Source organism: Python bivittatus, unplaced genomic scaffold (assembly GCF_059951505.1).
Source record: "Python bivittatus isolate LINGU-HERP-01145 unplaced genomic scaffold, Pbiv_v1 ctg000340_np1212, whole genome shotgun sequence".
Classification (NCBI taxonomy): domain Eukaryota; kingdom Metazoa; phylum Chordata; class Lepidosauria; order Squamata; family Pythonidae; genus Python; species Python bivittatus.
In genome coordinates, this window is record NW_028277056.1 from 2,874,561 (window position 1) to 2,980,203 (window position 105,643).

At 46.3% G+C, this 105,643-nt stretch overlaps 4 protein-coding genes across 5 annotated transcripts; 2 read left to right on the top strand and 2 right to left on the bottom strand.

The window, feature by feature from the left end:
- Nucleotides 1-4,267: 4,267 nt before the first annotated feature.
- On the bottom strand, nt 4,268-29,628 carry CHRDL2 (chordin like 2). Its single transcript, XM_025174939.2, has 11 exons — nt 29,553-29,628; nt 24,119-24,231; nt 22,137-22,230; nt 19,897-20,042; nt 19,685-19,778; nt 15,316-15,365; nt 11,918-12,140; nt 10,035-10,223; nt 8,412-8,591; nt 6,256-6,348; nt 4,268-5,029 (listed from the first exon to the last, which is right to left on the bottom strand). The coding sequence occupies exons 1-11, from the start codon at nt 29,626-29,628 to the stop codon at nt 4,950-4,952; spliced, it is 1,338 nt and encodes a 445-aa protein (XP_025030707.1). The 3' UTR covers nt 4,268-4,949.
- A 7,693-nt stretch (nt 29,629-37,321) lies between these two features.
- RNF169 (ring finger protein 169) lies at nt 37,322-58,160 on the top strand. The gene is made up of 6 exons (XM_088140421.1): nt 37,322-37,581; nt 44,796-44,872; nt 47,725-47,868; nt 49,501-49,613; nt 50,823-50,919; nt 51,925-58,160. The coding sequence occupies exons 1-6, from the start codon at nt 37,347-37,349 to the stop codon at nt 53,101-53,103; spliced, it is 1,845 nt and encodes a 614-aa protein (XP_087996547.1). The 5' UTR covers nt 37,322-37,346; the 3' UTR covers nt 53,104-58,160.
- A 1,275-nt stretch (nt 58,161-59,435) lies between these two features.
- XRRA1 (X-ray radiation resistance associated 1) lies at nt 59,436-95,544 on the bottom strand. Of its 2 annotated transcripts, XM_007440115.3 has the most exons (19): nt 95,303-95,540; nt 94,475-94,629; nt 89,016-89,127; nt 87,910-88,061; nt 85,585-85,656; nt 83,447-83,519; nt 80,427-80,524; nt 79,865-79,998; nt 77,765-77,863; nt 76,781-77,010; nt 75,857-75,897; nt 74,712-74,822; nt 72,502-72,595; nt 70,985-71,103; nt 67,770-69,224; nt 65,353-65,482; nt 64,477-64,592; nt 62,532-62,637; nt 59,436-61,377 (listed from the first exon to the last, which is right to left on the bottom strand). In XM_007440115.3, the coding sequence occupies exons 3-19, from the start codon at nt 89,110-89,112 to the stop codon at nt 61,109-61,111; spliced, it is 3,396 nt and encodes a 1,131-aa protein (XP_007440177.1). In that variant the 5' UTR covers nt 89,113-89,127; nt 94,475-94,629; nt 95,303-95,540; the 3' UTR covers nt 59,436-61,108. The 2 variants fall into 2 exon arrangements, 1 of the variants encoding a protein (XP_007440177.1); XR_015796059.1 differs by lacking the exons at nt 59,436-61,377; nt 62,532-62,637 and having other exon boundaries at nt 65,353-65,478; nt 95,303-95,544.
- On the top strand, nt 95,389-105,163 carry SPCS2 (signal peptidase complex subunit 2). The gene is given in 6 exon segments (XM_088140423.1): nt 95,389-95,464; nt 95,467-95,718; nt 100,146-100,252; nt 101,078-101,237; nt 103,831-103,966; nt 104,897-105,163. Coding segments are annotated over 6 exon segments (882 nt in total). The 5' UTR covers nt 95,389-95,424; the 3' UTR covers nt 105,084-105,163.
- Nucleotides 105,164-105,643: the final 480 nt, after the last annotated feature.

The following is a 105,643-nucleotide window of genomic DNA, read 5'->3' on the forward strand; positions in this document are numbered from 1 at the left end:
CTGCTGGATAATGCCAAGGCAGACGCTTGATGTCTGGAATCAGTCTGCTGTTAAGAAGCAAATGTGCAAGGGACAGGAGTTTTAATCTGATTTAGCGCTCAGTGTTCTACATTTCTCCCTGCAAGGATTTGTCTTTGGTATGTGGACCAACATGCCCTTCTCAGTCACCCATGCCCTAGTTACTCCCACTTGGACTATTGTAACGCGTTCTACGTGGGGCTGCCCTTGAAGAGTATTCAGAAGCTTCAGTTGGTTCAAAATGCAGCGGCCTGCATAGTTCTGTGCAAGTCCAGATTTGTGCACGTCGCCTCTTGCAGAAGCTGCTTCGGTTGCCGATCTTCTGGGTCCAATTCAAGGTGCTGGTTATCACCTTTAAAGCCCTACATGGCTTGGGGCCTGGTTATTTGCAAGACCACCTTTTCCCAGTTTCATCTACCTGGCCCACCAGAGCAGGGAGCTGGGTATGTTGCGGGTCCCATCATTGTGGGAAGTACATCTGTTGGGACCACGAAGAAGGGCCTTTTCTGTGGTGGCCCCCTCCCTGTGGAATGTAATTCCCTCTGAATTAAGACTGGCCCCCACCTTGATGATGTTCCGGAAGGCCCTAAAGACATGGTTTTGCCAGCGGGCCTGGGGACCCCAAGCTGAAAGGGAGCCGATCAAGCGGTTGTGTTGATGGTGTTTTTGGCCATCGTAGGGGGTGGGTGTTCACGGGTTCCCGTACTGGGGATTTTACTTTGTAAGCCACCCGGAGTCACTGTGTGTGAGTTGGGCAGCTATATAAATTTTCTAAATAAATAAATATGGGAATGCACTCAGAAAACGTAATTTCCACCCTACCCCTTCTGTCCCCCATCTCCTGATCTAGTAGTCCCAGGAAGGTAACACCTCGTGCTGTTTTCTGAGCTGTGTGTGGCCAGAAGGGGGAAGTGGGTCACCCTTTTGGTTCTCATGTGCTGGAAGGGAGTCATTCGGAGGTGGGATTCTCCATCTTTGCCAACTGAGTCATGATTTTCCATTACCCAAAGCATTTTGCCACCAACACCAAGAACGTTCTCCCCTCCAGGCTAGTTCTAACTACTGGAGCAGTTTGGGAAAAAACCACCTGATAAAATAAAAATTAAATTAAAAAGATCCAGGGTGCCACACCTTCACAATTGCATCATTTGGAAGCTGCTGGATAAAACCAGTAATGATACTGGGGGATGCCAATTACATTAAAGAAATAATTTGATTTTTCCCTCCAGCCCAGTACAATATAATAAGGCTGGGTGTTGTGTTTCCATGGCGAGTACAATTGCAGCATTTGCACAACCTGCTGAACCTGGTTACTGGGTTGACCCATTTTCTAGATTTGCACCCTATGTTGAACTGTAAACAAACCACAGGGATTGGCTTTGCACAGCCAGAAAAGTTAACTTTTACCCAGCTTGGTTTTGTTTTTTGTTTTTATTTTTGCAAAGGTGTAGAGTTCAGGTTTACGACTGACGTAATGAGGTGGATTGTGTGAGTGTAGCTAAACTGAAGCTCTGAAGGGTTGGGGGAAATTGAGTTAACTAGCCTAGTTCCCCAGTAGCTTTCCCTTTTCAGCCATTGCCGGCTCTTCCATCCAAAACCCACTGCAAAGATTGATTCTAAGAAATTCCTGTCGCGGCCTTCATGGGACAGCCAACATACCAGCTACTCTAATCCTTTGCGCACCTCTGAATCCCTTTATTCAGCATAAAAACCGCCAACATCAGCATTGTTGGAAGGACATTAACATGATTAACCATGAAAAGTACGCAAATGCAAAGCCCAGGAACAAAGGTGTGAGCATTTGCATGATGCACAAATATTATTTGTGTTGGGATCATCTGAGGGCACCTTTCCCAAATGGGCATTCTCCAAACATGAATTACAAAAGAATTAGAGTTGGTTCCCAGAATTCCCAGCTGCTGTGGCCAAAGAATTTCTTACCTCAAAGCAGTGTTTCTCAGCCTTGACAACTCAAAGATGGGTGGACTCCAACTCCCAGAATCCCCCAGCCAGCCATGCTGGCTGGGGGATTCTGGGATTTGAAGTCCACCCATCTTCGAGTTGCAAGGTTGAGAAGCACTGGGCTAAATGCTCCTGGTGGTTCCTTCCGACTCCATAGTTCTATGATTCTCTTGTCCGTCTTAAGATACCAGATTTCATTAGTTGGACGTATCTGGACCCAATCTATGGCAACATATAATAGAATGATAGAATGTAAAGACTGGAAGAGGTCTGGGAGATCATCTAGTTGACCCACACACAGTGCAGGAATCCACTGCTACGATGGAAGGAGAACAGATATTATACCAAATACTCCTCAGCTATCTATCCTGGGCTTGCAAAGGTATTATACACTCAAGAACCCTTCCTATTCTGTTGGCTGTGCTGAACATAATTTTGGAAGAATTTCCAAGTCTGATCTGTTAGCCCCTGGGCATGGGGCAGATAGCAATCATCACTGCTCTCTTTTCCCCATGTTTTTGCATACCTAGTTCAAGCCATGCTATAAAATGCTCCCTTTTCATTTCCTGACGGCCGGGTCCTTGGCACTGAAGTGTCTTTTTGATGTTCTTCACACGGCAGAACTTTGTGTTCCTTGGTCAGAAAGGATGGTGCAAACCAACCACTTTTTCCAGAAGGTGGAACACTTTTGGGGAAAAGACTTCAAGTGTGTCTGAGAATAATCCACACATCTTAGTGGCCAAGGTTGAGAGTCACTGGTTTAGGGTAAACCCAGAAAATGGGTTAATCCAGGAACCAAGTTCAGTGTTAATTCAGTGTTCAGTCTACGTGTGTGTATTATTTGGTAGGATCACACACAAACGATGCAAGTCTGGGTTGTATGACAGCAGACATGACTGAAGCCCTCACAGAATCAGGAAGAGAACAGCTCTGGCAAGTTCTCTTCACAAAGCAACATGGATGAAGATGATGCCCTGATGGTCACCCACAGCATCACTGGTGCAATGTACCTCTTTCCTATACAGCAACTGCTTCCACTATAGGAGGTTCATCATGACTTCAGCTGCCCTCGAAGGCTGAGGCTACAGAGGCGCACGGTTCTTGACAAACTGGCTATTGTAGTCTCTGTGGCCTGGAACAGGAACCCCGTCCATCATCCAAAGCAGGCACCAAAAAGAAGAGGGTACCAGTGCGTCCAAAGAGACTGGGATGGCTGGGCTGAGCTGAGCTCTGATGGAGACCAGAGGCTTTCTCAGTCCCATCATCTACTGAAGCCTCTCTTTTTCCATGGTTCAGTCATTTCAATCTTGTAAGTCTGAAAATGCAGGGAAATGACTGTTTAACCAAAAGCAGTGTTCAAGAGGATCTTCTTGAAGCTTGATTTGTTAGTCAACCTGGAACAGATTTGGTTGATGGACCTCGGTTGACCTTCTCAACTTGGAGGCCTCCCGGTTGAATGCCCAACTGCAGATCCTCTCATCACCAGTCAACGTGGCAATAGGCCAGATTGGCTGGGGATGATAGGGGTTATAGCCCAATATCTAAGTTAGAGAAAGATGATTCTAGCCAAAGACAATGTTCCATTCATTCAAAGTGCCAATGAAAGCCAGAGAGACACAACATCCAGTTTCCAAAATATAGTTTATCAAAGCAGCCAACATCCAAATTCAAGTCAGGAAATGGTGTTGAATTTTCAAAATCAGCAATCCAATTCTGCCATTTGGGGGGCAATGTGAGAGGACACTTTAATCCCACTGGAAAAATAGATCAGATTCCTCTTTTCCATGGGATATCTAGATCTGAATTGCTCAGTGACTTAACTGTTCACATTTGCTGATGTACTTGGCTGAACTAGGAAAAAATCCAGGGCCTTGCAACAAGAACATTATTAGGACTTCAAGAACCTGTATCAACAGAGGGATCTAAGCCTGTTCTTCCCAATGTGATATTTCTAGGGAGAAGTGAGATCTAGCTCAGCCATCTTACTCACTCAGCTGCTGAAGAGTCTCTTGGCCACCTTTTGATACACACTAATGAAATAATGCATATTTGTGAAGGTGTCTTTGGATGAAGCAATAAGATCATTGGTGGAACAGTCCTTGCTAACTGGAGTTCATTATAACTTAGAGATACCAAGGGCTGAACTCAGGACCTTCTGCCTGCTTCCTACCCATATAAACATATCTAGAACATATCCAGATTAACTTCAGAACCCTTGCAACTTCCCCAAACTCCCAAGAGCCACAGATTATAAGTTCTTCCAAAGAATTAACAAGGAGAATTGGACAGCCACCTCTCATGACTGGTTGAACTGCCTTTCCTACACATTGCACATTGCAGAAGATTGGGCTAGGTGATCCTTGGGGTCCCATGACCGTTCTATAACTCTGTGAACGCATTCATTGTAAAAGGCTCAAAAGATTCAGGAAATGCTCCTCAACAAGGCTGTTCTAGCTCAAACTTCCTTGGATTAGTCATCTTTTAGGGATTCTTGTCCATAATAAAGGACATCATTAGTTGGCTTTGCCAATTGGGAACAGCCTAGACTAGAGCTTGATCGTAGGCCAGTGCAGAAATGCCTTTGGAACGTTTGCAAACCTCCTGCTGTTGTGATCCCGTCCTGGGACATGACTGTTTTCATGGTCCAGAATACCCGGACAAGAGCACAATCATGATCTATTGTGAGCCTTCTGGCTGTGTTCCTCAAGAAGCCCCCATCCTGTTTCTCTCTGGCTTTCTCCCTCGTGACAAAGACAAATGTGGGAGCAAGTGGGTCCCTCCTGCAGCATTGGGACATCATGGTTGCCTCCATGGCAGTAGCAGAGCTGTGAAGCCGGTGGCTGTCATGTTGTCACGCTCTAATGGGTAGAGTTTCCAAAAATCTGGCTGTGGATTGCTTTCCTGTAGCTTGGTGTGGCTGTTTATTCAATAGTGCAACTTTTCCCATAGATATCTTCTCCTTCCTGTCTTCACAAATTCTTGGTCTCCTTGTTGGGGCTTTCGGTCATCTTCACTTCGGCACCTTGGAGCAGAAGCATGTTCCAATAAGCTCAGAGAAGATGGTGGATGAAAAAGGGGTCATTATTCATTATTACTACTACTCATGAAACCTTGAAGCATTCACCAAATAAGGAGATTGAATTATTTATATGCTATTATCTCTTCCCCCCTCCTCAAACAGCTAGGAGCCTGGGTCACTTGAAGAAGTAATTTATAGAAGGATGAGCTTTGTTTATCAGTGAGAACCTGCTTCTTCAGACTTTCTCTTGTTGAAAAATATGAAAATAAAAGCTTTTCCTCCACCCACACCCCCATAACAGATGGTGCTGCAAAGTTAAAACAGACTTGGGCAGAGAAAAGGCGGTTGGCTGAGTCCAGACCACTTTAAAAGTAAAACTGAGCTTGACTTCAACTGAACTCCTGTAGTTTTTCTGGCAACCATATGGAAGTGGGTTGCCACTGCCTTTTTTCAAGATGTTTCTTCAAATCCCCAACCCAAAGCCCTGAGATTTCCTTTTGGTCTCCCATCCAAGTACAGCCCAAGACCAGCCCTGCTTAGCTCCCAAAATAGACAAAATCGGGCTGCTGCTGCTCCTCACATCTCCATTAAGTTGTAGTGACTCTGGGTGACCTCATGGATGCTCTGTGTTTAGCTCTGGGAATTCCTGGTGTTCTCCCATCCAGATGATAACCAAGTCTGTCCCTGCTTAGCTTTTTTCAAGATCTACCACCAGACGAGGTTACAAGAGAGGGGACACTTTGCAATTCACCATGTTGAGGGAATCCAGCATCTGTCTTAGCACGTTGTATGAACCTGGTCGTTGCGTCAAGCCCTAACAGAGTTCATTGGGTAGGGACATATTTGAATTGCTGCTCCCCCAAGTTGTCCAATGGAGCCTCAGTCTGTCCCTCAGTCCTACCTCCTCATCCCACATCCTGTGCTGCTGTTTCATGTAGAAGCCAAGGATGAACATTCAACACCCATTAAAACGCGGTGGGGCTTCCATCCTGGGGTCACAGCTGCTGTCTTGCCTTTTTCACCCCTCCCCTGTGATCCAAATAAAGTGTTTTGTGCTGGTTGTTCCTGAATATTAAGCTATTTAAAGTGTTCCACTTGATTACACCACCTTTGCAATGCCAACTCAAATTCCTGCTGCAAACAGGTACCGAAAATGAACCCTGTAACAATTAGTAAGGTTCCCTCTTGCTATGGACCCAGGCAAACTTGGGAATCAGGGATCTAATTCTGCTGCTTTCTAAAAGGGCTATTTCTACCTTCATTTGCTCTGGAAACCAGCCAGAAATTTTTCACTTCTTGCCTCAGATCTTGTTTCTTGACCTTCTTGATCTGAATCAGTTGAAATACTCCTAAAAAACAGATACTGGTTACCATGGATACTTTAGAGAACCTCCAGGGATTAAAACAAGACAGTACTCACATGTTAAGCCCCTGCTGTTCCTTCATACTATTCAAAATTTTAATTATGCTTATCATTTTTGATGGAATGTTAGCACAGCAGAGACTCAGTAATTTTAGGGATGTTGTCGATAGTCTTGCAGACGTGGTTGCAGGGTGAGTTGAAGGACTTGGCGAAGGGGAGGAAGAAATGGGCGATCGAGACATTATAGTTGTATTCAAACAACAACCCATCCAGTTAAAGATCCAGTGGCCACATTCATACATGATGCTTAACTTGGTTAGATGTTTTTGCAGCTATGCTTCCATATCTGGTTGCAAAAAAACAACAACCTCAGACAACCACTAGATGGCAGGAATGAGACCCAAAGATTGTTCTATCCGGCCACCTAGTGGTCATGCAGAGTGTTGCAGCCCATTCAGTAGGCTTCAGGCATGCAAATCCATGTTGATTTAGGATTCAGAAGATGGTGTGGACCCAGAAAATGGAGTAACTGAGTAGCTTAAGCATTCATGTGAACACATCCAATGACTTTATAGGCTGTCACTCTGATTTTTCTAGCCAGGACTCCCCTGAATTCCGTTATTATTATTATTACTACTACTACTACTACTACTACTACTACTACTACTACAATTCCCATAGCTTAGGGAGGGCTGATCCCTGTTTCCAGATTTCTCCTGCAACACAAGCAACAAACCAAGATAATTTGCTGCTTTTGTTCTTGTATCCAATCCTTATTACTGGGTGTAAGAAAAACCCTCAATAAATGACACTGTTTTTAATAAGACAGACAAGACCTGTTTTGCCTGCATCACTGAATTTTTCTCTTCCACTGTTCCCAAACTTGGAAATTAAGGGCCACACTCCCGCAGGCTTAATCCATTATGTGCCACTAGCAGTGGGCGGAGCCAAAGGAAGCAGTGGGTGGGGCCAGAACCTAAAGTAGGGGGGGACATCAAGTCTGCTGTACTGAAAAACTATTTGAATAAATAGTGAATAGTGAAGCTCTGCCCTGCTGACTCACAGAGACATCCATGTAGATTTTTTGACAGCAGTATGGAAGTGGATTGCCACTGCCTTGGCCTTGGGTGTTTTCCAGCTTCCCAGTCTAGCCTACAGTTCTGATCTTTCCTTGTGGTCTCCAATCCAAATATTAACCAGATCTGACCCTGCTTAGCTTTTCAAGACCAGCAAAGTGAACCAGGGGCTGCTACCTAGTGGGGATGGATGAAAAGACCGTACAAATCTGAATATAAATTAGATTTATAGGCTGCCCAGAGGGGTGGAGTCAGGTGGCCTACAAATCTAATAAAATAGTGTCATTATTAAAATTGTTTTAAAATTGTTTTAGAATTGTTAAGAGGGGTTTTGACATGCAAATGCCATCCAGTTATTTATTTATTCTTGTTTGGGCTTGTTGTTGTCGGAACCCACATTCTGGACATTGTCTTGTCATTTGAATTTCTGACCATTTACTTTCGATTGCCACACATATGTTTTATTGCAAAATACTGACCGTAACCCACTGAGAATAGACTGATTAAAACAGGCCAAAATTGAATAAACAAACAGAAATTTTTACAGTGCTGCCAAGTGAGTGAGTGAGATTATCTTGTTACTGAGAGAGGCCAGAATTCGCTTTTTGCAACAGGATTTGAAATTGGGTGTTTAGGGGATTAATAACAGATTAATTTTTGCAGGGTGAAATTACTGGGTGAGTGGGTGAGTGAGTGGGTTTGAAACTTGGCTTGAAATAAATTCTGGAAGCGTTGTTCTGATGACTATTATTATCTTCATCACCATCAACACCACTATCATAAGAACAGGAGAAGATCTGGATCAGGCCCTTGGTCCACCTAGGCCAGCCTCCTGAGTCATCCAGGGGCAAACCATGATGCATTTGGGGAACTTATAAGCCCAGATTGGAGGACAGCAACCAGGTGCCCAGGATCTGAGAAACCTGGTCTTGCAAATCAGTCGATCCCTTGCATTTTCACAAGAGGGACTCACCTCCTGTGAACTTCCAGGTATAGATTTCCACATCTGGCAAGGACCCCCTCTCGATCACCATCTTCCTTAAATTCTCCTTGGCATTCTCAAAGCCAGACAAAGTTGGCAGCGGAGCAAAGACATAGACAGACGCCCTGTATTGGGTAGTGTCGAGTCCCCTGGTGGGCATCACTTTGTCCTCTAAAAAATATAACTCATGGGGTGTAACCATATATTAGGGCAGTTAATTAATCTAATGGAATGTTAACAAGTCTAAATTAATCTGAATGTATGTTTTTGGCTTGGTCTCCACCCATTTTTTGAAGATGCCCCCCCCCTCCCCCAGTTGTTGGAGACATTGTAGGAGAAGAGCGAGGTTAATTTATAGTAACTCAAAATTTTAAAAACCTAGTAGCGCCTTTTCAGATTACCAAATGTTATTAGAAGGCATAAGCTTTCATGTACAAAAGCTTCTGCCTTTTAATAACATTTGTTAGTTTTAATAAAAATTGGGGGATAGTCTTCAGCCTGAAGCTTATGGCTTTGGCTGTCAAAATGTCCCAGATCTGATGCACAGCATTTGCTTGTAATCTAGGTTCAGGGACTGTCACCATGAAGTAGTACAATATTTCCAGATGGTGCCTGTTGATGCTTTCCTTGTACCCACAAAACCCCCTGCTCCCCCTGACTTTAGGGCAGAAGACCCACAAAACGGTGTCCCCCAAACTCAGTGGCAAAAAGGTTGCTATTTAGCAATGCATATTTTTAACACCAGAAGGTTAAACTGAAGTTCACAACAGCCATGCTAAACAGATGTGAAACTAAGTGAATCAGTTTCCATCTTTACCCAATCCAAAATCCAGAAAAACCCTGTGATGCCAAAGCATCACAGAAAAGATTCCTGCAAACTGCAAATTTCAGTTCCCAGGTCAAAAGGTATTGCCTCCTCCTACTTAAAAGCCTTTTTAAGGTGATTTTGAGAAAACAGCAATAGAGCACCAGGATGCTCCAGCCTCTGTTATCCCACCTAGCTCCAGAAGCATTCTCAGAAACTAAAAGTAGGCCCAGCAGCTCAAGAAAAAGAAAAGAAAAAAAAGGCGATGATAAACTTAAGTGGTACAGAGTATCAGCTCCATACCACTCCAGTTTATCATCGGCTTTTTTAGAGAGGGTGATCTGGGGCAACCTCAGCAGTTTACCTTCTGAAAAACAAGTGTTTTGTGACTGGCCATGCCTACGATGAAAGCCATTTTGTCAGAGTACTCACAACATCGAAACGGTGCTCAACAACCTCAAAAGGTTGCCTATCAGTGAACCCCTAGGAGGTCCCTAGAGGGAACCAGAGGCAATCATTTTAGTTGGGGGTGGGGGTAGCATTTTTGAAACACAGGTAAGTGTGCTAAACCCAGCAGAAGCTCTGGGTGCCCCTAGTTGAGAAATACAAGTGAAAATTTGAGCTGGCAGAATCCACAATTTCCTGCTGATTTTGAGCAATATCATCTGAGGTGATATTAGGGGCTGCAAAAATGGGGCTGGGGGCCGAAAGCCCACTCATGTTATAGAGGGCTGGGTCCATCCTTACTTCCTCCTGTGCACCTCAGCAAAGACTGAAAGAAGGAAAGGCAACCACGGTTTTCTTTTTACCTGGGCACGCTTTGCAGCATTTTCCTTCTACAGCTTCAGGTTCTCCACAAGTATATTGTTTAGGACACGTAACCCTTTGGCAGTCCTGAACACCATCTCTGCAGGTACAGAGAATGCAAGGCAGAGCAAAATGGATATGGGGGTGCCAAACTTCCCCGTGTGAATAGGTCTTCCCTTTGTACACACAGGCTGGGGAGAGAAAGAGGGGGGGAGGGAGAGGAGAGGAGAGGAGAGGAGAGGAAAGGAAAGGAAAGGAAAGGAAAGGAAAGGAAAGGAAAGGAAAGGAAAGGAAAGGAAAGGAAAGGAAAGGAAAGGAAAGGAAAGGAAACAGGAAGGAAGGAAGGAAGGAAGGAAGGAAGGAAGGAAGGAAGGAAGGAAGGAAGGAAGGAAGGAAAGGCAGGCAAGGAAGGAAGGAAGGAAGGAAGGAAGGAAGGAAGGAAGGAAGGAAGGAAGGAAGGAAGGAAGGAAGGAAGGAAGGAAAGCAGGGAAGGAAGGAAGGAAGGAAGGAAAGCAAGCAGGGAAGGAAGGACGGAAGGAAGGAAGGGAGGGAGGGAGGGAGGGAGGGAGGGAGGGAAGGAAGGAAGGAAGGAAGGAAGGAAGGAAGGAAGGAAGGAAGGAAGGAAGGAAGGAAGGAAGGAAGGAAGGAAGGAAGGAAGGAAGGAAGGAAGGAAGGAAGGAAGGAAGGAAGGAAGGAAGGAAAGGCAGGCAGGCAAGGAAGGAAGGAAGGAAGGAAGGAAGGAAGGAAGGAAGGAAGGAAGGAAGGAAGGAAGGAAGGAAGGAAGGAAGGAAGGAGAAAGAAAAAAAGGCAGGAAGGCAGGAAGGCAGGAAGACAGGAAGGAAAAGAGAAGGAAGGAAGGAAGGAAGGAAGGAAGGAAGGAAGGAAGGAAGGAAGGAAGGAAGGAAGGAAGGAAGGGAAGCAGGGCAGGGAGGGAGGGAGGGAGGGAAGGAAGGAAGGAAGGAAGGAAGGAAGGAAGGAAGGAAGGAAGGAAGGAAGGAAGGAAGGAAGGAAGGAAGGAAATACTGGTTTAAAAACATGACAGTAAAATATGGTTTGAGATGAACAAAAATGCAACCAGTTAAGCAAGGGCATCTGTTAAGGGACGGGGTGTCAAAAATGCAAGATGGCAACTGTGACCACATGACTGAAGAGACAGAAGATTTTATTGTGCAGCCACAGCTGCCATCTTAATTTTTTGGACCCTCCCTGCAGAAACCAAATGGGGAATAACTTTTGCAGCCTGCTCTAAACAAGGATATAGCCAGACCAAAACTCGTCTTCCCAAATGACTCCATGTCATCTCAGTTTATAGGTAATCAGAAAATCCAGCCCTTTGAGTTCTTCTGTGCATCACTGCATTTTGCAAGTCCAGAAAACACAGTAAGTTCAGAAAACATGCTAAACGTGTTTTCGGAATGCAGTCATTTGGTAGAAACCCTCTGCAAGAGCCTTTGATCAGACCATCCAGGATCTTTTTCCTCCTTGGAACCCACTGACAATGGTTCTGATCGGGTTGTGAAGCACCAAAAAGGCGCTCTGCAAATATTATAGCAGGCCAAAGATGCTGGTAGTTTAAGTTGCACTAACTACTGTGTTTGGCTTTACTTTCAAAATCAAGTCACCCTTTCCAGGTCCTTCCCACTCGATTCTTTAATCAACCCAACTCACTGGAAACTGTGATCTAGTTTTGCCCTTTTCCAAAATCTGGGGAACTACTTGCTCTTGTGCCAAATAGCAAAATTTTTCAGAGACTGAGCTCCCCTTTACAAGTTATGAACCCCTAATATCACCCCTGAATAATTTATTCCCCGCCCCCAACCTGGAAAGTGGGCTTCTTCTTTCTTCCCCAGAAAAAATGCTGCAGGTCCATCAAACCTAGAATTACCTTTCCTGTTCTTCTCTTTGAGAATGATTTTGACGGTTGTGCCGTATCTCCCTTTCGGCTTGATCGTTTTGGGAATCAACTCCAGTGAAGCACTTCTGGGGGGCTCCCCCATCACCAGGGATCCTTTGCCCTCTGACGCCTCTGTAGACTGGTATAGCCAATGCTCCTGGAGGACCAGGAAGCAGCCAAGACAGGATCCAGATTTCAACATCACGTGGAAGTGCTATAATCAACTCTGAATGGCTGAATGTTTTGTGGACTCTAAAAGTTTAACAAATTCACCCCCAGACATTGATTGACTGCATCGCTTAGCGATGGGAATTCCAGTCCCAATTGCCGTCGTAACTCGAGGACTACCTGTACAGAACTTTGCTGCCAACCACTGATTGACTGAAACCATCAAACTACACCTATTACTGCCTTCCTGGCCAATGGAGAAGGGATGTCATGTAGCCTTGAAGGCTCATGGGATACCAGGTACGTCCTGAAGAAAGTGGGTGGGACTCCAGCAATTGCTCACTTTTTTCTCCAGGAGCATGACTGTGTGTTGCCCAAAGCCCTGGGTTAGTGGCTGAGTGGATCATGCATATTGTGTGAACTGGGCTGTTCCACTTCACCTCGGATCACACAATTTTGCATTTATGGATGTGGGGCCATGCGCACACCATCATAATAAATAATAAACACATAGATACGCACACCCAATCCTAATCGTGTTTATAGTATTCAACATTCACTTGATTTGATTTGCAAAATTTACACAGAATACAGAGAGTTTGGACAGCAGAGACCCTGGGAGCAAATGTTCATTCATTTAAAGCATGCTTACAGGGCATTCTGTGATTACAGGGAGTTCTTATTTAGTGACTGCCTTGTTTAGTGACCATTCACAGTTATGACAGTGATAAAAAAGTAATTTTATGGCCAATCCTTGAATTTATGATCTTCACAGGTCTATAAAGCAAAGAAAAGCTGAAGTTAGGTTGTAAGCACAGTCACGGCTTCACTTAGTGACTCTTTGTTTAACTACCGAGTTGCCAGTCCCACTTGTGGTCACTAAACAAGGACTACCTGTAAGCCGAAACCTTTTAAGTAGCTTAAGCTCAAGTTCAGGAGCAAGAGGAAGATTTGCATTCTGCATCTGCAATATAACCTACAGCCTCATTCACACTACCCAAGCAAGCCAGTTGATTACAAACCGGGCACCTCTCTTTCTAAAGCACACTCAGTATGGGAAGCATGAGCCCGCATTTTTTTGTGACCTAGCAGGTTGGAAGTTAGTGTCAAGTCCACAAAGTCCAAAACCCAATTCAGAAGAATTCTCGTGACACCAGGCCTGGTTCAGATAAATGCTCCTTTATTGGTTGGTACATGCAGCTTGAAGCAAAGCATTGCTAAAACTAAAAGCCTGTGTAAGTTACCCAACTTATTCCCCCCCACCTTTCTATTTTGGCAGCAAGTTTCTTTCTCACAGGGTGGTGGCCTTGTACATTCCCCCCCTTGATAACACAGTCCTTTCTGGCCTTTAGGCTACCACTGGTTTTGTCTACATTCGGGTCTTGCTGTGCATTCCCATATCAATGTAGTGCCTCTCCATCCCAAAGCAAGACCCCAAGCACACCTATTACCTACCATTCCCCCCCTTGTCGCAATTGGCAGAATCAAATCAAGCAAACACCCATTGACTGCAAACACCCATTGACACCTAAACACCCATTGACTGCAAACACCCATTGACTGCAAATGTCAGGATCTACGCAAGCCAGAACCTTCATTTGTTTTTTTATTCCTTTTACTTTTATTGCTAAGTATATATCAATGGGTGAATAGTGGTATGGTGGGAATGTTATTTTAAACCGCTTGCTTGACCTGCCATAAACAGGGGGGAGAGGAGGCCAGATATCTTTATCTTGAAACAAGCATCCAAGGCCAAGAGGTGTGAGAACCGGGGCAAGGCGCGAAGAGTTTCAAGCGGGAAAGAAAAGCTAGAAGGGGGGGAATTTGGGCTTAAAAGGACAAGGGTTTGCTTTGTAGAATTAGACTCAACAAACTATGGTGCTGTACGCTTCTCCTGAATAAAGAAATCTCTGATGGAACTTTTGGACTCCAGAGGATTTACTGAACTTTGGGATTGAGTGTGCAGACTCTGACAGCAAACACCCATTGACTGCTATGGCTCTACAACCGCTTTTTTCTAACACTGACATTTGATTGATGTAGGTTCTGACAGTCAGTTGGTTAGTTTATGTTCTGATGATTGTGCAAACTCAAGAACTGGATTAATCCAGGAAACTCGATGAGCATGTTGGGTGAAACAACCACAGTGGGACTCTGAAGCTCTGAAGGTGACCCTGTTTAAATTCAGCGGGAGATCTCTAAGGATGTATAAGTTTGCAGCCTTACTCGATGATTCCTGGATAGGACTGCTATGGCAAGTGTTGAGAACCTCTGACACCAGAGTATGGTTCTGTGGTGGAAAAAGGTACCCTCCCATACACTTGTGAGCTACATTCACTACCAAACCTATGAGATGCCCTCCCCATCCATGTGAACTGCTTAAAGTGCCCTTGTAAGAAAACATTCACAGCAAGCTGAATTGGCCCTGAGTGCGACCGGTAGCCCGGTAAACCAAATTGTTGATAGTCCGAGACAGCCTAGTAGGAAGGGATAAATACAGGTAGTACTCCTTAATGGCCACAATAGGGACTGGAAAATATGTTGTTAAGTGGGGCGGTTATTAAGCGATTCGTGCCTGATTTCACAACCTTTTTTGCAGCAGTCATTAAGCGAATCATCGTAGCCATTAAGGAAATCACATGGTCGTTAAGTGAATCACATGGTTCCCCATTGATTTTGCTTGCTGGAAGCCGGCTGAGAAGGTCTTAAATGGCAATCACGTGACTCCGGGAAGCTGTAACTGTCATAAGTGCAAGCTGGTTGCCAAGTGCCCAGATCACGATCATGTGACCGCAGGGGTACTGTGACAGTTGTAAGTGCGAGGACTGGTTGTAACTTTGAACGGTCACTAAATGAATGGTTGTTAAGTGAGGACTACCAACAATAAGGTCACCTAGATGGACTTATCAAAAACATCCCAATGTCCTACTGGGTCTGCCTCTTTCTTTGTCTTGTAATGTAGTAGCCCAAGGATATATAAGCTGTGGTTCTGCTTTTGCTCAGGGCTGCCCCACAAGCTATGCTGGGAGCCCAGTGTGCCCTGTATTGTTTGCATGCCTAATAAAATGATGTGGTATCTTCAAAGTGATTTGGTTGCTTTAGGTGAGCCAGGGTTTGGCCAGTTTCAAGATCATCCATGAATAACAGAGACTGAAAAACAGGCATTTTCATGGATTAAATATATCGTTACAACAGCCTTTAAAGAGGAAAACATCACTTACACCGCCTCTCATTAAAGGGGGCACTTCTGTCAACTTCTCACGGGGACTTTCTGCAAAAGAAAAAAAAGAGGAAATAAGATTTAGGTGGGAATCTAGCACACCCACATAGCTATTGTTCTGTCTAGGATACTGTTTCTTAACCTTGGCAACTTCAAGGATATGTGGACTTCAACTCCCAGAATTCCCCAGCCAGCCATGCTGGCTGGGGAATTCTGGGAGTTGAAGTCCACACATCTTAAGCTTGCCAAGTTCAAAAAACACTGGTCTAGGATATTTTGCTAGGCACTACACCATATTTCTCAATCAAATTGTTTTTCTGAAGTTATTGGCTGGGCTTCCACAACACTCTAGACTAGGCTTAATCATAATATAGTTTGTTTTTTGCCTGCACCAAGTGATGTGATGTGCCAGGATGAAATAAGGCAGGGTAAAAGAAGGTCCCAGCTGGTATGGCTCGCACTGCAGCACGCACCCACCTGTGGCACCCACCCACCCTGCCTGAAGCTCTCACCCGCCAGCCTGAGGGACATTTCCATGGCGTCTCCCACACATGGCCAGGACAGTAAGCCCAGCGGAGGGGAGGCAGGCGAAGACGACAAAGGTCAGCTGCGGGTGGAGGAGACGATGGTCGTAAATGCGGGCAGGCCCAAATTCGTGACCATCAGGGCACTGCTATGGCCAGAACTTTAAGGACTGGTCATAAGTCCATTTTTTCACCACCGTTGTAACTTCAAACGGTCGCTGAACGAAAGGAAGTTAAACAAGGACTACCTGTATACACAAGTATATACAGTATTTGTTTTTCTTAATTGTTTTTTATAAAAATCTTTTTTCTTCCTTTGGTTTTCTATGCTTTTTAAATCTTCCCCCCTTCTTTTTTTTCTTCCTCCTTAGACAGTTTAGCATAGGGTTTTTTTTCCTCCCACATATATTAAAACCTGTATACTGTACACATATACAAGTCTGTACAGTGGAAGAAAACCTCTATGCTACATTACTATATCATGTATTCCATTAAGTTTCTTTTCAAAGAATATATTGCTTTAAACAAATGTAATACTGTTATATAGTTCTGGAGCGCCCTGGTTTCTATATACAGTGGTACCTCGGGTTACGAACGCGTCTGTTAACGAACTTTTCAGGTTACGACCAGCTCCGGCCGCAAAAATTTACCTCGGTTTGCGAACTCCGCCTCGGGGTACGAGCAGGATACCCAGCCATTTTCCCTCCCGTGACACGGTCCACGGCCATTTTTCCACCCCTGACACGTGGTCCGCAGCCATTTTCCGCCCCTGACACGTGGTCCGCGGCCATTTTCCCGCCCCTGACACGTGGTCTGCGGCCATTTTTCCGCCCCTGACACGTGGTCCGCGGCCATTTTCCGCCCCTGACACGTGGTCCGCAGCCATTTTCCGCCCCTGACACATGGTCCGCGGCCATTTTCCCGCCCCTGACACGTGGTCTGCGGCCATTTTTCCGCCCCTGACACGTGGTCTGCGGCCATTTTCCGCCCCTGACACGTGGTCCGCGGCCATTTTCCCGCCCCTGACACGTGGTCTGCGGCCATTTTTCCGCCCCTGACACGTGGTCCGCGGCCATTTTCCGCCCCTGACACGTGGTCCGCAGCCATTTTCCGCCCCTGACACGTGGTCCGCGGCCATTTTCCCGCCCCTGACACGTGGTCTGCGGCCATTTTTCCGCCCCTGACACGTGGTCCGCGGCCATTTTCCGCCCCTGACACGTGGTCCGCGGCCATTTTCCCACCCCTGACACGTGGTCCGCGGCCATTTTCCCGCCCCTGACACGTGGTCCGTGGCCATTTTCCCGCCCCTGACACCTGTTCCGTGGCCATTTTCCGCCCCTGACACGTGGCCCGCGGCCATTTTCCGCCCCTGACACGTGGTCCGTGGCCATTTTCCCGCCCCTGACACCTGGTCCGTGGCCATTTTTCTGCCCCTGACACGTGGCCCGCGGCCATTTTCCGCCCCGACACGTGGTCCGCGGCCATTTTCCCGCCCCTGACACCTGTTCCGTGGCCATTTTCCGCCCCTGACACGTCGCCCGCGGCCATTTTCCGCCCCGACACGTCGCCCGCGGCCATTTTCCGCCCCGACACGTGGTCCGTGGCCATTTTCCCGCCCCTGACACCTGTTCCGTGGCCATTTTCCGCCCCTGACACGTGGCCCGCGGCCATTTTCCGCCCCTGACACGTGGTCCGTGGCCATTTTCCCGCCCCTGACACCTGGTCCGTGGCCATTTTTCTGCCCCTGACACGTGGCCCGCGGCCATTTTCCGCCCCTGACACGTGGTCCGCGGCCATTTTCCCGCCCTGACACGTGGTCCGTGGCCATTTTCCCGCCCCTGACACGTGGTCCGTGGCCATTTTCCCGCCCCTGACACCTGTTCCGTGGCCATTTTCCGCCCCTGACACGTGGCCCGCGGCCATTTTCCGCCCCTGACACGTGGCCCGCGGCCATTTTCCGCCCCGACACGTGGTCCGCGGCCATTTTCCCGCCCCTGACACCTGTTCCGTGGCCATTTTCCGCCCCTGACACGTCGCCCGCGGCCATTTTCCGCCCCGACACGTCGCCCGCGGCCATTTTCCGCCCCGACACGTCGCCCGCGGCCATTTTCCGCCCCGACACGTCGCCCGCGGCCATTTTCCGCCCCGACACGTGGTCCGCGGCCATTTTTCCGCCCCTGACACGTGGCCCGCGGCCATTTTCCGCCCCGACACGTGGTCCGCGGCCATTTTCCCGCCCCTGACACCTGTTCCGTGGCCATTTTCCGCCCCTGACACGTCGCCCGCGGCCATTTTCCGCCCCGACACGTGGTCCGCGGCCATTTTTCCGCCCCTGACACGTGGTCCGCGGCCATTTTCCGCCCCTGACACGTGGTCCGCGGCCATTTTCCCGCCCCTGACACGTGGTCCGTGGCCATTTTCCCGCCCCTGACACCTGGTCCGTGGCCATTTTTCTGCCCCTGACACGTGGCCCGCGGCCATTTTCCGCCCCGACACGTGGTCCGCGGCCATTTTCCGCCCCTGACACGTGGTCGTAGGGAGGGGGACTCTCCCTCCAAGCAATAGCCGCCTCCCTGTCCTCCACGCCAGAACGGATTAACGGTAATTACATTGAACCTTATGGGGAAATTTCCTTCGGGTTGCGACCAATTTGGGGTGCGACCAGAGTCACGGAACGAATTAAGTTCGTAACCCGAGGTTCCACTGTAATACTACCGACAAATAACCAATGCCTTTCAATAAATGTTCGTTGTAATGTTTTTTAAAAGTTTAAAAACGAATTCAGTGACCAAAGCAGTTTTTCCAGTATGCATAAAATTAATTAATTAATTAAATGGCCAAAAACAAACCAACCCCAAAGCAATTTTTCTAGCTCTTTGCAAAACTCTGGGGTCGGTGTTGTGCATGCTGAAGGAACCCTTCCCTTCTTTTTTTCCCACTTCTTTCAGCCCCTCCCAAGAAAATTCAAGCCAGGCTTTGAGTTCATTCTTTAAATTAAGGCAGTTTTCTAGGATTGTTAATCATTTGATAAATTTCAGTCATGTAACAGGAATGATTAAAAATTAGCTCTAACATTTGAAAAGGTACTTTTCAGAAAGGGAAAAAATGAGCAGAATCAAAAATATGGCTAATTCTCCAGTTTTAATGGAGGCCTTTACTGTACCCCAACTGTTCAAACTATTTAAAATTCATCTTCAAACTGATTTTAAGGAAGGTTTCAGATCCGGTTCTGAGGAACGGAAGTTTGGAACAGAAGTTTAAATAAAGGGGAGAAAGGAATGGATCCTTTTTTAAAGGTTGACCAATATATGGAACAGGGGCCATGTGCCCTCACCCACCTTTCTGACCTGCCAGACCTTGTGTCATTGAAATTTGAAGACAGTATCACTGAAATTTGGTGCCAAATTATAGATTTTCTGCAACTCAACACAATGCAATGCGATGTGATGCAACCCTTTGCTTGTTTTGCAATGGGGAAGAAATAAAAACCCTTCCTTCCTTCCTTCCTTCCTTCCTTCCTTCCTTCCTTCCTTCCTTCCTTCCTTCCTTCCTTCCTTCCTTCCTTCCTTCCTTCCTTCCTTCCTTCCTCTATCTACCTACCTACCTACCTACCTACCTACCTACCTGTTTTATATAGCCGCCATCTCACACAAAGTGACTCTGGGCGATGTACCTTTTTGTATCTATTTTCCCATAAATGCATATCACATTCCCAAACACCCCCCCCACACACACACAAAAGAAGGACACAAATTTCACATCACGTCCCTGTCCACATCCTCAGGGATTGGAAAAAACCAGCTTCCAGAGGGAAGAACAGTTGCCCCCAGGCGCTTTATTTATTACCTCTGCAGACTTGGCAACAAGACCCTGGCATCATCTCGGGAGTGGCGCACGGCAGCTCCAGACAGGTTATCAAGCCGCAGTAAATCTGCCCGTCCTACAGAACGCGAGAGCCGAGAGTGGGGTTAGGAGCAGAAGCTGCTTCAGCAGCCCTGGGCGGGGCGGGCGGCCGGTGGAGGACCCTTTCCTACAGGATCGTGGCCGCGGAGACGTACCCAACAGCTACACTGGATGCACTGGTCTGGCTGCCGGGAAGGAAAGGGTTCGTCCGTGGTGAAAAGGCTGCCGTCCTCATACAGCGCCCCGTTGTACTCGCAAGCAGAACCAAGAGGCGTCTGAATTTCGGGGGGCGCATGCAGCTCTGCAGGCGAGAAAGAGGGATCCAACAGAAAAGGAACAGCTTCTCTCTTCCACAGATAGTCCTCATTTAACGACCGTTTATTTAGCAACTGTTCAAAGTTACGATGGCGCTAAGGAAATTGTCTTATGACCGGTGCCTGAAGTTACAACCATTGCAGTGCCCCGTGGTCATGTGATCGTGATCCAGGGGCTTGGCAACCGGCTCACACTTATGACGGTTGCAGCGTCTTGGGATCATGTGATTGCCATTTGTGACCTTCCCAGCCGGCTTCCAGCAAGCAAAATCAATGAGGAAACTGTGATTCACGTAACAACTGTGGTGATTCACTTAACGAACACCACAAAAAAGGTAATAAAATCGGGTCTTGTCACATGATGATTTGCTTAACGACTGCATTGCTTAGCAGCCTAAATTCCAGTCCCAATTGTGGTCATTAAGTGAGGACTACCCGTACTGTCTTGTCTTCTAGACCTGGACAAGATTGAGCTCCAACCATCTCCATAGGAGCAGAACTGCCAGAGGTCAGCCCCAAATGAACTGGAGTGACTTTATCCAACGGATGCTTGGCACAGTCCGTATGGCGGCCCTGCAAGGGTTCCCCTGACCCCTCCTCACCCAGAAGGGAGCAAGTCCTCCAAAGCAAGGTCACTGGGTGGCTATCTGAGGATGCAATAAGGAGAAATACGCGGCACTGTGTTGTGCTGGTTCCCCTCCTTCCTCCGGGGTCGGTTCCAGTCGGTGCTGAGAGGAGGCTACGGCCCCTACTGTGTGGGGTGCCACAGGCTTGGTTCTCTCGCCCCTCTTCTTTAACATCTACATGAGGCCGCTGGGTGAGGTGATCCGACCGTTCGGGGTGGGGTATCTTCAGTATGCTGATGATGCCCAGCTTTGTATCTCCTCCCTGGGCTGTCTGTGCTGCCGTGGATCTCCTGCCTCAGTGCCTGGAGGCTGCAGGGGCCCGGGTGGGGCACAATGGGCTCCGGCTCAACCCAAGCAAGACTGAGTGGCTTTGGGTGTCTGGGCCTCCCAGTACCAAGGTTCTTCCATCGCTGGTTCTGGATGGGGCGGTTCTGACCCAGACAGACCCGGTGCGCAATCTGGGGGTCCGCTTGGACTCACGGCTCCTGCTGGAAGAGCAGGTGGCAGCCGTGCTAAGAGGGCCTTTGCACACCTTCGGGTTGTGCGTCAGTTGCGCCATTCCTGGACCGGGAGGCTCTACTCGCTGTCACTCATGCCCTCGTGACCTCCCGTTTGGACTACTGCAACGCGCTGTACATGGGGCTGCCCTTGAAGAGCGTTCGGAAGCTTCAGCTGGTGCAGAACGCAGCTGCCCGGGTCGTAAATAGTGTCGGCTACTCGGCACATGTAACCCCACTGCTTCGGGAGCTGTGTTGGTTGCCAATGTGTTTCTGGGTGCAATTCAAGGTGCTGGTTGTCACCTTTAACGCCCTTCATGGCTTGGGACCGAGTCACCTGAGGGACCGTCTTCTCCCAGTTGTTTCTACCTGTCCAATCCGCTCTGGCAGGATGGGCACGCTCCAGGTCCCGTCAGCCAAGGAATGTCGGCTGGCAGGGACCAGGAGACGTGCCTTTTCCGCTGTGGCACCCACAGAACATCCTCCCTCCTGAGATAAGGATGGCTCCGACCCTCTTGGCTTTTGGAAGGCCTTGAAGACCTGGCTTTGTGCCCGGGGCTGGGGCCCTGAGTCTGCAAAGGGCCCCGTTTCATGGTTGTGCGGACACCAACGGTTTCTTAAGATCTCTTGGCTGCCTTTATATTATATTTAATTTTTGCACTGTTTTTAATGTTGATGGTTTTTACTGTTGTTAGCCGCCCAGTCACTGGTCTGAGATGGGCAGCTATATCAACTGAATAAATAAATAAATAAGAAATAAATAAATAAATAAATAAATAAATAAATAAAATAGGTACGATGGACCTAAAAAATGGGTGGAGCTTTTTTGACTACGCCCTGCAGACGGCCCTGCCCCTGGGGATCTTCTCCAAGGCCGCTGCCATCCCAGTGCAGAGGTTTCAAACGCAGGAGGGGTGATAAGTTGGCATCAAAACGGGCACTGGAAGGACACCCTTACCTAGGCACGTCGGGCAGCACTGCTGAGGTTCGTTGATGAGATCTGGACAGTGAAGAACTGGGCACGCGATCTGATGGCAGTTTACCCTCGTATCCTGGACAGCAAAAGGAACAAATGTTGGTCAGTAATTGCAAATTCTGTTTTTCTTGCTCCATCCCACCCTCTGTCCTCCATGCACCCTCCAGACATCTACAGAGATATATCCCCATCATGACATTCCTCTTCAGAGTTCGCAACGTTATGTAAAATGCAGAAAAGAAGTAAGAAATAGAACGGCAAAGAAATTAGAGGCATGAGAGAAGGAAAGAAAAGGAAATCTAGCTAAATCTAGCGAATACCAGTTGCACTCAATTCTATTTCTCCAGATCTTTCTACTCAGCTTGCTTCCACCTGTCCATCTCCTGCTTTACCCACTGATTTTGTTCTTTAAAATTCTCACCGATCTCTTCCTCAGGATCTCATCAACGTCGTCCAACCACAACTTTCTCTGTCTTCCCCTGCCTCTGGACCCATTCACTCTTCCTTCAGATATTTGTTCTGCAATTGGATCCTCATTCCTCCTCTCTGTATCGCCAAACTATCTGAACATATTCCTCGATTTCTCACTTTTGTGTGCAATCAACATTTCTCCAGTGCCCATTCATTCTTGGCCCTCACCCTGTTCTTACATTCCCCCCATATTCAACTTACTTTGACGTTTCTCCTGCGGTGCCCAAATCTCACTTCCATATAACAAAATAGGCAGAAGCACACTCTTACCCACAGCCATATTTTGTTTCTTTCATCAGACATTTATTGCTTGCAACAGACCATGTACAACCCATTACCTTTCTACCATCATTTGTGCCTCTTTAAATTTCTCCACTCACTTTTTTTCATCTTTAGGAAACATTCTACCAAGCTACACAGATTCATTCGTTTACTCTAGCTTTCCACCATACATAGGTAACTTACAATAGTTCACTCCGTTTCCTAGCCAGATACAACTGCCTTGGTCTTCAACACATTAATTTTCAGATTCATGCTCTTCGTTGCATCACACAATCCATCTAACATTCGCTGCCAATTGTTTGGATTCTCAGTCAGCAATATGGCATCTTCTTCAGCAACAGCGTGCATGCGTTTGTGTCCCGAGCAGCACATCTCAAATATCACTACAAGCATTATCTTGCCTTCTGAACTTTAAACTTTCCAACTCTTTTTCAGGATCTCATCAACTCCCCTCCACAATGTTCTCGGCCTTCCCCTCCCTCTGGACCCACCGGCGCTTATTCGTTCTGCCATCTGAGCCTCACTCCTCCTTTCCCCATGATCAAACCCTTCACTTTTGGAGTCAGTCCACATATATATATATATATATATATATATATATATATATATATGCAACTCGCATTCCCACGTAACAAAGCAGGCAGCAACAGGCTCTTATTCGCAGCCATTTTCACTGCTTCTCTTACACACTACTTTTCTACCACGTCTTAGCATTCCTCCATCCTTTCTCCCATCTTTAGTAGACAAAGTACACGCATTCATCTACCTGCTCTAGCTTTTCCACAAGCATTCCTTGCACATTTATCTATAAATGCATGAAACCACCACGAAAACATCCCACACATGCTTTATTTCCATCATATACTGTTCTTACTTCACATACAACCAACCTGCAACCTTTCCATATTCATTCAAAATATTCCATAATTTGTCTATTTGCTTTATCACATGCTTTCTCTAAAGCAGTGTTTTTCAACGTTGGCAATTTTAAGATGTGTGGACTTCAGCTCCCAGAATTCCCCAGCCAGCGCGCATGCGCTGGCTGGGGAATTCTGGGAGCTGAAGTCCACACATCTTAAAATTGCCAACGTTGAAAAACACTGCTCTAAAGCAACAAACGTACAATAAACGTTCTTACAGCCATTCATTGTCTCTTACCTAGGAAGAGATGAACAGCTTTCAAGAAAGAGTTAAGAATGTTATGCAAATACCTCCAAGCAGGTGCATTTAAGGCAGTACATGACCCCCTGGGGCTCCAGGTTAGGATGCCAACTTTCCCCTGCTTTGTACTTCTTGCCATGAAATGTGCAGGAAACTTCAGGACCTGATAATCAAGCACGAGAGAGAGGCAGGGAGGGAGAGATGCTTTGCTGTTTTATATATTAAAAAATTAAGTAGCAAAAAAAAAAATCCAATGCAATAGGATAATTCAAATTACCATAGAAATAGATCACTGTCATGCATTAAAAGTAGAGAAGGCATCAGAGCCTTCTCCAGGGAGCTGGGTCTTCACATGACGTCCCAGAAGTAGGATAAGTTGAGCCTGTCATTCATGCCTTGAGCGAGAACTCAGAATTGATTTGTTCTAGGATCCATGCATATATATTTCTCAGCTAACCATGGTATTCTCAAGAGTCTTCTCCAACCCCAAAGCTCAAAAGCGTCAATACTCCTCCTATTCTGCTTCTTCAAAGTCCAACTTTTGCTTCCATAGAATGTCACAGGGAACACCACGGCTTGCACAATTCTGATCTAGGTATAGACACATCACGGCATTTGAACATCTTCTCCAAGGCCTTCATGGCTGCTCTACCAAGTGCTAATCTGTGGAGTATTTCTTGACTTCTTGCTCCTTTGCTGTTGATGGTTAATCCTAAAATTTGCTCCTTTGCTGTTGATGGTTGATCCTCCACCACTTCGATATCTTCACCGTCAATTCTAAGTCGCTTATTCAAGCCTGACTTAACGGTGAAGCTAAATGACATGGACTATCATTGATGTTGGTTTGGAAGTATCCAGTGATGCAAAGTTCTAAAGATGATCAGATTGAGGTTGAGGGAGAAATTCCTTTTGGCTTGTTTCTGAATACCAACAACCTAATTCCAACTTCCTGATCAAACCTGTCAATTGATCTGGAATGATTCAGGTTTTGCCCTTCTCCAAATGTGATAAATTTTTCTCACTCTGGGGTCCTCAGTGCTTGTGATGATGGGAGTTGTAGTTCAACTCCTTTGGAAGGGAGCAGGTAGAGAGGTGTGTCTGCAAATCAATATACTGCACACATTTTTGGAAGGTTTAAGGCCATTAGCACCTGAATACGGTGTATTTTTATGCAGCATTGAAATTGTAATAATTATAACAGCAGCTTGGTTGTCTCTGAGATCTACCCAACCCCCCCACCCCTCAAATCTAATATTTTGATTTAATCTAGAACCTTTGTCTCTGTTATAATTTCAGAATGGAGAAAACCTAGTTTTAAAACTGGGCTAAGTCTTTGCTGATCACTCTGGGTAAAGTACAACAATGTTTGTAAGAAGGTAATTGTTGAGTCTTATCTTGTCTAGGCTTAAAAACTAACCAGGGTTAGTTCTTGTTTGTCTTTGGATGGGAGACCACCAGGAAACACCTAGACTAAAAAGATGGAGAGCCCATTTGGTGTAATGGTGAAGGTGCTGGACTAGAAACCAGGAGATGGTGAGTTCTAGTCCTGCCTTAGGCATGAAAGCTGGCTGAGTGACGAGAGTCCCTCTCTCTCAGTCCAACCTACCTCACGAGGTTGTTGTTGGGGGGAAAATAGGAGGCAGGAATATTAAGTATTCCATTCTGACTGGACAAAGTAAAGGTGGAATATAAATTGAGAAGAAGGAGAAGGAGAAGAAAAGAATTATTGAAGCAGGCAATAGGCAACCATTCGGTATTGTTGCTGAGAAAACTACACAGACAGTTCATGAAGTCATCAGGACTCAGGTCCTCTTAAAAAAAATAAAATAAAATATCAGAAGGAAATTTAATATTTGCAGTCCTGAACCTGTATTCTGCCGTACAGCTGTAAGAGAGACCCCTGCTGGCTACAAGAGGAACTGCCACCTTGGCTACCTTTTCTGATGCACGCAAGATGCTTTTCCAAAATTAATTTACGGGCGCTTAGCTTGCACTTAGGAGCCCTATTTCCTCTTGCCAGCTCGATGGATTTTGGATGCACCAGACAAACCTTTGCAATGTTCTGGCAGTGAAGTCAATACAGGAGACAGAAAATTAGGAAGCCTGGGGGAATCGAGTTGAAACATCTGCACTTCAGAAACAATTCAGAAGTATTTGCATTGTTCACTAACTCACATGATCTCAGAAATCTGATTTCTATCTTCCACCGCCAGTCTGTTTTAAATTCCCAACTTTATTATAGATGTTCTAAATGGTTAAGACATAACACCCTCTCTGAGCTTCTCATAAATAAACTTCGAAAAGTAGATAACTAGGGTGGAATTTCAGCTTTCAAGTAGACAGGGAGGACTGTAAAACACATCATAAATTAAGTATTCTGCAAAATTGTTAACATATTCATGCCCCCACTCTTAAATCTGTATCTCAGCCTTCCAGACAAACTATGTTGCAGCCTTTAAAAACCCAACGAAACATTCACGGGCAGAGTTTTGACTCAAAAAGTCCATGTTTTCACACAAATAAGACTTTTCCAGATGATAAAAGAATGCTATCCTTCATCTTTAAACAACTCGCTTGCTTAGTACCAAATTGGGTATGTGTTTCATCCTTAAGCCGTTTCTAGGCTATTTAATTCATTGAAAAAATAAATAAAATTCAGCCCAGGTTCAGAGAAAGAAGGAAAGAAGGGTGTTTTTTCCAACTACGGAAGAAAATTGGCAGCATCGAGTTCACTTTGGCTCATCTGAAAAACAGGGTTTGGTGGGTTTGTACTTGAAGGGGACACCACCAGGACAGCCCAGGGGGATAGCTTAGACTGGAAGGTCAAAAAAAATTGGAAGAAGGCAAGGCCAAACCGTGTCCATTCTGTCATAAAAAAACCAGCATAGACATGTCAGGGGTTGAGTTCACTCAGAGGAGACTTTTGCCTTTTCAAAACAAGATCCAAGGGTGAACTTGACTCCAGGAAAGGAATCTTTTAAAACTTCTCATCCCTGCGCAAAACCTTCAGTGCTGGCTTTAGCGTAAGCCACAGAGAAGTAGTAATTCTTCCGCTTGGGGGGGATGTCAGTTGCAACAAAGGGGGCTCCCCAAATCATCTTTCCTGCAGCCTCTCCTTTTTTTTTAAAAAAAAAAAGTATATTTATTAAGCATTTTTTCATAGAGTAAAAGACAAATCAAAAGAAAAGAAAAGAGATTCGTTTTGGTTAGTTTTTATTGTTGTTGTTTTTAATTGATAAAGTTATTACAAAGAAGAGAGAGAGAGGAAGAGAGAAAGAAAAAAGTGCAAGAAATTAAAAAGAAAAAAGAAAAAAAAACTAAAGTTAAGAAATATATGAATGATTCCGACCTTCTTTTCAACAGATAATTACAATCTTATTGTCCCTCCTCCCCCCCCAGATATTACTGTATACAAGTCCCTTCAGCCCCTTCTTTAATCTACAACTTTCTTAATCTTCACATCCATAAAACTTCATTTCATTTCTTCTTTCGGCAAAAAGTCCATTCCTGCAGCCTCTCCTAAAGCAGAAGAGGAGACAGCAGCCATAACAGCAGCCATGGGGCTGGGGGTGGGTGGGGGGCCAGAGAATAAGGAACGGTTTATTTGGCAAACTGGCCTGGGGCAAATGCGACGCCAGCCATAGCTGAAAATGCCACTGGCTGCAGTGAGAGGATGGAAACGTGATCCTAAGAGAGCAGCTGGCGAGAAGGGCAATGTGTGGGGAGGGCCGACTCCCCCGAGACTCCAGACAGGCCCAAGACAAGGGAAGGGCGCCAGGTTGGGGAACATGCCAAGAGGACTTAGGAGATGCTCATCCTGCCTTTCTGCAAGCTGCAAGGTGGTTTAGCTTCTCACAGAAAACGATTTCAGTGTGTACCCGTTCAAATGTACCCCCTGTTTGTAAACTGACATGCAGATTTTCAACCTTCTTCCACTGGACCTTTCAGCTGTCTCTGCCACGGCGCTCACTGCCACAATACAAAACTCAGAGAAAACCTCTCCGAAGCAGCCGTTCCAGCAGAGCAGGAGCGAATGCCTCGTTGTCTTGGCGAGCGAATGGAGGAACAACCCTGTCCCAAAGGCAATCCTGTTGCAATGAGTTCCGAAGGCAGCTGGACCGTGTTTTGGACTTTTTCCCCCTTCTGGTCATGAAAAGGATGGGAAAAGCATGGGAAATGGGGCTGAGCTGCCAGGCAGTGCCTCCCTGCTGAAAAGGGAAAAGTCACTGCCCTGAGACCCTCTACGGCAGTGTTGTCCAAACTTGACCACTTTAAGATGAGTGGACTTCAACTCCCAGAATTCCCCAGCCAGCGCTGGCTGGGGAATTCTGGGAGTTGAAGTCCACTCATCTTAAAGTGGCCAAGTTTGGACAACACTGCTCTACGGTGTGTGAGCTATACCACTTCAGAACAGTTTTCTCGAGCAAGTGAACCAATCCACATGCTACAAGAGAAGGCTGTGGCAATCCCAGAATGCTCATTTGATGTGTCAGATTTCAACCCATGGAGCCCTTGGTGCTCTCTGAGAGCACCAAGGACTCCACAGTTCAACCCTGAGCTCCACAGATTCTCTTCTGTGGCCACCCCCTTATTTCCCAACCCATCATCCTGTCGTGCTGAACAGGACTATGGAACCCGCGGTCCGAGCCTACTGGAGGACGTTGGCTTGGGAAAGGCTGCCTGGAAAGTTGTGCCCAACAAACCTCCATTGGCCAAATCAGGGAGCAGATTTTGGCTGAGGTCTCAGAGAAATGCCCAGACAAAGAGAACCGTTGGTGGGACTTCCCGCCACAGAAGAAAGCATGGCAGCGTGGCCTCTCCTGGGTTGGTAGCATCCACCCAGAGGCTGGGAAGACCCATTTGGGGATGTGGCGGGATCCAGAGTTCGCTTTCAAAGCAAAACGTATTTTCCTTTGAAAGAAAAAGGCAAATGGTTGGGCTGGGGATTAATTTCCTTCCAAAAACTGATTTTCATTCTAACTGGGTCTCCAAAGCTGCTTCAGATCAGATCTCCAGAGGTCAGGGAAAAGACTCAGCTGATTTAAGCTCCTACATGAGTGCTGTCTACCCTCCCCTAAAGGGGCATCTGTGAGCGGGGGAGGGGGGGGTCAAAAAAGCCAAGGTGCAGACTGTGATCATGTGATGCCTTGTTCATATGTTACATGTGAGATACATGTAAAATGCAGTAGGGTCATGGTCTCATGATCACAGCCACCATCGAAACCCCACCCCCCACCCCCGCTGTCTCATTCTGCTGTGACAGTCCTAAACTAACATAAAGATGGCAACGTCTTTGGTCAGTGGGATCCCCTGGTGGTCTCCCTTCCAAATCCTAACCAGGTCACACCCAGCCCAACTCCACCAGGGGCAGCTGCCCCTTCCCCACTGAGGGTGCGAATTCCCCCATCTTCCCTCCGCCCCACGGACTCTCCGTCCTTCCCCGCTCCTTCGCCGCCACCAGTCTGCCCGCTCAGCCTCACTTACCGGCACCGATCTGCAAAGCTAAGAGGAGAAGCGGGCATCCCGCGCGCAGGAGGACACGTCGGATTTCCGCCGCCATGCTTCCCCTGCCGAGACGGGAATGGGAAAAGGGGGGAAAGTACCCGAAGTCTTTTTCCTCGGAGCCTCTCCGAAGCCCCAGACCCGAGGGAGCAGCCGGCGGGCGCGCCAGGGCGCCTGGAAATGCCAGCCGCTCGTTCCGCGCGCAGCCCCTGCAAGAGGCGAAGAGATGCGTCCTCCGCGAAATGCAAAACGCCGGGTGGCGAGCTGCTTGCAATCAGCCCCGGAAAGCCTCTCCCTGCCCCCCCCCTTTTGAAGTTTTCTTAAGCAAAAGAGCAGGAGGGGCCGAAAGTCGTGAAATCTTAACCCTGCCATTCCTGGAAGAGTTGCCTCGTCGGAGCGCCGGCCTGGGTCTCCGTCCCGAGCTTGCTCCAGGGTGGGGTTTGGGGAAGGGGCCTGGCGGATCAGCCCGAACCTTAACGAAGTCCAGCAGAGATTTTTTTTTCTCCAAGCTTCCAGACAGCCAAGTCTTGGCTAACTACCAAGCGACTACAGAGCTCCAGATTCAGCAGGATACCCTGCGGGAAATCCAGAAGCTGGGTCTGCTCAAATGAGCTTTTCTTTAAATTGATTATGCGTCATCGAGTCGGTGTCGACTCCTAGCGACCACACAGATCGATTTTCTCAAGGACAATCTGTCTGTATTCTGGTCCTTCGGGTCTTCCAACGGTGCCCCCATCACCACTGTAACTGAGTCCATCCACCTCGTCCTCCCCTTCTCTTTCCTTCCATCTTTCCCAGCATTACAGACTTCTCCAGAGAGCTGGGTCTTTGCACTGATTGATTAGTTGATTGATTACGTGCTGTCATGTTGGTGTCAACTCTTAGCAGTCACATAGATAGTTTTTCTCCAGGAAGATCTATCCTCAACCTGGTCCTTCATGTCCTCCAAAGGTGTCCCCATCACCACTGTGATTGAGTCCCCCCACTTTGCTTCTGGTCATCCTCTTCTTCTCTTTCCTTCCACCTTTCCCAGCATTATGGACTTCTCAAGAGAGCCCAGCTGTGGCAAAATGTCTCCAAAATATGGTAATTTTTGGCCAAATGAGGTTTTAGGCAATTTATATGCTGATATCTCATTTTCTCCAGCTCAGATTTCAAATCTCCTCTGAGAAGACCAATTATATCACTCATATCATCCTCTGATGTGCCTCTGCCATCATTCTCGGCGGGATCCACTAACTCTTTACAATGGACAAATAGTCCAACCCAGCCAGTTAGATTGTGGGAATGCTGTAGACATAATATGACTTCAGCAAAGTACAATATTTGACAAAGCACTCTGTGATATGCTGATCAGCAAGCTACTACTTCAGTTGAGGCTGGACACCATGACCATTAAGTGGCTATTTAGCTGGCTCAAAAATTGTAATTAAAGGGTGCTCATTAGTTATTCTTCACCAAACTGGAGATAAGTATTGAATGGGATACAACAAGATTCAGTCATGGGAGCCCCTACTTTTCTGTGTTTTTCATAATCACTTGGATGAAGAGTTGGAAGGAATCCTTGTCAGTTCTGCAGATGACATAAAACTGGGTTGGAGAACTAATATCCTAGAATGCAGAAGTAAAATTCAGAATGACCTTGAGAAGCTAAAGAATTGGCTGAATGTAAGGGAATGAAATTTAAAAGACCAAGTGCAGAGCTCTTCTCTTAGGAAATAAAAATGGGATGGGGGGAGGGGAATATTTATTTATTTATTTATTTATTTATTTATTAAATTTGTATGCCACCCATCTCCCCCAGTGGGTGACTCTGGGCAGCTCATACTTGACTCAGTAATAGTACTTGTAAAAAAAGTAATGGCTTTGTAGTTGATGGCAAACTAAATATGAGCCAACTATGTGAGGTAGCTACAAAAAAGGCAAATGCGGTTTTAGGCTGCATCAACAGGTGTATGATTCCCAAATTGCAGGATGTAATCATTCCTTTGTTTTCAGCCCTGGCCAGACCCTATCTTGGTAGCTATGTCTGGTTCTGGGCACCTTAAGAAGGCTTTAGAGAAATTGAAAGAGGTTCAGAGAAGGACACCACGGTTGATTAGGGAACTGTAAGTTAAGTCCTATGAAGAGAAGATGAGGAAGGGAGATGGTTATCTTCTTCAGATGAGCATACAGAAAGAGATCCAGGCCTGATCACCATTGTTCCAATGTGCATGACACACCATAACCAATTTAAGTTACAGAAAGGCAGATTCTGATTAAATGTGTAAAATAACCAAAGAGAGTTCCTAATGAAAAGTAGCTGAACAGTAGAAACAGTGACCCACCAAGCTGGTTTCCCTGGATTTGTTCAAGCAGAGGCTGGACAGCCCTCTGGCTGGAATGCTTACATATGCCTTCCTGCTTCTGAAGAGGGGTGGACTTTAGGACCTCAACGGCCCCTTCCAACTGCCCTTAGAAAACCGCATATCCTGAATCACCCACGGGATCATCCTTGATGATGATCAAGAGGTACATCAGAAGAACCTGCAGAAGATCGGAAAAGGATTCTGTGCCCCAGAGTTGCCTTCCCTGAGCTAGCATTCATCCAGCGAGGTGGACTATAACTCCCATTCTTCCCAGCAAGTATCGTTTATAGGCAGCAAATCAGCAGAGAAATTTGACTGCCAGGCCCCAAAGTGATTCTTGGCCCACCTCCTCTGTACTGCTGGAGCAAAAGAAACTCAAGAGTTGCAACTCCCAAATCTGGGGTGCAAAGCGCTACGTGGCCAGCAGAGGGCAGGCAAGACTGATCGGAAAGCCCCAACTCTTGGCCGCCATCTAGTGGTCATCTTGGAATTTGCTCCCCTGATTTGGTAGCCCTACCATGAGTGGGCTGGCAGGTTTGGAAAGTGGGAGTTCTCCTTGAGAAATTCCTGGGCTCGCAATGATGAGATTTTACCATTCGGTTTGCAGCTTGGTTATGGAATTGACCTATTTTTGGGTTCTGGGGTTGCATTGGCTAAGTAGATGCAATCCTACCCCCAGGATAAAACCCCACAATTGCACAACTCCTACCACATACTAAAGCTTACTAAAGGGGTTGAACCCCACTGAATAAGATTGATTGATCCAATCTGTGTAGCCGCCCATCTCACAAGAAGTGACTCTGGGTGGCGTATACCAATCAAATAAAAACAACAATTATATAAATGCAATCGTGATAAAATATATTTATTTATTTAGCAAATGCGTAGGTAGAGCTACGAGTGCCTGACGTGTCTTAATAGAAGACAAAGCTGGTCGCGGACTGCCTCCTGGGGGTCTCTGTAAGTCAAAAGACCACACTGAATAACACTGCGTAAAAATGGAGAAGTTTCTCCCGAGAGGGTTGGTGGAAGGCACGGAAAACCTTGCGTGGGGGGAATGACGAAATGTAATATCTGTATCTCGCTTCCTGGAGAGCATAAGGGAAGCTGGACTTTCACACTATTTTGATAGATGAAAGATAAACACTTCCTTGAGTTGAACTCCACCCCTGTTGACTATGTGGCCACCTCCTTGTAGTTTTCTTGGCAAAAACAGGAAGTGGCTTGCCAGGGCCTTGTTTGGTCCACTTTCCAGTTGAGGCCCACAACCCTGGGATCTTCTGGTGGTCTCCCATCCAGGCACTAACCAGAATCAAGCTTTCTTAGCTCTGTGGAATCAGCTCAGTACTGCCACCTACTGAGACATGTGTCCAAACCCAGCTGAAGTTTTGGTCTCTGATGCAGGATTCTCTTAAGCCTCACAGGCTTTGTGCGCGTCCAGTCCCAAACTAGCCAAGCCCATCGGAGTGCAGCACGTTCTGTGGCCCCGTGTGGCTGGTTAGGCAAACTAGAATACAGAGTCAAGCGTGCTTCAGTTAACCATGGGAAAGCTTGAGGTGTGAACTCAGCCAGAATCAATTTCATAAAAGTCTGTGCTCTGCACAAAAGTTACACTGGGGGATCCCCAGAAATATAGTCCGCAGGAAGCAGAAATTTTAATCCAACACGGTCTTTTCCAGGCTTCCTCCGGATATTCTTCCCCAAATGTGAAGATGAGCCAGAATTATAAAAGAATTCTGCTGGTCGGTCAGTGGCAAGCAATAAACAAGCAGAGTTGTGCGGCTTCTCTTAAAAGTAATAACAAACCAAGATGGTAACGGTAATTTGTTTAGCACCATATGCAAAACAGGGATTCTGGTTTCTTTCTCTCCTAAGTAGCCAGATTCAGAAGGCAAACACTGTCACCAATAGGAGCTAGCCAGAATTCCTGGTTTGCACATCGCGCTAAACAAACCAGGGGCAGCCACTCTGATTTGTTTAGCTGTGACAGGTATCCAAGGAAAATAAGTGGGAGCTTTTAAATAATATGAACAGCAGAATGATTGCTCTCATTAAATCAGAAGTGTTCAAGGCTGCAGTAGCCCAGCACAATCTGGGTGTGAATTAACCCATTCCCAAAACTTTGAACCATGCCCAACCGGTTAAGCCTGGCATCACTTGCCCGCTACTGTCCACTCTCCCCCACCACGAGTGCCCCCGTCCTCACCATGTTGTACAAGCGTATTGTCTAGGTTTTCCCCTGATTAAGCATGTGGTGTGAAAACCGTGTGCGTTTGCTTTACAAACCTATAAACTGTTTTCCCCCAGGAGGTATCCACCTGTGGGCATCACAAAAGCTCTGGGCCCTGGAATTAAAAAGGCTCTCATACATCCAGGAATTGGTCATCATCGTCTGACGCCATACCTCTGATTCATTAAAGCAGCCACGTGGTCACGACGCGTTGCCCATCTTCACTTGGGGTGACCTCAGAATATGACCAAAAAGAGCAAGATGATGGCCACACTCGTGCCATGGAAGCCCCACCACTTCTTAATGTGCATCATATGGTCAATCCCACCCCACGGATGCCCCTGGTCCAAAGGCACTTTGGAGGATGTGAGAGGGCCGGAGTGGGAGACACAGGAAAAGGACCTTGGAGAGGGCCTGGGGACTGGGACAGGACGTGTCACGTTAGTATGGTTTCCCACCAACTTAAGGATGGGTCTCCCCAACAAGTTCATGGTGGTGGTGGTGGGGTGTTCTTGGGAGGGACAAGCAAAGAATGTGGGGAGGGTATGCCCAGAGTTTCTGTTCCCAGCAGGGTCCCCCAAGGCGTGATGGTCCTCCCAGTTGGCCATCCGCTCAGGCAAGCAGGCACCTCTATTAACAGGACAACCGCGGTAGAGGGAGACGCAGAGGGAGATGATCGACAATTCACCCATCCGTACTGCGCGGGAGAAGGCAATGCCAAACCCCGCCTGTATTTTCACCAAGAAAAGCACATGGACAGAAAACATAAGAACCTGTCTACATGGTTGCCAGGAGCTGAAAACGACTGGAGGGTACATAATCACAGTCAAGGATGGGTGGAGAACGCTCAGCTCAGACGCGGAAAAGGGTCCTACGATGCCAGGTGGGTCACTCTTAGAAAGGCGGACTCCGCTTCATTCAGGCATTCGAACCACTTTCCCAACGTGGCGCTGTCCACATTTTAATAGGATCGCACCGTCCCAGCTATGAATTGGGGGACTTTCTTGAAGATACCAGGCTGGAGAAAGCTCCTTTAGGACGAAGAAAAATCCTCCCCACCTCTCTTTTTTTCTTTTTCTCTTCTACCTCAATTCAGGTGCAAGCCTGCTGACAGGGAGCCCAAAATATGGACTTTATGGACCCGGAAGCAATCTTCCAAAGCAGATTTTATCACCCAGATCACTCCACGTCCGTGGAAATGTTGAAGCCCCAGGGCCTTCTGCTGGAACGCTATCCAAGCAGACTATCCAAAAGGAAATTTCCAGTCCCTCCTTTGCTGCCTTTCTGCAAATTAGAACGGGAACTGAATTGCCTGAAAACGTCTCGAAATCTATTCTTTTCAACAACTGTTGAAGAGGTGATCAGTTTGGCGCGGGAACCATCACCACCACCACCACCATCATCGTCATTGCTATTGACACACGCTCTGCCAGACAATTCTGATCGGATCTGGTGCTTTTTGCTAGTAGAATCTTCCTACGATTCTAGGATAAAGATATCGTTGTCTGTTGGAGTCCATTGGAGTTGGGCAGCTAACACATTTAAATTATTATTATTATTATTATTATTATTATTATTAATAATAATAATAATAGTAGTAGTAGTAGCAGCAGCAGCAGCAGCAGCAGCAGCAGCAGCAGTAGTAGTAATTGCAATATAGGTGCTGTTCCAAGCAATGCCACTGTTTTGTAACCCGGGAGTTGAGATGTGGTCTCAGTGCATTTCCAGGTCTTGGACGGCGCCAAGCACACCAAACCATCTTGGTGCCAGTCCGACTTCCTTTCCCCACATTCACGCCATCTCTTTTGGAAGGCCTTCATATTTCCCTGTTTTCCTCACTGACCCTCCCAACTCCAGTGTCAGTTATCCATTGCGGGAAGTTGTGTTGTCTGAACACAATGCTAGGAGCAACTGGGTGAGCCCTGATATTCGTTTTTCACGCCTATCAGGGTGATGTCAACATGTATGGAGGGCACCAGGTTGGGGAGCCTGTACAATGTAGGGGACACGGGTAACAAGAGGAATAAAAGGAGGCCCTTTTTGCTAGTTAGCGGCTGTGTGTGCCCCCAACGCTTCAGCAGGCCAGGTAACCATCTCACGGATGCATGCACACAAGACGATAACTCTGCTTGTTAGCCTGTAGCTCAATCTATTGTACAAACTCAAAAGATGGGCTCATTCAATAAATAGGCTGCGACATCAGGGGTGCGCAGCTCCAAATGGGCACCAGGGGGCAGCAACGAGATATGGAACCCTCTCTTTGCTGCCCCCCCCCCGGTGGTCCCGGATTCGCGCAGCCCAAATCCGGTTTCTCCAACAATCCAGATCAAGCATGCGGTGTGAATGCAGCTAAACGCTTAGGCTGCAAGGCCGCGGGATGGCTTTGAATCCGGGCGAGAGACGCTCATCCTAAGCAAGGCCTAACAAAGGCTTTTAGGAGAACACCGTATGAGAGTGGCTGGCTTCACACAACATGCTAGCCCATAACGTGATCGATTGCGTGCCATCAAGTTGTTTTCAACTCCTCGCACCCTCGCAGATAGCCATATATACCCACCCATACCGTGGCTTGCTTATTAACCCAAGGCTAGGGACTAGTGTGTTGTGCGAACCCAGCTCAACGTATACTAGGCACACAGATATAAAAAGGGCTAGCACCGCACCCTTCGCCTGATTGTGGAACGAACCCATTCCGGGGCTCCCACAATGACGAACCTGAAGCAGGGTGCCACGCGCTTTGCACAACACGCCAACATACGAAACACAAGCCAAGTTAAGTCTCCCCGAGCTTCACACGTTAGCCTGTCCGAGGGCAGCCCCCGGGTCTAGGAGAGGGCTACCAGGTCTGGGCTGCAAAAAATCTGGACGATCCTGCTTTTCTAGCCCAGATCCGGCAGCCCTAGGTGTGTGGCGGGAACCCAGAAATGCTATGCGCGCGCGTGTGTGCGTGTGTGTGTGTGAGAGAGAGAGAGAGACACGGCTGCAATGGCATACACACGTGCGGCAGACACGCGCGCCTCCGCTTCCAGGCAAGGCAGCTGGCGGGGGCGGGGAGTGCTGCTCGCGCGCGCGGCTCGGTACCATGAATATGCATGAAGGGGCGCGGCCTCCCGCCACGGCGCGCGCCGCCGGGGGCGCTCATGAATATGGAGGAGGGGGCGTGGCCGCTTCGCCCCGCTCTCCTCCCGCCGGGAGAAGATGGCGGCGGCGGCGGTCAGGCCGGGCGGGCGGGCCGCGGGGTCGGCGGGGCCGCCGCTACGACGAGGCCGGGGCCGGCGGCGACACGAGGCCGGGCCCGCGGAAGACGAGCCGGGCCCGGCGGCCCCGGCGCGGCGCTCGGGCCCGCGGGAGGGCCCCGGCCGGCCGCTGTGCCGCAGCCGCCCGTCGCCCGCCGGAGAGCCGGGCCCGCCGCCGCCCCCCAGGGCCCAGCGAGGTGCGTGGCCGGCGCGGCTCGCGCGCGAGGCGTCGCGTAACGTGTGAACGGGCGGAGACGCGCGTCGACGTGGCGGCGGGGGCGGGAAGCGCGCCCATTGGCTGCCTGGAAGGGGGAGTGGCCGCCCGGCCCGTGGGAATGCGGGCTGCGCGCCCCGGCCGGCCGGAGGCGGGCCGCTTGCGACCCCGCTCCCCATCATCCGGGGCCGGCTGGGCTCCGCATTCCACCCCGGAAGCGCCAGAATGCCCTTAGAAAAAGGGGCGCCCGAGCGAGGGAAGGAGCCGAAGTTGCGTGTCCGTCGCCCCCGAAGTGGTCGTGGGGATGCGACAGAGGCCGCTCCGTTGGGCCCGCGGGGACTTGTCCCTGGCAGACCCGGGTTAACGCAGGCCTGACACGCTGCTGGGTGCAGCCGGCGGTTGTGTGAACGCCGCCCTGGTCTGCCCCCAACGGGGCATCTCTCCTCCCCCAGCGGCCCTCACGTGGGAAGAGGCTGGGTGGGCCTGCGAATCTTGCCTGGGTGGGCGCCTTCGTCGCGGGCGGGGATCCGCGGCTGGGTTTGCGCCCAGAGACGGGCCCTCGCGGTTGGGGGTGCGAGGGGTCCCCGATGCGGGTAGGCTGCCCCGTCCATAAGACCCGGAGACCTGGAGTGCCCCGGCTGGCTTTGCCGCTGCCCTCACGGGCAGATGGCCCCTTTTCGCCTTTGCACGTTGTCCGAAGCTCTACCAGGAGGGAGCCTTGGGTGAACCCGGCTACTTGTGGCTTGTCGAGCTCAAAGAGGGTCGCAGGAGGACGGGGACCCCCCCCCCTCGCCTATCCAGATGCGGTTCCGGGGGAAGGCCTGGGTTGCGAGGCTTGGCGGGGAGAGCCTGGGCAGCAGCTGTGCCACCCCACAGATGCCGCCCAGTCCAGTAGAGACCCAGCAGATGCTGCAGACAAGGCTGGGGTTAACCTTGTTGAGTCATTTGTGGTCGGCCCAGTTAAGTTAGTTTATTTTTATTTTTTATGGCTGTATGGTCATTGTCTCTTTACTGTTGGGCCATGGGTGTTTTCAGAGCGTTTCTGATCACAACAGCATGGAAACAGGTTCCATTAATTACTTAATTGATTGATTGATGAGCTGATTCAGTTCTCAGGGTAAGGATGGGGTGTGAATGCAAACAGTGTGGATAGCGATTCCTTTCTGCAGAAGAAACTACCCCGAAGGTGGACTTCTGTTCGTGCCGTTCCCTCTACCAGACGGGAGCGCATGGCCACGATGTCTCGGTGGAGCAGTGGCAAATGATCCAATGTGCTCTGATGTGCTGGACAACACTCCTTGTGATGCCTAACTATGATCGGGGCTAGCAGGAACTTAAAGCAGGCATTCTCCAGAGTATCGAGTGGATGCCGGTCTGTTTTGTCCTGTGTTCAAATGTGTGCCCCTGATTATAGGCTGCCTAAAGCATAGGACTGGCTCCTGTGGCTATGCGCTTGTTTGTTGCTTCAGGTAATAAATGCTGAGCTGGGCTGGTGAAATTTTAATGGAAGTTGCAGTGAGTTTGGGACCAAACCAAAGGGTTAGGGCAGTTTTTTTCAAACTTGGCAACTTTAAGATGTGTGGACTTCAGCTCCCAGAATTCCACAGCAGCAAACACTGGGCTAGAGTCCACATGAGACCTTGGGTGTGAAGAAGTGTGGTGTGTTTTGGTTGCTCTAAACAGTGTTGAGATCATTGTGGAGGGTGGACTGGGGGTCGGACCCTTGCAGTTTTGTCATTGCCCGGGCCCGCTTCCCCAGATCCAAAAAGAAACAGGAAGCAATTATGGGGCTGGTGATAAATGTTCTAATGGGCTTGGGTGTGCCAGAGGAGGGAGGAAGAGCCGTCTGGATCACTAGCGAGAATAACATGCATGAGAACAAGGTGACACCTTTCATGGAATGAAGAGAACGGGAGGAACCACATTTTTCCAACTTTACTAGCAGTCTGTTTTCCTCCCACCTTTGTTGAAAGGACTTCCACGGTTCTTCCACCTTGAAGCACCAATATGGCCCTCAGAGGCTTGTGCATACCAGCGCATGCATTCGGAGGTGAACAACATGTTGACCTGCCTAGTGTTGAGTTCCCTGCCTGATTGCACATGTATTTGTGAATGTGCTTGGGAGCATTGACGCTGAAAGTCACATTATACCTTGTTCATATCTTTGAAGATACCAACCTCTTGCATACCACACATACAGGTAGTCCTCAACTTATGACCATTTGAAGTTACGACGGTGCTGAAAAAAGTTACTTACGACCAGTCCTTGCAGTTTCGACCATGCCTGTGATCACCAGATCAAAATTCAAGCACTTGGCAACTGGCATGTATTTAGAATGTTTGCAGCATCCCGGGGTCACATGATCGCCATTTGTGACCTTCTCCACCGGCTTCTGAGAAGCAAAGTCAATGGAGGAAGCTGGATGCACTTAACGGCCGTGGCAAAAAAGGTTGTAAAATCAGGCGCGATTCATTTAACAACTGCATTGCTTAGCAGTGGAAGTTCGGGTCCCAATTATGGTCGTAAGTCGAGGACTACCTGTACGGTGTTGGATTTTTCTACTAGGGCTGGCTACCCATTTCTTAGCGTTTATAGATTTGTTGACTATCGTGGCTAACTAGATGTGCGTTGGAAGACTTTGAACTGGGAATTTGATTCGTCATCTCTCAGTTATTCCCCTTCCTAGCCTCTCCAGAGCTCTCATCACAAATGCAGGGTTGGTTAAGCAGAGAGAAGAAGGGTTAAAAACTCCACCATCATCTGTTGCGTCTCCTCTCCCAGTTTTCTAGGGCCAGTATTTAAAGGGGCAGATGTGTTGGAGGCATAAGTCTGCTTCCAGACCTCTGGAACGTTTCAAGACTGCCTGCCTCCCTCCCTCCCTCCCAACGATGAGAATAGTCATAGGAGGCATCTGGGATGATAAACCATTTAACTCCCCGCCCAACCGTTTGAAATTGACTTTCAGGGCCAAAACGGCCAGGTTACACTTTTTCCAAGTTTAAGACTAGCATTCCCACCCTTAATTTTTTTTTTTTTTTTTAACTGCCTAACTTTGAATTTTGGCAGCAGAATATCAGGCTGCCATGTAGCCCTTGAGCATTTTTTAAAAGTTTCTCCCGGGACAATTTGTCGCATGGATCCCTTCTTATTGGTTATTTTTCCATTTGACACCTATGGTCTCCTGGCAGACGTGGGAGCATGAAGCTAGACATGGATTTGCTTTTACATATTTTTAACCTGAAAATCCTGCCAGCAGACTTGGCTCTCTTCGTTTCCCTAATCCAGTGTTCTCAACCTTGGCGACTTTGAGATGTTTGGACTTCAACTCCCAGAATTCCCCAGCCAGCCTTGCTGGCTGGGGAATTCTGGGAGTTGAAGTCCACACATCTCAAAGTCGCCAAGGTTGAGAAACACTGCTCTCACTAGAGGCCCTCAATTATTTTGTTCTCTTCTGTGATAATTTTTTTCTATGCGTAAGGCTCTCTGGGAGAAGCACTGATCTCTCCATCAAAGTAGAAGTTGCAGTTACAACTACACAAATGATCACACCTGCCCAAGGAAAGCTTTGGGAGGGGGTCCACCGGGGAGAAACGCTGCTTCGCCTGCTCGAAACTACCTGCCTGACTTCAGCCAATCTTACCAGATTTGTACCATGGTCCTGTTTATCATTAAGTGATAAAAGTTCCTATAAGTATCCTCAGGCACGATCTTGAATTCAGCTTCGTTTCTTCCTTTGTGGCGCCGCAGTGCGCAACCATCCTGTGGCACAATTTGGATCTAGCGAGGTTGCTACACGTCATAATCCAAATACAAAGTTCCCCACTAAGGAAGTGTTCTAGGCAGGGTAGAAGGATTAGAACAAAATTACGTTAGAATAGCAATGTAGAACAATTATAAATGCAAATGTTTAGCATGGACCCTGAAGGAGTAAAATCCAGGAAGCTAAAGGTGCATAAAATGAGAGCATAAAGGTACGTAAAAACACGATGTCATTTGAAAGGTTTGGGAAATTAGGAGGTGTTGCCTTGTGCCAAAAAGGCACAGTTGTAGGTGGTAGGTACAGTGGTTGGGGGTTGATCTAGAAACTATAATTTCGGGTGCGAATACAGCACCTGCCTGCAGTACTTTAAAGCAGATGGTTGCTTTGAGGTCCTCTCCAGAGGGGGTTTAGGTTGCTGAATAACCACAAAGATGGATACAGGTCAGTGTGTCTTTATTTTTTACAAGAAGCTGAATGTGGGGCCATAAAAGAGACACGCACTCTCCGCTCCAAATAAATTTTTAATGGACTTTCTGTTGCATGGACCATTTCAGTTTAGAAACCAGGTAAAGTGGCAATGAAGTAGTTCTTATGTTGTGATACTCCAGTTTTGTTGCATAGTTGGGATTCTCCAGGCGTAGGGAGGCTAGCATCAAAGCGGCAATCACTTTTGCTCAGACCTGCCTTGAACATAAGAGCACCCTGGCAGAGGTCCCCACTCCTTTCGACTCAGAGGGTACCTGGGGGGAGGGCTTGGGTTTGGGGGGGAGATGTCTGATCTTCCCTGTCCCTAAATGGTCACAGTAATGGGTAAGGGTAGATAGTTCAAAAAAAGACAAATTGATCACAGGCTCAAGATCTTGAGTTTTTTTCAACCTTGGCAACTTTAAGATGTGTGGACTTCAACTCTGGGAATCTCTATTTTTGTTCTCTTGGCTGGTCTTGAAAAGATGAATCAAGGTTTCTCTTTTATTTTTTAATGTATTATCAGATTTATATCCTGCCTATATTTTGTAACGACTTAAAGCGGTGCACATAATGTTCCTGCCTTCTGTTTTCCCAGAACAACCACCTTGTGAGGTGGGCTGGCCTGGGAGAGTGACTGGCCCAAAGTCACCCAGCCAGCTTCTCTACCTAAGGGAGGACCAGAACTCACAGTCTCATGGCTTGTAGTCCAGCACCTAAATTACTGGCTCTCACCACTTGGATGTGGGACCACCAGGATATCCTGGAGGAAGAGCTAGTGGAGAGTAGAAGATGAACCCCAGAAGAAGGCAGTCACAAACTATTTGGGGGCACAATTCAAGAGCTGCTGCTTCACTTAAAAGCCCTCTGCAGCATATATCTTGCCAAGGTTGAATCTGCCTGCCTGGTCCAGTGATCTAAAGAAGGCCTGGTGAAAGTCCTTCTACCTTTGTGAGATTTGCAGGTAAGGGCTAGGTCAGGGTTTCTCAACCTTGGCCAGTTTAAGACGTGTGGACTTCAACTCCCAGAATTCCCCAGCTGGCTGGGGAATTCTGGGAGTTGAAGTCCACACGTCTTAAACTGGCCAAGGTTGAGAAACCCTGGGCTAGGTGACAGGCCTTCTCTTTGCCAGCCCTCTCTTTCTGAGAGTCCCCCCCCCCTCCCCCAGTATAAGCCATTACTGCTTGTGAATATTCCGTTAAGAAGCCAAGGCTGTATCATTTCAGCCAGCCTTGGGTTCTGAGTGGAGGCACTCCCTGTCTCTTCCTGTAATTTCGAGGGTTTAGGACGTTCGCTTTTTTATCTTGGTTATTGCTGTTGATCATCACCTAGAATCCTCCAGGACCAGGCTGTCAAGGAATAAACAGTAAATAAAATATTGCTGTCCAGAAAACAGTGGAGAAGTGACTCACAGGAGATTTTGCAGAACGCAAAGCGATAGGAGGGATTTGATAAAGAGGCTTCATCTAACTTGGGTTTAAAAAAGAGGACAGGGCATTTAGTGAGTGCCAGTGGGAATGTTTGTGGGATGCTTGGAGTCCACCTGGGTAAGGCTTCCCCAGCTGGCTGCCTCCAGGAATGGTGGAATTGCGTGCATGTCTGCATTTTTTAAAATAACTGTTAAGCATGAGTCACCTTACAGTCAGAGCTGGCCGGGCAACTTACACAATCAAAACAGGACATGGAATAAAATCGGTCGCTCCAGAAATGCGGTTGCTGTAGTATGGAACGACCAAAATACACCAGGCTAAAATTACAACAAAGCCATACATCCATCGAGCTCTAAAAGATGTCAAAATGGCTCACTGCGGACATTTGAATGTAATATGTTGGGATATCACTGGGCATTTCAGTGCAGGGTGTTAAGATGAGGAGAAAGAGTTCAGAAATTAGCAGGGGGGGGTTCATCGATTAGAAGAGGCCGTCTTTGGAAAGGTTCCCCCCTTCACTAACCATGGCCAAATCTCAGCATTGGGGGCAGGGGATGCTTGGTGTAGCAGCTCCAGTGTACCTGTGTCTTTGTGAGAGGAACATCTGGAAGGGACGGCCTTTCAGATGTTTTGGCTAAGGACCTTGGTAAGCGTCTGTCCTCCCAACTAGGTTCCACCCTTCTTGGTTTACGTGACCTGGGTTTCCTAGGCCCCACCCTGTCACCGCCCCTGAGTCTTTGCAGCTGGACCTCCAGAATTGAAAGGAGAGGCCTGTGGGTGAAGGAGTGATGCTGATGGCCCAATCTGGGCAGGGTCCCCGGGCTTGGGCCAGGATCTCTGGGCACATTCCTGACTTAGGTCCGCCCTCTTTCTCCTCCTCGGTGTCACGGCCATGTGCTTATATTTGAAAATAAACACGCCCATGTCATCTTGAAGTCACTCCGGCATTTCATAACCTCAGCGCTGCGCGTGGAACATTTTCTTCCTGGCTGGCTTGAGAGATCGCACAAACAGCTGGCTGGGTGCCCTGCCTCCATACAAGTGTGCGGTCTCCTCCTTCTCTCGCCTCCCTCTGCTCAAGCAAGGAGACAGTCGGAGGTCCTTGGGGGGTGACGTTGTCCTCAGCCCCTTTGCAAGAAGGCCAGATAGCAACTTGACCAGGCCTTGTTCCACACAAGCGGGTGTGACTTCTGAAGCTGTTCAAGGCACAGGAGGTAAAACAGGGCATTGTCCTTTCCATTAGCAGGACCTTGATGAATGGGGTGTCCTTGTTTCTGTGCGTTGTTTTCAAACTGGCTGCCTAGGGGAAAGGCCCTTGTCCCGGCGCTGAAGTTTGACATGAGTTTTGTAAAGCTGGGGACTGTTTCCTGGGCCCTTCTTAACAAGCAGCTGCTGTATGGATGCGTGTGTTCGTGCTGGGGCCTGTGAAGGAAGAGCAGCTCTCTTCCTGGTGTAATGCACAGGACAGTTATGGAGGGTTGCCTTTCGGCAGCATGTGTGCGAAGGCTCAAAATGCTCAACGTTTTTCCTCTTGTTTGCAGACTTTATCTTCAGAGCACCCATCACGTTGGCCAAGCACGGAGAAGTTCATGAGGAATATAAAAGCCACTTGCGAAAGGTACGCTATGCAGGATATATCACTACAACTTAGCTTTCCGAGCCAATGGCTCCCAAGGTTGAAAGTTGTTTGTACAGCAGCCCCTCCATCTCCCCGAGGTGTACATGCTAGTGGTTGTTACGTGCTTGTAGAGCAGTTCTCAATACTGTAATTGACCAACTCAGTTGCCCAAAAGATGCTTCTTTTACTTCCGTTGGAAGTGTTCAAGGCACACTCGTGCGTGTCCCTGAACTCTGTATGCTCTTCCCCGAAGAGAGAATAGCGTAGCTGCCTCCACCCAACTCTGGGGCACAAGGAATGAAGTGCAAATAATGCCTTTCACGGCACCATTTAGCTTTAAAGAAATACTTGTGTTAGTCTATTGCGGCAAAATAACAAAAGGATTTTATGGCACTTTAAAGACCATAACTTTGAAAAATATTGCTTTATCTACACCTTTTTTTCCCCTTTCACTATTGCTTTAGTTGTATTCTACTTAAATTGGTATAATAAATATTTTTCTCTTTGTTTTATTAAATAAAGGTAAAAAAGACTACATATTTATTATTGCATCCACTTTTCTGATTTATAGTCCATTTCGTGGCACTTAGCCCTGAAAAAGGAAGATTATATATCTGTACAGTGGTGGCAGGGAACAAAACAGTAAATAGAGAGGTGGGAAAAAGAGGGAATTACTTATGACCATAAGCAAAGCAGCAATTGGGTGTTACTGTTGAGTAGCTAGTTAACATATAGGTAGTCCTTGCTTAATGACCATTTGTTTAGTGGCTGTTCAAAGTTATGATGTCACTAAAAAAAAAGTAACTCGTGACTGGTCCTCACACTTACGACCATCACAGTGCCTCTCTGGTCACATGATTGTGATCTGGGCACTTGGCAACCTGCTTGCCCTTACGATGGTTGCAGTGTCCCGGGGTCACATGGTCACCATTTGCGACCTTCCCAGTCAGCTTCCGGCAAGCAAAATCAATGGGGAACTACGTGATTTGCTTAAACACCATGTGATTCGCTTAATGACCACCACAAAAAAGATCATAAAATCGGGTGCGGTCACGTGATGCCTCGCTTAACAGCCATCCCACTTAACGAATTTTCTGGCCCTTATTGTGGTCGTTAAGTGAGGACTACCAGTACTGTGATAAGAAAGCTTGGCCTTTAATCCCTTAAAAACAGTGCTGAATTTTCTAATGAATTCTTTTTTTTTTTTTATATATATTTTTTTTATTTTTTACAACAAACACATACAAACAATAACATAAAAAACATTAAAAAAAACCATCTTCCATTTTAAACCGTGTGTCAGCCAGTTACCAATCATTTGTGCCATCCTTTCATAGTCTTCACTCATCATTTATATAAAATCTCATGTCATCTATCTAACATATATTTATATATTTATCAATTATCAATTATTATTCATTTGTTACTAGTCTATAACATCAGCTTTCATAATAAGATTTATATCATTTTTATCCATTGATTATATATATATATATATATATATATATATATATATAGTAATTTATATCAGTTTGTCAAGTTTCTATTATATAATTTGCTGATCTATTACATTACTATATCTTTTCATCCAACCATTGATAAAACAGATCCCATATCATATAGAATTGTTTATCTTCTTGCTCTCTAATTTCAAATGTTAATTTACTCATCTCTGCACATTCCATAATTTTCTTAATAACTTCCTCCTGCATAGGTACTTTTTCATTTTTCCAGTTTTTAGCAAATACAATTCTAGCCGCTGTCAAAACATTTACAATCAAATATTTCAGTTCTTTACTATATGTTTCAGGTATAATTCCTAATAGAAATGTCTCTGGTTTAAAGTCTATATGTTGTTTTGTCATTTTTTCCAACCATGTGTGGATTTTAATCCAATATCTTTTAGCTTCTGGACATGTCCACCACATATGGTAATATGTACCGGGCTTCTGATGACACTTCCAACATTTATCAGACTTGTTCTTATACATTCTCGCAATCCTTGCTGGAGGTAAATGCCACCTAGTGAATTTTCTAATGAATTCTTATTCTGCTGCTTTGTGCTGAAGTCAAGGATGGTATCGTAAGAAAGATAGTGTGGCCTGGAGAATTGGAAGGTGCCTTCAACTTCCAATTTTCCCCTACTTCCTATTGGCATTTCCTCTCTTCCTTCCCATCTGATGAAATGGATAGCAATCTATAAAGGACCTTTTTTTTTTTTTTTTGATGCCTCAACATTGACTCCTAGAGACTGCCTGGACAAGTCCCTGCATTTGTCTTGCCAAGGTTTTTAGAAGTGGTTTGCTCTTGTCTTGTTCCTGGGTTGAGAGGGAAGGACTGGCCCAAAATCACCCAGCTGGCTTTGTGCCCAAGGCAGGACTAGAACTCACCATCTTCCGGTTTCTAACCTGGTGTCTTGAACCACTACGCCAAGCTAGCTCTCCTAAAGAGGCTTAGGCAGCAATAAAAGTGACAGCCTTAAAATGCTACAAGGCTTCATTAAAGTCTGCAAAGGTTATTCAGACACTTAAAAGAGAGGAAGCAGCGGTTACCTGTGAAATGATTTGGGGGGAATTCCTAAACCTTGTGTCCAGAGGGAGCAGGTTAATTAATTTCTCACTAAATGAACTCAGGCAATTGACAGTCAGCTTCTGCCAAGCCTCCTGGCCTTGAAATGTTAAACTTATGAAGTAGGTTTTGATAAAAGCATTAGAAATGATAGGAAATTATTGCCCAGCACGTAAAAGACAGAGACATTAAAAGGGACTCCCCATTTACATGGTCAGCAAAGATTCTCGTCTGAGGCCCTGTCCTCTGCTTACAAAATCATCCTCGTTTTTGCTTGTTTCTAGCTGAGAGATGAAAAATGGCAAGAAGAGAAAACCCCCGAAGATTTGATTCACAAGCTGATGGTAGAGGATGCTGAAGCTGAGAGGAGGAGAACAGAAGATCAGAAGAAAGAGGAATCCTTGATGGCAAAAGTGACCCAGGAACATGTAAGCGGCCGATGCTTCCACTCTGCTCATTGCCAGATGTGATGGCCTTTTCCCCCTTCCTCCCCCAAATTGCTCAGCCAGGCTTAACGCAGATTAGCCATTACACATCTGGCGACTAAAGCAGAAGGAAACGTAGCTGGTTCCACAGAGTCAGCAAAGGCCATCTTGTGCAGACCTGTGAAACGTGCTGGTTGTAACTCCCATCATTCCTGGTCTGCAGCACTATGTTCAAGATTTGCTTTAATGGGAAGCAGAATACAGATGCTTTAGAGCAAGGTTTCTCAACCTCGGCAACTTTAAGATGGGTGGACTTCGGTTCCCAGAATTCCCTAGCCAACAGTTCTGCACTTAAAAAATAGGCAGAGCTTTGATTGCATCATTGTGAGTCCCGTCTGACACCCCTTGGTTTTAGGTCAGTTGGTGGGAGTTGAAGTCCACAAAGTTGCTGATGTTGAGAAACACTGTTATAGACATTCTGGGAGCTGAAGTCCACCCATGCTGGCTGGGGAATTCTGGGAGCTGAAGTCTACCCCTGCTGGCTGTTCAGTCCAGTCTTCCAGGGAAATCTGCAGCAAGGTATCAGGGGCAGCTCCATTTTACCATGGAAAGCTACAGAATTTGTTGGTCGTTCACATGGACTGTTGGACCGATTTCTCCAAGCATGTCCATGGCTTGCTGTCTCGCTGCCACCTTATGAAGTTTCCAAAGAGAAATGGATGGGCAAAAATGGATGTTTGCATGGGGTGAGAGAGGAAGCCAGGGTTGTATCGTGTATCTGCAAAACAAACCGTCTTACTACAGAGCAAGGGCCATTGAATTCAGTGGGACTTATTTCTCAGTAAATGTGAATAGTATCTCACAGTTAGTACCGTGGCAGAATTTGGTAGAACAGGAAAAACAAACTTTGCAGTTCTTTGAAAAGTTCTTAGTTTTTCATACAACTAAGTTATTGTTGAGCACAAGGTGTCATTGTCCCCTCCCCTCCCCTCCCCCCCACCCCAACGGATCTATTTAAAAGGGGATTAGATCGTTTTATGGAGGATAAGACTCACGGGATAATCACCCTGATCTTTCATAAGAGTTCAGGAAGCCTCTTGATCTACATTGGAGGATGGTACTCGTGGGCTTCCCACGGTCACTGCAAAAAACTATATGTTGATTAGGTTAGTTTTTATGAGCCTGCATTAAACTCTTCCTCTTAAAATACTTTAGAGGAAGCTCTGTTGATTTTAGAGGGAAGTGTGCTGTGTCGTTGCGTCAATCCAGCATCACCGTCTCAGTATCTAAGATACCGAGGAATTAAGAGATTTCTGGTACCAAATACGAGATCTCAGTTTGGTCCTTCTGGTTCCAAACCATCAGCTTCCTTCCCTATTTTGGTGATTGTTGATTGCACCAGTGTTTAATATCTCACACGTTTTCTCACTCACTCGCTCGCTTATTTATTTATCCATCAAATTTGCAGGTCACCCAACTTCAGAACAACTCTGGGTGGCTTGAACCGGCATTACAGTGCGTGGCCTTCAGGTCCACTGACTGTGATACCCCTGCTTCAGATGTAAGTGCCGCTCCCCCATGGTGGGGTGCTCTGTTTGTCATACTCACACCCTGATTTTCTTTGGTTACTGGCAGTTTCCCGAGTGCCTCTCTGATTCCGAGAACGAGGAGCCGTTCCAGGGCCGACCCGCGTATCGGTCGGCTTTTGTCTCCAAGGGGAACGCCTACTCCGTCGCGTTGCTTGGAGGGTAAGTCTCCCATGAGATTCTGGGTTAGCTGTAGCAGGCGATAGAAAAGGGAGGTTGATTTTCAGAAGAACGGCTAGCTGAACTATGGGAGTATGCCTTGCTGTCTAGAATAGTTTCCAGTTAAAACTAAATTCTATATCAGATTTATTTTTTAGCTTCAAAGTAAATCTGACATAGAATTTTATTTTAACTGGAGACCATTCTTGGATTACCATCTCGTACGTGGAACCATATCACATCCAAAATGTGGATTTTGGAGTCCGTATCTTAAATTGAGATACAGTTTAACACATAATATAATTTAACATATTATTTACTACCTGTTTTTTTATTGATTTGAATGTGTTCACCAAGCACATGGTTTAAAGCTCAACAGGGACTGTAGGACCTCTTTCTCCTCCCCCTCCCCCCCATCCCATCCCATCTAGCTACTAGAACTGCAGGAGTAGGCATAGAAATTGACATTAATAATTAAATAGGCTTGTCCAGCTGAGCTTCCAAGCCCAGACAGAGTCAACTTTAAATGTGCAAAGAGGTCCAGAATCTGTCCTGGGAATAAATTGCAAATTAGAAACCATCTAGTACGGTGCCTGAGTGTTTGGGCAGCAGTATGACTGAGGGGGTTCTGGCTCTTGTGAAGGTAGCTAAACGACAGTCCTTTCCTATTTACTTATTCACATTTGGTGTTTATCCTGCCACAATCTCATGACACTTGGCAACTGCGACATAACAATAAGAACATCAGCAGTAGAATTAAAACAACATACAATCCAAATCCCAAAATAGAAACCAAAGTTGGAGAGAAAAAAATAGGAATAACAAGAGGCACAGGTGAAGTTACCGCAAGGCTGTCTGAAAAAGTTCAGTTTTTAGCTATTTCCTAAAAGCTATCAGGAAGGGAGCCAATTGGTACCCAGTTTTTCAATCGCTTCTTGAGTTATAATTTCCAAAGGAAGTTACATTCCAAGGAAGAATGTAACTCATGTCTTATATTTAAACATTTTTTTAAGGGTGATGGACCCAGATCAGACAGTGCATATTTCTTTGGGTGTCTGCTAGTGACTTCTGTTTCCTTTTACCCTCCAAATTAGTGGAAGGCATATCCCAGAGGACACACGGGCGTTTAATAATAGCAGTAAGGAAACATTGCCTTGCTTAAATGAACTTGCTAACGTTGTACTCTTCCCCTTTTTTGCAAAATCTATATAGAAATTTTAGCTCCAAAGTTGAAAGGAGCCAAAGTTGCAACGACACTCTGGGGAATCGATCGAAGAGCAGGCAAAGATCAGCTCCTGTTAGAACAAAGGTATTGGATCTTTTTGAAGTGCAATGGGAAAAAGTCATCGTTGTCTAAAAAGTCTCGAATCTTCCTCTGAAAGAGTTAATAAGAGGGTATTAACACTGTATGTTTGGATATGTTGTGTTACATGCCCACGAATGGCAGTGCCCTGCTTTCTCTTCCCGGATAAGAGAGGAAAGGTGGCTCTTTGGGCCTGAATGTAAACCTTGGCATGTTTAAGACGTGTGGGCTTCAAGTCCCAGAATTCTAGCTGGCTGGGGAATTCTGGGAGTTGAAGTCCACACGTCTTCAAGTGGCCACGTCTGAGAAACACTGATGTAGAACTCTCCTTCCTATGAAGTTCAGCAGCTGGTCTGTGAACAGAGGGCCTTGCTGTGCATCCCTGCCCCTTGAGCACCACAAGGGAGAGTAAGGAGCTCTTCCAAGTCTCCACTCTGCAACATGCTTTAGAACAGGGTTCCTCAACCTTGGCAAGTTTAAGACGGGTGGACTTCAAGGCTGGCTGGGGAATTCTGAGAGTTGAAGTCCACCCGTCTTAAACTTGCCAAGGTTGAGGAACTCTGCTTTAGAACAGCAGAGTCTCTCTCAATTGTGGGCAAACCAGAGTTGGAAAATTCAGGAATGGGGATGTTGGAGCAGGGTTTTATTTTGGTGCATGAAGCTTGTCCATTCCAATCTTGCTCGTGCCTTAGATTTTAAGACTCGTTTGGGGCCAGGAAACTCTCTGGTTTGAGGACATCTGACTGCCGAAATGCGCTTTGGAGTGGGAAGGGCATGATGGGGAAATGATCCTTAGAGTGCATCTCTCCATGCCTCCCAAGGTCTCCATATCACAAAATTATATTTAATTATATCTAATAATTTAATATTTAACTATTTATATTTAATTTTGTGGGAAAGGCTATATTAATTGACCCTGAGGTTCCTCTCCCTCTTATACACTGTTCTGAATTCACTTTCCCTTTTTCAGCACCGTAGCATCACCTCTGACTGAAACGGCTTGTCTTGCAGGCGAACCCCTTAGCCGGTGCCTCGGCTTCCCTGGTCGGAGTCCTCTCCTCCACCCAGAACAACCGCTGCCTCTCTGCTCCGGACCTGACGGCGGAGAAGCGCCTGGCTTCCCACCCGGGCTCTTCGTTCCCCCTCCTGCAAAAACAAGAGCGCTCCATTAGCCCCGAGAGCAACGACAGCATCTCCGAGGAGCTCAACCACTTCAAGCCAATCGTCTGCTCGCCCTGCACCCCTCCCAAGCAGCTGCCCGACGGGCGTGTGCTGAGCCCTCTCATTATCAAGTCCACCCCCAGGAACCTGACCCGGAGCCTGCAGAAGCCCACCACTTACGAAGCAAGCCCTTGGATTCTAAAGAAGTGGGAGCAGATCCTCCAGGAGCGTCAAATCAAAAAGACTCTCTCCAAGGCCACGCTGACGTCCTCGGCACCAGAGCTGGGGGAAGATTCTCTGGCCCTGAACGTGAATGTGCCCGTCAAAGAGCCCCCACAGGCGTCCGCTGACGTCTCCTTGCTTGATCCTCTCCCTCCCACCTGTCTAGCAAAGCTTGAAAGTTCTGGAAACGGCCGGAGAGACTCGGCCGTCGCTACAGAGCCTCCTTCGAGGCCCCTCCTGGCAAGACCCCCAGAGAAGCCCCCCAACACCAGGATTCCCGAGCTCGCCGAAGCAAAATCAGCTTCCCGTCTGGCCGGATCTTGCTTCCACCTTGATGCCAAAACGATAACCCGGAAGGTCGTTCGGGTCAACTCGGCCTTCACAGAGAAGGGCGCCCTCGGGGCTTCCGCCAAGGCGGCCGAGAGGAAGCCGCAGAAATACTGGGACGAGGGCGAACGGCGCCCCTTCCCCAACGGCCTCCGCCTCGAGAGGGGGCTGGGCGAGGAGGCCTCGTCTCTGCGGCGGGGCCGGAAGCGGCCGTGCAAAACCAAACACCTGGACCCTTCGGCCAAGCGGCTGAGGCCGGCGGCCTGTCGCAAAGGCCCCATGGCTTCCGATCCCCTGAGGAGGAAGAGGCGACGGCGGCGGAGCGGGACCGATCAGAGGCTGCAGCAGGAGGAGGCCGACCGGCGGCTGGCCGTGCAACTCCAGAGGCAGTTCGAGAGGGAGAACCGGACAGGGGAGAGGCAGAAGGGGCGAGCCGACCAGTATTTCCTGCGGTCAAAGAACACCACTGGGGCAAAATAGCCCTTAGCGAGCCACGTGGGCTTTTCAAGATCGCCTGACATCGTCGCCCGTCCCCGTTGGCGGAGTTCTCGGAAGGAGAAGTTCTCTCTGGTTCATGCTGGAGCCGGAGGGAAGCCACGCTTGAGCCTTCTCCCCAAAGCTGATTCTGAGATTATAAATCTCACTCGCAGGGAAACCCCCTTAATCTGTCCTCATCAGGAGGACGGATCTGGGGTGCCTGTCAAGCGACTGTTCTTGGGATCCTAGTCAGTTACGGTAATAGGGATGAGTGGATGCTGTGAGTGGCATTTGTAACTTCAGGAGCGGCCCTCCGTTGGGAGAAGGTCAGCAAGCAGAATCGCGGATCCGCAAAAATCTATTTAAATCTATAATATATGATTAAGTCTCCAGATGAATGGATGGGCACTTGCTTACTTGGAGCCCAAGCTAACAGCCGTGGGCCAGAGAGAACCTTTGGCTGCTGGGCATGGGGTCCCCCCCCCGGACCTCCAGCCCCATCAGCTCTCCTCAAGGAGTCCTTGGGGTGGGGCTGCGTTGCAGGAGGCCCGGCCAGCAGCATGAGAATGCAAACCCTGCTTTGTGGCAGGCAGAGTGGGAAATGAACAGTGCACTTAGCTCTTTCTCACCAGTAGGGTGTTTCATTAGGCTCCACAGCCAGACCAAACGTCTCTGGGATAGAAGCTGCGAGGACAGATCCCGTCTCTTAAGTTTTTCGTGCCCAGATTTATGCACAAACATATTTGGGGGATGAGATGGTTGTGGATTCCTCCAAACTACTTTCAGTATTTGTTTTTTGACATGGTTGAGTCCCTCCTGAGCTAGTTTGCGGTATCTTGAGAAATCATTGTTTTCTTGTGTCTGAGAACATGATTAACTTTTGTGGCTCAAAATCAAAGGCTTCTTTTTAAAAATCTGCAAGAGTTAAGTGGGAGATTTGCTTCCTGGGCACTCTTCTAAAGGGACCACTTGAACAGGGCAGGTTTTGGAGCACTTCAGAAGCAGCACATTTGGCTGACCACATGGTATTTTGAAGTTGTTGATAGCTAAACTTAAGAAGATCCGGGGAAGGTAGACCCAAAGAAGCTTTTCCTCAAGGAGTTAGGATCACATGCCTTTCAAAACCACCCTAGTCCTTCATGAGTCTCTCTTAGGCCAGAGTGTTAGTCTGGTGTGTTGCTCAGAGGCAGGAAGCAACTTAAACACTCGATACCCTTGAAAGATCCATCTTGTACCATCTGTACCGTGTAGTGTCCACCTCTCACCTTTGCTTGGACCAAATTAATCTGACACGTGAAGAGTTCCCTAACTTGTGTCTGTTATGTAGACAAACGATTCTCTTGCTGCTCTGCATTCCAGTGGACTTTGAATTATGTCCGTATTCTAGACCGTCCCCCCAGCCAGCCCACATCAGATGCCCTCTACTGTGTTGTGACTCAGACCCATTCGTAAGAAAAGGAGGTGGAGGAACAGAAGCTGGTGACCCCAGATGAGAAGATACCTGAAATTAAGTCACTGCTAAGAACATCAAGATGGTGTTGGAAAGAATTTTAGTTCAGTTCTGTTCAGTTCAATCCTGACAAATCCAGAATGCCTTTCTGAAGTGGCCTAAACGTTTTATACATGCACGCAGGGAGAATTTTATGCCAAGTTAGATCATTTGGATGAATTGATGAGCACGCCCCAGTGGGTATCGAGCTATCCTCTTGGCTTTATTTTTGTACGGAACAGTGCGTAATCGCCCAATTCTGACACTTCCGCACACTTGTGGCAAGCGTATCACCTCAGTGTTGCTTCTACATACCAAACGCTTGCAATCCAGTCTGGCCCTTAAGACTGCAATTCGTGGGATAGTGTTCTGTCCATCATGGCTCCCTCCTTGGAGGGGGAGCAAGGTGGGGTTTCCTTTCCTCTTCAGTATCCGATGCTGCCTCTTTCTGAAGTTGAATCAGAAGGGTCAAGGTTTGAATGTCGGTGGGAGAGCGGCAGGACCCAAGGAATCTGAACTGCTCCTGGCCAGGAGATGATTCAGACCAGCTCTCATTGTGGTTTGGAGAGTCTGGAGAAAGGACAGAGCCTGTCTGTTTTCCTTTGGCAGTCCTTCAGGGAGGCAAACAGAATTGCCCCTTAGTGCCCATTAGGTTTTTCCACTCTGGTCATGGCAAACAAAGCACATCCTTCTGCTTCCAGCCGCGGTAGAACCGAAATCTCTCCGTGTGCTGTTGCTTACTCCTGTGAAAAAGGACATGTCAGAAAGGAGCTGCATTTTTTTTCCCCATCTTACTGGTACCATATACCTGAAAAGGAGTTATTTGCACTAGCAGTAAAGGTGAACACCAGCAGCACAGATTTGGAACATGCTTTTCATACGTCTGTTGCGAAGGCTGAATCAATGCTGGGTGTGGCACAGTGGGGGGACATCATGTGCTGGTTAGGCCTTCCCAGCCGGACCCTCTCAGAGGTGCTGGAACTACATTTCCCACCGTTTCGAAGGAGCGTAGAATTTGGGGTGTTGCCATTTCAGTGCTTCTGAAGGCGGCCCAGTTTTGGGGAGGCTTGTGCAGGTCCTACCAGCCTCTGGAAAGAGGTGCTGGAGTCTGGAACAAAGCTTTGTCCACAGGATCCTGATCTGAACTGGTGCCAGGGGTTTCTTTCCAGTATTTGCTGCTTGATCCATGCCTACCATGGCAAAAATCCTTGTAGAGATCAAGTAGTTCATGAACGAGAGGAGGGTTATTCCTGTGGGAACCAACCTGGACTTTATGCTTGAGAGGAAGGTAAAGCCAAACTCGGTGCCCTGGTGAGCACGTCAGCATCACTCTGATTTCCTCAGTATTTTTCCAGTTGCTACACCACTCCAGCCCAGAGACCCCGAGCGGCCCACGTATTCAGCTGAGCAGACAGCTGAAGACCTGCTGGGCGAACTACTCCTAACTTCTCCGTTGGGGTAGGTCCTTCTGGGGAGCTGAGGGCATCGTCTGTTCCTTTGGAAAGGCGGGGCGCAGCCACGCTGCACGTTATCTAGGCACGCCTGAGTTTCTGTTGATTGGGCAGAGAGGGGGCATGGCTCTCGGGGTGAGGAAGTTCAAACCGGCGTGGGCTCCTGGAAGGAGGGCCTCCCCAGCAACGAGTTTCTTGAAGCGGTGCTTTCCCTGAGAGAAGTGCGTAATTTGAGTCGTGGGAACATACCCGCACGAATGGAACGAGAATGCGGCGCAGGCAACGCAGGGATATCGGCAGGCGCAGGCACCCTCTGAGCTCAGTGGTACAGGCAAGAGGAGCTGCTGTCTGAAAGACAGTCCCTCAGCTCCTTGCACCAGGAAAAGGAGGAAAGCCGCTCTGCCTCCCTTTGCTCTGCCGTGGCTCTTACAGAGGCCAGCTTCACTTCACGTTGCAAGTTTCTGTCTGAGTATTTTCCTTCTGGCGACTTCACTGATGCCAAACCTGGAAAGTTTGGAGTGCGTGGAGCGGGTCCAAACCCAAAGGGCATCCCTTTCGTCTGGGTAGAAAAACGGGAAATGGTTTAAAGCCTGTCTTCCTCCTTGTGAAAGCATCATTGTTAGTCTGAAAAGATTTCCCAGTAACCCAGAAGCTGCTTAATATGTCCACTTGCTATCATAAAATGTGTGGTTTACCCTCGGGGTAACTTTTCCAGCTGGTTAAATAGGACATCCTCCCTTTAAATCAGTGTATCCCAACCCAACTTTAAGATGTGTGGACTTCAACTCCCGGAATTCCTCAGCCGCCACGTGTGGACTTCAACTCCCAGAATGCTGGGTGGGGAATTCTGGGAGTTGAAGTCTCCACCTGTCTTAAAGTTGCTGGGTTGGGAAACATAGCTTTAGAGACTCGCCGGGCTCTGCCGTCAGCCTGTTTGCTCTACACACAAAACATGAAGAGAAGTCTTGCTAGCATAATGCTAACTTTCAGCGCATCCGTTCTTAGCTTGGCAAGGCTTTTGATTTGACTTTAAAACCTTAGATTTTCTTTTCTGGCCCTATGACTTCTTCAAAAGGATAGCTATGCATTCTGCCGTTTTCTGGCACAGGTGAAAAGCGGGGGGTGGGGGGGCCGGGGGGAGATTTGGGCAGGACTTGAGTGAATCACAATTGCCAAAGACAGAAGCTGACTCTGACATTTCACTCTAGCTTTCTGGAGATTCTCCAGTGGAAAAAAGATACCCTGCAAGTTTTCTTGGTCCGTCGATGGAACATGTTGGTGAGGAAAGGGAGGGCAGTGGGCCAAAAGGTGGGGTTTTTGTGAGATGATTGTATTGCATCTACCACGTAACCATCAGTGTTCTTTCTCTTCATCTGCCTCCGGGGGGGCCGGGTCATGCCCAGTGAAAAGGAAGAGGAGAAAAGTGCCAAGCCTTAAAGACTCTCATGAACAGGTTTTTAAAAAACAGTCCCGCCCTTGGAGCATTGCTGCAGTGAACGCTAGCAGAACCCGCAAGGAATGTGCTGGTGTTTTGGTTTTCGTGCCTCCAGGAGCACCCCATCAGGGGACTGAGCACGGTCCCCTCAGCAGTGCGCCTTGCCCCAAAGCCGAGCATGGGTGCGGGCCTCTATCAAAGCCGAATATTGTGCTGTGCTGCGCGTTCACCATGAAGTCAAGCCTGCCCTGGGTCCTCTGAACTCCCCGCTGGCACCCTCGCCTTTCTAAATATTGTGTTACAGGAGCCTGATGGGAGACGCGGCTTCTTCCCCGGCTGTTTAAAAACACTGCGCGCAGGTATGGCGTTAGTTATCCACTATGCAAACAAGAAGACACCTTTTGGTTGTAAATGATGGGGTTTTGCGTATGCCGAGTTTTTTGTGGGATTTACTGTCAGATGGTTTCAAGAAAAACAAAGATTGCTGCATTGCTCTGCTTCCTTAATCTCATCATCAATCCACCTTGGTATGCTTTAAATCATTTTGTGCTTCGATGTCTACCCTTGGCTTGGTACCTGGAAACCGGTGCAGCCCGAGACTAAGCACCACTTTTGGAATTTCGCCTGAATCACTGTGGCTTCATCAAATGTTTTGATAAAACAAATCTGTTTACTGAGAAATGAATTGGTGTCTGTGTGTTTATTAGTTTAAGGTTCACGAGTCTCCCTGAACTTTGTTAAAAGTTTCTTCTGTGAGATGTTTTGGAAACCATTGCAAGTTGGACAGGATTAAACAGAGATCCTTGAGTTTGGCCAATATTCTGATTATAGCACAACAATACGGCATGCTTTACGCCATAGCCCCATGACTGGTGATCGGTCCTACTGTTGTCTTTACTGAGACACCAGCTTTCAACTGTCCTGTCTTCTTGTGTGTGAGGGGGTGGTTCTGGGTACAGGCCGGCAACAGACTGCTTTTATCTTCCTTCCACAAAAGGAATAGTATCAGGGTTGGGAAGGGAGATTTGCTAGAGCAAGAGAGTTGAAGCCCCCTGCCCTGAGTCCAATCCTTGCTTCATGTAGGAATCTAAATTAAAGCATCCACGCAGTTGCCGTCCCAGCAGATGAAAGTTCACGTCTCTCCTAGGGAGGAGGGAGTCTTAATGTAGTTTAGCATGCAATGTGAAATATGGTTTATACATCCTGGTTAGTGCATTGTGTGAAAGCCATTTGTGGCTTCTTAAAGCATAAACACAGTGCCAAGGCAGCTGAATCACAACATTAGCCAGGAGCCAGAACTGGGCAAGCCTAGAGAAAGGGGCTTGATTCTCTGGGCTTGAAAGCTTCATGCACCAAACGGTGCGATGCCCAGGGAGGCAATTGCAGCTGCTGATGTGCAGCCTGAATGAAAGCCAGCTGCAAGCGGAAAAACCAAGCACCAGAGAACATGAGTTCCCCCATTGGGGGGAGATGGGCGGTTGAAAAATTTAATAAATAAATATGGTGGGACGGCAAGACCCGGATCCTGCAAGATTGCTCCCGAATCTGTGAGGGTCTGGTTTCTGTTGCCCCCCGCCCCACTGTTTCACACTAGAATTCACCTGTCCCTGAAGACACTGGGAATGCGCAAAATGTTGGTGCAGGGAACAGCCAGTTCTGCTTGGCCTTTGCCCAGACTGGAAGGACGGACCTGGGATGCATCTGGCCGGAGCTGATGGGATCCGGGGGGAGAGACCATGGCACAAAGGCCACCGGCAGTGCCAGCAAAGGGACGGGAAAGGCCCGGAAGGCACTGGGAAACTTGGGAGAGAAGTATAGGTATTTGGGTTGGGCATGGCATCCTGAGCTTGAATCCCAACGCCATCATGGCCAAGAGGAGGTAAAAGGAAGGTGGGCACTGGGAAGTGAGGAGTGCCCCAGCCTAGCCCTGCTCACCTGGTCAGACCCTCCCTGGATTGGTCTCGGCCAAAGCTGAGCACACCTCAAACATCCCGTTTTCCTTCGGCCAGGCTGCGACCTGCCTGGCACGTGATCCCATCCATCTTCCAAGCCAGAACGTGGAACAAGCTTCCTGTTTCATACAAAGCGCTTGGGAGCTGCTAGTGGGAAACATGATGTCAACTCACATGGAGGATGGAGAAGTTTGAAGAACAAAAGCCTCTGAGATGCAAGGGGAAGCAAGTTTCTCATCAGAATGATGAATATTGGGAATAGGAGATCTGGGGGTCCCATTTACAGTGCTGTTCCCAAACGCGATTCCACAAGACACAACAAACTTCAGAAAATAAATACATCCAGTCAGAAAGATAGAGAATGTGACTTGTTAATTTGTAAGCTTTTTTCCCCCCAAAATCAAAACAAGCACATCTCTTCTGTTATGGACACAGTTCAGTGCAACATTTGGAAAACTTATTTTTCCAAGAAGAATCAAACTTCAGCATTTTGCTAGCATCAAGAAAGAAGGCTGATGATGGCTTTATGCCACACTTTCAACCTTGTGGGATTTAAAACTATGTTGTTGTTCTCCTTTCCATGCCCAAATATCTCTAGCTTTTCCTAGCACATAGGATTTCTAAGCCATCCTGAAAGTCGAAGACCTGTTTCTTTTAAAGGATGTATAAAATTTTTGTTAACCAAGAAGTGTTGTTGAGGGAGAAGCCTCAATTTTCATCCTGGTGGCTATCGCAAGGAAATCAATTGGTTTTATAGAAATAAACCATGGTTATTCCAAAGGATTAAAGCCAAGAATAGATCGCACTTAAGTGCACGTATTGTTGTAACCCAGCCTTTGAGTGAATTAACAATGAGCTGAAAACTCCCTCTGACAAAAATTCCCCAAAGTTCAAAACATGGATAGTGAAAGAAAAACCAGAGTATTAACAGCAGAGTTATTTTAAGGATGAAGACCTTAATGACACTAATTTTCTTGAGTAAGAACTTAAGAAAGCGCCTAAAAGAATCACCAGGAAAACAAAATTACAACCATTAAGGTAGAAGAAATTTTTATAAGTGAACCTTTGCTCTGTGGAAACTTCTGACTTTCTTCCATAGGCAGAGGAAGTCTGAAATAAGGAAAAACGTAGCAAAAATCTTGTGTGGGGGAAGTGCTACTGTTTTATAGCACGACACGGAAATGTGGTAGTCTTAGTCTACCACTGACACCTTCCACAGGAGACCTTTTGCAGGGCCCTGACTGCTGCTGATTAATTCTCAACATGGTCTCCATCAATGGATTCTTCTGAACGCTGGTCAGAAGGACTGGCTGGACTGCAGTCATTCTAACAAACCAGAGACCCATCGCTGACGCAGCTGTTTATTTGACTGTTAAAACTGCTACACCGCTTCCAGGCACCCAAGACTTCGGTTTTGAATGTTCCCTTCAAGATGCACCTCGAGGTTCCGTGTTTTCTGTTGCACTGGTGAGCTTTCATACTGGAGGAACTGAACCAAGCCTTCCAGTCTAAGTTATCCTGTAAAAGAAGGTAGTCTGTGTTCCTCAGAAAGTGGGAGTCAGGGTTATCACCACTCCAACAGCTGCAGGTCCTTGAAGCAAAGGGTCTCCAAGAGCAGGTGCCACTTGAAAGTCTTCTAAAACAGGTAGGTTATGGCACGCCAGTATAGCTGGGAAGTCTCTTACTGACAGGATGGAAGAAAATCATTATTCTCTTGAAGGACCTGGACAGAGGACTCTTCTAGCTTTCTCCTCACCTTGACCTCAGGAAGACTTTGGAGCTTCTGGATGTGGTTCACTTCAGTAACCTGTTCCTTACCAAATGACCTGGACTCACTGATCATGTTACAAGTGGCCACTACAGATTTATACTCTTCTTGAAATTCTTTCAGTAGTTCTAAGGCCTCTCGATATTCACGCCAGTTCCCCTTTTTCCTCCGCAAGATGCATACTGCAGAAAACAGAAGTGACCATCATCACCATCATCTAACACAGTTATGTCAGATGTTGCAAAACTACCTACACATCTGAATGCACATACCATGTGATGTGGCTATCAAAAGAACAAAATAAAACAGGAATGCATAATGTCTTACATTTCTCCTTGGGAGAGGGACTAGTGGGTTAGATTTATCCCATTCATGTGAACTTGTTTTCAACAACTGCTAATGCACATTATTATAAAAGGGGTCTCCTCTGAGACCAGCTAAACTCTGGTTGATGACATGGAAACACCCCAGCTGTTTTCTTGGCAACAATCAGGAAATAGATTGCTATTCCAGGGAGATCAACCAAGGTCTAACAGGTCTAGATACTACCTGGGTTCATAATACTCTGGTTGGAACCAAAACAGTAGGGAGCAGAGGCATGTGTAGGAACACACCCAACCTGGTTTGTCTTAATGTTATGCCAGAGAAAAATGGACATGATCAAAAGGAAATGAGAGCGAAAGTAGACATCTGCAGGAAGAGAAAGTATGAGTCCTATATGAAAAAGTTCAAGAAGACAGAATGATCTCCCTACAGAATGAATGGAAGATGGACATCTAGAAAGGCAGTGTGATAGTTGCTATGAAGCGAGTGAAAAGAATAAGACTGCGGAGTGTAATTCCACGAATGGGAAGTCTAAAAGGGATGCCTGGTGGAATGATGAGAAAATGCACGGAAGAGAATGGTGTCTGCCACATGGACGTTCTCAGTCTTTCCTTTCCTCTTGATCCGTTCACCCCTCCTTCATCTATCTGTTCTGCAATTCTCTCTGCATGCATTCTCTCTGTATGACTAACCTCAACATACTTCTTTCAATCTGGGCATACGTGTCTGTATTCATTCCATGTTCCTTCAGCACTTGACTAATTCTTGATTCACCTCCTCTTGTTTTATCTCATACACTTCTTAAACTAGGTTAGTTTCTGATTCAGTGTATTTGGCAAGTGCAGAACCTGGGTCAATTCAACCAGCAGCTGAAAAGGGTTGGGTGAACACAGACATGGGATAGCTCCTGCCTTTCTCTCTAATAGCCCTGCAGCAAATCCCATCTTCCACGTATGTCCAAACTCTCCTCCAATTGACCACTGGCCTTGAGATCCTTTTCCGGGGCCCTTACCTAGGGGTATGTGGACAATGTTTGCAGGTTTCCTCAGCTCCAGGAGGATTTCTTCCAGCCGTTCCATTCTGGTCTTTTGAACCACTGGCGCAGGGACTCTCAGGACCTGTGAGAAAAGCAGATCAAAAGCAACCAACCAAGGATGAGTACCATCCTTCACACACCCTTCCTTCTATTAGTGGTCCTGAAGAGGAACCACAGTCCATGTGTACTCATCAGCAACAGATGGCAAGCCTGCTCATGCTGATGAACTTCGGTGTCTGCAGAAGTTAAAAGCACCTTTAAGGAGCCCAAAGCCAATGCAACATGGCCAACTGAATGACATAAAACTGGAATGTCTGAGGAGGAAGGGACTTAAAGATGATTTAGTCCAACCCACGGCTCACTGCAGCAATCTACTAAACCATTCCTGCTAGGTGGCCAACCTGTCCTTCTGAAAAGCTCCAGAAAGGAGGAGTCCATCTGGGCGGCAGGTGGACTGTCTGGCTCCTTAACACTTCTTACTCTCAGAAAATTCTTAATATTCAGCCTGATCCACTGAACCTTTCTTAGAAGTTTCCCCTTCTGGTTTCTCAGTTTCTAAATCCACGACATGTCTATAAAATATGCAGAAGTTTGTGAATTGCCATAAATACCATATCCTGTCAGATTAAAGCCAAAAGAACATTTAGACCGCCATAAAACACGGACCCTGTAACATGGCTGCCATTTGTACAAAATCTAGATGACCCAGGACGTGGCCACAACATTAAAGGTACCTTATTAGATAAGCAGCACTGCGACTTGTGGATGTAAGTCTCGCTATGTTAAACAGGAATGAATAGAATCACTCTATCATCACGTTTTCATTTTAGGTTTTTTAGAATTGTCCAATAAATGAACACCCATGGTATTGATCTAAAGATATAGGTAGCCATTATTACTACTTAAAATAGGTAAAAAAGTATTACAACGGTGCTTTCTAAACAGAAAGTCTTTCCCAATGGTTCTCCTTGGAGGACAAGTTAAAAAAGAGAAGATGGTGGCCAGGACCTCACAGCCAAAAGTCTGCCCCTTTTTTACATGTGGGGCTTCAGCTGAGCAATTGCAGCCACCATCTTGACGTTTTTGACCCCTTTGCAGGTGCCCCTGTGGCTAGGCCCACGTACTCCACTAAATGGCCCTGAGGGAGGTGTAAAAAGACATCAGTAACTAAAAAATATTATCTTTAAAGAAAGACGATGCTTTCCATGACATCCAGAACTCCAACTGGCGTGACTTTTGGTCACCCTGACTAGGAATTCTGTAGTTCAGTACCTCTTGAGGGTGCAGGTTGCAGAAAGGTGACCCATGAAGAAGAGGTGAATAAAGCTGACTGACCCTTTGTAACAATCATGAGTTAACGCCTGACGGGAGGCTGAAGAATAGCTTCTATCTTAGAGCTGCAACTATACTGAATTCTATCGTATAGTGCAGTATTAATGCAGCATCAGGGGTTGTGCAATATGGAATGTGAGGTTGTGTTATATGTGTTTTATGTGTTTTATGGTTTTTATATTTTTAAAGCTGCACTGGGGTGGCATTAATTTCGTTGTACAAGTTGTACAATGACAATAAAGATTTCTATTCTATTCTATTCTATTCTATTCTATTCTATTCTATTCTATTCTATTCTATTCTATTCTATTCTATTCAAAATTATTCCTGCTCAGATAAAGACGCAGCCATGAGTCCTGATAACCTTGGCACAGGAGAACTCTAACTAACCAAGAGGCTCACCTGGATAGCCTTGATATTTTATGAAGGGCCTTACAATCACTGCAGGTTCATCCAATAGTCCCAGGAGGTTCTGTGTTTATTCCCATTTTACTGAGAGGTAAATGAGGCCAAAGGAAGTTTGTTGGAGCAAGAATCTGGATCCGAGCCTTCCCACTCAACCCCCAAGCACCTCTGGGTGGCTGCTGACCTTCTTTCTGGCAGACACATAAGGCTTCTGGAAGCAATCCAGCCTGGCCTTCGGTTCACGGTGGACAAGAGGATAGCGAAGGGCTTTCTCCAAAGCCTGGACGTTTTGTTGTATTCCTGGTTGAAATACAAACGGAGAAAGTATTGGATGAAAGGAAAAACAATTTTCTCTGGATCCCTCTCACCTCCGACACAAGGGCTGCACAACAGCAAGTTCATTACGGCGGTCAGGCCATTATAATTTAGGATGAGGATCGTGAATTCTACATTAAACACAGGCCCTGATGGGGAGGCTCATCTGCATCTGGGCTCACCATTTCGATCCTCAGATGGGGAGAGGGGTATTTGTAAGAACACTCTCAGGAAAATGGGCTGACAGTCCACAGAATGAAAGAATACAGCAGCCCAACATGAAGCTGGGTGGAACTACAAGCTCCATAACTCCTGGTCAGGATGGCTGGGAATTATGGAGATTAGACTCCCACACAGCTGGAAAACACCCATCGGGAAAGGCCGCCATCAACCTAGCCTCATTTTCTGTGCCATCAACCTAGCCTCATTTTATGCCCCCATCACACTGCTGTTTTTTGCCAGCACAAGTCCAAACCACTCCAATCAGGCCCCCTCTGAGCAACCGACAATCCTGCCTAACCCTAACCTAAGTTTAAAACAAACCAAGATAACCACAACATCATCCACAGCCTAATCAGCCATCAAACGGAGCAGAAGTTTGCCATCTGCTTCTCCTCTAGGGGTCCAAAAGAGGGGGGTGTCTCTGTTCTGAACTTTTTAAGCTCCCCCCACCCTGAAAATAAGTCCCCCAAAGCCAGCCATTTTTGCCCCCCGCCCTAACCGACCAGCAGAGGGATCAACTCACCTTTTGGCTCAACGAAATCTGAGCCAGGGTCTCCTCCCAGCAGCTCTTCGTAACCCTTGAACTTCTCCGGCACTCTTGGGGACTCTGCCTTCTTCTCCGAGCTCAGCTGGGAGCCAATAGATTCATCTACCTTGCACCCACAGAAGGAAAGCAGAAAAAAGCGATGGCTACAAACTCAGAGGTTGAAAATGATGCCCTTGTCTCTGAGGGGCTTGCCCAGAGCCTGGTTCCACTTTCAAGGTCATACAGACGAGAAATACTGGTTATTTCCTGGATATGAGAATTTGTGGCCATAACAATTTGTCCAACAGCAATCAAGAAAAAAAGTGTGTGTGTGTGTGTGTGTGTGAGAGAGAGAGAGAGAGATCTGTGCAACAGGAATGCTTCCAAAAACTCACCCAGATTCCAGAATTCCAATGAACTCTATCTCAGTTTCAAAGGGGAACTCAATCATTAGGACAGGAACATATCCAAAAGACTATTTAATTCCCAACTAGTGAACTGGGCAGGACTGTGCATGAATATGCCTGTTTTCTCACGTCCACCACTGTTGTCAGTGCATAAGTGGGTAGAGCTGGAAATCAATCCTAGATGGAAGAGTGAATCAAAATTCTGCTAAGGGTTGCAAAGTGTGCAGAAATCCTTTGGCCTAATTTCAAGAGTAACTTCATAACAGAAAGAGCAATGGGACAACAGAGCCACTGACTCTCCTTTTCTGTAGGGGTTGGAATGCTTTGATTTGCATTCCTGCATGGCACAGGAGGGTGGACCTGATGTCCTCAGTGGCCCCTTCCAACACATGGATTTTATGAAAACAGGACATCCTTCTAGAGCAGTGTTTCTCAACCTTGGCAACTTTAAGAGGTGTGGACTTCAACTCCCAGAATTCCCCAGCCAGGAAAGCTGGCTGGGGAATTCTGGGAGTTGAAGTCCACACCTCTTAAAGTTGTCAAGGTTGAGAAACACTGGAGTATTTCAATGGGAGGCAAAATGGGGGTCTGTGGGGAATTCCAGAAATATTTCCCCTTCTAAATAAAGAAGTGTGTGTGTGTGTGTGTGTGTGGGTGTGTGTTTTCGCAGCTGCTATATATGTTATGTGTGATTTTGTTATATTGTTTTTATAGTTTTTTAGCATTGTTAGCTGCCCAGAGTCATGTATTTGAGATGGGCGGCTATATAAAATGAATGAATGAATGAATGAATGAATGAATGAATGAATGAATGAATGAATGAATGAATGAAAAATATATCTTGTCTTTATTTTTGGTCAACCCAAGGTGGTATACCTACTGGATGCTCCCACCTCCTATCTTCCCCACAACAACAAACCTGTGAGGTGGGTTGGGCTGAGAGATGGAGACTAGCCCAGAATCACCCAGCCAGCTTCTATGCCTAAGTCAGAGTCCCCTGGTTTCTAGCCCAGCCTCTCTGCCACTAGACCAAACCAGCTCTGTGATTTTGTCCCCACCATTTTTGAAATCAGCCCCAACTGCCCCAGAAGGCTGGAGTTGCAACTTGATCTGTCAGCAGCCGAGATGGGGATGAGTTGGAAGTGCAGCAATCATTGAAAATTCCAGAATTAGTCTGGGAAATAGTCGTAACTGGAATTCAGGAGGAAGGAATGGAATGTGGGGTTGAAGGAAGAGGAGGAGTTGGGGAGCACAGAAAGGAAATGTGACTCACCTTCTGGCAACCTGCCTTCCATTCAAGATCATTGGGTAGCCAGTGGGGATAGCCAGAGGGGCACCCAGGCTTGGCTTTAACTCCCCATTTGCCCATGAAGTTCACCAGATGACTTGGGACAACTCACGGCACTCTATTCATTGTGTATAAGGCTACTCTGAAGATTAAAAATCGGAATCACTCCCAAGGCGTGGATTGTGCTACCTTCTTTAGAGGAGAGGACAGCCCTGGCTTTCAAACAAAAGGCTTTTGCAGGGCGATGTTTCTGAGAGGGGCAACCAAGTTTCTCTGTTGTGACAAGTCAACAAAGCATCTTAGGACACATTAAAGCAGAGGTGAACCATGTAATGCCCACACGTGATTTAGGGGCTTCTAAAAATTTGATTTATGGGGCAGGACATTATGGAACGATGGACAATGTTGCCTGCTCAACCACTGCACAAAAACACACACTATAATACAACAGCTCAACTTCCCAAAGGAAGAAGTTGATCCTGTTTTGAAATCAGGGCCACCACCTAGTAGAGCAGGCCAAAATTCCATCCTGGAGGAGCCCAAACTCCAAACTCCAAATGCCATCCGCCAAGCCAACCCCCTCCTAACAGTGAGCTTTAAAGTGAGTTGTTGAGCTTCTTCTCCCTTTTCCTAAAAAAATAAAAGTAATCTGGTCTACCTAGAAACACCTTTGGCATAATAATTTTATAATGGCATAATAATCTCACCAGCTCACCCACCTGAGTCATGAAAATGGGTTCCGACTTCCCCATATCAGTGACATCTTCTGTGTGCATCTCCTTCTCCGTAGAAATGCCATCCTCTGGTTCTGGAGGCAAGGCGTAGGATTGGGCCCGGGCAAACAATTCGTACAGCTCTCTAGAATCCGATCGGGAGGGCGGAAGCAACAGTGGTGAAGACTTTCGCACTGAGGACAATTCAGCCAATGTCAAGCTCTTCTTCTGGCCATGTCCCACAAGAGAAGAACTTGGGGGAGGAAATCCAGGATCTTCCTGTTCCTTTGAAGAATCTGAGAGATTCATATCTTGAAACACTAAGGTAGGAAGCAGAGAAGGTTCTGCTTGATCTTCATCTACATCTACCAAATAAATAGTTGGCAAGCGAACCTCTGGGAGGTGTCTTGCAGATGATCCAATTAATGAGACACATTCTGATAAATCCTCTCCACCTGAATAGGAAAATAGTGTGGGTTCCTGCTGATCTTGTTTTTCTGTGGATGATCCACTTGATGGGAAGACCTCCTGCTGATCTTGTTCTTCTGTGGATGATCCACTTGGTGGGAAGGCCTCCTGCTGATCTTGTTCTTCTGTGGATGATCCACTTGGTGGGAAGGCCTCCTGCAGATTCTTTTCCACTGAAAATGATCTCACTGGTGAAAGTGGCATACCCAAATCCTCTTCTCCAACAACAGATTCAGATGGTACTACTGGTTTGGATTGTTTCTGTTGTGGCAAAGATGAATTAAGCGGTGTAATGGATGCTGACTCACTTTGCTCTCCAATAGAACTGGCAGACAAAAGAGTCTTGGATATATCTTGTTCTTCTGGTCCAACTATTAGAACAAGTTCTGATAGCTCCCGTTCTTCCAAAGGTGAGTTGGCAGGTGGAACAGTTTCCAAATGTACTTGTGGCAATTGTTCTGCTAAAGGTGTTTTCATGGAAGGGCTGGATTCTGACAAGCTCTCTAACTGGAGAGGAGACTCAGACAGAACTTGATCTGCTGAAAATGACTCAGCTGGCGTTGTGAACCCAGAGTGACCCTGCCCTTGTGAAGCTGATCCACATGGTGAAAGAGCTTCAGACTGACTTTGTTCCAAGGAGAATTGGGATGGAGGAACATTACCAGCCAGGATCTCATCTAATGAAGATCGGTGTGGGGTACTATTTCCAGACAGTCCTTCTTGTGAGGACCTAGGGGTAAGAATTTCACTTGCTAAACTGGTCAGAGAGAGAGATGCAGACCTCTCCTCGCGCTTAAGAGTAGATAGGATGGGTTGCTCAGGATCAAAGAAAAAAGAAAAGGATCTGCTTTGTGGGACAGGCCCAGCTTCATCTAAACTCATTCTTTTATTAGGATCCAGGTCTGCCCCTGTCCACAGCTGCCAGAAAGTAGTCTCGAGAGCAGTTTCTATCCTCAAAGGGCGCTTTCGGACCTTTGGTAGCTGGGATTTAATCTGAACAGACACAGAGAAGATCAATGCAGGGCCATCAGGATTCAGTCCCCATAACAACATAGCCCTCAACCTTTTCAGGCTCAGGGTTCATGTACAGATAGTCCTTGCCTTACAACTATTTGTTTAACGACCGTTCAAAGCTACAACGGTGCTGAAAAAAGTGACTTAAGACCAGTCCTTGGACTTACAACCATTGCAGTGCCCCCATAGTCATGCGATCAAAATTCAGGCACTTGGCAACTGGCACATATTTATGACAGTTGCAGCGTCCCAGGATCACGACTGTCATTTGCAACCTTCCCAGGGGGCTTCCAACAAGCAAAGTCAATGGGGGAAGCTGGATTCGCTTAATGACCATGGAAAAAAGGTTGTAAAATCAGGCATGACTCACTTAATGACCGCATGGCTTAGTGACGAAGGTTCTGATCCCAATTGTGGTCATAAGCTGAGGACTATCTGTATAACTTCATCCTGAGCGTCGGATGCTCTTATGCCTTTATCAATGGCCAGCCTCACCCTTCCTTCCATTCTGTTTGCACAACATGTTTAACTAGCTCAGTTAAGACTAACCAGGTTGTATTTGCCCAACAGGCAACGCGTGGATGTTTTTTTTCAACTTAGATTAGGGTTCTTTGTGGTTGAGCATATTGTCTGAACCCAACAGGTTCATTTCTGGTTCACCGTATGTACTGGCAAACTCCCAGATGGATTAATTCAGTAACTAAGTTAAATGTCCAAATGCAGCCAACCAAGGACAGGCCTGGAAAGAACTGGATTTCAATCTCTTTTCTGCACAAATGCAAAAACGGCAGCGCATAAAACTCTGCAATCTTGCCTCTGGCTATATGGTAACAAAAGCAGAATCCAGTTTCCTTTGGGCCTATTTGTAGCAGGTGTGAAAGCACCAGTGAATAAAGAGATGGCTTTCCTTCCTATATTTATTTTTCCCTGCTCACTGCACATTTAAAATACGGCTGTATTTGTCAAAACAGGAGCTCTGCCTAATTGACATATTCTGCACTCTTTAGATGGACACCTTTTGACTGAAAAGAGTTTGCAGGGTGAGGCCAAGACCCATTTTGCTCCAGAAATTTGTTTCTCCCAGTGGCCAGCTGGGTGCCTCTTGGGGTGCTCATAAGCAGAAGATGGAGACATTCCCATCTTCCACTCTTGTTCCCCTGCAACTGGGATCCGAAGACATGCTGCCCCCAATCCAGAGGTCACATGGAGTCTTAAAGAATAATAGACCTCCACAGACCTGTCCTCTGTGGATTTGTCCCACCTCCCTTTGAAAACCATCTAAGTTAACGGACATCACTATATCTTAACTCCAGACACCTTCAAGTTGCCAAGGTTGAGAAACACTGTTGTAAGTTGCTATGAAGAGCTGCAAAAAGGGGAGGGGGAAATTGAGGAAAGCCCCCATTTGAGAACCATGGGAAAATGATCTTTCCCAAACAGGTTCTCTACAGATATGTTGGACTGCCACTCCCATCATTCACAGCTAGCATGGCTACCAGTGCCCAGCTGGGAAACAGTTCTAAAAGGGAACGTGAAAGCTGATTTTCACGTACTAAATTTGATTCACCTTAACCATGCTAGCGGTGCGCCTCTACGAATAAAGCAGTTAAACTGCCACAACCCATCCCGGTTCCTCTCCCTGCACGAAAAATATCCAGCCCAACAGAGACAATGCTGGCTCCCTCCCCAAATTCTCTTTAATTAAGGATTTTTTACAACCAATTTCTTAAGGTTTGTACCTCCCGGTTTGCCTTGATGGGTATAAAAATGCGTGGCTTCTCCAGCTTGGAAACTTTCTTCCTAACCAGTTTAATTCCTAGTTTGTTTTGAAGGAAACTGGTGAGCAGAGGTGGGTCACCTAGGGGAACGGAGGGAGGAGAGAGAAAAGGAGAGTTCGTTTTTAAACAACTGGCAGAACAATTTGCCTTTATTTACCTAACTCTGTGTTGCTGTTAGAGCAGTGTTTCTCAACCTTAGCAACGTTAAGGTATATGGACTTCAACTCCCACGGCTGGCTGGGGAATTCTGGGAGTTGAAGTCCACATACCTTAACGTTGCTAAGGTTGAGAAACACTGTGTTAGAGCAATGCAGAAGGACGGTGAAGGAGGAGTACCATCTAGGGCAGCAAAAATCAGAAGTCTGGTATCACTTTTTCCAACTAACCCATTTTATTCAAGGCAAAAGCTTGTATTTTATTTTATATTTTATTTTATTCAAAGGCAGAAGCTGCAACTCACCAAAGCTTCTGCCTTCGAATAAAATGGATCAACGGGGCTACCAGACTCCTCCTGATTTGTTGCAGAAGGATGCGCCCTCCAAAGCCACTTGCCATGCGAGCATCACAATTCTGCTCCTGCACATCCCAAATTCCAAGCCAAGGAACGCTGAATTCTGCATAGTTAAATTATGCAGTTTTTTTATTTTTTTAAAAAAATGTTTTTTGTTTGGTTAAACGCTAGATCTGCCTTGGGCTATGCCAAGTGGGAATTACGAAGGTGTAGTTCCAACATTTGCAGAAGAAGCCGGACTGGGAAAATTGGTGGCTGATTGAGCAACAGGCAGATGAGGCCCTTGTCAGACGTTTCTATTCAGGTCAGATACTTGCATCGGGATGGAACGACCTGGAATCAAAGGGCTAGATGGGGAAATAAAAACAAAATCACAGCAAGGAAGCAACAGCCAAGATTTCCATATTGGTGTCAAGAGCACTACTTGGAGGTGTCTGTAGAATCAGTCACAGCAGGTGGCAGCCTTGGCTGATCTTGAAAAGCTCAGCAGGGTTGGCTGCTCTTAGCACCGGGATGGGGGACCACTTGGTGATCGCCACACTGTAAACTCAACTCAGGAGATGGGGAAAAAAAAACACTTTCTGGACGAAAACAATGGTACACTAATCGATGTGGTTGCCAAAAAAAAGTATACGAAGTCACCAGAAGCTACGGGGATCTTGAACCCTTGCACAAGAAGAAGGAACAGGCATCACAGTCCTCCTCCTGGCCGCGGGGTCCTAGTTTAGCTTCCTTTCAGAAATGCTCTGTTCCTATTTGTAAGGGTTGCTTTTACAGAGCACTTAGTCTCTTAAAGCCTCTGTTGTGGTTGTCTTCCCAAAACAGAAAGGAACAGATGTTAAGAAGTCCCACTAAGCTTCCCACGTTCCTTTCCTGCCTTTCAGGTGACAAAAAGCCAAGGGGGTCCCTGTGGGCGCCACCCTCTGCCCCAGGAAAGCCCCCAACCATGGCCACAGGCAGATGGTACCGCTCCGCGAAGTGGTGAAGGGGTTGCCATGGAAGGTCAGCTCCGTCAGGGAGGGGAAGAGCGCCACGGCCAACAGATCTTCCTCGTGCTCAATCTGCAGATCAAAACAGGGAGAGGCTGTTCGGATGACGGCGCCGGTGCAACTGTGTCCTCCCACTTGGGACCCTCTCGGGCCAGGCTGAGATGCAGGCGGGAACGGCCCTCTTCCCAGGGATTGGAAAGCGGAGCCTGGTCCGTGCCCACTTCAGAAGCGGGGAGGGAGAGGATGGAGCGTTCCCTGCAGAACCCATCTATCCCTGCACATGGAAATGGAGGGTGTCAAGGAGAAGGGGCCTGCCCTTAACTTTCCACTGAACTGCGTTTCCGTTCAGAAGGATGTCAGAAATCTGGAAGGGCGAAGGCGTTTACCCCTCAGCATCAGAGCCAGGATGTCGGTGGAGCCCAGCTGGTACGCTTTGCTCTGCGCTGGTGGAGGAGTTGATTAAATGCACCTAGCTGCTTTTGTGTTTGTTTTGTTTTTGCTTTTACTGTTTCATTTGCGTATTTTTCTTTTTATGCCTTGTCAGCCACCCAGAGTTATTTCCCTAAGACTGGCGGCCATATAAATTCGCAGAAGGAATGAACAAACAGGCAAATGAATGAACGAAGCAATATCAAGTTCCCGAGAGCCAGCGCCTTAATGGGGAGATCCTCAGGGCTGCTACACGTGCCAGCCCACCCAACAGGACAGAACAATATTGATTAGCCTTCCTTGCCGTCTCTGACTGATGCTTTGGGCTAATCATCTGGCCAATGATCTTTGGGCCCAGGCACCCCTGGACCGCTGAGTTGGCCCTGAAGACGGAAAAGACTCCCCTGCTTGGGTGCCTTTGCGTGGCTGAAGTGAGAGCAGTAAAACAATTACATTTTCTCCAATGAGCTGGATTCTATTTGATGAGGGGCTGCTCGGGAATATTAAGATGCTAACAAGTTTTTATTCCGCTGAGAAAAACTGATGCGGACAAGGAGAGAGGGAGAGAGAGACTATCATTCTTGCCATTACAGGTAGTCCTTGTTTAACAACCACAATTGGGACCGGCATTTAGGTTGCTAAGCGATGCAGTCGTTAAGTTGATCATCATCGGACTGGATCCAATTTTATGGCCTTTTTTGCGATGGTCATGAAGCAAATCACCACAGTTGTTAAGTGAATCACATGATTCCCCATTGATTTTGCTTGCCGGAAGCCAGCTGGGAAGGTTGAAAATGGCGATCACGTGACCCCAGGATGCTGCAACCATAGTAAGTGCAAGCTGGTTGCCGAGCGCCTGGATCGTAATCACATGACCACGGAGGTGCTGCAACGGTTGTGAGGAACAGTCATATGTAACTTTTTAGCACCGTTGTAACTTCGAATGGTTGCTAAACGAACGGTTGTTAAGTGAGGACTACCTGTATTCTGAGTAACCAGGGGAAAGATACCCTAATGTAATAAACATACTTTTATTAAATAACTGCAAGTCTGAAAGTCTTGCCAATCTACCCAAGTTACCCAGTAGATCCAGTCAATCTATGCAAGTTCTCCAAAGATCATCCAGTAACCTTCAGTAACCAGATTTCTTTGGATTTTCTTTTTTACTCAACCTCTCCAATTTAAAATATTGGAACTGGTGCCTTTGCAATGGGATTCACCAAAGGGATAAAGAACAAAGATGACAATGCCCATCCTTGACTCTGGCCAGGCTGGCTGGGGATAATGAGAGCTGTTGTCAAACCTATCTGGCAAGACACTCAGTTGGAGCAGCATGTCAGAAAAGGTTGGTGTGCAAGCCGTGAAGACTGGAAGCTGGTTTACACAGAGAGAAGCCGGGGGTCCATATTATCTAATTGAGGGTAGATCTTGGTGAATTTTTTCCCAGCTTTGCTTCCTTGTCCTCCATATTGCGGGAAGTGCCAGGACCTGAAACTGGGCTATCCTGCAAAGGGTTCCTGGTTCGCATTTTGACCCTTTGAGGTCCTTCAAAACCCACTTTGCAGGGACTTGTGGCAGGACACTGAGAAGAAATTCTGCCCCTGCAAAATTGGTTTTTGGAAGATGGAGAAATTCAAGGCGGCAATTCAGGAACCCCATTTATATAGGTTTTTAGCCATTTCCAGATACCCCTCACCCATCACATAGTTGCAAAAGATCACCCTGGCTTGGAGTAGCACCAGAAGAAGAGCCCAGTCACCTGGTTGTTGGCCAGACTAAGAAACCTCAGCTCTGGTAAGGGAAGGATGAATTCTGTGTTGATGCTGGGACGGGAGGCCTTGGAATCAGCAAGAGGTGAAGGAGGCCTTTCCTGAAAGGAAGACAAAGAGGACTAAAAATGGAGGCATCTGGGACAATCAGTTGCTGAAGAGGTCACCCAGCCCCAAGATCCTTTTTCTGCTCAGTTACCACCAGCTCAGGCCTCCTCAGAGTAGACATGAAGTTAAAAGATCAGCAAACCTAGTGAGGTCTTAAAGCATTTGTGAACTGCAGTGAAAAACAGGGCATATATAGTCCCACAAGGGGACACGCGGAGCAGTTCTTGAGTGGAGGAAGAGGGAAGAAAGGAGGAATTGGAAAAGAAAGAGAGAAAAAGATGGGGTGCTTTAGAACAGTGTTTCTCAACCTTGGCAACTTTAAGATGTGTGGACTTCAATTCCCAGAATTCCCACACATCTTAAAGTTGCCAAGGTTGAGAAACACTGCTTTAGAAGTAACAAAGCATAGCACAGCAGTTCTATCTGTGACACAGACATTTTTGCATTGAACATGCTTAGCTGGATAAGAAATCTTGGTCCTTGTTCATCAATTAAAACTCTCACTACTTTTCGTGGTAATAGAAAGGTCTTCCCATCTTGGACTGCTACAGTTAGTAACAGAGGGTCCTGGGGAGCTGAAACAACCCCCACAAGCTTCTGAATACTGATGTTTCCATTTTCAGATTTCTGGTCCTTCCTTCTTGGGGTACAGAGAATTTGTCCAAGGCTAAGGGTTGGTGAGTGATGCTGAGAGCGGTGGAAGAAGCAGTACATAAACGTTCTCCTGATGTTGTGAGTGGTATTATTAAATCCTAAAATAATTTCCCCAGAGGACAGCTGGTGACAATAGGATTTTTTGCTTCAAAGACATTAACTGATCCTTGTTTATACTGTATTGATCCACATTTGCAATTTTAATACCCATTCCCCCAGCCTGGAGCAATTCTTTGGGAACAATGTGGCTCTCCTCTTTCATTCTGACCATGCAAAAGAACTGGATGTCATCAGCAAAATTTGCCACCTCACCGCAGTCTCCTTGTGAGCCCCAACAGCCAAAGAGAATAATCTGAAGTGAAGGAAAACTTACCTGAGCCATTAGTTCTGAAGATCTCGCTTGAAAGATGACTTCTGTTGAAAAACATAAATAACATCAGGGCGCTTGAAAAGGTAGGCAGTCTCTCCTGAAATGCCAACAAGGCTAAACCTGTTTTGGATCTTGGACATGAGGGCTTCTGGGAAGGTTTGAAACCTCCAGCCTTCCCTACAGGCTCCACTGGGTCACTATATTTGATTTACATGGGGGCCCACCAAAACTCTTGATAAGATGATGTTACACATAAAGGAAAGTCCTGGGATTAGGGTTCCTTCTCCCCTTGTTGTTGTTGTTGTTGTTGTTTAGTCGTTAAGTCGTGTCCGACTCTTCGTGACCCCATGAACCATATTGCGCCAGGCCTTCCTGTCTTTCACTGCCTCCCTGAGTTTGCTCAGTTTCATGCTCACTCCCCTTGTTACCACCTCCATTTGTAGCACAGCTTACCTCTCAACATTACTCTTGGCTCCTTTTTCATTTATTTATTTATGGCAAAGCTAAAAACTCCCCTGAGCTGAGTTCCACTTGTGGTGACTTCATGGACATGTGAAGTCCAATGACAAAGCACCTCCATATTACAGAAGTCACCCCTCCAGTTAATAACTAGGTCCGACCCTGCTTAGCTTTTTGAGATCCATTAGGTCCTGCCCCCTGATGGTTGGATTTGTTGACAATGATACATAAATATGTTGAGACTGCTGTAGTTATGTATCTTTATCAACCTGGAGAAGGTCGAGCTATGTGGCTGCTAAACGTCAACACCAACTTGATGGCATCTACTAAAATCAAATATATCTTCAACAATTGGATTGATATAACGTTTCTTCACCACTTTGAAAAGATTCACAATGAAGGAAGGTGAGAAATGCATTTCACCATTAATAAATATTGATTACTTTTATTATTGAAGGTAGGCCTCACCTGTCCTGTCTGGATCACTGTCATTTTGTCCAATGATGTAACTGTATTGCTGGCTTAGCCTTGGGGACCGATCCTGGTGCAGCTTTTTCTTTGCGTTTTTCCGGCAACACAGGCCTGCCTGAATGCCCGACTTTGCTGATAAAGGATGGATGGAGAAGTGGGCACTGTCCACGAAATGGAGATATGGCACTTCTTTAATTCCATTTTTGTCCAAGTTCAACTGCTTTAGGCTACGGAGACAAAAAGATCAGTTCTCATTTCACTATGGCACAGCACGCTTTAAGGGGCAAAGCAATGCCACTGTTTGCACAGTCTTCCATCCCTCAGCTCTTATTGAAATCTTGAAAATTATGTGGAGGCCATCCCACTTGTGGGCTCCAGCATGTGACTGACTTTTGCACCCAACTGCAACTAGTCAATCTCCAATTGTTGAAGACTGTACTGCACTTGTCTGACACTGAAAAACAACTTCCTCCTACTATCTCTTCTGCTAGGCCTCCAGCCTCCAAAGATTTTTAAAAAGACAAGTAGCCCACGCTTTACAGTTACGAAGAAATCTGCCTTCTCACCTGTTTGGGAGTTGGGACTGCAGAATGCCAACAGGGCCAGAATTAAAGGGTTAACACAGAAAGACGCCGCCTGCGCATGACAAACCATGGGGTGGGTTTGTAGGAAAAAACAGGGATGATGAAAAGAAAAGGTTGGATTGCTTGTGTGATATATGAGCAGCCCTACCTAGAGCTTGCAAAGCACAATGAAAACATGCAATGCTAACAGGACCGAGGCTGCTATACCTGTCTCCAAGGTGACAACTTTCTGGGATCAGCAAACTTTTCATGTATTTCCGTTAGAGTCAGCTTCTCTCACCTGGCACCCCTTTCTAAGGCATTTTGGTCTACAGCTTCCACAATCCCCAGCCAGCTTGGTCAAAAGCTATTGGTTATGGCTCTTCCAAAGGGTACAGGCAGGTCCAGTCTTCCCTACCTTCGGAGATTGGCCAGGCTGACAAAGACATCTGAGTGAGAAAGATGGTTGTCGTCCAGGAGCAAGACCTCCAATGCTGGGAACCTCGGACAGCTCTCACTGTTGACAGAAACACAAAATGTCTGTTGGCCACCCCAATCTTATCCTTGCTGTTTCTCCTGTCTTCCTTTCCTCATCCTCTCTCTCCTTCTGTTTCCATGGTGAACCAAGACAAAAGTCTATTTTCATGTGCAGAGGAAAATCCACTCAAGCCCAAACAGGAATTCTTTGCTACACTGAAAGCCCTTTCTTCTCTGTTGCCTACCTACTGTTCATCACTATCTTCAGATAAGATAACCTCACAATCTTGTAAACAATGAACTGTTTGGGCGGTAATCAGGGCCCAGAGGAGAAACCCACCATGGGAAATCCTACATATACTTCCTTAAGCTCATGGAAGAAAAGTGAGATACAAGAAAGACAGAAGACAGAAAAGGTGAGCTTTCTTGGGGAAGCAAGAGAATGTCACGCCAGCAAATTCTACATAGGGGCCCAAGACATTCACCTCTGCACTTTTCCACCCTTCCACTCAATCACAAGGGGGCACAGGGTGGCTGAAGGACCACAGAGTGAGAGGTAGACGTGGGCAGGTCAGAAGCAGAGGGCCTGGGACCAGACAGGCACATTACAATAACAATGCACAAATTTCAAGGCTCCTCATACAGAGAAACAACCAGCTCTCTTTCTGCTCGGACAACCACATAGGAAACAAAGACATAAGATTCGATTCTAGGATGCTATATAAATGGCCTCAGTCTAATAGATGGCAATTGCTCCTTTTCATTTCTAATTAGGGCACTTCTAGTATCTGTAATAAAACTAGCTTTATCAAGAGCTGTGCTGTTGAATCTCTGCTTGCAAGACTTTGAATGTGGATATTGGTCAGGGTGAAGCCTAACAAGTACCGTAGATCACCCACAAATTTTCTTGTGTGAGCCCCCAGCTACCTATTCAACTATCTTCAGTCTGCAGTCATAACAATTTAATGATGGGATATACAAACGGAGGTAGCAATCATATCATTTTAAAGAAGGGGAGGGAGGGAAGGAAGAGGGCATCCAAGTTGTACAATCAAACTTCTTGGAGGTGTTCTGCTTATCACAATTTTCCAGACCCTGGGGTTTCTTTCTTTTTGTATTGCTATGCTTATTAATTTTGGGGTTGTATCGATCCTTTAATGTTGTTGTATGCATTTGTATTTTTTTTTCTGGTTCATTAGTTTAGCACAGTTAAACATTAAATTAAAAGGACAGGAGGATCTTAAGAAAAACATTTCTTTTATTCTGGACACATTCGTCTTCTGTTGTGTTGGACCCATCTTACTTGCCCCTGCCCACCCTGACATTCCAGCTTCCACACAAGGAATGTTGGAGCAAAGACCCACATTCAACCTACTTTCTACTACACTGGGGGTGGGTTTATGTTACACTCTCAATTATTGAATTAACTCAACACATTAAGAACGAATCAAGGAGACTCAGTTTGCATAGCATGTTCAACCCCTCACCCCCAGGAACCAAAGTTGAACAAATTCAGTACAGGTAGTCCTCACTTAATGACCACAATAGGGACCGTAAAATTTGTTATTAAGCAGGGCAGTTGTTAAGCGAGTCATGCCCAATTTTATTACTTTTTTGTAGTGGTCATTAAGCGAATCACCACAACCATTAAGTGAATCACGTGGTTCCCCATTGATTTTGCTTGCCATAAGCCAGCTGGGAAGGTCACAAATGGCAATCACGTGACCCCGGAATGCTGCAATCCTTGTAAGTGTGAGCTGATTGCCAAGATGGTTGCTGGATTGCGATCACATGACTGCAGGGGTGCTGCAATGGTTGTAAGTGCAAGGACCGGTTGTAAGCCCATTTATTCAGCATCATTGTAACTTCAAACAGTCACTAAACAAATGGTTGTTAAGTGAGGACTATCTGTATCTTATGCCAATGCAACCATTGTCTTCTGCTTGCCATGTTAAGCATGTTGCATGAATACAACCTCTTTCTTCTTCTTTTTTCCTAAACCAGAACATGGTTTGTGTCTGTGATCTCCCCATGAGCTTACCTCTCCGAGGAAGCCAGATCAAGGGGAAGTGAAGAAAGTCCGTTGGCTGTAAGATGAAGAACTTTCAGGTGGGGTAAAATTCCCAGAGCCTGCACATCGTTAGGGGATAAGTTGTTGTAGGAGAGATCCAAGATCTGGGGAAGAAGCAAAATGACTGGGGCAGGCATTTATTCCCCCTTTAAACAGTTACCCTGAGAGTGCAAAAAGGAAGGCCACCTACTTCAGATGACTCTATTCCAGCAAGCTTGGAAGTCAAGATAAAGATGGGGAATATGGAACCTGTAGTTCAGCAGCAAGAGTGCTGGGGACTGGGGAGGTCTTTCCAAGCTAAGCAAACTCATGTTACAACCAACATGTATAACCCAGCTGTGAAACTGGTTTTTAAATTGGAAAAACATTTTCAAGAAGGGGAAAGATAGAGCAAAGACACAGCCAGTGATTTAACCCTGTCCGCACCCATTCCTAGTGGGGCTTCATGCAACATGTGATGCTTCTTGCAACACATTGATTTCCAGAATAAAGAAATGCCCCCTCAACCCTCATCCTTGCTCTTTGAACTTACTTCCAAGTGTGGAAAATCCCCAACATTGACTTTAAGATTTCTCAGACCATTCAAAGAAAGCTCCAGCTCCCGTAGCCCAGGAAATTTACGAAAAATTTCTAGATGAATGTTAAAACAAAGAAATTTTAAAAAGACAGCCATGTGAAATAAATAGATAGACAGGAGCAGCCAAAATTTTGGTCAAATGATCCAGCAGCCAGTCATAAGACATTTGATAGTATTATACCGCCAATGATTTAGATATCCCTACCCGTATGCCTCCTTACTCCCAAAAATAATGTTTAAAAAGAACCCACTCACACATACAGTCTTTATGTTGGCACAAAACATCTAACCTGGTTACTGAATTAATAACCCACTTTCTGGATTTGCACAAGACATTGAACTCCAAAGGAAACAAATGGCTGAGTTTACTTAAAAAAATAAACTATTCAAGGTTAATAAGGTAAACTGATCTTAGTTTTTGTATTTAACTGAACTTCCGCAGGTGTATCTGCTAGGTTTTTTGCCTGCTTTGGGTATGTGTGTTGTGTGAACATGACCTACACTTTTAGGAATAGGACGTGGTTTATAAAAATCTGCCTGGATGAACGCTCTAGCCATACGAGTCCCTTTTCAAATGACTTCAAGGTGTTATGATGTGACTGTGCAAATTAGGTGAATTATGTAGCTATATAATGTGCATTCTTTGCACAACACGATATGCATAACACCATAATGACCAGATGCCTGGGTAAAAGCTGACATCAGCTTCCTTCTATTGAGGAGCCGATCTTGTAATTAAAGTCACAGGGAACAAGGATTTAATCTCAAAAGCTTGGTATAATCAAAAGGATTTCCCAGGCTTTCAAAGGGAAATTGCTTTGTGGCACATTTATTAATATATGTGCTACCTTTCAGAGCAAAATCCTTGCAACACAGCTTGTAAACATAATTAAAAGATTTTCCGTTTATTTATTTACTTCAAATACAAATATAACCATTGCAAAGTGTCTTTTTAAGTGCACCGTCCATTGGAAGCTAATGGCGAGAGAAAGGCAGAGCTTAACTTGTAACTTTGTTCTAAAATGAACTAATGAAAATTAATCTGCATTAAGGATTCAGCTCAATTCATCCAAGAGGCATCAAATATGTCATTATACCAATCCTCCAACTCAAGACATTGACAATTTGATCACTGAGCAAGCATTAGACTAGACAAGTGTTTCTCAACCTTGGCAGCTTTAAGATGGGTGGACTTCAACTCCCAGAATTCCCCAGCCAGCTTGGGGAATTGGGAATTCTGGGAGTTAAAGTCCACGCATCTTAAAGCTGCCAAGGTTGAGAAATACTGGACTAGATTGAAAACAGGGAAGAACTAAATAGCTGGCAGCAAGTATGAAGCAAAGACACAGCCCAAGAAAGATTTCATCTGCAGGTTACAACCATTCCCACTGTTCAGATGTAAGTCTGTTTCCACGGCTTTAGTCTTTTTATGTACATAGTTTTTTATATAGTTTGATTTTTTAACTAAATTAATGTGGATATTTATATTTTTAACTGTTTTTGAAGTTTGATTTTAATTGTGAGCCACCCAGAGTCACCTCTGGGGGAGATGGGTGGCATATAAATTTAATAAATAAATAACATAAATGAATAATACTGAATTAAATCCAGTTTCTGGATTGGTACCACAACACCATAATGGGCTGAGTACTCACAACCCTAAGCCAGAATAAAACTAACCAAGGTTAAAACATATCAAGCTTATAGAATGTGGTGTGAAGGCATCTGCTGTCTCTTTTTCCAATTTGGCTTAGCATGTGCTTCCATATGGGGGGATAATGTCAGGTGCGCAATTATGTCCTAACAACACACAAGCCATCATCATGGCTTTCTACTGCACACCCATAGTGAGCCCAGGCTATCAAGCAGATCACTTGTCCAGGTAAAGCTTGGCCGACATTGGGTCATGCAACAGGACAATGATCCCAAGCACGCCAGAAAATCTACAACAGAATGGCTGAAAAAGAAAAGAATCAAGGTGTTGCAATGACCCAGTCAAAGTCCAGACCATAACCTGATTGAAATGCTGTGGCGAGACCTCAAGAAAGCTGTGCATAAACAAATGCCCGCAAACCTCAATGAACTGAAGCAATGTTGTAAAGAAGAGTGGGCCAAAATTCCTCCACAACAATGTGACAGACTGATAAAGTCATACAGGAAACGATGACTTCAAGTTATTGCTGCTAAAGGTGGTTCTACGAGCTACTGAATCATAAGGTGTACTTAGTTTTTCACACATGGCTTCTCCATTTTGGCTTTCTTTTTGTAAAATAAATGATGACATGGTGTAATATGTCATGTGTTGTTGTTCATCTGAGGTTGTATTTACCTACTTTTGAGAACTGCTAAGGACCAGATGATTTTTATTATGTCCTGATACGTAAAACCATACAACTCAAAGAGGGTGGACTTTCTTTTTCACATGACTCTATTTATACAATGATAGTGTAAGAGACAGAAAAAACTATCACAAAGCCTACCAGGTAGAGGTGAAAATCACAGGAATGCTACTAATTGGTGATTATAACTGTGTGGGTTATAAGCATCCATGTTGAACTATGACTGGGGAGACCCAGATTCAAATCCCTTCTTCAACCACAACAGAATGGGTGATTTTGAGATAGTTGCTGTCTCTCAGCCTCACTTCTCAGGCTTGTTGCAGGAACTGGACTGGGAAAGTCCAAGTTCACGTCCACCCTAAGCCACCAAAGTGACGAAAGGACCACACACTGTCTCTCATTACCAACTCCAAGTATGCTGCTTTAAGCTCCCAAAGGAAAAGAGAATATAAATATAATAATAAACACAAATTAAACAATGAAGTGATAAATACACTTATTTACGATAAATACTTAAATTAAAATACGACAGCAGTGGTCAGAATGGACCAACCGTTGACCATCTCCAGAAGGCCAGATATGACCCATCAAGCAACACAGGAAATTAGAGTGACGTCCTGCCATTTGGTTCCTTACCTAAAGTCAACAGATTTTCAGTGGCATTGATATAAGCTACAGAATCAAATAGCACAAAGTCCTCTTCCTTTGCCTGTATAAACAGGAAAAGAAAACAACTCAATCTATAGCTTCCAAAATGAAAGTCGTTTTGAAAAACCTTCCCCTTTGCAAACTAATTCTGGCCTTGACTAACCCCAAAGTGATGTTCCAAAGGCCAGATGTGGCTTCCGAAGGCCTTGGAACTGCAAGGGGATGGTGGCAAACTAGGAAAATTGGTTTAGGAATAGACTAGCTGCTTTTTAAAAAATATATTATTATTAATGAATGAGAGGGTAAATAATAAACTGAGAGCCAATTTGGTCTAGTAGTTAAAGGCACCAGACTAGAAACTGATAGACCACAAGTTCTAGTCCTGTCTTAGCCATGAATGCTGGCTGGGTGACTTTGGGCCAGTCCCTCTCAGCCCAGGAAGGAGGAGGCAAGAGCAAACTGCTTCTGAAAATGTTGCCAAGAAAATGGCAGGAGTCTAGACCAGCGTTTCTCAACCTTGGCAACTTTACAATGTGTGGACTTCAACTCCCAGGATTCCCTAGCCAGCCATGCTGGCTGGAGAATTCTGCGATTTGAAGTCCACATATCTTAAAGTTGCCAAGGTTGAGAAACGCTGGTCTAGACTAATCTGAAGGCTAAATAAACAAACAAACAAACAAACAGCCTTCCCTAAAAAACCAGTAATTTATCTCTGAAAAATTTGATCAGCTGCATAATGCCGACATATTGTAATGTCTCAGAGTTTATAATCAGCTGGTGGAGCTACCAGGCACCCAACTAGGCCAGCAGCTGTGGACAGAAACTTTGAGCACCTTCAGGGCACCACTTCCCATCCCCAGTCTCTCACAAGCCATAGTGAGATGATCTTCACTTCTAAGGCTCTGGGATGCAGCTGACCAACAAGAGGGGGCAAAAAACAACATCATTTAGTCCACTCCCCTCTAGCTACAACAGCTCCTGGAGCATCAAATCTCCCCTGAACTCCATGCAAAAAGAAAAAAAAAAAAAAACAAATTGCATCTGTCTCTTCCTACCATCCCCTTGTCTTGCTGTTTATTATTAAAAAAATAAAAATAAAACAGGGTGGTTGTTACAAGGAGAAACCACCCTGCCAGGAAGGTGCCATTCTCTCGGCTTCTGTTTAGAAGCCCCTGCAGGTTTGCGATGAGAGGATCAACAAGACTGGAAACATCCTGCTGGGAAGAAGAGACACAACTCCTCTCGGCTCCCTCGCCTGGTTCTTTTACTAACAGTTTTAACTACCTCTGCAAAGTGCTGCAATGCTGGAGGGGAAGAAAGAGGGAGATCTGTTCTTAGCAATGCTGCAGACACCTCAGAAATGCTGGAGGAAGGAGAGAGATGGGGAGAAAGCAATAAAAACTTTTCACTGCTATCCCACGTGTGCACACACGGAAAGGGGATAAAATAAGTTGCAGCAACGGGCTGTGAGAATAGCCTTGAGAGGCCGGGGGAAGAACCGCAGGCCGGACAACAGTCTAATGAGAGAAATCTGAGTCCAAAGTAGGAGTGGGGCTGGAGAAAGCGTCTCAGAAGGGACCCTCCCTAGTTCTCTGAAGAGTAAAAGAAGAGGGGAGAAGCATTTTCAGGCTTGCAGGATTCTGTTCCTGTAACTTTACCATAAAGGTAGTGTTAGTACTCATGGCTTTGGTTTCCTGTAGGGACTACCCTGAAAGGCTGACAGTTGCTACCAACTCCCCATTTTCATCCACAAGGTAGCTCCTAGAAAAACAGCACGGGAGCAGCCTGCTGGGAAGAAGGGAAAAACAACTGGCGCCCTTTGGCCGGGCTGGGGCAGAGAGGAAAAACTGCCAAGATGGGCAAGCAGTTTAAACAGCCCCAGAAGAATCAGCAAGAGCCATGCATTTTATTGATTTAATTAATTAATTAATCCCCAGGGCGCCCCACTCCAAATGACTCTGGGCAGCTTATACTTCAAAACCCCCAACAATAAAAATAACAAGCCCCAGGCATCCCAGAGAGAAGGATACTGAACCAAACAGTCAGAAATACAATCTACAGGGGCTCAGCAGCCTCCCTTCCCCAGGTGAAGCAGAGTGATGTTACAGGACAAAATCCGTACTCACCAAGGCAAAATTCTGGTGGCTGATATTCACTGAGCACAAGTCAGAAGGTTTTTTCACATGGTGGAGCTTAATCTGGAAATCACAAGCCAGAGAAAATGAGCCAGCTGGGTGCGCTCGGTTAACCCAAAACAGAAAAGCCTCAATGCAGCAAAACCAATTTCCTCTGGGTTTCGGCTGGAAGTATACTCTGTAAAGGGGTGTGCGTGTGTGTGTGTGTGTGCTATTATTTAAATAGGCCCTTTGTGGGCTGACTGATGGGCAGAACAAAGGGAACAAGCAGAACACAGGCTGCATGAAGCAGACTCGAGCAGAAGACCTCATCCGTTCGAATGAAAAGGCACTCAAGGAACAGAACTCAGAAGGACCCCAAATCTGAGACCTTCAGTGCCAGCCAGAGTGCCCTCAACTCCAGCTGACTGTTAGGCAGTGGAGTCTAGGATACTGACCTTTTGTGGAAGTGGGCTTCCTCCCACCATAAGCTAACATCTTGTTACCTGATTCCTGCGCAGCTCTCAAGGACTCTTCCCCACACCCCCAGTGATGTGCCTTGACCCCTGTCCTCCGTTAGATCTGAAGATCTTAGAATCCTAGATTTGTGGAGCTGAAAGGGACCACAAGGATCATCTAGTCCAACCCTCTGCAATGGGCAGGAGAACCAATGGGACCATCCATGGAGAGGGCTGTCTGGCCTCTTCTTCAAAACCTCCAGAGATGGAGAACCCACAACTGGTATAGAACATTCTGTTGCCCTGGCTAGAGGCTGGGAAATAGACTGTCAGAAATTCATCTAATGAGAAGGTGTAAACAAGAGGCCCTGGGATTCCTCTCTGAACCTCAGGGTAGACCACATCTGGGAAAGAGTTGCCCATTACTCTATTTTGATACTACAGGTTCTGCTCAATACAGTAAAGTGTAATATGCTTAGCACTTATGTTATCAGACTAGTTGATAGCTGCCTAAAATGAACATGATTCTTTTTCAAGTGTTTCTCCCAGAGTTCTCTTTAGCCAGATTTGTTGAGATTCACTAGTGCAATATATCTACCACTTCAATCCTCATGGACTAGGCAGTTTACAGATGTTAAAATAGCAATAAGAAAATGTATGTTAAAACGTCAGTAGTAAACATATTAATAATGATTTTTGGCCACCATAGTCTAACACGGTTCTCCCCTTACAATGTCCACAAGTAGGTTCCTGCGACTCACCCCACAAAGACCTTCCAGAAAACCCAACATCTTACCAGCCTCCGAAAATCTATGTGAGTGGGGGCCATCCTCACCCCAAGAGAGAGGCTGTTCCACAGGAGGGGAACCACCACAGAGAATGGCTGACATTGGGCCCTTTCCACTGCACCTCCTGTTAAGTGAGAACCCTTAGTAGGCACTCTCTGGCCATGCGGGCTGATGGCCTTTAAGGGCAGCCCCACATAGAGCAAATTACAGTAATCTAATCAGGAGATGACAAAGGGATGAGATGAAAGACATGGGGATACAAAAATTCCATCAAGTGAGCTGTTTTCAATTTAGAACCAATGCAGCACGGTGGATGTTAAGGCAGAGGCTTCCTGATTCTCTTCCTCACAGCCTTCCTATCAATCTCTCTACAATGGGGAAATTTGCTGCTGGTTGTTTACATAACTGTCTCTTGAATCTTCATCAATCTGGGAACCAACTCTTACACCTGGTTGTCAATGCCCAGGATCTATTAAGGATATACAGATTGTCCTTGACTTATGACTATTCATTTAATGACCATTTGAAGTTATGACAGCGCTGAAAAAAGCGACTTATGACTGGTCCTCACATTTACAACTATCGCAGCTTCCCCTCAGTCATGTGATCAAAATTCAGGCGCTTGGCAACTGGCGTGTATTTACAATGGTTGCAGCATCCCAGGGTTATGTGATTGCCATTTGCAACCTTCCCAGGGGACTTCCAACAAGCAAAGTCAATGGGGGAAGCCAGATTTGCTTAATGACCACAGCAAAAGAGGTCATAAAATTGGGTGCGACTCACTTAACGACCACATCGCTTAGTGACAGAAGTTCTGGTCCTAATTGTGGTCGTAAATTGAGGACTACCTATACCCGCATCACTGTGTACAAATGAGTTGAATCTGCACAACCCGCTAGCCCACAAAAGTGAAAACTCAGCAAGCTTAGCATCTGTGAACACAGTCACTTCATCTAGTTAAGCATGTGGTGCCAACATTTAAGGTTCGTATCATACAATACACATCTCTGCAAGATTTAGTCTGTGCTGCTGATCTTTGAAGGAAGTTTGGCTGCGAAGTAGCCTAGCAATGCTATGAAGACCGCACTCACCAGCTGAGCCCCACTGAGGACTTTTTCTGCCCTTGGGCTGTAGGCTTCCCTCAAACACCTCTTCCAGTTCAGCCGGGCAGCTCTTGTGCCAAAGAGCCATTCGATCTTGGTCTTCTCCATATTGTGATGAGCCACCTGCCAGTGGCCGGTTCCTGAAATCAGGTGTGCCGAAACAAAAACCAGGGGCGCCCCGTCAGGAGAATGCAACTAAGGTTGGCTGTAAATTCTGGGGGTTGGCATCCAGATTCAGAAGGCTGCTGTGATTTGGACTGACTCAAGGAGTGCTGCAGAGCTCTCAGCCATGATAAATGGCGGGAATGGGAGATTAATCCTTCACCCTGCTGCAGAAATCTCTCTGAATTCTATCTCAGGCACCAGGCATCTGCTCTTGCAATAACCGATGTTGCCTTCCCAACTCTGGCAGACCCAAAGGGATCACAGATCAGCTATCAAATCATGGGCATTTGGACTTTTTTTTTTTTTGGCCAAGGATGGGGGCAATCCGGAACAGAGTACCTGCTGGGCATGGAGCAGCTGAGGCCTTGGCTTCCCCTCTCCGCCCAGCAGGCTGCTAAAGAGGAGACAATGGCCTGGACCAACTCTTGAAAAAAAGGCTTTGGAATGATGGCCCAAACTGTACCCCTGGTGGCTCACCCCTACACATCTGGGGGGTGTATAAAAAGGGCCTCCCCCAAAGGGGCCCCATTTATCCTGCAAATTAGGGGCACAATCTGTGGGCCTTGCAGAGGGGCGTGGAGAGTACCCCCTTTCCGACTGACACGTACGCTTGACTGCACTCCTTTGGGGACAGCCACCCAAATGGGCCAGCAACTGGTCCAGCATCTCTCCCTGAACCCTCCAGCACGGTCTGCCAAGGAAGCAGAGGAGAGGTTCACCCAATATGGCTGCAGTCTGCTGCACAACTGGGTGGCCTTTTCATTGCCTCAACATTTCAGGGGGATGGAGGGCCACAAATTGGGGGCGCTAGTTCAGAAACATAAGCAGGGCCTCTCCAGGGATGCGTCTGGAGGATTCTCTGTTTTTTCAGCTGCAAAGATCCTTAAACCTTTTCTAGTCCTCCAACCTTGCACATCAGGATACATTACCTTCTTCATATCTGGGCTGCAAAAGGCTTTTAGCTGGAAAGCAGTTGGTTGGGAAACACTGCCCATTATCCAGTTTATACATTCCCTTTGTCACCATGATCTTCTTTCAGCCCTTAAGGCAAGTCAACACGTTAATTAAAACATTTCCAACAACTGCAAACTGCAGCAGTTGAAACTCCCATCAATAAAGTACTTGAGGAAGGAAGTTCATCTGCACATTTCGAGGCATAAAATTACTTTCTTGTTTCTAGAAAAATAAAACCACTAAAGCTTTTGTCTCTTTGAAGTGATGGTTCCCCACAAGGGCACTGAACCACAAATAAGGCAACCTCCTTTGAACCTAGTTTGCTCAGCAATCCAGACCATATGGTTAGTTCATCGTTTAGAAATCCTGAAAATCTGCACAACTGAGTAAACTGTAAGCATATTGTGAAAACACAGCCCATCTCTAGTGTCATGTGAATGAGGATTCGTGAAGACTTTGTTAAGACCCAGTTCTCCTCTTTCAGCAATGAAGTTGAGGCATTTTTCACTCTCAGGCATTTTAGTGGTTGGCACTGAAAGCCAGTAATGAAATGTTGGTTTATTTATTATTTGCATGTGGCTAACAAAACATAAAAATAACAAATGAATATGAAAGATTAGAAATGCACGTTAAAATTAGCCTTAAAACAAATACTAAACTCAACAACCCTGATGAAAGAAATGCATCTTTGCAGATGGTCTAAACCAGTGTTTCTCAGCCTCAGCAACTTTAAGATGTGTGGACTTCAACTCCCAGAATTCCCCAGCCTGGGGAATCCTGGGAGTTGAAGTCCACACATCTTAAAGTTGCTGAGGTTGAGAAACACTGGTTTAAACACAGAGTGGTGTGAGTGAGTTTGATAGCCTGGGACCAATTTAGGAGAAGCACCTCTGTCGTGTGCCAGAAAGATGGTGCTCCAACAGGAGAAGCATCTTCAAAAAGGCCTCTCCTGAGTATCTTAGCATCTGGACAGGTTCTTAATAGGAGAGGTGGTGTGCCTTAGATTTGGGGTTTTCAAATCTGCTAATTATAACCTGCTATTTAAAAAAAAATTCCTGGAACTCCTGATCAAGAGGCAAAGCTCTAGTACAGTGTTTCTCAACCTTGACAGCTTTCAGATGTGTGGATTATAACTCCCAGAATTCCAAGGTTGAGAAACACTGGCACTGAAAAGTGCCAAGGTTGAGAAACACTGCTCTAGTAATAGAAAACTGGCTGCATTTGAGGGGTTCTGCAAAACACTGTTTGAAAATGCCTGCCTGAGATTATCAGCCTTAACCCATTTAAAGGTCCATTTTTAAATTGTGCCCAGTTTTCACTTCCAAGAATTGCCTAGAACACGAAGACAGGGGTTTTATCTATGCTCCCATGTGCTCCAGAGTGCTGCACAGCCTTACTTTAGATATTGATTTGATTAATAGCTCGACTTTTGTTCTGGAACTCAAGGTGGTGTACATATTGCTCATTTTCCAATTTTTCCCTACCGCAACCACCCTGTGAGGTAGGCTGGGTTGAGAGAACGACTATCCAGAGGCCCTGAGAGAGCTTCTGTAGGTGGGGTGGAAGAATCTGAGTCTCCCCCATGGCAGCCCAATATCTTTATTACAATAACTTATCCAAGGTCAATCAAGGAACTTCCAAGACAGAATTTGGGTACCAGGAAAACTTGCAGGAGACCCCTCCCCCTTTGCAAAGGAGCTGGTCCTTTGCAAGCCCTGCTCTTTCTGGGGGAGACACCCCCCCCCCCGTGTCTGTGCTTAACAAAGCAGCCAGGCTTCTGTGACATGGCACAAAGGGACCCTTCTCAGCAGGCCCTGCCAGGATGAGACCACCCCCTGGCCAGACCAGCAATGCGGGTGACACATGGGGACGTGAGGGTCAAGATCAACCTGAACCGCTGCTGCTATATTCCCAGCCGATGCCAGCAACGAGAGATCTCGTCATGCCCCCCACGGGGCAGAGCAAATGCCAGCCACAAAGTAAGCAGAGGGGCCAAGCAAGATCTCTGGGGGTGCTGCCATACCACAGCTTGGCTTTAAAAATTCAAACCCTGGGCTTAGAAATCTCGAGATTTTAAACCTTTTTGTAAATTATTCATTGCTTCAAATCTACAAAAGAAGCTGGAATGAGAGAGAGCCACAGAACAGGAGCTGGCAGGGTTCCTTGAAGCATCTAATCCAACCCCAAGATCAGTGCAGGAATCCAAGTGTAAAGTAATCCCAGATTACCATAACCCTGTGTCTCACCCACTGGGCTGCTAAGAACAAGTCTTCAGCATCTTCAATGTAGCATCCTTTCTGATTATTCAGAAAAGGCTATTAGTCTTTTTTCCCCCTCAATCCTAAATAATCCCAAATTTTAAAATTTCTCTTCATAGGATTTAGTTTCTAGTCCCCTGATCCTTCTCAGCGTCTCTGAAATCTTTCCAGATTGTCTGAATCCTTCTGAAGACGCAGTGCGCCGAACTGGGTATTATTTGCTGTAATTCGGAAATTCTACTTCTGTCAATGCAGCCCAGAATTACGCTGGCCCTTTTTGCAACCCCATCACACTTCTGGCTCATAATGAAATGTCAGCTGTTGTATGTTTTTCCAGGTTCTGGGTCCCCAATGTGGTACTTCTGGGTGCCAGTATGCCCAGCCAAACCTCTCTTGGCATTGCCCACTCAATTTGGAATTGTTATAGAATCATAGAAGAGAGCCAATTTGGTGTACAGGTAGTCCTCACTTAACGACCATTCATTTAGTGACTGTTTGAAGTTACAACAGTGCTAAACAAAGGGACTTACAACCAGTCCTTGTACTTACAACTGTCGCAGCACCCCTGCGGCCACATGATCACAATCCGGGTGCTTGGCAACCAGCTCGCACTTACCATGGTTGCAGTGTCCCAGGGTCATGTGATCACCATTTGAGACCTTCCCAGCTGGCTTCCAGCAAGCAAAATCAGTGGGGAACCTCACGATATACTTAACAACTGCATGATTTGCTTAACAGCCACTGTGAGTCACTTAATGCTAAAAAGGTTGTAAAATCGGGCACAACTCACTTAACAACCGCCCTGCTTAACAACGAATTTTCCAGTCCCTATTGTGATTGTTAAGTGAGGACTACCTGTAGTGGTGAAGGCACCAGGGTAGAAATTGGGAGACCATGAGCTCTAGTCTTGCTTTAAGTGCAAAGCTGGCTGGGTGACCTTAGGCCAGTCCCTTTCTCTGAGCTCTAGGAAGGAAGCAATGGCAACCCACTTCTGAAATCTTGCCAAGAAAACTGCAGGGACTAGTCCAGGCAGTCACCAGGAGTCAACAATGACTTGAAGGCGTTAAAAAAAAAAAACGGAAAGAAAAAGAAAGAAAAGGAAAAAACCAGAATCATAGAGTTGGAAGGTACCTTAGAGGTCACCTAGTCCAACCCCCTTTTCAGTGCAGGATTCAGTAGTGCATCTCCGACAGATGACCATCCTCTCTCTGGTTGAAGACCTCCAGTGAAGGTCACCAATTCATGTGGCAGCCTGTTCCACTGGCTGTCACCTCTTACAGTCAGGAAGTTCTTCCCGATGCTTAGCCTGAACCTCCTTCTTGTAGTGATCTCAGGCCACTTTCTCTTCTGGGTGGCCATCCTTCAGATGTTTAAAGGCTGCTTTCATAACTCCCCTCAGTCACCTCTTTTGATTAAATGCATCCGGATTTTTTCATTGTTCCTCAGAGGGCTTGGTTTCCAGACCCTTGCCTTTTCTGGAAGCCCTCCTCTGAACTCCTCCAATGTGTCACTGTCCTTTTTGAACTGTGAGGCCCAGAACTGGACAAAGGACTCCACGTGCGGTCTGACCAAGGCAGAGGAAAGGGGGGCAATGACTTCCTGTGATCCAGACTCTGCAGTTCAAGAGAATTTGCCACCAGGCTATACTGCAGGTAGCCACCCTGATTTCATCAACTAGATCAGCGTTCTTCAAACTTGGCATCTTTTAAGATGTGTGGACCAACTCCCAGAATTCCACAGCCAACAAGTTTGAAAAACACTGAACTAGATTTAGGAGGCCACCAAATCAGAGATTCAACCTGTTATGTAGATTCTCACAAGTTGTTGTCCTGATGGCTGCAGCCAGTAAAAAATACCTCTCTGCCAGAAGGCAAACTTAGCCCTGATTGCGCCCCTAGGCTCATCTGGTGTGTTACCAACTCCCTTGGGTGTCTGTGTGGAATTGATTGATTGCATGCCATCAAGTCAGTGCCATCAAGACAACTCTTAGCAACTACGCAGACAGACCTTCTCCAGGATGATTTGTCCCTAACTTGGACCTTCAGGTCTTCCAACACTGCACCCATGGCTGCTGTCACTGAGTCCCTCCACCTTGGAGAGATCATCCTCTCCTTCTCTTTCCTTCCACCTTTCCCAGCATTATAGACTTATCCAGACAGCTGGGTCTTTGCACCAACTGACTGACTGACTGACTAAGTGTCATCAATTAGTGTCAACTCTTAGCAACCACATAGATAGATTTTCTCCAGGAGGATCTGTCCTTAACCTGGTCCTTCAAGTCTTTGAAAGTGCATCCATTGCCACTGTAATCAAGTCCATGTAGCTTGCTGCTGGTCGTCCTCTTCTTCTCTTTCCTTCCACAGCATTACAGCCTTCTCGAGAGAGCTGGTCTTCATATAACGTGTCGAAAGTACAATAATTTGTGCCTTGAGTAAGACCTCTGCACCAGTTTGTTCTAAGATCCATTGGTTTGTTTTCTTGACTATCCAAGGTATTACAGATTGTATTTGAAGCCGGTGCTATGCTTTGTATCATGCAAGTTTCTCACTCAATTTTTAGGTGTGGTGGTGTGATGAAGGTGTTAGATTAAAAGTTGCTTGAGGATCTTGGGCCAGGCATTCTCTCTCAGTCCAACCTACTTCACAGAGTTGTTGTGTGGAAAAATAGGAGGCCTATACAAGAATACTGTGTATGCCACCTTGGGCTCCAGAAAGAAAGGCAGGATATAAATCAATCAAGCAAACAAAAACGGATTCTCTTTTCTCCTACATACCTGAAAAGAAACTTTCCATCAGTGTGGAAAGTCAGTGTGGTTACATGATTAATGTGTTGAACAGGCACAAGGGAGACCCAACTGAAGTCCTGTAGCTATGGAAACTCACTGGATAGACTTTGGCCCCTGTGTTCCCTCTCAATCCAATCCTGCCTACTTCACAGGGTTGTTGGAGAAGAAATGGGACAAGGGAGCACAGTGTACACCACCTTGAGCTCCTGAACAAAGGAAAAGGTAGACATCTAACCAATAAAGAAACAAGCAAATAGAAAGATCTAAAAAATAAAATTAGGTTTGCAATTACTGCCTTGGTAGGCACTAAGGAATGCCGCAATGGGCACTTTGTTGCTCTGGGCACCACCCCTGGCACATGCTGTCCTGTGTTCATTCTGTAAACTCATACCTCTTTTCTTAAAAGAGACAAGCCATAAGCTGTTCCAAAAGGTCCCAGAGTCCCTGATCTTGACTGCACCGTCAGATGATTGCAATAATGTTATAAAGGATCAACGTTTATACTGTTTTTATCTGTATTGTTTGTGCTCCGATTGTCCTTGGATTCTGGCAAAATATAAGAAGGAAAGAAAGGTTGGTGATTCTATCACGACTACCTTTTTCTTCTGATTTTCTTCTCTTCAAGAGTTCCAAGTTGCCCATATGATGCTGCCCCCGTTCTTCCTATGTAATCCTCCCAGCAACCGTGTGAGGTAGGCCGGGCTGGCTGATAAACACTGACCCACAACTTGCAGGCTGGATTCACACAACATGCATAACCTGCTTGTTGAACTAATCCCTTTTCTGGGCTTATGCAATACAGCAAACTCCAAAATGGGGTTCCTACAGAGCCAGAAAAAGCTAACCACAGTTAACACTAACCCACATTCACCTGCTGGGTCAACCCCTCCGCTGGCCTGGACTGGTTAAGCATGTCCTGTGGACGCAGCCACTGCCCTCCCTGCCTGAGGAGGCCTCCAAGGTCTCACCCCCCACCGTGTGAGATAGGTGAGGACTACAGATACCATAATCCACACCCACCATAGATGTGAGCCAGGCCAGCCGGTGGACGAGATGGGGATTGTAGTGCAACACTGGAGAGGGCACCAGCTTGCGGAAGGGCCGCCTAAAGAATTAATTAACGGGAAAGGGGCGTAATCAAGGCTTCTTATAAAGATGGGGCAGAGGAGCGAGGGAGCAAATCATAGAGTGTCGAGTCCTCCCGCGACTAGAAAGGTACCTGCGCTGTCCCCTGCAGGAGGATGGCGACTGCAGCCCCCTCCGGCCCGCCTCGCGCGCCTTCTCCGTCCCTCCCGACGAGCGAACCGCGATCCCCACTTTCTCTCCCTACCCCTCGTAGCCATGGCAACCCAGCCGCCAAGAACTCCACTTCCCAGGGCGCTCCTGCACCAGCCTCCCCTTCCCATAGGGCCGCGCTTCTTCGTCCCGGCGTCCCTCGCGTGGGCCTCTCTCCGTTCAGCCAATCGGCGGCGAACAGGTCGCGAAGGGGGAAGGAGGAGGCAAGATGGCGGCGAAAGGCGGCGGCGCGGGAAGTGGCGGCAGCGGCAGCGCGAGCAGGAACGGGATCCTCGACAAGGTAGCCGCGACGGGCCGTCTCCTCGCCTGCCTGGGCGCCGCGGAGCGAGGGCGGGTGGAGCCGCCGCGGAGGGAAGGCCCCTCTGCGAGGAGGCAGGCAGGGCGGGCAGGCAGAGGGCCTCCCCGGCCCGGCTCGCACCAGGACCCTCTGCCCGCCCCGAGAAGCCCAGCCCCGCTTTCCACATCGCCCCGGGAGCTGACGGGACGCGCTGCCGCCAGAGAGAAGCCGAGCGCCCCCTTGGACACCCCGGCGCCTGTCGGAGGAGCGGGGACTACAACTCCCAGAATCCTCAGCCGGCCGGCTGGGGGACGCAGCTCCCGGGGGAGGAAGGCTGGCTGGAAAACCCTCAGGGCGAGGAGAGGCTCGTCAGCGGTTAGCCAGCCGGGACTGAGTGTCCGCATTCACACGTGCTTAGCCTGGACACTGCAGGAAAGCATTTTCCGGGCTCGCACAACTCCTCCACCTGACCAAGCTGAGCGTGAACAGCATCCTAAGCATCCCCCTCAGAAAACCCCACCTCAGACTGATGCTAACCAGTCCCAGCATGTTGTGCAAATCTTGACCCACCATTGTTAACTTTGCCTTGTGAACGCAGCCTCAGTGTCTTTTGAACGGAGCCGCCTTTTCAGATCGTTATGTTTTATTTAATCCTTTTTTCAGTCGACAGTTGCCAAGCTAAACTTGGGACTGTAGGCACACAAGAGACGTGCTCTTCCAGTAAGCTTAGGGTGGAGAACAGCTTCTGTGAGGACTTCACTGTCTGAAAAGACCTTTTCCTAAACTTTATCTGCTGCTAGAAGTAGGATGTTGGGCTAAACTGACATCTGCCTGTGTTCTGACTTCTGTATATAGAACCTTTTCAGAATTGGATGGCATATCAATTGCAGTCATAATACAAACAGAAACAAATCAGAATCAGACAAGTGCATAGAAGGCTATAGCAGTTGGCAGCTCTTAATCAGGATAGCTAGCCTTGGTTCCTTCAGATGCATCAGAGTACATCCTCCTACCAGTTATTGCAGGGTTCTTGAAAGCATCTGAACCCTGGGTTGTGACCATCAGTGCTCCAAAGTGGTGTTGCTTTCTTGGTTTTCTCTCCTGTTACTCCATTTCCAGAGCCTAAAAAATCATAGAAAATGCTAATATTGTGTGCTTGCGAATTGGTTATGCATCAGTGTGCCTTGTGATTTAAACAGGTAACCCTGGCTTTCTGTGACTGAACTTGGACCAAATTCAGGTTCCCTCTTAATCACAGAATTCAGTGCTTGTCTTCAGACTAGTCATTCTTTCCCAGCCCAACCTGTCACATAATGGTGTTGATTGGAGGATAAAGTTAGAGAAGATTTCTCTCTTGAAAACTGCCTTCAGCTCCCAGAGAAAAAAATGGGGTCTGAATGGTATTAAAAAAGGTTCATAAATAGTTTGTGTATGAACTTCTATAAATCTTGAAACAGTTGTGATTCTATTACGTGTCTGTCAGGTTGGCGTATATTTAAAATTCAGAGATACTGGTATCAAATCCTTGCATTTTTTCTATGCTTACTCCTAGAGAGAATTAAATGAATCTCCCTGTTGCCCACCAGTCTCATTCCAGTATCCTAGACAGATTCCCTCACTAAGTCCAGCTTTTCTTAGATTAAAAAAAAAATCATGAACATTTTCACTGCCAGACATTGGATAGTAGATCTTAAAAAACAGACTCGAATTTGATTTTGTAAGAGGAGGAAAACTTTCTAGAACACCCTTTTACAGTACTGATTCCTTCTTCTTTGCTTCTGTGTTGAGAGTGAAAACACAGTGTTGTGTTGATCTGAGCCTTTCAACTCTTGGATAAGATGGCATTCTGATCCGAAGGCAAGTTTACTGCGTGATTTGCTTTTGGAAAAGGTTGGACTCAGAATTGAGTTGTCATCTCAGACAGTTGAAATCATCTAGATGCAGCCCTTCTGTTTCAGAAAGGATGATGTGTCTTTCAGTTAGCAACAGGAAGTCAACTGTAGAAGGGGTAAGAGGAAGAAAGCACCAGGCCAAAACGAAAAGGGTTATTTTTAGACCTTAATAGGAAAGTCACCTGATTGCCTCCAGCAGGCTGTGTTCATATAGTACTGTATGTTTAACCAAGTCAGCTAATGATGTACCTGAAACATCTGTACAACATGCTTATTTGGTTAGTGTTAACCCTGGTTAAGTTTTTTGTGGCTTAGCCTGTTATACAAATGCACTTCCATTTGGTCAGTTTATGGTTCAGAATACTGTATAAATGCAGAAAATAGATTGGTTCAGGATAGGTGAAGAGTGTTGTATGAACACAGCCACAAAGATTTCGCTGGACTTCTGTAAGAGTTGTGTTAGGGTCTTGGTGCAGTTTTTCTGGTTGTGCAGTTGTTCTGAAATGTTGTGCTAATTCTTGGACTGTTATAATAATAGACTCTTTAGCTAAACAATTTGGGGCTCTTGCTCCAAGGATTTGTACCTTAATAATTTATAACAAAACTGGGATTGGTGGAGTAATGTTTTATTTGGAACATGAGAATTCATCCCTCTAACTTGGTGAGGCAGTGACGGGATCTATTACCCGTCCAAACCTTTGTTCTCAAACTGTAAAGTGATTGTGACATTTGTCTGGCAGAAATAACAAAAAGAAAGCTTTTTTTCTTGCACCTAGCAGTTCTCTCCTTCAATTACTTTATTACCATATTTTTAGATGTTTATCCCACCTTTATTATTTTTTATAAATAACTCAAAGTGGCAAACATACCTAATACTGCTTCCTCCTCCTATTTTCCCCGCAACAACAACCCTGTGAGGTGAGTTGGGCTGAGAGAGAGAGAGACTGGCCCAAAGTTTTCCTCCCACATGAGCAAATGTTTGTGCTTGAGCCTACTCTAATTAAAACATGCACACATGCGCGCACACACACACACACACACCAGCTTCAGCCATGTATGAAGGTATTTACAAGAAAGAATGAACAGACTGCAGAGAGGTAAAGCATAAAATACAGTTGGGAGGGTAAAAGTATAAACACAAAACTGATAAGAAATAGGAAGAGGTGAATCAAGCCAAGCGTAACCCAATTCTTGACACATTTTGAGAAGGATATCTAAAGAATTTAAACAAAAAGTTGCTTGTATTGTCGAAGGCTTTCACGGCCGGAATATGATGGCTGGTGTGGGTCTTCCGGGCTGTGTGGCCGTGTTCTGGAAGTTTTGTTTCCTAACGTTTCGCCAGCATCTGTGACCGGCATCTTCAGAGAGCAGGAGCACAGATTACAGCAACCAGAAAAATCTGCAGTAGCTGAACATGCTCTCAAGCACACTGGACACAAAATCCTATTTGAAAACACAGAGATACTGGACAACACCAACAGCCACTATACCAGGCTATACCGGGAAGCCATTGAGATTCACAAACACCAGCACAGCTTCAATAAAAAAGAGGAGAGTCTAAAAATCAACAAAACCTGGCTACCAATCCTGAAAAATACAGCCCGCAAAAGGTCAACAAACTCAGCTCAACCACCAGGATGTGTGAACAGTTCACACAATGAACATACTAATCACCCCCAGCAGCCACTCGGTAACAACTCAATAGAAGAAAAAACCCTGCTTAATCCCCAGGAAGATACACATATATTTTGACACCAAAACAAGCAGCCACTCGTTAACCCAAACCCCCCCACCCCCCCAAACCCCGCCTAACCCCCCACCACACACACCCAATCCCCCCCTTCAGATCTCTATAAATACCCACAAAAGGGTCACATCATCCTGGGCAGAGAGAACTGCTCCTGTCTGTGCTCCTGCTCTCTGAAGATGCCGGTCACAGATGCTGGTGAAACGTTAGGAAACAAAACTTCCAGAACACGGCCACACAGCCCGGAAGACCCACACCAGCCAAAAAGTTGCTTGTTTGTGAGATGGGCAGCTATAAATTTTTTTAAAAAAAATCTAAAGGCCAAAAAACCTCTCTGCCTTTATAAGCAGTTAAATTAATAAGGTTTATTTTCATAATATCCAACCATTTGTAAGTCACAGGTTGCCCAAGAAACTAAGTTACTGACTAAGGGCCTGCAAGTGGGGCCAATTGTTCCAGGCAGTGGTCTTGCTGAAACCTGATGGCTGTCTTAACTCGGTTACTGCATTAACCCATTTTCTGGGTGCACACGATGTCTTGACTCATAAACTAACCAAATAGGCTGGGATTGTGCTCCTCCATAAACTAACCTTGGCCCATGCTATAATTGCTGCTGACCAATAGGAGGCACTACAAGAGTGGTTTTGTCCTATTAGGACCCGTCAGCTTAGCCCTTGTGTAGATGCAGTCAGCAGACCTGGTTGAGCATGTTGTGTGAATGCAGCCCAGTCTGATAAGCAGTCAGGGGGAGAGATGGCCTGGAAGCCAAATTCAGCTGGTCTGGAGGATGAGCCAGCAAGAAATTTCTTTCTTTTTCCTGGGATCCCAAGAAAGGACCCTTTTAAACAAGACTGCTTGTTTTTTGCCTTGCAGTGGAAAATCGACGACAAACCTGTCAAAGTAGACAAATGGGATGGGTCAGCGGTGAAGAATTCGTTGGATGACTCTGCCAAAAAGGTAGCCTCCCTCCTCCCTTTTGGAATAGATGGATTCTTCACACCAATTCTGGTGTGTTTCCCATCAACTCTCCCGGCCTCTCTGTGCTAGCTTTCATGCCCGTCAGCTTGGAATATCTTTGCTATTTTCCTATTCCTCTGCATTGCTAGGGTCCTCTTTCTTTCCTCCTCAAGCTGTTGAATTGTCTTCCTGGCAGTCTGCACCAGGTTCGAATTCATCTTTGCCGTTCACAATCACAGGACCCTGTGATGGAATGGTTTGGTGAAGGCTGTGCTTGGGGAGATAAGTATTTCCTTGATTGATGTCAGGTTCAGCCCAAAGAACTCCACGAGACAGTACAGATACAGTTCTATTGCATTTATTAGCTTTCACCTTCAAGACAGAATCTTGCCAGACTGAATCTAAACTTCCCAAGCCAGCAAGCAAACACTGCGAATTCCTTAGGATGGTGCCAGTCTCATCCTCTTCACCTTCCCACACTCTTTCTCGGGGCTAAGGAAATGCTTATCTCCCCGAGCGCGGCCTTCACCAAGCCATTCCATCACAGACCCTAAGCTTTACTCAGCCTCAATCTGCTGCCTTTCCAAGGCCTTCTGTGCTCTTTGGACACTCAGTGTGATGGACCAAAATATCATGGGGGGGAACCAGAAGAGCAACATCCAGCTCCTACCACAAACAGGTTTTCTACACACTGTCACTCAAAATGCAGGATCCTGTGGGATATGTGTTAATGGTGGGAATATTCCCTGTGTTTGCTGAGTAATCTGTTCCGTTTGGGTGTGTACTGTATTCATAGGCAAAGGTGTGCCCTTTTTTCCCCACCAGGTTCTCTTGGAAAAGTATAAATATGTAGAGAACTTCTGCTTGATTGACGGGCGCCTTATCATCTGTACCATCTCCTGCCTCTTCGCCATCGTGGCTTTAATATGGGATTACCTTCATCCCTTCCCGGAATCCAAGCCAGTCCTTGCTGTCTGCGTGGTATCATATCCTTTTTTGGTGCTTCCCACCTTAAAGTTTTGTTTTTTTTTTTTAAGATGTTTTATCCCACCTTTCTGATTTTTATAAATAACTCAAGGGGGTGAATATACCTAATACTCCTCCCTCTTCCTTTTCCCCACAACAACAACCCTGTGAGGCATGTTGGGCTGAGAGAGAGGGACTGGCCCAAAATCGCCTAGCCGATTTTCATGCCTTGGGCAGGACTGGAACTCACCGTCTCCTACTTTCTGGCCTGGGGCCTTCACCACTACACCAAACTGGCTATTTATTTATTTGGGTTTTATCCCATCTCTATATTAGTCAATTCAAGGCATCCCACAGATCTTATTATTGCTCCTCCTATCTTCTCCACAACAATCACCCTGTGAGGCAGGTTGGTCTGCGAGAGAGGAACTGGCCCAAATTCACCCAGCTGGCTTCATGACTAAGGGAGGACTTGAACTCACTGTCTCCTGGTTTCTAGCCTGGTGCCTCAACCACTAGACCAAACTGGCTTTCCACACTTCACTGGTTTTTTTGGCCTCTGAACCTGAAGCCCTGAGACAATTTCCTGACATCTTTTTTGCCAGGTTCAGTGAGCTCATGTTAGCCTTCCCAAGTCTGATTCTCTGGCCATTTTCAAGCAGAAAGAAATCTGGTTTCATTTATCTTTTTATCCTGGGTGGTTCTCACAGGCTGATGGTGGATGGCCTGAAGTTTGTACTCCAAAAAGAAAAAAAAAATGTGTTGGGATAATAGGTTATGAGTCACAGAAGAACAATGATAATCCTAATATAAAATGAAATCATAACATAAAATGATAATGTGCAATAAATGGAGCAACTGCAGTGTTATTTATTTCATTATTCATTTATTGGGATTTGAGTCATCTCAAATTATCAGTGCAATAATCATCAACTAATAAGCTTTCCCTAGCCCTCATTAAAATACCATAATAATCATAATGATAATCATGATCATTGTTAGGAGTAGAAGTTGGTTCTCTGCGTTGTAGTACTTGATTCCAACTTGCAACCCTCTGAATGTGTTTTTGATGCTGTACGATCAAGGGCCAGATCAGTGATCAGATCTTGTTAGGTCTGAATCAAAAGCTAAACCCAAACATATGCTCAGAATGAAGGATTGGTGCCATGATACTTCATTATAACACGTGAGAAAAAGGTCAACAGTTAAACAACAATAAATGCATTTAAGCAGCAGCAGGGTAAATTCTTCTGAAGAATCATTTGATCTGTCAGTTTTACAAGTTCGAAAAAGTTCTCTATTTCCCCATGGTTATATGGAGGTGCTAAAGACAAAAGACATGTTCCATGGTTTTAATTGCTCATATTCATTCTGAGGAACTACAGATCTGTTGACTTCAATACTTCAGACTTCACAGTAGCTTCATGATGTATAGCATCTCTCTGATTTATTGTCTTATTCTTTCCATGAAGTTGTACATCAGCTCGGAACGCAGCATTTTGCTACCAAATAGAGAGAGCAAAGGTAGATTCTTCAAAGAGAATTTGGTTTCAGACTATGTCTCCTTGAAGCAAGAGTTTAAATGTAAAGCCGCCTTTGGTTAAACCATGGCACCAACCAGTACTTCATTTGTTTCAAGATGTGTCCTTTGAAAATAGTTTGTAAAGCAGCAGTCCCCAACCTTTTTGGCACCAGGGACCGGTTTCATGGAAGACAATTTTTCCACGGACCGGGAGAGGGGGATGGTTTCAGGATGATTCAAGCGCATTACGTGATAGGGTTTTGATATGAGTCTGCAAGCAACTGATTTATTATGGTCTCTGTGCAGTCAAACCTCTCTGCTAACAATCTGTATTTGCAGCCGCTCCCCAGTGCTAGCATCACCGCCTCAGCTCCACCTCAGATCATCAGGCCACAGATCTGACAGGAGGCAGAGCTCAGGTGGTAATGCGAGTGATGGGAAGCAGCTGTAAATACAGATGAAGCTTTGCTCGCTCACCCGCCACTCACCTCCTGCTGTGCAGCCCGGTTCCTAACAGGCCACGGACCGGTACCGGTCTGCTGCCTGGGGGTTGGGGATCCCTGTTGTAAAGCATAAGTTTGGGTAAAGCTTCTTTTGATTCAGACCTAACAGGATCTGATCACTGATCTGCTCCTTTTTCCCAGAGCATCAAAAACACATAGGGAGAATTCCAACTTGCAATAAGCTGAATTGTTTTTGTTGTACGAATTAAAAACCAAAAACCTAGGCATTTGCAAAATACTTTCTGCTGAGGGTGTTCAGGTTAACTGGTGGGGAGAATGAACTCAGGGAAAAGGGCTTGTCCCACCAGTTTGGAAGTTGAGATGTAGGACCATACCAGGAAAGGAAACTTGGGGCTGTGGAAAAGGGCAGCTTTGCATGCCTGTAGGAAGAAGACAAAATCTCCAGGCCAGGATCTAAACTAGCCAACATCGTAGTCCTATGTAGGCTAGGGATCAGGGAGTTTGAAGACCACTCCACCTGGAAAACATCATTTGGGGAAAGCTGTTTTGGAGAGTTTCCTCAAATGGACTCTGTTCTTGAAATCCTCTTGTACCAAGACCTCATATCTTTCTTTAACCTTGCCCAACGTATTTTGTAATGATGGGAATTCTGACCATCTATACCTCATATAAGGAGAAGAGCATTTTTCTGGTAGCACATAGGAGAGATCCAACAGGGATGGATCCTGACGACATCTGGCAGCTTTCCTCAAGCCTGAAAAGGTACCGCCTGCTCCAAGACTCCCCAGGTTCTGCATAGAAGTGAAAGGGTTTTGTGGGGAAATCATGCAAACTACTAGAAGGCCAACGGTTTGCTCGTCCCCACCGAGAATTAAGCTGAAGTTGTGTTGCGAGTATCCGTATGCAAAATAATTTGAGTTTCTCACATTGCAAGCTTGGAACAGCCCCTTTTGTGCTCTGAGCAGCCACTTGAACCTTAGCAGAAGCATTCCCACCTTCTCTTGACCACGTCACGTGTGTTCCAAGGTCGGGACAGGGAATTTCCAGCTCAAAATGCTTCTGGAATGGTAGGAATGGCACTGAAACACTTTGGGTGAGTTTGGAAGCTGTTTTGAGTTGGAACATTTTGCACACCCCTGGTTGGAAATTGAGCGGGGATGGGGGCAATAACCCAATAGCAGAAGTTGCGCTCTGTAACTCCCCTTGTTCCTGACACTCCTCTGTGCATGGTCTGGGCTCTTCACTTCTATGCAGATGGGTTCTGGTTTTGTTTTGTTTTTTAATTGCATCTAGATTATTCGAGATCCCACTCTCATTTCTGCATATGAAAGCTCTGCTTCCTTATGTATGTATACATTTAAGGTATTTTTACCCCATTTTTCCGATTAAAAAACAATCAACCAGTGAAAAGCAAAATTTAACTCAAATTAGAAACCACAGTTTCAACGTAACATACACATTTGGAAGATCAGTTTCTCAGAAGTACGAGGCTTAGAAAACCTGCTGGTCATAGTGGGTATCATCATCATAACAACACCTGTATCACCTACGTTACAGGCCAGCCGAATTCAGTTACAAACTTTTTTTTTTTTAAAGTACCACCAGGGTCATACATTTCACCAGCTGGATGGTTCTTAACCTAATAGGTCAAAATCTTTTATCTTACAAATGTTTGTGTAACCCTCTTTCTAGGTTTGACGACAAATACAGCCTGAAAATGACATTCATCAGCGGCCGAAGCAAGCAGCAGAGAGAGGCAGAGTTCACCAAATCCATCGCCAAATTCTTTGACAGCAATGGGACCTTAGTAATGGAAGCCTTTGAACCAGAAGTTTCCAAGCTTCATGACAGCCTGCTTACAGAAAGGAAGATCAAATAGGCTGTATCCCATGTTCACCTTCCCACTTATCATGCTGAGCTTTAAGCCAATAAAGAAACGAGCAACGAATGACAACCTCCCATTTTGTCCAGAGATCCTCTCTCCTTCTTTTCTTTCTCTCTCTCTCTTGTTCTGTCTCTCTCGAGCGAAAGAGGGTTTTTAATTTAGGACGTGCAAAACAGACCTCAAGGTCTAGTTTGGGCTAGTTTTGCTTCACTTTAGGTCAACGTCTGTTCTTTTCAAGTGCTTTGTGAAAATAGGTTTGCAAAGAATTTCTGGAAGAGGTTGAGGCTAAGTTTATTTTTTATTTTTAAAATAGCAGTGCACTAAAGCAGTTCTGCGGGCATTGTCAAATTAAAAAAAAAAAGGGAAGGAAAAGCTGAATTTGGGTTTGTGTGGGTCCCAGCTTTCGGCAGGGAGGGAACCTTTAGTTAATTGTTTTTGTGTTTTCCATTCTGTGTGTCATTTAACTGATTTGTCAAGGTCCAGTCAAGTTTTCTTTTTTTATCTCAAGCCACTGAAAGTAGTTTTGGGGATGGAAATTTGATTTGGAGTAACTG

Excerpts from the sequence above, each read along its gene's own strand:
- RNF169 (XM_088140421.1), top strand. The coding sequence starts at position 37,347 with ATGGCGGCGGCGGCGGTCAGGCCGGGCGGGCGGGCCGCGGGGTCGGCG. Across the intron at positions 37,582-44,795 it reads GCCCCCCAGGGCCCAGCGAG|ACTTTATCTTCAGAGCACCC; the intron begins GTGCGTGGCCGG and ends TCTTGTTTGCAG. Across the intron at positions 44,873-47,724 it reads ATAAAAGCCACTTGCGAAAG|CTGAGAGATGAAAAATGGCA; the intron begins GTACGCTATGCA and ends GCTTGTTTCTAG.
- CHRDL2 (XM_025174939.2), bottom strand. The coding sequence starts at position 29,628 with ATGGCGGCGGAAATCCGACGTGTCCTCCTGCGCGCGGGATGCCCGCTT. Across the intron at positions 22,231-24,118 it reads TTAAATGCACCTGCTTGGAG|GATACGAGGGTAAACTGCCA; the intron begins GTATTTGCATAA and ends TTTGCTGTCCAG. Across the intron at positions 10,224-11,917 it reads CAAAGAGAAGAACAGGAAAG|CCTGTGTGTACAAAGGGAAG; the intron begins GTAATTCTAGGT and ends TTCTCTCCCCAG.
- XRRA1 (XM_007440115.3), bottom strand. The coding sequence starts at position 89,112 with ATGGTGACAAAGGGAATGTATAAACTGGATAATGGGCAGTGTTTCCCA. Across the intron at positions 85,657-87,909 it reads TCCTCAGTGGGGCTCAGCTG|ATTAAGCTCCACCATGTGAA; the intron begins GTGAGTGCGGTC and ends TGTGATTTCCAG. Across the intron at positions 80,525-83,446 it reads TGAAAATCTGTTGACTTTAG|AAATTTTTCGTAAATTTCCT; the intron begins GTAAGGAACCAA and ends ACATTCATCTAG.